This window comes from Acomys minous, assembly GCF_964271855.1.
Source record: "Acomys minous genome assembly, chromosome: 3".
Lineage (NCBI taxonomy): Eukaryota > Metazoa > Chordata > Mammalia > Rodentia > Muridae > Acomys > Acomys minous.
In genome coordinates, this window is record NC_140485.1 from 27,711,977 (window position 1) to 27,853,887 (window position 141,911).

The window sequence follows — 141,911 nt, forward strand, 5'->3', positions numbered from 1 at the left end:
TGTGCCCATATCTTCTTGGAGACCTTGGGGAGTTACTGTTAGGGTTTGGAAGTCCTTGTCATAATAAGTCTAAACATATTACCCGTATTTTCCAGTGTATAAGATGACTGGGCATATAAGACGACCCCCAACTTTTCCAGTTAAAATATAGAGTTTGGAATATACTTGCCGTATAAAAATACCCCTCTTTAAAAAACCAAATAAACAAAATACCCTTCTTCCAATGTACACCCTGTGCAGCAGACAGGGGCATATGTCTATTTGCAGGCAGGGCACAGACAGTCAGGCACTTTATTAAATGTCAGCAGACAGCCAGTGCCAGCCTACACTGCCCCTTTAAGGCATGCTCCACACTCAACCAGAAGACACATGTAACCCCCTCTAGGTCAAATGGATGGGTTTTGGTGGAGAGCCAATCCATGCTCACGTTCTCCTCCTCCTCAAATACAGGAAGATGTGTGCAGCTTGCTCCTCCCTGCTTCCTACTCCCTGCACAGAGTGGGGATTGGCCACGGCCCTCCCACTATATATGCACCAGACATCTGAAGCAAGGGGAAGCAAGCTGCTGGTAAGTAACCTAGCGTATAAGACGACTCCAATTTTGGCACGGACTTTTCAGGGTTAAAAAGTTGTCTTATATGCTGGAAAATATGGTAAATGCCATATTCAGCAGGCTTCTGACAGGCTTGAGGATTAGCATATCTGAGCTGAACAATCTTTGTCTTTAGTTATCTGCTCTAAACAATGCCTTGCAAACATAAAACAAAATGTTATGATCTATAATTATGCCATAATCTGCAGATAAGTGTTTGAGGTCCACATCTATCTCAAGTATATATAAATAGACAAACTTTAAACATGTACAGAAGGCTAGATTAAAACTTCATTAAAGACCATGATTGTAGGTCCCATCTCTGTTAGGTTTAGAGCCTTAAAAATCATAAACATAGCCCATGAAGAGACTTGGAACTTTTCTGACTTTTTAATTGTGTGCCAGTATAGAGCATAACAGTTTCTGTATGATTTAGTTTATAAAAAGTCTATAGGTTATTATAGATTAATAACATTAGCAAAACCAAGGCTAAACATATTTTTAAGGCAGCAACTTTTAATCTTTTTGAGAGTGAAGATCGAGCATAATAACCAAGTTCTAACATTGTGAACAATTGAGTATCTCTAGAATTAATATATCCTAACTTAAAAGTATTTTTGGAATCATGTCACATGGTTTCTGATTATCTAAGCACAAGTTTTCAACTACTAACCCCAAGTTATGAATTTTAACCATATTCTGTTTTTCACCCTGGACTTTAAAAACATGCCTGAGAAAGGGTGAACAATAACCCATTTCCAGAGTCAGCAGTACAGAACAGTATAACACAACTTTAAAATTACATTTGAATTTCTATTATACCAAAAAGCCTGGAGGTGAACCCCAAGCATAGGTGGCAGACAGCAGGAGGAAGAAACAGCATTAATACGCACATCCAAGAACTAGCAAAGACAAAAGCAATTAGACATACATTTTAAGTTAGCTTTTGTTAATCTGAATGGACCTTTATAACCCTGAAATTTTGCCATCATATAAAGAATATTTTGAGCCAGAGTTGAATCACATATACAGTATGTTGTAAAAATATAACTGAATTTTATAAAAATCCATACCAATTTAAAATGAGATGTGTTGCTTTCTTAGTCTAAAAGGAAATAAAATAATAAACAGAGAGTTCATTAGGACTAAGAAATTTCATTACTGGTGCTTCGTACCACATGTTTATCTTAAGATGGTAGAGCCATGTGGTCAACATGTTACCCTTTAAAAACATTTGTGTTTCTATAGGTATCTATCTTTAAATGAGAGTTACATCTAAGTTATATGCTCATGGAGTAGAACTAAAGACACATATGCACCGATATAAATAATGTCCTAAGCAAGAGTTAAACTTATATTATAAACACAATGCCCAATAGGCAAATTATAAATCCTTAGATATGAGTTCACAGTATAATCTTAAGATACTTTTTTTTTTTTTGTCCTTTTGAGAGCAGAGTGGGAAGAAATCAGAGAGAAAAGATTTTCAGGAGGTGGGAAGTACATCCTCAGAGATGAGAAGCTTTGGGAGCACAGAGCAGCGTTTAGACATCTGGAGATCATTTGTCTGTGGTTGTGAGAATTTGTAAATTTTGTACGCCAAGTTTTGGCCTGTGCATGGGGCCAGGTGTTTGTAATAGAGTGTGCATTGAAGCGGGGGTGGGGGAGGGGTGGGGTGGGGTGGGGTGGGCTGTAGGAGGTGGGGGGAGGGGAAGAGCACACTCTTGCAGTCCAGCTGCAGGGTCAGGGCAGTGGATCCACATGGACAGAGAGGCTGAGAGTCAGAGCCGCAAGCAGGAATCAGACTCTAAGTCAAAATCACAGACAAAAGGTCTGCGCATACCTCAGGAGTGGTCTTGAGAACAGCTGCCTGCAGTGGAAAGGGCGTCGCAGTCCCTGGTCCTACCCTGCCCTGCCCTGTTGCAACTAACAGATGAGACATTTAAGCAGTGTAGGTGGGAAGACCAGAGAGAAAGAGATAGGACTTTGAGAAAGGACAAGTAGGGACTAGGGAATCGCTTTCCATGTCATCGATAGCACTTAGCGTTCCTGAATAATACCAGAAATTTTATTAGAAAGGTGAATAAATTTAAAGCCCTTCGGGTTGGGTTTTAGGTGTGGAGGCTGGAGGTTTCCTAACTGGGAAGGGGAAAATATGAACATACTGTTCTTGTGGATGAGAAAAGGGAAGGAGAAATGATTCAAGCTGTCCAGTGGGTCATGGTGCACTCAGTGGAGGTCTGAGCTTAGCCTGGCTAAATCCGGAGAGACTCGGCACCTGGCACCAGGACTTTCGGTGGAGCCTGAAGGCTGAAAGGGACACAGGTCACTCAGTGGGTTGTCACCCAGTGTTATCCCAGCTCAACTGAACAGGGGTCAGAGCTTAGCCTGACTCAGCCCAAAGAGATGTGGCGCCTGGTACCTGGTACCAGGCCCTTCATAGAAGCAAGAAGGCAAGAATGAAAACAGAGTTCTCAAAGAGGGATCTCATCCACAGGAAAGGATTGAGGAACAGAGTCAGAAAGGCCATGAGCAGCTCCGGCGTGGACTGCAGAAGGGGCATTGTTATTTGTTTCGCTGTTTCTCTCTTAACCCACTGTTACCTAGATGATTGAGACTCCATTATATTATTTTAATAAGCTTCACAGCACAATAACTGAGCAGTTCTATTACTTTATTCTTAACTCTCTAAGCTAATTTGGCTTCCGCCCAGCGTAAACCCCGGTGATACTCGCACTTGTAGCTGTCCTTGCTCCAACTCCTCTCCTGGTGTCTATTGGACCACTCGCATGGCTGAATCCCCTACTTCCTCCTCTAACTCCTCCTCCCCTGGCTGGCAGGAAGTCCAGCCCTATTTTCTCCCTTGCTCAGCGATTGGCTGTAAGCTGCTTTATTGGCACACCAGGGGACAATTGGGGAGCAGAGTTTATACAACATTGAGACAGGGGATTCTCAGAACAAGACTTACAACGAGATATAGGGGATACAGAAATCAGCATTTGAACTACACAATAACCTTATGCCTACGGAGTGCAGTAGCCCCACCAGGGCCTAAAATAAATTGCAGCGTTGCAGCTTTGCTCAGCACTAATGTTATAATATATGATTATGCCGTACAACATATCTGTTATAAGGAAGTTCATTTGTTGGAGGGGAAGGGGGTAGGAGTTAGGGGATGGATGATTGAAATGGAGACAGGCAGACAGACAGATGGAGACAGAGCCATCGGAGCAGAGAAGGACACAGAGAGAAAATGTGGGGACAGAGGGAGAGCAGAGAGGTCGAGAGAAAGAGAGCACAGGGCGGCAGGTGGGTTGGGTCCCTTTTATCCAGCACACACACGTAGCGAACCTGGTGGTGGTGGCAGGTAATGTCATGAGAAGTTGCCAGGACTCTGAAAGCAGATCAAAGGGATGGCCTGTGAGCTAACATAGGTTGTCATAAAATTATGAGGCAGAGAAGCAAGAAGGCTGATGTCAATCAGGTTCCATAGAAATGACTCAACGTGTCTCGGCTGGGCAGTGACCTGTCCTCCCTCCCCAAGTGGCAGCCTTGGAGCTCAGGTCTGTGGAACTGCAGATCGCCAGGAACACCAAGGACCACCACACCCAGGAGATGGGCTCTTCCAGGCTCATCTTGCGCCGCGGCCAGACATTCATCTTAACGTTGCTTTTCAACCGACCCTTCCAGCCCCCAAATGACCACCTCACTTTTGTGGCTGAGACAGGTGAGCTCGCACTGCCCTACGGTTCCCTTGAAACAGAAAGTTTGCAAAGTTCTCCTGGGGGAGGGACCCTTGCCGTGTGTCTCTCATACCAGCACTATTTAGCAAATATTTGGACAGCTCAGCCAACTGTGATGTTTTAGTCACAATGGCCAATTCAAAAGTACACGGGCACAGTTCTAAAACTCCCCAGACATGACCTTGATTTAATTCTCATGGAAGACTTTAAGTTGACACTACCAGGCCCTCATTTTACAGATTGGAAATGGAAAACAAAAACGAAAACAAACCCAGAGCCCCAAAGCTCTTTTCCCCCCTTTCTTTCTTTAAAAAATGTATTATTATTATTACTTTTTTTTTTAGCCAGAGTGTCTCTGTGTAGCCCTGAAACTCCCTCTGTAGACCAGGCTGGCCTGAAACTCAGAGATCTGCCTGCCTCTACTTCCCAAGTACTGGGATTAAAGGTGTGCACAACCACCACCCAGCTGAGGCCCAAAAATCCTAAGTGTCAGAAAAAGCCTTAAGACAAAAGGCTTTTGCCAATTTTGGGAGAAGGTGGGGATTCTGTTAGGCCACAGGGACTCATACACCACATTTATTTTACTTTCTTTTATTAGGTGTGTGTGTGTGTGTGTGTGTGTGTGTGTGTGTGTGCGTGTGCGTGGGCATCAGATCCCCTGGAGCTGAAGTCACAGATTGCTTTGGGTTGTCTTACGTGAAAGCCGGGAACCAAACTCAGGTCCTCTGCAAGAACAGTACACATGTTTAACTGCTGAGCCTTCATCCCTCCAGCTCCATCACATTGATTACATTGATTTTGAGTCTTTCTCTGGGATCTTCTTTCTCTCCTACTCAGGACCAGAGCCCACAGAGCTTCTGGGGACCCGAGCCACTTTCTTGCTCATCCAGCCCCGGCCTGGGAATATCTGGAGTGCTTCTGACTTCACGATTGACAGCAACTCTCTCCAGGTCTTGATTTTCTCACCGGCTAGTGCGGTCATTGGCCACTACACCCTGAAGATAGAGATCTCTCGGGGCCAGGGTCCTGGTGTGACCTACCCCCTGGGGAATTTCATCTTGCTTTTTAACCCATGGAGTACAGGTATGACTTGCTCCCAGTTTGGAGTGCTAACTCAATGGTTCTTTCAGGTTCTTCTGGGAAAGCCTAGCAGATAATCATTGCATATCTGTGCAACAGATTACTATGTGCTGAATAATAAAATTAATTTGGGGTGTGTGTGTGTGTGTGTGTGTAGGTCAGCTTGTGGGAGTGGGTCTCAGGAGTCCACCTCAGGTTACCAGGGTTAGTAGTAATTGCCTTTACCAGTTCAATCCTCTCACTAGCTCCAAACATCTTTTTTTTTTCTTTTTTCATTTTGTGAGATGGGGTCTTACTGTGTTGTCTAGGCTGGTCTTGAATGCACAATCCTCTGTCTCAGCCTCCCGAGTCTTGAAATTATAGGCAGGCTTCAACATACATGGCTGCAAAAATCACTCATAAAGTGTTTGTTTTGTTTTGTTTTGTTTTGTTGTTGTTTTGAGATGGGCCCCCATTATATAACCCTACTGGCCTGGAACCCTCTATGCAGACTCACAGGTTATTTTCAAATTCACAGCGATCCACCTGCCTCTGCTTCCTGAGTGCTGGGATTAAAGTGTATGACAAAACAAACAACAACAACAACAACAAAACCACAAAAAACACAAAAAAACTCCACAACCCCCCCCAAAAAGCCACAAACACACACACACACAAAAAAAACCCCACAAAACATAGAGACACAACACACACACAAACAAATAAAGTGTATAACACCACAGCTGTCCCACAAATTTTTGTTTAGTTTTGTTTTTGTTTTTCGAGACAGGGTTTCTCTGTGTACCCTTGGCTGTCCCGAAACTCATTCTGTAGATCAGGCTGGTCTTAAACTCAGAGATTGCTGGGATTAAAGGTATGCACCACCACCACACAGCTTCCACAAAACAATTTTTAAAATTATTTATTATTTTTATTTCATGTGCATTGGTGTTTTGCCTACATCTCTATGAGAGTTTCAGATCCCCTGGAACTGGAGTTAAAGACAGGTTCTCTGGAAGAGCAGCCAGTGCTCTTAACCACTAAGCCATCTCTACAGTCCTCTCCTCCAAGAATTTGTAATGACATTATGAAAATATCCATATTGTAACATTAAATGAGGTAATTTAGCAGGTAGAATTCAATTTGATTCTAACTAATTATACATATGCATACAGTAAGAGGACAGAATATATTACAGTGTAATGGTATTTCTTTCTTTCTTTCTTTTTTTGACAGGGTTTCTCTGTGTAGCCTTGGCTGTCCTGGACTCAATTTGTAGACCAGGCTGGCCTGGAACTCCCAGCAACCCTCCTGCCTTTGCTTTCCTGAGTGCTGGGATTACAAGCATGCACCACGGCACCCAGCCAGAAAGTATTTTCTAAAGTCTAAAACATTCTTATGATTTCATAGTCTATAATTTTTATAGCATAGAGTTTGTTGCTAGCCTCTGGAGAAGCACATGGCTGGATTTTAAGAGAGTCCAGTCTTAATTTCTGTTGACCATAGACATCCATGGACTGTTCTTCCTTTTTCTAGAAAGATGTTATTACTTTTATGCTGTGTTTTTTTTTTTGTTGTTGTTGTCATTGTTTGTTTTTTGTTTTTAATTTCACACTCGCTCTTTGCCTTGTGATTTTCTTTTTTTCTTTTCTTATTTTTTACTGGCCAGAGGATGACGTCTACCTGCCGAGCGAAAGCCTGTTGCAGGAGTATATCATGAGTGATTATGGCTTTGTTTACAAAGGTCAAGCAAATTCCATTACCTCCAGGCCTTGGAACTTTGGGCAGGTAACACCGCCTCCTGGAGGTGGGCCTGGGATGGGCTTGCTGGGGGCTGCTAGCTCAGGAAAGGCATTTTGTGAGGTGCTGGCCAATTTCTCATCCAATGAGAGGGGCAAGTGAAGAAAAGATGGCTTTCCTGTCAAGGCTTTTATGCTTTATTAAGAAAAGAGCACAGCATGATGCAAGTCGACCAACAACTGTAATGACCTTCTGTGTGGCAGCTGCCAGCCTACTAGGGGCCCGTTTGCGACCAGCCTTTCATTCTTCCATGATCTGAAAGTAACGGCCATGAACCAATGTTTCCCATCACTTTGCCTGTATGTAGGTCTGTGCACCATGTGTGTGCCTAGCGCTCAAGGAAGCCGGAAGAGAGTGATGAAATTCCCTGAGACTAGAGTTACAGATGGCTGTGAGCCACCATGGAGGTGCTGGGAATAAAACTCGGGTCCTCTGGAGGAGCAGATAGTGCTTTTAACTGTAGAGTCATCGCTCCAGACTCTCTCCTACTGCTTTAATTTTAAAAATTAATTAATTAATTAATTCTACTTACTTATGTGAGTGCACGTGATTTGGTACAAGCATGCTGTGGCACATACAAAAGTCAGAGGACACGTTGAGGGACTCATTTCCTTCTTACCATCATTGTGTGGGCCCTGAAGATTGAATTCCTGTCATCAGGTTTGGTGGAAGACACTTTTCCCCACTGGGCCATCATGACTTTATCCATCCCACCCTGGTGTGGGTTTTTTTTTTTTTTAATTTTGATTTTATTTATGGGTTTTTGTTTGGTTTGGTTTTTCGAGACAGGATTTCACTGTGTAGCCCTGGCTGTCTTGGAACTCTCTCTCTTTAGACCAGGCTGGCCATGAAATCACAAAGATATACCTGCCTCTGCCTTCTGAGTTGATGGCATGAAAGGCATGTGCCACTATCTCCTGGCTTGTTTGTGTTTTTTAAGGCAGGTTCCCACTGACTTGGTTTCCCAGATTAGCCTTTAATTTCCCTATGATGCTTAGACTGACCTTTAACTTGCAATCCCCTGTCTCTGTGCTGTGACACTACTGGTTTTTTTTTATTTTGTTTTTGTTGTTTTGTTTTGTTTGACTCACCATGAAAGATGCTTCTCATGCTTTAAAACTGTTGGGAAGAATTTTTAAAAATGTTTTATTTAATTTTAATTTATGTCCGTTCATGTGGGAGTGTCAGATCTTGGAGTTACAGACAGTTGTGAGCTGCCATGTGGGTGCTCGAAATTGAACGCGTGTCCTTTGGAAGAGCAGGCAGTGCTCTTAACCACTGAGCCATCTCTCTAGCCCTGTTGGGAAGAATTGTAAAGGAACACTATTTCGAGACTTCAGATAGTATGTGAAATTTAAGTTTCCGCATCCATAAGACCCATTTCACCAGTCTCAAGCATGCAGCTTCATGTAGCTAATGTCTAAGGCTTTCACACCTAATGGCAGAGATGAGTTGGGACAGAGCCTATGAGCTGCCAGGGTGAGGTATTTGCCACCCGTCCTTCACAGGGAACGTGTGACCAGCCTCGCTCTGTGCTCCTCCAATCCCCTTCTCACCACTAGACTTCCTGAGGGAAGTTCTAGATAGTGTGTCACATAACCTGATACCATGTCACAGTCTAGCCACAGAGGAGCATGGAACTTTCTGGAGAACCTCCCCACAATGCCTGATCACAACTGGAAAAGTGAACAGCGGTTCCTTAATAACATCAGTTATTGCACTCAGCTTAGCTTTTGCAGTTAAGAGCACTGGCTGCTCCTTCAGAGGACCAGGGTTCAATTTCCAGAACCCTTATGGCAGTTCACGACTGTCTGTAACTCCGGTTCCAGGGGATCTTTCACCCTCACACAGACATACACGCAGGCAAAACACCAGTGCACATCAAATATAAGTAGATAGATAAATGAGCATTCTGATTCTAATGTATTTCCATTTTTATTTACAACCAGTGTGAGATATTATGGTTAGGCCACCCTGCCTCCGCCTCACAAACACATCACCTCTTAGGAAGAGCTTGTTAATGCTCAAGTTTCTGGACTCAACACATTTTTGCTTTTCTCTGATTTCTCCTTCGAAATGCCTTGCTAGTTTGAAGAGGACATCATCGATATCTGTTTTGAGATCCTGAACAAAAGCCTCTATTTTCTAAAGAACCCATCCAAAGACCATTCTCAGAGGAGAGACGTGGTGTATGTATGCAGGGTGGTGAGCGCCATGGTAAGAGAGGATGCTTCCGGCCCCTGCCTGAGGAGACCCTGAGTGCCTCCCGAGAGTCGTGGAAAACCGGCCTGTCTGCCCTTTGCAGATCAACAGCAATGACGACAGTGGTGTGCTTCAGGGCAACTGGGGGGAGGACTACTCCCAGGGTACCAGCCCTCTGGAATGGAACGGCAGTGTGGCCATCTTGCGGCAGTGGTCGGCCAGGGGCGGGCAGCCTGTGAAATACGGACAGTGCTGGGTCTTTGCCTCTGTCATGTGCACAGGTGAGTCAAGTCTACCCCACTGATTCTTCCTGGTTTCCACTTCAGGCCAGGCCAAGATAACCCATACTGTCAGAGTCCACTGCAGCTCATGAAGGGCCCGGAGCTGGCCCAATAGCCCACAGCTAGGGAGCAGTGCGCACATGGGTTCTTCACCTGCACGCTGTCCAGTCTCCAGGGGGTGATTGTTGCAATCACTTCACAGCTTATTTGATGGAGACTGTTAACAGTGGGCACCTGAGCTGGGCGTGGTGGGGCATGCTTCTGCCCTAGCGTTTGAGAGGTAGAGGGGTTGGATCAGCAGTTTCCTTGGCTACATAGGGAGTTAGGCTAACCTACACTAGGTGAGATGTCTCAAGAGATGACAGACAGACAGAGACAAAAAGGTGGCCATTTGGATAAAGCAACTTGTCCCCACAAAAGGCAGAACACTTCCTCCCACCGCCTGCTCAGTTCAAGTTGAGCCTGCAGTGGGCCAGCAGGTGGAGGTGCAAGTAGACAGTCTCATTCTGACCTCATGCTTAGACCTCCCCGAGAGACTTGGCTTACAATGAGAGCTTTGCTCCCTTGCTAACCATTTTGAGGACCAGGGACACTTTACTCAATTGAGTGCATACTCAAGTGTTAACAACTCGGTGCCAAATTCTTGGCCCAAGATAAAGAGCCTAAGGGGGTACCTGTCTCCCCCTCGCAAAGCAGACCTACGAGGCTGTCTAGTCACACCTTGTGCTAGGTGGGTTTTATATATATATATATATATATATATATATATATATATATATATATATATATATATATATATATATTAAAGCAATGATAGGTAGAAGGTACCAAGCAGCAGATATTATGTTGTAGAGGTTTATTAAATGAGCATGGGAGGAGAAGGAAAAGGGGGAAGGGTACCCTAAAGAGTAAGATGGGGGGGGGAAGGGGAGAGAGAGAGAGAGAGAGAGAGAGAGAGAGAGAGAGAGAGAGAGAGAGAGAAAGTAGAGAGGGGGTAGAGGAGAGAGGGAGAGGAGAGGAAGTAGAGAGGTCAGAGAGATCACGTGCAGGGTCTGTCCTTTTATATGGCCCTGGGCAGGACCACGCCCCCCGTGGCAGGTAAGCAGTGACATCACACGTAGATGGGCTGAAGCAGGATCCTAACGAGGTGTGTGTTGATATAATAGGTTGATTCCGTTAGAGAAGTAGAGGTGGGGCATAGCATGAGAACAAGCTGGAGCTTTTGACTCTCTGAGGGGAAGCATAGTCTCTCAGTTATGTTCTGGGGCCTCAGATGCAGAGATTAAGATCTGAGTACACATCAAGAGACCTTATCGACTTACTGGTGAGGTGGGGTGGTGTGTGTGTGTGTGTGTGTGGCTGCTCTGGCCTCCTGTAGCCCCTGTTCTGCCTTGACCTGGGGAGTCCCCAGTGGTAGCCAGGTGCGCATTATGCAGCTCACCTTGGACCTTCAGATTCTTGGAGAAGCAGGAAAGGGACTAGATCCGTAGCTTGGCCCAGTCTCCAAGCCCTTCTGTCCTCACGGGCCACAGAGTGTCAGGGGCTGCTGAGTAGAGAGAGCTATGGTGCTGAGCTGCCTTTGGCCACCGGCAGCCCAGGCCTGAGCTACACGCTTTGCAGGTGTGTGGAAAGCCCAGGTGCAGTGCTGGAGTAGACTGGCGCTACTGGAGGCTCTTCAGTGCGTGGAGATGGAGGGACCCTTAGTCTCAGTCCTTGGACTTTTAAAAACATTGTCACCTTTCCCAGCAGCGCAAGTAGACACTGCCTGCCCTCCTAGCAAGAGTGAGTGGGAGAGACCTCTTCTGAACTCACCACACTGACAGGGGTGAGGACCTAGTCGCAAGACAGGCGTAGATCCTGATTACACCTGGCTGTCCGGGGTGGTTTGTTTGTGTTTGCCTATGTGTGTGTGAGCATGGGGTAATGTCTGCTTTGAGTGAGTGGCCTGTAGCATCCTGAGGATCCACAAGAGGGAGCTGCTGGCTTGTAAAAGACAGGAAGTAGTCCCTCTAGCCATTTTCTTGTTTGTTTGTGTAGTTATTTATATATGTTGCAGTGCTGAGGGCTGGACTGAGAACCTGGTACATGTTGGGCAAGCACCTGGTACTGAGCTACATGCCCAGCCCTCCAGTTTTCATCTTTCTTTCGAGTCTTGTCTTTAAGTAGATAGATTCAGAATGTCTGAACTCAAAGCCATCCAGTTCAACTCTTCGCTTTCTTACCAACCTTGGAGACTAACCCAGAGAAGCTCAGCCACTTACCTCAGGTCACACAGTTTCTCTCCCCCTGCCCCCTTTTTGAATTCTCATGTGTTTTAGTCTCTTTGCTTTTAACTTGGAGAGCTGCTGGGGGCGGGCGGGGGGGCGGGGGGAAGCTGAAAACAACAAGTTAATTATTGCTTTAAGTGGCTCACAGATGATTTCTGCCCTGGGAGCCCGGAGAATGAAAGAGTTAGCAATAAAAGAGTTGCTGCAGTTTGGAGGTAAGAAACTGCGTGAGACGGTACCGGTTCTGCCCGACCTGACCTCAGCGTCTCTCCTCTGTAGTAATGAGGTGCTTAGGTGTTCCAGCCCGAGTTGTTTCCAATTTCCACTCTGCACACAACACAGATGGGAACTTGACCATTGACACTTACTACGACCGAGCCGCAGAAATGTTGCCGACTTGGAGGCCAGACAAAATCTGGTAAGAGGTTTTGTTTGCAACATCTGAGCACCGTCTGAGGTAGGAGGTGAAAGGGATACAGCTTGCCGAGGAAGGGTGACTGTCCTGTAACACTCCTCTGTGATGCTTAGAGAGGAATTCCCCAGCCCAGGAGGCTGTGCTGGCTAGTTAGATCATTAAATGACACCCATTTCAGACATTAGAGACATCAGAATGTCATCCTGAACACCTGGGCCGCGGCAATCACCGCGTATCCGCGCTCACTGGCCTCGAGTTGTCACGCATTGGCTCTCTTTGAGGCTTTCTGAGTGACAACAGTCAGTTGTCTGCCCCAGCCCCCAGCCCCAGGAGGCAGAGAGCCAGGATCTCTGCTTAGCTCTCCTGTCTGGCTCCCTCCCTGCACTAGAGTGGAGGGGGCTTTGTCTGTGCACCTTGACTCCCATCCTCCTCTTCCCTGCCCTACTCCAGCACTGTCGTCCTGCTTTTCCTTTTCTGTTTCTTTCCAGGCATCAGAACCCGAGACTGAGATTCACTCTTCCTGTGTAAAATGCAGATAGTGTCTACACGGCAGGGTTGTTAGGGGCTGAAGGACAGAATGCAGGCGAGGCAGGTTTTCAAACTGGGATCTGCAAACTAGGGTCTGAGTGGGCAGAGGGCCTAGGTCAGGCTCACACAGGCTTCCTGATGGCGGTTCAGTCTCTGGGAGCCCCTATGGGCCCAGGTTAGTTGATTCTGTAGGTTTTTCTGTGGTGCCCTTGATAGGTCTGCCCCCTACAATCCTTCCTCCCCCTCATGCAGGAGTCCCCAAGCTCCACCTAGTGTTTGGCTGTGGGTGTCTGCATCTGCTTCCTTCGGTTGCCAAGAGAAGTTTCTCTGATGACCACTGGCAATTACTTTTTAAAAACTCCTTTTTTTCTTTTGCCACCTCCATGTTTTTCTTTTTCCTCCCTCCCCTCCCCCAAGACAGGGTTTCTCTTTGTAGCCCGGACTGTCCTGGAACTCATTCTGTAGACCAGGCTGGCCTCGAACTCATGGTGATCTGCCTGCTTCTGCCTCCCAAGTGCTGAGATTAAAGGCATGTGCCACCACACCTGGCACTTTCAGGTTTTTCATTCATTTGCATAGAATTTTTACAAATTTTTTGCTATATATGTGAGTTAAAGACTCACATTTTAAAGTATTTTATTGTATACATTCATTGCATGGTACTGTGTTATATAAGGCTATATTAAAAATATTTCTTTTGTTTTCTTTATAAGTATAGTCCTCAGCCTTCATCAAGGGAGTATCTCTTTGCAACAACAGGTGGAGGACATTACAGAAATACACAACCAATCAAAATGCAGACTTGTGGAGACCAGTTCCAACAGATGTATAAGAACATTTTTATGTTTGCCTTTTGTTTTGTTTTGTTTTTTTGAGTTTTGAAGACAGGATTTCTCTGTGTAGACCAGGCTGTCCTGGACTTACTTTGTAGACCAGGCTGTCTTGGACTCGCTTTGTAGACTGGGCTGTCCTTGAACTCACAAAGATCCACCTGCCTCTGCCTACTGAGTGCTGGTATTAAAGGCATGCACGTTTTTTTACAAGCTATATTATGTGTTGAGCATATTCACAAACCCTGGGCTCCTCCTCTTCTCCCTTTGTCTTAGATCCCTCTGTTCCCCTAGACCTGTTTCACTTGTGTTTTCATATAATATATAATATTATTATAGATATATTATATAATTATAAATATTATTGATATAGATTATGTTAATATAGTATATAATATTTATATTATATGTATGTATTATATAAATGAATAATTTTATGTATCTATAAAATATAATGGCCAGCAAGATTGCTCGGTGGGTAAAGAAGCTTTTTGCTAAGCCTCAAGTAAAGCCCTAGAACCTACAGGAAGAAGAAAAGAACTAGCCCCCACAAGGTATCCTGTGCCCCCCACACATGTGGTCATGGCATGTGCATGCTCCCTTCCCAAATAAATAAGTGTTAAAAAATTATAATCTGACTGTAAATGCAAGAAATCATGGCATTTGTCTTTCTGATACTAGCTTAAGCTGCTTCTATTTTTCTACAAAAGACTTGACTTTGTTTTTGCTTTGCTGAAAAATTCCATTGTGTATTTATAACACATTTTCTTTATACATCCCTTTGTTCTTAGGCACCTACACTGACCCTGTAGCTTAGCTGTGCTGAATAGCACCACACAAACATTCTTGAGCCAGTGTGTCTGGGATATGGTTGCTTGGAGGTCTTTGGGAAAATGCTCGGCTCATATGATGGTTCTGTTTTCAGTTTTTGAAGAAGCTTCCAAACTGATTTCTGTGGTGTGTGGACTAGTTTACACTCCCACCAGCTGTGTGGTGTAAGAGTCCCCTCTCGTGCACTCCCACCAGCTGTGTGGTGTAAGAGTCCCCTCTCGTGCACAGCCTCACCAGTGTTTGTTGTCATTTGTTTTCTTATGACTCACTCTGACTGGCATGAGATGGACTCTCAATGTGCTTTTAATTTGCATTTCTTTAATGGCCAGTAGGTTAAACCTCTTTCTATATATTTATTGGCCATTTGTATTTCACCTTTTGAGAATTGCATGTTCATTTCATTAGCCTGTTTATTAATGGAGTTGTTTAATTTCTTGTTTAGTTGTTTTTTTTTTTTTTGAGTTCTTGATATAGTCTAGATATTAACCCTCGTTTAGTGTATAGGTAGCAAAGATTTTCTCCTCTTCTGTAAGCTGGTTCATCACTTCCTTAACTGCTTCCTGTGTTGTTCGGAAGCTTTTACATGTCACAAGGTTCCATTTTGCCGATTGCTGGGTTATTTCCTGAGCGACTAGAGTCCTGTTCACAGTCTTGACCTGTGTCTTGAAGCGTTTTTCTTCTAACAGTTTCAGGTTTTACACTAAGATCTTTGGTCACTTGGAATTGATTTTTGTGCATGGTGAGGGAAAAAGATTTATCTTTATTCTTCTACATGTAAACATTCAGTTTTCCCAGCACCATTTATTGAAATGGCTATCTTTTTCTCTTTTTTAATTACATGTATGTATGTGTCTGTGTGTGAGTTTGTGCACAGGAGTTCAGTGCCAAAGAAGGCCAGAAGGGGGTGCTAGATGCCCCCGTTGAAGGCTGTTGTGAGCCATCTTACACTGGGTCTGTCCCTCTGCAAGAACAGTGCCCACCCAATGGTAACACGCCCTCTCCAACCCTGAAGGGGATATCTTTACTCCAATGTATATTTTTGGCCCCTGTGTAAATAATCAGATGGCTGTAGCCATTCGGGTTTATATTTGAATCTCCTGTTTGAGTCTATTAATCCACATGTCTGGTTTGTTGTTGCTGTTTTTTGTTGTTGTTGGGTTGTTTTTTTGTTTGTTTGTTTGTTTCCTCTGTATAGCCTTGACTATCCTGGACTCACTTTGTCGACCAGGCTGGCCTCGAACTCACAGTGATCCGCCTGCCTCTGCCTCCCGAGTGCCAGGATTAAAGGCGTGCCCCACCACTGCCCGGCTCACAGGTCTTTTTTGTGCAGTGCCGTACTGCCTTTATTTCCATGGCTCTGTAATGTAACATGACATCAGGCATGGTAATGCGTTCACGTAGACCAGGCTAGTCTCCAGCTCACAGAGATCCACCTGCCTCCACCTCTGAAGTGCTAGGATGAAAGGTGTGATGCCACAGCCAGCTCCTTGATTGCTTTTTCTGTTACAATTACTTTCTAATACAAAGTAGAGGAAAACAGAACAGTGAGCAAAGGCGTAAGGCACTCTGCATAATGTCTGTGCCCGAAAACCCCTCAGTAATATAAGCCCTAGCTCCTTCCTCCCTTCTGCAGGAACTTCCATGTCTGGACTGAATGCTGGATGATCCGGAAAGACCTCCCACCAGGGTACAACGGCTGGCAGGTTCTGGACCCCACACCCCAGCAAACCAGCAGTGGTGCGTTGGGACCCTTGCAGGGGCCAGGCTCTCTGGGAGGCCAATGAAAATGAGCACCCATACAGCCAGAGGGGGTGCAGCAGTCCCCCACATCACCCCCTTCCTAAGGGTGTAGCCTAGACAGTGTCAGGTCCTGGGTATCACTTTGCCGCCTGGTTGAGCATCCTTTCCTCCCTGTGAAGTCAGGAAGATGGTACTGACAACAGCCACTTCAGTGCGGTGACTGTGAGGATCAGACAGATGAGCGCACATGAGTGCACTTGGTAAACTGGGGGAGGTCCTGGCGTGAGGGAAACTACCACCACCGCACTGGCCATCATTTCTCGTCACCTCCCATGGCCACAGCCAGCATCCGTGTCCCACAATTCCTGTTTCCTCCGCAGGGTTGTTCTGCTGTGGCCCTGCCTCTGTGAAAGCCATCAAGGAAGGGGATGTCCACTTGCCGTACGATACCCCCTTTGTGTATGCAGAGGTGAATGCTGATGAGGTCATTTGGCTTTTTGAGGGTGGCCAGGCCCAGGAAATCCTGGCCCATAATACCAATTACATCGGGAAAGCCATCAGCACCAAGATGGTAGGGTCAGATAAGCGCCTGGACATCACCAGCTCCTACAAGTACCCAGAAGGTGCCTGGGACTTGGGTTTGGGAGGGAATGGGTATTAACTACCAGATGGCCCCAGATTAAAACACCACCACCTCCCGCTTAGACAAATTCCCAGGGTTATTTTATAGATCCTGGGCACTTGACCTTGGAATGGATTTGTGTTGATGTAGCAAATAAAAATACAGTATGCTCAATTAAATTTCAATTCCAGGTAAATTAAGACAGACAAATACATTATTATTATAAATATGTCCTGAATAGTATATATGATATCTTTAATTTTTTCTATCACATTTACTTATTATGTGTGTGTACGTATACACATGCGTGTAGGAATGTGTGTGTGTGTGTGTGTGTGTGTGTGTGTCAGAGGACCACTTATGGGAGTTAGTTTTCTCCTTCCACTACATGGAGATTGAACTTATGTTATCAAGATTGACTGCAGGTGTCGTTTTCCCCTAAGCCATCATGCCAGCTCTATATGTGACATCCTTCTGCTAAAAAGAACTCACTGTTTATCTGAAATTCAAATGAACTGGATATAGCTTTTAGTGTGTGCTCCCAATAGTGCATGTAATGTATAACAAAGAGCATTCACTTATCTTAAATCCAAATGTAATTGGTGGCTCTGCATTTTGTCTAGTCACCCGATCATGGTCACACAGCTGTCTTTCTGTGTCCATCACAGAGGGGTACAGCAAGGGGAGAGAGGGGTACTCAGGAGGGAGAGGGCTCTGGGTCTGTGGAAGGGAGTAGACTCTGCCGTGCTGTAGGTGGGAAAGCCTAGACCATCTGCCCATGCCTCTACTTCCTTAGCAGTAAAATGAGAAAGCTCTCCTCAAAAGATTAATTCAGCTATTGTGAAGGACACACCAGAAACATAGCAAACACTCCAGAGGAGTCCACAGTCTGGAGTAAGTTTAAGTTTTGGGCCTGGGTGTTGAGTTGTCCCCAAGGGAAAGAGATAAAAGTCTACCTAAGGGACTTGACTATGTGGTTTAGGAGAGAGAACGCAGGCAGGGAAAAGGAGCCTTTGGCTTTGATGATGATGACAGTGGTGGTGGTGATGATGATGGTGATGGTGATAGTGGCGGTGATGGTGGTGATGATGGTGATGTTGATGTAATGGTGGTTGTGATGATAGTGATGGTGCGTGGTGATGATGACGGTGGTGGTGGTGATGATGATGGTGATGGAGTGGCGGTGATGGTGGTGATGATGGTGATGTTGATGTAATGGTGGTTGTGATGATGATGGTGGTGGTGGTGGTGGTGATAGTGATGGTGCGTGGTGATGATGACGGTGACAGTTATAATAGCAGTACTGATGGCAAAGAACCACACTGAATCTTACTTTCAACAATTACATGACCTAACATTTTAGCAACTCCAGGCAACCCAATATTGTGTCTGGGTTCCACATGACAGAACTGAGCACTGGAGATGAAGAGACAATTATAGAGCCAAAAGGTTGAAGCCAGCACTGAATAGCAGCAACCTAATCTCAGCCATGACATTGCATGTTTCTCTGTATGGCTGGCTATTCACTACCTATTACATGATCAGGGCTTCTGGCTGACAGCTGAGAGTTCAGTCATTTGTTTTCCCAAGGTCATTGGTCCTCACTGCCCTGGCCTGCTGATGTCTTTGTTCTGTGTGTATCTGTTCTGCCAGGATCCTCTGAGGAGCGGTCTGTATTTATTAAGGCTTCCCGGAAATTGCTGGAAGCAAGAAGGAACTCTTCATCCCTCCTGGATCTTCTAGGGTCTGAGAGCTTTAAGGATAACCCTGTACACCTGCAACTCCACCTGGCTAGGGCACCCATGTGGGGCCAGGACCTACTGCTCATGCTACACGTCCAGAGGATGCCAGGCAGAGTCCGTGGTCAGGACCCCATTGGCCTGATAGTGCGTTTTTCTGCACAGGCCATGCTGCATGGGGGCAGCACTCGGAAACCCTTCTGGAATTACGTGGTACGCTTGAATGTGGATTTTGAGCAGGGTGAGTATGTAGCAAGTATGAGAAGGCATCTGTAGAGAGGGGAGCTTTGGGTCTATCAGTGAGGCTGCCCTGGTCTAGCCAAATCACAGAGAACCCATCTCCCAACACACACATCCCAGGCAGGGAAGCTGCTGTTGCCGGAAAGTTGGATGCCAGTGCGGTTCTTCTGACGTCATCCTAACGCGTCAGACAACAATGACCTCTGAGTGCAGTTTTCCTTTATGTCCCATCCCTTGGACTCAAGATGATGTTTCTGCCTAGGTTTAGAGCTACAGCAGCCGCTCCTGCTGCCCTACAGCAATTACAGGAACAAGCTGACGGATGAAAAGCTGATCCGCGTGTCTGCCATCGCTGAGGTTGAAGAGACAGGGAAACTCATTCTGGTCCTGAAAGATTTCTCTCTGGAGCCTCCCCACTTATCAATTGAGGTGAGGTCTCTGAACAGAGACAGGAACACACAGCTTGCTCCCCTCATGGGCTTGTGAGGAGGGTACCATGCCCTGTTATAGATGCCGACGGTACAGTGAGGTGTATAGTCTATGGGGGCAACAGGCTGAGAAGTGGTGGGCTCTGGGGCTCCACATAGAACAAAGGGTGGGGTATGAAGGCATCTCAGGGACGTCACATTTTGCAGAGGATGCTGAGGAAGATGCTGAGGAAGATGAACAGGTGAAGGCCTGTTACCATGAAAGTGTATTGAGTAATGCGATCCCTTCACAAAGGTGGGGAGAAAAAGGCAACGGACTGAGATGTGAGCAGAGGAGAAAGATTTAAGGCAGGCCATAGGGTTCGATTCAAAAGGTGATTGCTGATGAGATAGGGGTGCCACAGGGAAGAAAAACAAAACACGAACTTCAGACTTCAAGACCCAGTGCCAGAGTGGCTTGGGTGGCTCTTCCAGAAGAAAGGCATTAAGGTGAAGGAAAGCTTCACAGAGGAAGCCATGTGTCCTCCCCATCTCCTGTCACTTGAGTTGTCCTCCCACAAAGCCTTTTGCCCCGTCTTGCTCTCCCAGAGTTTCCCCCACTGCCTTCCCCAGGCCCAGCCCTGTTCCTGGCAGCCTGGCTAGCGGTATCCTTGACACTAGCCAACAGAAGAAGTGTCGGGCGGTTCCATATTGGATCATATTCTCACCTGGGCATACTCTCAGGCTGTCAGGCCAGGTGATGCTGGATGCCTTCTGTGTGGGGCAAACAGTGGGGACAGAGTCGCAAGTATAGACATTACGCTTGGTGCTGAGGCAGGGTCCCCTGCCTGTTACCCATAGCAGAGTCCTGGTTGTAATGGGATCCCAATACCACATGGGTCAAGTAGGCTATGGATGGTTCCCCATGGCCCTAAGACTAGTGGGTGAGTAATGTCACTGTGCTGGATTTCAGAGTCATTCTCACCCATTGACCTTGCCACCCTCTTTGGAGACTTGGTCCTTTTGTTTGAGTTTCAGGTAGGTTAGGGTGTGTTCTTCCTCTTCTTGAACTCTCTGGCCAAGCATGTTCTCTGAACATGGCCCCAAGTGTGATCTGTGTGGACAGAGGTCATTTGGGCTCAATACTCATATACTGATGCCCCATGCAGGTGGCACTATCTTAGGCTCCAGGAACAATGACTGAGTCTCTGCCTTCCACTACAGGCTAAGGCTGCACGGCCCCGTGACACAGACCCCAAGGGTGAAGCACTGCACACAGCTGGGGGGGGGGGGGTTGGGGCGGGATGAGGATGTCCTGATGATATCTGGGAAGATACAACAGGATGGGAGAACAATCCAGAGCTAGGGTCTAAGACTCCTAGGTTAGCTCCTGACTCCGTCTGTCCCGGGATCTTGGCTTCATCATGTCTGCGTTGGTGGAATGACGTCACTGATGGCACGTTGGTGGCACACATGGCACTCCTTCCTGGTCCTGTGCATGGGCTAGACACAACAAACCAGCCTAACTCACACTAGGCACCACTAGCCCTTTGGGACCAGTACTTCAGTTGAAACCCAGCAGGCATCTTTAAATAGATGGTGGGCAGGGAAACGCTATGCCCGTTCCCGACGTGGCACTTCTAGATGTCCTGAACTTCCCAAGCAGACGAGCATATGCGCTAGTTTGAGCAATTCCCAGTGTTTGGTTGTCTTCACCGCTAGGAGCAGTTAAGTTCTGAGCAGTCCCTGGTGTCACAGGAGTCATTGACTGCGTGGGGTGTGGCAGTGAGGCCGGGGGCCTAGGGCATCTTTGTTTTCTCCCCCACACAGGTGTTTGAAAGGGCTGAGGTGGGCAAGGCCCTGAACATCCACATCACCCTCACCAACACCCTATTGGTTCCTCTGAGTAACTGTACCATGGTTCTGGAGGGAAGTGGCATCATCAATGGGCAGATAACAAAAGGGTGAGCAACACTACCACTGGCCTCTTGCCAATCTCTCTCCAGTGTGGGTCTCTCTGAGGAGCTGTGCCTCATGGGGCGAGTGGATCCACCTTGGCCTCCAGATGCCAGCTACCTTCTGGTCTTCACTTCCCCAACCTCAGGAAAGCTGGGGTGGGGGGTTGATGGTCCTGAGGGGTGCTATTCACTAAACAGGTCTGCCTGCCCCATTGCTCACCCAAGCTGCCAGGATCCAACAGACTGCTTTTGACTTTCAGTCTTGGGACTCTGATGGCTGGACAGACCATCCGGATTCAAACGGAGCTCTACCCCATCAAAGCTGGGCCCCACCAGCTACAGGTCCTCATCAGTAGCAGTGAGGTCAAGGAGATCAAAGGCTACAAGGACATCGTCGTTGCTGCAGCCTCCGGAGACCTGCCTTTCTAATGCCCTCCCCAGTCCGTGTCCCAGCCCCCCCCCCCTCCCACTCCTAGCATAGCCTCAAGGTGGTGGTGTTGCTCAACCTCTGTAGTGGGGGCAAGTGAAACTCTGTAGAACCACTGTGCACCATGGGAAGAAACAATAAAGATGTCAGCTCTCTTCTGCAACTGTGGGGCTGCGCAGGCTCTCTCTGATCTTCTCAGCTTCTCTTTCTTCTGTTAAGGGCTTTATCCACAAACTAAGCCCACAGGGTGCTTTCTGATGTTGCTTCTCTTTACTTCGTCTCTCAGGTCTCTCTACTTATCTGCAGAGGTGAACAGAAGAGGTGAGGGGCACTCCTGACAAGGGAGCAAATGCAGGGCCACTTACCAGAAGCTGCCGGGCAGAGTTTCCCTGTTGCCACCCTGAGAGCATTGGCATGGCAGGGGGACCCTCCACAAACACAGCCATCTTCCATCCTTTCTTGCTACCCTGACTCTCCACAGCTTCTTCCTTTACATCTTTGTTATTTTTAGGACAGAGAGAGCTACACCTGTAGTTATTAAAAATCATCATATTTAGCCCTGATAAAGTGGAAAGCACCGAAAAGTAAAAATGAAACTAAAGAAATGGCTTCCTCGTTCAGGGGAAAACAATCTCTGCTAAAATTTTACAACATACCTTCTGGGTCTCCATTGCTCTCCCCTCAAATCTCTCTCTCTCTCTCTCTCTCTCTCTCTCTCTCTCTCTCTCTCTCTCTCCCCCTCCCTCCCTCCCTCTCTCTCCTTCCCCCTTTTCCTTTCCCCTTTACATGCTATTATCTTCCTGCTAGGCATTTTAAAAATATTTTATTTATTATTATGTATACAGTGCTCTATCTGCATTTACCCTGCATACAGAAGAGGGCATCAGATCACATTACAGATGGCTGTGAGCCACCACGTGGTTGCTGGGAATTGAACTCAGAACCTCTGGAAGAGCAGGTGGTGCTCTTATCCACTGAGCCATCTCTCCAGCCAAGGGTATTTTTTTTAAACCCAGGAATCTGGGCTCTGCCCTCATTTGGCTCCTCTTACCAACCTCCTCCCTGTCCAGTTTTTTTTTTGCTTATTTGCTCACCTTAGTCATTGTCATATTTTCTTTCTCAGGCTGGTCCCCAGCCCCGCCTACACTCAGCTGCTTGGTGCAAGAGTCGGAGCCTGCACATCCTACCCCACCCAGTGTGCCAGCTGTACCTGTCCCCATGAGTATCCCTGGGCATTTCTGTCACTACCTCATGATTGCTGAGTTCCGGGTGGTTCCTATCCTCCAGACAGGGCCACCTGCCCTGGCTTGTTCAGAAATGTAATACGTTGCTTCTCTGTGACTGTCCTCTGTTTGGTCACTCCTCTCCTGGCTGTGTCACTGGTATGGACAGGCTTCCTTCCTGTTGTGGCTTTAAGGGGACATGAATCCTAGTCGTTCCTATCTTCACAGGCTGTCTCTCAGGTGACTTCCTTCTCCTGACCTGGAAAGTAGCTTTAAAAGTCAGACTCAGTGACATGTTCTGAGGTTCCTTCCTTCTTTCCTTCTTTCTTTCCTTCCTTCCTTCCTTTCTGCCCTCTAGTTTTGCTTCCTTGCTTTGGTCACATGAGCTACGTCATCTCAAAGTTCCTTTCCAGGAGGTCACCCCCCAGATCCAGAGTATGAGCTTCTCCCAAGCGTGGTGCACCCTGAGACTTGAGTCTAGAGCTTGGTGCACCCCGAGACTTGAGTCCCTACTTCACATCAAACCAGTGAAGCCAACCAGTAAAGCCAGGCAGGGACTCCTGTGGGCAAAGGTGGCACAAGAAGTGTCCAGGCTGTGGAGCTAGGAGATGGCACAAGCCAGCTGGTAGCATAGCACTGGACCCTGCTCTTCCTGTCCCTGCAAGGTGCAAGACATCTGGGCTGAGAGTTTTGGGGTCCATAATACATTCCTAGTGGCAATGTGTCAAACAAACCAAAGTGCTCTAGATTCCATGGAAAGAGACCTTAGAAATTCCTGGTAGGGCTAGAATCAGTTCCCAAGTCTCTCTGGGTCTTAGAAAGGCCTGGAGTTTCCCCAACATCACTTTGCTTGATCAGCCTGTTCCTTGGCGATGGCAGGTGAGTAATCTACTCAGATGTCCCAGTCCTATGGACATAGCCTGGCTTCTGTCCAGAAAGGAAGGTAAAATACTCATTGATTTCGCCCAGTCTCTCTGAACAAGCGACACACTGCTGTGATCAGAGCTACCTGCCTGCCTCCCTGAACTTCCCCCACACCCTGTGACTAATGGTCTGCAGGAAGCCAGTAGAAGGTTAAACCTGCAAGTTACCTCCCTGGGCCAGAGCCCAGGTCTTGTTCAGATCAGATAAAAGGCCCCAGCAAAAGAGTCACTGTTGGTCTCTTGGTCCCAAATGGGCTTTGTTCCCTTGTGTTCTGTTTTTTAGTTTCTTTCTTTCTTTTTCTTCTCCTTCTTCTTCTTCTTCTTCTTCCTCTTCTTCTTCTTCTTCTCCTTCTCCTTCTCCTTCTCCTTCTCCTTCTTTATTTTTATTATTTTTTGTTTGTTTGTTTTTCGGGGCAGGGTTTCTCTGTGTAGCCTTGGCTATCCTGAACTCACTTTGTAGACCAGGCTGGCCTCAAACTCACAGGAATATACCTGCCTCTGCCTCCTAAGTGCTGGGTTTAAAGGTGTGCGCCACCACACCCGGCTCCTTCTTTTATTTTTATTTTTAAAAGTTGTATGTGTATGGGAGTGTTGCCTGCATGTATGTCTGTGCACCATGTGCACGCTTAGTGCCTGTAGAGGCCAGAAGAGGACACTGGGTCTCCCGGAACTGGAGTTACAGATGGTTGTGAGACACCATGTGAATGTTGGGAGCCAGACCTGGGTCCTCTGGAAGAGCAGCCAGTGTTCTTTAACTGCCCATCCCTCCAGCCCCCCCTGCACCCACCCCCACCCCCTTTGTCTTTTTTTTTTTTAAGAAGGACACACAAACAAAATATATTGAGAAACAAAGGAAGAGCTCTCTGCAGCAGAGCAGGGAAACATTTTGAAAAGGAGTTATTCTGCTACAGTTCTCTCCTTGCCCCTCCCCCATACACCAACCCCGGGGTGCTTCCTGACCATGATAAGTCCTCTGGGGAAGATGGACGTAAGTGTCCTTCCTCTGCTCCAGGTATCATAACTGTCCTGGCAGGAATTAAGATATTCTAAAAGACACCTGTGGCCCTCCCTTTGACTATCAGATTTTTTAAACAATGAGTTGCAAGGAATTGGAATTTCTCCAGGAAGCCTAAGCTAGGAGAGACAGAACCTGAACCCTGGCGCCAGGCAGTGAGTAACGAGATTGCACACAGTCTGACAACCTGCTGCAGAGACTTGGAGTGGAGGCAACAGGACCACACCTCGCCAGGGACTGCCTAGCTAGGCGTGCTTGTTTTAAAACGTCAGCGGAACAAGGGCAACACCAGGCAGCCAGAATGGAGAGGGGAGCGTGAGGGAGCAAGGGGTCAGAGGACAGGCCCGCGGGTCTCCATCCTACACAAAGAGCTGCCAGCAACTAAGGAATGCTGAGAGTAGGAGCAATAGTCTTCCCCAGGCAAGGGCACACCAGCTGGCTAGCCAATGCAAGTCAGAGTAGACAGACTGAACAGGTTAGTGGGGGAAAAAGGCCGTGAATTTGAAAAAAGCATGAGGAGGGGTACATGGAAGGGTCTGGAGGGAGGAAAAGGAAGGGAAATCATATCATTGTATTACCTCAAAAATAGGACAGAGATATTTGCTGGGCGAGTGGTGGCCGTAATGACAACAGTAGCATGGCTTACTGTCTTAACTTTGCTCCTTAAATACTTTCATGAATTAAAAAAAACAAAACACAAAAATAAAAACAAAACAAAACAAAACAAACAAAAAACCCCACCTAGAACTGGGTGTGGTGGCGCATGCTTGTAATCCCAGAAGTAGGGGAGGCAGAGGCAGGCAGGTCGCTATGAGTTCCAAGGCCAGCCTGGTCTGCAGAGTGAGTTCCAGGACAGCCAAGGCTACACAGAGAAACCCTGTCTCAGGAAAGAAAAAAGAAAAGAAGAAAACCTACAAATAATCTGATATTTACTCTATGACATTTACCTATAGAAATAATTGAATAAAATAAAAAAGGAGGACATGAGTACTCCTAAAGTATGGAGAAGATTTTTATTATAGGTATGAGGGAGAGAGGAGGCAGAGGGAAGAGAGGCCAGGCTGCACACGGCTGGCAGACGAAACTGGACCATGAGAGGAGAGAGAGGGAGAGCAACAGAGGAGCAGCCAACAAGACACTGACCTGGACCAAGAGGCCAAGATAGCCAAGTTATATAGAGATCAGGCTGGGGAGGGGGGCTCAGCCTCCAGGAGGGAGGGGTTTAGGGTCAGGGGTGGGGTGAGGAGTACTGGGAGGAGTCACAGGTACTCAGTGAGACCTGTCCCAGGTTTCCTTGAGACTTAACAATAATGATTTATCCAGAATTAAAATTGCTTTAGAGACCCTATGTCTAAAAAACAAAAACAAAAACAAAAACCAACCAACCAAACAAAAACAAAACAAAAAAAAGAAAACTATAAATAAAATATTTTACTTTTATCTTAAATTGTTATTTGTTTATGTCTGAGTGTGCATTTGTATGCTTGGGTGCAGTGCCCATGTAGGTCAGAAGAGAGCATCAGATCCCCTGGGACTGAAGATACAGGAGTTGGGAGTTGCCCTGCGGATGCTGGGAACCAAACTCGGGTCTTTTTTGCAAGAGCAGCCGGTACTCTTAACCACCAAGCCATCTCTCCCTGCACAAACTCCGTGGGCCTCATATATGGACTTCAGACACAGACTTGAAGGGTTTGTGTCACTGGGTACCTCTGGCTCTTTTCCCAGTGTGGCCACATGGAATGTGTGCCCCTCACCCATTCACTAGTGTTCGTTTAATTGGCCTGTTGAGGACAGGTGGCCAAGTCTGCCTTGTTAGAGATGGCAGGGCCCAGCTTCTGACCCTACCGATTCTGGTAACAGTCTGGAAAGGGCCGGAGGCCTGGGCAGCACTACTCCTCCTGCTTAGCCACCATGCCTCTCCAGACCTGCTCACCTTGGCTACACCCACCTTCCCGCCTGCACCCACACGATGACCCATTGCACCTCTGCCCATTCCCATCTCTGCAGTGGGTGTAGGCACTGATCCTTTGTTCATGCCCAGACCATCTTTTAATTTATCCATGCTTACCAAGCAACTCACATAAACTGGACACTTGCCTGTGTTTTACATACTACACTGAACAGTTACTAAGCCCTGGAGTTGTGCTGCACTCAAAAGCCAGCCTTGTAGCTCTCTGTGAGGGGTTTTGGAGAAACAAATGTCTTTAAGTCTTTTTTTTTTTTTGAGACATGGTCTCTCTGTGTAGCCTTGGCTGTCCTAGACTCACTTTGTAGACCAGGCTGGCCTCAACTTGAACTCACAATGATCCGCCTGCCTCTGCCTCCGGAGTGCTGGGATTAAAGGCGTGCGCCACCATGCCCCAGCCCCATGAATTCATGATTTCTTCATCTGTTATATGTAAGACCAACAAGAACTCCTAATTCACAGGGGACTGAGGGATGGTTCAGCAGTTACAAGCATTTGCTATTATTTCAGAGGACCCAGGGTCAGTTCTCAGCACCAACATGGTGGCTCACAGCCAGCTGTAACTCCAGATCCAGGCTTTCTGAAACTCTCTCCTGGCCTGAATAGACACTTCATACATGTGGTACACACACACACACACACACCACCACCACCACCACCACCACCACCACCACCACCACCACACAGGCAAAACATTCATGGTCTACATAGCAATGGCTATGTAAGGTCAGCAAGGGCTACATAGTGCAACCTCGTTTTTTGAGACAGGGTTTCTCTGTATAGACTTGGCTGTCCTGGACTCACTCTGTAGACCAGGCTGGCTTCGAACTCACAGCGATCCACCTGCCACTGGGATTACAGTGGGTGTTGTTACTGAGGCCGGCTGTGATTTGACCCCTGGCTCTGGTGGGGCGGACTTGCGAGGACACAGCGGAAGAAGATGCAGGCTACCCTTATGAGACCTAATAGACTGTGATCAGACGGTGGAGGAGGAGGCACCCCCCATTTTTAGAGGTCTAGGGGAGGGGAATAAGGCAGAAGAGGGAGGGAGGGAGAGTGGGAACGGGGAGATACGAGTAAGGGGATAATAATGGGGATGTAATGTGAATTAAAAAAAAAAACTCCCTAGAACCTTCCGGGGCACCGCCCCTCCCGCGTGCTACCGGAAGGAAGGTGAAACCGGGTCACTTCTGAGGAGCCGTTACAGTTTGGCCTTTGAGTCACGGTGCGGAGATGTGGTTTGAGATTCTTCCTGGCGTTGCCATCATGAGCGTGTGCTTGATCATCCCCGGCGTGTCCACTGCGTACATCCACAAGCTCACCAACGGGAACAAGGAAAAAAGAGTTTGCCGACTTCGGTACCATTGGTATTTGATGGAGCGAGATAGACGCGTCTCTGGAGTCAATCGCTACCATGTGTCCAGGGGCCTGGAGAACATTGACTAAGGAAACATTTCCCTGGCTGATGAAAAAAAGCTACTCAGCTGTGATCGTCCGTTCCTGCTAGAAGGCTGTATTATATACTTTGCGCACGTTATGTGATACTTAATAAAAAGGTTAATTTAAACAGAAGAAAAAACTGATTCATAGACATGTTGCGAGACTGAAAGGGCTAATTCACACAAGAATTTAAAGCAATGTCGAGCACCAAAAAATAACTGCCGATTGTACTAATGGTGGTACCACTATTATCCACAGTCATAATTAATCACTGGCAATGGTGTTACTTATGATATGGAGAGATGTTTTGGCTAATAGAGGTGAGCAGGGAAGTGAGCCCCTGACTTTTGGTAGAGACTGTTGAGAGGTTTGGACTTCACTCGTTGTTGGATCCTCAGCAGAGAGTCTATTTGTTTGCATTGGTCCTTCAGAACTGTCAGTGGCGAGAAACAAAGGCCATGAGTTTGAGACGGAGCAGTTGGGACTGAGGTATAGTATATGGGAAAGGTTGGAGGGAGGAAACAATATAATTATACTTTTAAAAGTATTGAAAAATCAGGAATGAATTTGGAGAAAGTAGGTCGGGAAGCCGGGTAGATGCTGTTATCTAGACAGCTGGTGTTTCAGTGAAGCAGAGCTGAGGGACACAGGAAGAGGCAGTTTCAGGTGCTCCCTGGGGGTTGACGGGACTGATGAGCTAACGCGAGGTGAGAAGAGAAGTGGGCCTGGTGTTTCCTTCATCGCCCGCACGCAGTGTCCTCGCTCGCCAAGACTGGAAATGCAGGAGGAAAGGCAGGTGCATCGAGAGAGAAGGGGAAAGGAACCACACGGGCACACTGGGCGTGAAGTGTCAAAAGTTGGCAAAGAAGAGGGTTTGCAGGCCACAGTTCCGGGGATCGCCTAAGTCGTGAGGGGGTGAGTGGAGTGAGACTAGGCGAAGCCCTGGGACGCGCCTGGAAAGCACCAACATGGGAGCGAAGGGAGCCTGTGAATGGGTCTGAGAGAGAGAGAGAGAGAGAGAGAGAGAGAGAGAGAGAGAGAGAGAGAGAGAGAGAGAGAGAGAGAGAGAGAGAGAGCAGAGAATGTTTTAATGGAGAGAAAAGCCTATGTACTCAGAGCTGTAGAAGGTTCCTCGAGATGAGAGCTGGAAAGGGCTCCTGCCTTCAGAGGGGGGAGATGTCAGGGAGCCTGGAATGGACGGTAGACAGGTGAAGGTGAAGGGCGAGTGGGGAGCAAAGCAGCACACAGGAGGACTGAGCAGGTGGGACTGGGAGGAAAGGCAGGAGCTGCAGGGTCAGTGAGTTGAGGGAGGTGGAGGACTAAGTGGGTGCAGATGTAGTAGTGAGTTGGGGCTACAGGGCTGCTACTGGGTGTTCGCTTAGCATGCTTGAGGCCCTGGGTTCAAACTCCAGCATGGCAACAAACCAATAACCTCAGAGAACTGTCTTTGTGGCTCTGTACACATAAAAGCTGAGAACCGAAGACACAAGAGTGAAGATGACACTGATGGATAGGTCCCTCTCAGCAGGAAGACAGAGTGGGTGGGTATCCCACCTCCTGCTCACACAGGATCCTTCTCCAGTCTTCTCCTTTAGTGACTTGCTCCTTAATACAATACATCAATACAATACATCAATCCCCCACCCCACCCCCACTCCCCGCCTGGAGAACCTTGGGTATTGCTAGGCAATTGCTCTACCAGGTCCATCTTGTGTTTTTCTTTCATGTGTATATATGAGTGCTTGAATGAACATCTGTGTACCATGTGCATGCCTGGTTCCTGTAGAGAGCCAGAAGAGGGCATCAGCTCCCCTGGAACTGACATTAAGGACAGTTGTGAGCCCCCCATATAGATGTTTGGACTCATACTCAGGTCCTCTGGAAGAACAGCCCGTGCTCTTAACCTCTGGGCCATCTCTCCAGCCCCACCTCTGCTAATTTTATTTGAGATGCACTGTAAGCCTGGAAGGTCTCACTTGAGAGAGTGCAACTGCTGGGGGCGGGAGGAAAAGTCCTATCAAGGACAGTCCAGTAGGTTCTGTTTGTACTTAAACCCCAGAAAGAGAGGGATTAAGTGCAAGGGCTTGCTGAGGCTCTCTTTGTTGTGAGCAATAGTCCTAGGACCCTGACACACCTTTCTGCAGAAACACAGTCCCCTCACCCTCCACGGAGGCCCATGCATTCATCAGTTCCTACTGGCTCCCTTACCACAGCCCTGTTGCCCAAGAGCTATCAAAGGCCCAATAGCGAAAGGCCCCGATGGTTCCACAGACTCCACACCTCCTCTCAGCTGAGCAACACTGCCAAGAAAACCCAGAGGGCAGGTGAGAAAACCAGTTGTGATCTGCCCTGTCAGTGGTGGCAGTGCAGCGGCTGGCTCCACCTCCAGTGTCTCTTGGAGCCTCATCATGGAAGGGGAAACAGACACTCTAGGCTCAGTTTCCTAAAGCTCCGATTCATCAAGCTGTCTTCAGGGAAGCAGCCAAGGAGCCAGAAGCAGCCACTATGGCCCAAGGTAGGGAAGTCCTATGGGGTGGCTAGAAAGTGGGGACAGTGAGTAGCCAGACACAGCAAGGGCGACTAAGCGACAGGTACAGAGCTTATTTAGGAAGGGAGCCAAGAGCCCTAAGGACTCACGGGTCCCCTGAGAACCAGGAGGCAGAGTGGAGGGTAAGCCTCGCTGCATGCTACCATGGCTGCCTCCACAGTAGGGTGGCATGGGCGTTGGGATTCCTGTCCTCTGACACCAGCTGACTTTTTCACACTGGCCAGCTCACTCCTCTAGTCCCTGCCTCTTATGTCAGGGTTTGGACCATTACCTTGAATCTTCCTTACAGTGTTAGCGTTCTCTGGATCTTCATGTCGTCTCTTTTCCCTTAACTTCAGAAGTCTTCCCACCATCCTTTGTCTCCATCATCCTCTCTTCTCTAGATGAAGAGCCACTCTGAAGATGAAAAGCGTATGAATGTAATACCTGAAGCCGTCTCTATGGGGCGGGGCTTTTAACTTACTCTACAAATGTTACAGCTTCACCTTTATTCACTTTGCATAGTAATAAATATTTTACTGTCTCCTTAATTTTCATGTCAAATGTGTATAATTTTTTAATTACAAAGGAAATGCGTGAGGATCTAATTGGAATAAAATAAAGCAGTAACTGCAGATAAAGTTCTAAGAGCCTCAACCTCACCATGAATAACCATTGTTTCCAGTCTTTGGTCAATTGGATCAACAAGTGTTGTAAATCGGGAATTATCATACTATAAATGTAAACAATATTTTTTCCACTAACAGCATGCCTTGCAGCATGGCAGTACCCATGCCATGCCAGTAGCATGTACAGACCTATCGCAATATTTTCCATTTTGTATGGTATTCTACAATGTATGATTTGTTCATCTCATCTTCTTCAAATAGATACTTAGATAATTCCCATATTTTTTAGATAGACAAACAATCTTATAGTCATCATTCTTTTGCATGCTTCTGGGTACTCATGAAGAAGTTTCTCTAGGACAGATATTGAGGTCACTAACTTTGTGATTTCCTACCATCTTGCTATTTCCTTGTTATTTTCTTCGCTCTCTCCTCACTTCAAGAAGAAAACTCTAAATTGAAAATGAGCATCCTACTTGAATATAGATTAAACAAAATATGGTATAGCAAGATAATGGAATATTATTTGTTTGTGGAAAGGAAAGCTAAGCACAGTGTTTGGGTGCACAAGCGTCCATGTGTCATAGGTGGAGTTGACTTGGCCTGTAGTGTCTCTGGAGGACAGTGAAGTGCTTCCTGTCAGGCAGGTGTTGCCCCACATGTTGGGTGGACTTAGTCACGCACAGACCTGAGCCAATTAGTGCTCTCTGCCCAGTCAACTGGTCTCCTAAGGGATGAGTTCCTTTTTGATTATTATTAGGAAAAAGTCAAGTTCTTCCCCAAGAGGCAGGGTTGGAATATTTTTTTCTGAACATGCCACCAAAGAACAACAGCTGTTGGCAATGAAAGATCTCCTAACTTGAGTCACAAATCTGGGTTTAACATGAGACTAAACTCGACATTTTTTTTTTTTTTGGAAGCCTGTTTTTTTTTATCCCCAACCCCCGCCCAAATGTGGATGGCATGATATTTCATCTATACAAGGTTTGGTAAAGATGAAAAAGTACGCAGGACCCAGATAAACTGCTGAGAGAAACTAAAACTTAAGGAATAAATGCAAGTGGTTTTATGTAAGATAGAGAAGTCTTCAAATAACAAAATGCCCATGAACCTATATGTGCTGACTGTTATTCTTATGTTTCTTTGATGATGATGATGATGATGAACAATTAGTTAATTAAAACATTATGTTAACAATAAACAAAATAACCTAGATATGTTTAGAAGATTAGGCTGGATGTGGTGGCACATGCCTATAATCCTAGCAGCTGGGGAGGCTGAGACAGGATAATGCATGTAAATTCCAGGCTAGCCTGGTGGGGTTTTAGGCTAACCTGTGGAATTGTGATCCTGTGTGAGGGTGGTTCTGACTCTTTAAAACAAAAGATAGTGACTAATATTTGTTATGACTATTTTATATAGTTGATGTGAGTCTCACTTGTTTCTAATGGCCTTATTGAAACATAATAAAGTCCATACATTTGAAGCATACAGTTAAGTGTATTCATACAGTTGTGAAAATGCCACTAGTCTCAAAACATTATCATCATCTTAGGAAGAAGCAGTCAGAGCCTGGTGTGGTGGGATACACCTTTAATCCCAGCACTCAGGAGGCAGAGGCAGGAGGATCTCTGTGAGTCTGAAGACAGTTTGGTTTACAGAGTGAGTCCCAAGTCAGGGCTGTATAGCTATGTAGAGAGGGCCTGTTGAAAAAGGAGGAGGAGGAGGAGGAGAGGGAGGAAGGGAAGGAGAAGGAAGAGGAAGAAGAGGAGGAGGCGGCATTCAGGTCCCTAATCTACTTTCAACCTCTGCCTGTTCTGGACATTTCATAGAAATGGCATCATACAAGATGTGCCCCCTTGCAGCTGACTTCTTTCAACAGCCATAATGTTTTCAAGGTCCATCTATGTTGTAATGTGCTTCATATTCTCTATTCATCAGCTGGTAGATATTTGTGCTGTTTGAACTTTTCATCTACACTTGTATAATGTTGCTATCAGCATCCATGGAGTAGGCTTGGTGTGAGTGTACGTGTTGACTGTCTGCTGGTATACAATAAGGAGTTGGATCACATGATAAGTTTGTTTTCAACCTTCTGAGGAGCTGCTAGTGTTTTCCAAAGTGTTGTACCATTTTATAAACCCACCAGCAAGGTATGAGTGTCTCATAGCACTGCATCCTACCAACACTTGCTAGTGTGACTTCTTATCATAGCATCCTCATGGGTGTGAAGTTACAGTTCATGTGCATTTACCTAACGACCTAAGCATCCTTCCATGTGCTTGCCATCTTTTTCCTTTCTTGTTTAGAGAAAGGTCTATTCAGATCAGTTACCCATAATGAGTATGTAGGGGTCATGGGACAATCTTGTGGAGTTGGGTTTTGCCTTCTATCATGTGGGTCCCAGTGACTGAACCTAGGTTGTTAGGCTTATGCTTTATGTGCTCCTTCATTTGGGCTCCTTATTTTTGTGTTGTAGGATTCATTCATCCATCCATCCATCCATCCATCCATCCATCCATCCATCCATTTGGTTACAAATCCCTTATTAGCTATGTGATTTATAAATACATCCTCAAATTCTGTGGATTATATTTTCATATTCTTTATTATGTCATTGAAGCAAAAAATGTTATTAACGTCTACGAGGTCCAATTTACCTGGATTTCCCCCCACCGAGTCGGGGTCCCCCATATCAAAGGGACCATTGCCTAGTTCAGGATGAGGAAGATGGACCTGTTTTCTTCTGAGTTTTATAGTTTTAGCTCTCATGTTCAGATCTTTGATCCATTGAGTTAATTTTTGCATATTATGTAAAGTAGGCCACCAACTTCATTTTTTTCATTAACTTTTTAGTATTTATTTATTTATTTATTTTATATGTATTAGTGTTTTGCCTGCACATTTGTATGTGAACCATGTGGATGCTTGGTGCCCATAGAAGTCAGAAGGCATTAGATCCCCCTGGACCTGGAATTACAGGCTGGTATGAGCTGCCATGTGGGTCCTGGGAACTGAACCTGGGTCCTCCGCAAGAGCAACCTGAGCTAGCCCTGACACTTCATTTTTTACAGTGTATATCCATTTATTTCAGGACCATTTTTTGAAGTTAGTTTTATATATTCAAGGGTGTTGGATTTTGGCAGCTAATTTGGTTCATTATTTCTTCTTCTTCTTCTTCTTCTTCTTCTTCTTCTTCTTCTTCTTCTTCTTCTTCTTCTTCATCATCATCATCATCATCATCATCATCATCTTTTCCTCCTCCTCCTCCTTCTACTTTTAATCAAAGCCAAGACAAACTAGGTAGGTCTCTGTCCTTCTTAGCTCACATCTAGTGTTGTTACATCCCTCTCAAGTTCATGGTTCTTCTTATGCTATTACTGTTAAACACACACATATAAAACCTACTGAGTGAATTTGGTATTGCCCCATATACACCATGAGATCTTTCTTCTAAGACTCTCAGGCCAGCCCACTGATGTGTGTCTGTGCTAATGCCACCCCCAAATTGCCTTGATTACTAACTTCACAGGAAAACTTAAAGTGAAATGCAAGCCCTCTGCTTTAAGATTGCCTTAGTGATGGACATGGTGAATTCTGGTAATTCCCAACACATCGTAGGCTGAGACAGGAGGACTACCATGATTTCTAGGCTACATAGCAAGATACTACTTTACCTTCCCCTCAAAGAAGAAATTTTAAAAATTGCTTTGCCTATTGTGGATTCTTTCTTCTTCCCAATTAATTGTATGATCCATTTGTCAATTTCTGCAATTTCTGGCAGTTGAACTTAATTTTTTTTTTTCAGTTTTTCAAGACAGGGTTTCTCTGTGTAGCCTTGGCTGTCCTGGACTCACTTTGTAGATCAGGCTGGCCTCGAACTCACAGAGATCTGCCTGCCTCTGCCTCCCCAAGTGCTGGGATTACAGGTGTGAGCACCTCATCCAGTGTGCTTAAAATTTTTTATTAAAATTTTTTGAAAAATTTATTCCCCACCAACTCCTCCCATGTCCCCCGCCCTCTCAAATGTATGATCTCCTCTTCTTTGTTACTGCCATGCACAATAAATATATGTACAAAACCTTTTGGGTTCATTTAGTGTTGCTTTTATATACAACTATATATATTGGTGTTTCAGGTTGACAACTTAGGCTTGGCTTGGCTAAGCAATCAGGGACCTCATCCCTGTAGAAAATTTATATTCATTCTCTCTCTCTCTTCCTCCCTCCCTCCCTCCCTCCCTCTCCAGGCACGGACTGCCTGAAAATCTTCATCTCAAGGTAGAACCTTGTGAAATTTCTCTCATCCACACTGTCATGTCAACTGCTGTTCATTGCGTAGGTCTCATTTAGGCAACTGAATGTTCAGATTTTATGAGTGCAGCTCCCCTCTTGCAGCGACAGGACAGAATCTAGCAGCAGACACCCTGGTCCTAAAGCTCTTACACTCTTTCCTCCCTTTCATGATTTTTTTCTGGGGCTTAGGTGTAGAGGTTGCACTGCAGGTATGTCAATGGGGTGGGCTGTTGGGTTTTTGATGGGTGTTGTGTTGAATCTAGAGTCAACTGTTAGTAAAATAATACTATTGTCTACTGTCATTTGAGTGATACTATCTTCTAACCCATGGGCAAGGAATATTTTTCCATTATTTAAGGCAATTTATTTAAATGGTATTTTGTGGTAAACGTTTTGCATTCTGTTGTGAGCCTGCTAGTAATTATTTCAGTCTTTTGCTACTCTAAGTGGAATTGCTTTTGCCTTTTTCTCAGATCATTCATTGTGAATGTATGAAAATACAGATGAATTTGTATATTGCTATTGCATCCATCCTGAAGTCTTTCTGTGGTTGTTAATTCTAATTTGAGACTATTATTATGCTTGCATCATGTGCGAAGGGAGAGGACTTTTCTTGCTTCCTGTCTGAATGTCTTTAATCTCTTTTGCTTGCCTAATGGCCCTGTCTGAAACCTCCAGTATACTCTGTCTTTAATAAAACAAGAGCAGGCAAGAGCACACACCTTCTTATTTTGTTCTTTATCTTAACAGGAAGCGTCCAGGGTTTACTATTAAATATGACTAGCTGTAGATTTTTATAGATAGCCTCCCTTCTTAGTTCGCTGAATATTTTCTAACATGGAAGGGTGTTAGACTTTGCCAAATGACTTGGTTCATTATTTTTTTTTTTTTAATTGAAGCACAGCCAAGATAAATCAGGTAGGTTTCTGCCCTTCTCAGCTTACACCTGGTGTTGGAAAGCAGACAAAAAAGCAACTAAGAGCTGGGTGTGGTGGCACATACCTGCCATCCCAGAACCCCAGGGACTGAGCAAGGAGGAGCAAGAGTTTGCAGCCAGCCTGGGCTGTAGAAGGAGACACAACAAGAAGTAACAAAGAAGGGGCTGGAGAGACGGCTCAGCTGTTAAGAGCACTGGCTCATCTTCCAGAGGACCTGGGTTCAAGTCCCAACACCCACATGACAGCTTACAACTGTCTGGAATTCCAGTTCCATAGAATCTGGTGCCCTTACAACATACATGCATGCGGGCAAAACACCGACACACATAAAGTACAAATAAATTTTAAAGAAAGAAAGAAAGAAACAACGAAGAATGTCTAAGCTCCTTATGCCGCAGCTGGGAAGAGTAGGCCCTCAGGAAAGATGTATTGATGAAAATGAGCATATGTGCATGACACGTGCATTAGCTGGTCAGTGTCAGTGCTTCAGTGCAGCAGAGCAGTGCAAAATGGGAAGAGGGGTACGCCAGTTAGGGCAGGTTTCATGAGGAAGGTGGGTCTTGGGGTATAGGTAGGATTTGGCTAAGTAGTGAGGGAATGTTCTAGTTTGTTTTCTGTTGCTGTGATAAAACACTGACCAAGCTGGGCGTGGTGGCACATGCCATTAATCCCAGCACTTGGGAGGCAGAAACAGACAGATCTCTGTGAGTTTGAGGCCAGCCTGGACTACAAAGTGAGTCCAGGACAGTCAAGGCTACACAGAGAGACCCTGTCTTGAAAAAACAAAAACAGTTTTTCATGGGGACGTACACCTTGGACTAGTGTCTTGATATAAGTAAGTATATACCATTTAGCTCTTTTTTGCTTCTGTGTGAACTCACTCATTATGACAATTTCTAGTTCAATCTATTCGTCCACAAATTTTGGAAATTCCTTGTTTTTAGTAGCTGAGTAGTATTCCATAGTGTAAATGTACCACAGTTTCTTTATCCATTCTTCTATTGAGGAAGAAGTTCTGGCTATTATGAATAAGGCAGCTATGAACATGGTTGAGCATATGTCCCTGTTGTGTAGTGGGTAAGAGGGGAGGACATCCTATTGAGACTTTAGGTGTGAGAAGCTGGGAGAAAGGAACTAGAAGGATCCAGCGGGTCCTGGAAAACTACAGGCGAGTCTGGGCCCTGGGGTCCTCCACAAACTATGGCAACAGCCAAGGAAAAAATAGGCAGTAAACCTCGAACCCCTACCCAGACTAGCCGATGGATGGAGATGCCTGGTGGCACTCAGAGGAAAGATAATAGGTCACCAAGGAGAGACTCGATACCCTATGAGTATATACAGGGGGAGGAGGTCCCCCTCAGACACAGACATAGGGGAGGGGAGGGGAGTAGGGGGGAAGTGGGAGGAAGGGAGGAATGGGAGGATACATGGGATGGGCTAACAACTGAGATGTAATATGAATAAATTAATTTTAAAAAAAGAAACAACAACAACAAAAAGACACTGACCAAAAGCAACTTAAGGGAGGACAGGGTTTATTTGACTTAACAGATTAGCAGTCATCACTGAGGAGAGCCCAGGCAAGAGCCAGGAGGCTGGAACGGAAGCCAAGGCCATGAGGAGTCTGCTCGCTGCCTTGCCTTCCCTGCCTTGCTCAGCTGCCTTTCTCATATCACCTAGGACCATCTGCTCAGAGATGGTACCACCCATGGTGGATTGGGCCCTTCCACCTCAATGAGCAGTCAAGAAACCATCCCATAGACATGTCCACAGGCCGAGCTGATGGAGGCTATTATTCCTCAATTAAGATTCCCCTCTTCCGAAAAAGAGCAAAGACTAAGGGAATGGCCAACCAAAGGCTGGTACTTGAGACTCATCCCTTGGGAGAGAAGCAACCCCTGACACTATTAATGTTACTCTGTTATGCTTGTAGACAGGAACCTAGCATAACTGTCCTCTGAGAGGCTTCATCCAGCAGCTGATAGAAACAGATGCAGAGACCCACAGCCAAACATTAGACAGAGCTTGGGGAGCCCTGTGGACGAGTTGGGGAATGACTGAGGGAGCAGGAGGGGTCAAGGACTTCCAAAGGAGACTCACAGTGTCAACCAGCGTGGGCTCACGGGAGCTCACAGAGACTGAACCACCAACCAAAGAGCATGCATGGACTGGACCTAGGCCCCCGGAGCACATGCAGCAGATGTGCAGCTTGGCCTTCATGTGGGTCCCTCAACAACTGGAGCCGGGAGCCCCCTCTGACCCTGAGGCCTCCCTTCGGATCCCGTTCCCCTAACTGGGCTGCCTTGTCTGGACTCAGTGGGAGAGGATGTGCCTAGTCCTGCATTGACGATGTGCTAGATGGATTGGTACCCATCGGGGACCTCCTCCTTGTCTGAGGAAAAAGAGAGAGGGGAGAGTGGGGGGAAGGATTGGGGAGTACTGGAAGGAGAAGAGGAGGGCTGCAATCAGGATGCTAAGTGAATAAATGAATAAATAAATAAATAAATAAATAAATAGAGGGAAGAAAGTCCCTCTTCCAAGTATGTCTAGGTTTGTGCCAAGCCGACAATACTATGACAGAGGGTGTTCTGAATCGAGGCTATAGCAGCAACAAAATGTGCAGACAGTCTTCCTGGAGAAAAAAACTGGTGCTAGGGTGATGAGAACCGAGAATGCAATCAGAACTTGCAGCTGGATACGGATGGCCAGGTGATGGCCAGGTGTCGGGTAACAAGGGTTCTATGTACGGCAGACTGGAGAGTGGCTTACAGCTTCTAAAGCCAACGAGGTAGACAGTGCGATCAAACTGTCCTGAGGGAAGGTGGATGGTGTGTTGAGGAAGGTGGTGGGGAGAGATGCTTGAGGCAGGCAAACAAACTCTCGGGGCCTACTAAAGTCGCCAAGGGTGGGACAAGGACAGCAGAAAGCCACAGGCACTTAGAAAGGGGCCTTAGGGACAGTGTAAATGAAGGACTTGGTTACCTATGGGTTGACACAGGCTGAGGAGATGGGTGAGCCCATTGTCATTTAAGTGTTGTAAACCACCCTCAGGTGACTGGGGATGGTGTCAAGACCACGGTCAAACAAGATAGCATCAGTTACAGCCCTCTGGGAGAGGCACACTAGAGAGCAAGGTGTTTAGTCTGTGTTTTTTTAGCAGAAGAGCCTGACTTTAAGCATGTGGGTATCCAGGACGATGGACACATGGCATTGGTGGTGGGAGAGAGCCAGCGAATTGCTAAAAGTGGGGCAGCTGTGCTAGGCCACCCAGCAGCTGCTCCCAGGTTTTGGTTGGTACAAAGACAAGAGAGATTGTTAGCTATGCCAGGAAGTGGGATCAGGCTGTATCCAAAGGCACACTGGACATCAAACCTGGGCAGATCTACAAACTAAGTTAGTCAGAAAAACCATGTAGCTGCAGAAGTGTGCAGGAAAGGAGTTGTTAGAAGGTAGAGGAAGAAGGGGAGGGAGAAAGGAGGAAGAGGAAGGAAAGTGGAATGTGCATGTGTGGCATCTCATATGATCGTTAAACCAGACCTGTGAGGATAGTGTTTTAGACTCCATTCTACCAACATGGAAATTCAAGTGCAATTGGGAATTTACTTCCTTGAGTTTGCACGACTGGTAAGTGGTGAACAACATTGAGCTGGGATCAATAACCCTGATTTTTGTCTGTCCCAGGCTGCCCTATCCCAGGGTTAGAGGTGGCCCTCACAGACCTCCAGAGCTCCCGAAACAACGTGCAGCACCACACAGAGGAGATCAGTTTTGAACGCCTTGTTGTTCGCAGGGGCCAGGCCTTCAGCATCACCCTGTACTTTAAGAACCGCGGCTTCCAGCTAGGAATGGACAGCATCATCTTTGTGGCTGAGACTGGTGAGGAACTGGCCCACAGGGTGTGTGTGTGTGTGTGTGTGTGTGTGTGTGTGTGTGTGTGTGTGTGTGTGTGTTAGGGTGTGTGTATATATGTGTGGTGTGTGTATATATGTATGGCATGTGTATAGGGTGTGTGTATACATGTTTGGGGTGTATGTGTATGGTGTATATGTGTGTATGTGGGTAGTGTGTACTGTGAGGTATGCATGTATGTGTGTGTGAAGTGAAGCATGTGGTGTGTTTGAGTGTGAGTGTGTGTGTGTGTGTGTGAAGTGGAGCATGTGGTGCGTTTGAGTGTGAATGTGTGTGTGTGTGAAGTGGAGAGTGTGTATGGTATATGTGTGTGGTATGTATGTGTGGCATGTGTATATATATATATGTGTGTGTGTGTATGTGTGTGTGTGTGTGTGTGTGTGAAGTGGAGCATGTGTGTGTGAGAGAGAGCGAGAAATAGAGTATGTGTATGGTACATGTGTGTATACGTGTGAAGTGGGCATGTGTGTATAAAATGGAGTATATGTGTGGTATATGAATCTGTGTGTGATACATATGTGTGCACGTGTGTATGCATGCATGTATGCATGTGTGCTGTGGAGCATGTGTGTGTGAGTGCATGCTTATTGAGCAGGACCTTCAAGGAATGGAAGATCACCATAAAGAGTCTTAGCCATTCTCCCCTCCTAGGACCCTTGCCAGACCTGGCCAAAGGGACTCGGGCAGTGTTTGGCCTCACAGGCAGAAGTGGCCCAAGCCCCTGGATTGCTTCCCTGGAGGCCAACAGGGCCACCTCCATGGAAGTGAGCCTGTGTGCCCCTCCCATGGCAGCTGTCGGTCGATACCTACTGAAAGTTCGAATCGACTCCTACCAGGGCTCAGTCACTGCCTACCAGCTGGGGGAATTCATCCTGCTCTTCAATCCCTGGTGCCCAGGTGAGGCTGGTACCCACGTGGGCTCCCTGACATCTGTCTCTCAGTCAGTGCAACCAGAGAGCCAGGCTCAAAGGTTTCCAACCCCTGATCCTTTGCCTCCCCCAAGCCTCCCACCCCCTTGAATTCAGTCCCTAACCCTCCCAAACCAGGCTGGGAGGGCGTGATGTTTATTTACTTACTCATTGTGTTTGGACGTAAATAGAAACTATTGCTAAGTTTAACCACCATTAGCATCTAACTTCATTATCCATTTTTAAGTTAATTTGGACTTCTTTTTGTTTTTGAGACAAGGTCTCTCTGTGTAGCCTGGGCTGTCCTAGAACTCATTCTGTAGACCAGGCTGGCCTCGAACTCACAGAGATCCACCTGCCTCTGGCCCCCAAGTGCTGGGACTAAAGGCTTGCAACACCACTGCCTGGCTAGACTTCTCACTTTAAAAGTAATAAATGCATACTATTTTGAAGATTTGAGGAAAGAGAGGAATAATAATAATGAAAGAATGGGAGAAAAAGAAAAGGGAGAAAAGAGAAGAAAGGAGAAAATGAAGGGGAGGGAGGGAGAAGGAAGGGAGAGGGAAGAGAGAGGGAAGGGAGAGGAAGGATTCAGACCTGCCAGTCTCCAAGATCCATTTTCCCAGTGGAAGCCTTATTACTGTTCTGTGTAGCCTTATAGAACTATCTTAGGCTTAAATATGCGCACATTTGTATGTATCTATATGTTGTCGACTCTATGACATATACCCAAGTGTAATTATACATACATGCCAGTCTCCAATTGAAATACTCACCTGTGCCAGCACATGGGAGGCTAAAGCAAGATCACTGTGAGTTTGATGCCAGCAGGACCACACACACACACACACACACACACACACACACACACACACACACACTTTTGGCCTCTAAGACAGGGCTTCAGACTTGAACGTGGCGATGCAGGATCTACCTGAGTGGACCCTCTACATGCATGGCCTCTCTCCTGAGCTCGTACCCATGTCCTAGAGAGAACGTTGGCACAGAGCCAGGTAGATCAACAGCAGCCACATCACTGGGCCAGGGCTGTTTGGCTGGGAAGCCCCACCCTACAGTTCAGAGATGTTCGTGACCTCAATCATGAACCCACGACTGTTTGCCACACTGGTCCAAATCCTGGATAGAACCCACCGCAGCACAGATTCCTTCTTGTGCTAGCTTCTCTCCGAACGGCCCCAGGCGCCCTGTCCAGAGAGCAGATTCTATGGGACAGTGGGGATAGCAAGGGACAAGGTGACTTCTGCTTTGTGTCCTCTCGCTTTGCTTCCCAGCGGACACAGTGTACTTGGAGAGTGAGCCCCAGAGGCAGGAGTATGTTGTGAACGATTATGGCTTCATCTACCAAGGGAGCACGAGCTGGATCCGCCCATGCCCCTGGAACTACGGGCAGGTGAGCCACACCTCACAGGGAAAGGGGAACCGGAACAGGGCAACCTGCTCATGCTAACCAGAGAACATGCAGCATGTGAGAAGCATCTCGGGTTGCTATGGAAGCAGCCACAAGAAGGGGAAGAGAGTGCTCTTTGCTGGTCCCATCTACTTGAATAGGATTTAATGGAAAGGGCAGCTATGTCCGACTGAGGAATAGGTGGGAAAAATCATACTGGAAATGAGTGCCCCTGACACTTTGTGCTTTAAGCTGAGTTTGCAGTGGGGTCTCAGCTCTTTCTCACTTTATCCTGACAACCTCTGCTGCTGGAACTTGATATAAAATCTCTCTCTCTCTCTCTCTCTCTCTCTCTCTCTCTCTCTCTCACACATGTACATATACATACACACCACACATACCTATACCTACACACCACACACACGTATAGATATACATACACACCACACACATATACATACACATCACATATATATATATATATATATATATATATATACATGCACAACACACACACACACACACACACACACACACACACACACACACACACACACACAGCATATATGTGTCCTTGAACATCTCTGCCAGAAACGGGGCTGATGAACAATGGTTATCTTTCGTGACTCCGTGTCAATGCCTTTTTATTTGTTTGCTGGTTTTGACAATAGACTTTTTTCATTATAATCAATATATAATTGTTTTTAAAAGAAAGGAAGGAAGGAAGGAAGGAAGGAAGGAGGGAAAATTTGCGAAGGTGGGTGTGATGGTGCACGCGTGTAATATCAGCAATTAAGAAGCCAAGGCAAGAAGAGGATTTCAAGTTTGAGGCCAGCCTGGGATGGATAGAAAAATCTTTCCTGAAAAACAGAGGGCTGGTGATGCCCCTCAGTTGGTAGAGTGCTTACTTGGCATGCAAAAAGCCCTGGGATTGATCCCCAGAACCACACAAACAGGGTGTTGTTGTAATCTCAGCAATCAGGAAGTAGAGGCAGGAGAGGATCAGAAACTCAAGTTGTCCTCGGCTGCCCAGGCCACAGGAGATTCTGCCTGGAAACCAAAACCAGCCAACTAAAAACAAGGACAAAACCAAAAAAACAAAACAACAACAAAAAACCTTTGCAAAGAAACATTATAAAAATGGACACCTAGAGCTTGAAGGCTGTCATAAGCACAGCTACCAGCTTGCCTCCTCTTCACTCTATTTTCTACACGCAGTCTGATGACTTTGTACGCAAAATATCTAAACTCATTTCAGTGCTTGACAACTTTTGTCTGTCTCAAAACCTGCCTCCTGTTTGAAGCTTAGCCCCCACAGGTGCTCCAGGAAGTCCGAGATCAGGGAGGGAAGAAGTTGCTCTCCGCTGAGTCCTAGTTCTGGCAGCGCTGAGGGAGGGGAGATCAGCCTTTGGCCACTTAGGAGAGGTGACAGCCAGGACAATCGGAAGGTCCTCATGCAGCCCTGGATCACTTGGATAAAGGATCCTCGCTGGGTCTTGCCCAAATAGAACTCCAAATAGAACAAATGACCGTTAGGTTCACTCACGGCCAAGGTAGCTGCAGCCCAGGGAAGATGCGTCAGTCTCCACTGGTCCCAACTCCTGGTCAATGAGAAGCAGAAGTGAGGGGTTTCTGGGATGGGAGCTCTGGCTTCCTCCCTTTCTGTTTTTCTTCTTCAGTGAGCATATCCTGAGCAATGTGCTCAGTGCCAGGAGGCAGCTGAGTGTCAGAGACGTGGAAAGAAAAACAGCACTGTCCCCGAGGGGTACACCAACCGTGGGACTGTGAGACTGAGGGACAGGGCCAGAGTGTGCTGGGAACCAAGAAGAAGGCTCCTGGTTTGGCGACAGATCCTGAGGAAGCTTCCTGGGAGAGAAGATGCCATGCTTGAGCTCAGTCAGTCAAGGGAAGGCCAAGGGCAGGCATGTGCAAGGCCAGAAGGGCCAGAAGGGTTTCGTCTTAGCAGAGATCACAAGGAATTTGGTGTAGCTGAAGCAAAAATGCCAGGGGTGGGAGCTTGTTGAAGTAAAGAGGACGGAGAAGGGGAAGGGAGTCCTGTTGTGTGACACTATTGTTGGGGAGACATGAATAAACATCTACTCACTCCAGATAGGGGACCCCATGACAGACCAGAGCAGAGCTATCACCAAAGTCTTAACTTAGCAAGCCGAAGTATCACCAAAATCCTTCCTGCACATAGGCGACAGCTCACAAACTCTGGAAACCTGATTACACCTGCAGGCAGATGGACAGGTTGGAGAGTGTCTGAGCCTCTTCCAGGCTGTTTGGCTGATAGGTCTCTTTCTAGGCAACACAGCTGGCCTGAGCGTGTCTATCACTTACTGCTTATATAGGCTTGGGGAGGGAGGGACCTAGCGAACCTTGTCAGTTTCAGGAACTTCCTGAGGCCTTTGAGTTGTTTATTTCCTGGGCTTCACTCCAAGGTCGAACGTCTCACCTCCCCTTTAACATACTGTGTCGTGACAAGCTTTCCTCTACAGTGAGAAGTTTAAAGTTTTAATCTCAGAGGAAACGGCTACACAACAGGGCCATATCTGACAGGGACTTGAAGGACCCCTCAAGGAAGCTTTGGCCTTGGTTTTTTAAGTTATAGGACCCTTTGAACATTGTAAACTAGAAAAGTGACTTCCCTAAGGAAGGTAGCCAGGGAAGTCTAATTCTACTTGTTGGCCACTGTTCCATGAGAATAAGGGCATCCGATGGTAATCATTTGACAAAGATAAGTGGAGTCCTACTATGTTATATAGAGAATTTGGATTGACAGAGCATACACTCAGGCAGGACAGATAAAGCCTCAACTACACTGTCTAACTAAGTTTGACAATCAGAGGGAGCATGCCCATGGGGGACAGTGTTCCAGAGTTCACATGTGATTGGTCAGTCCAGAGCTCCAGAGCTGTGAGTGCCAAGGCAGGTTGGTTCTTGCCCTTCATTCAATATGCCGTCAATGATAAGTTCGGCCATTACGTAAGTGTGGAAGAAAAGAGAATGTGGCTTTAATAAGAGCAGCTTAGGGGCCACAAGAGTGTGGAGATGGAGGGGGAAGATGTAGAAATACACTTTCCAATGAGGTAAATTCACTGGGGGGAAAAAGAAACTCAGTATCAACAGTGTCTTCAAATGAACGGTGAGATGTTTGGCTTGTAGGACATGCATGTCAAGTGGGTTGTGATGCCACAGCTCCGAAAACATGGACCTTCCTGGGAGGCAGTTTTGTTTGACAACTACCTCACAAACAGGTTTTATTCTACAGACACACTCCTTTGGGGGCACTGTGTGGCACAGGTTGTATGTTTCTCTATCTGTCCGGCACAGTAAGCGTGTGGTGCCTCTCTTCTCTCCGTCCCCTGCAGTTTGAAGAGAACATCATAGACATCTGCTTGGAGCTGCTAGAGAAGAGTCTGAACTTCCAGGTTGACCCATCCACAGACTGTGCCCTGCGGGGAAGCCCTGTCTACACCAGCAGAGTTGTGTGTGCCATGGTGAGGTTCCTGGTGTGCCCTGCCCAGGGAGGAAGGAAGCTGTGTCAGGGGACCCCTGCCTTTGTCGCATCTGTGACCTGCAGAAGGAGAATGAGCCAAAAGACAGGGACCCCCTGAGAACAAAACCATCTTGAATGAGACTGATGACTGACTGGGGCATTGCCTCTAATAATTCCAAATTACATGTTTCTGTGGACAGAGGTGGGGGTGGATGGGAGCTGAATGTCTGAGAATTAGCTTGTTGCTCCTCGATTTTCTTGGTTCAAATGTTCTTTTTTAAACTGCTGAGAGCCAAGCATCTGCTTTATAGAAAATTGAAATATAGTAATGATTTGATACATGTGTAAGTCAGAATAGCTCGCCTCCCACCTTCACCTCTCCCCAGAAGGTCTAAAAGGTCCCAGGTAAAGTGAAGTCAAAGGTCTCCTCTGTATCTCAGGCTGGTGGTCCTCCCCATCAGCAGCCGCCACATCACTGCCTGTGGAGGGAGCAGCGGCCTCTAATTCGTCCACCTGGCTTCCCTTTAGATAAACAGCAATGACGACAACGGGGTGCTCAATGGCAACTGGAGTGAGAATTACATGGACGGTGTCAACCCCGCAGAGTGGACGGGCAGCGTGGCCATTCTAAAGCAGTGGCACGCCACCGGCTGCCAACCAGTGCGCTACGGGCAATGCTGGGTCTTTGCTGCTGTCATGTGCACAGGTAGGAGGTGAGAGGGGCCCCAGGGGAAGCTGGGGCAGCCATGGAAGAGCCCTTGGAACCATTTTTATCTCCGTTCTCACAGTTCCCACCGAGGGACATTTGGAAGGCAGCTGTTTCCCGCCAACATATCTTATCACTGACCTCACTAGTTTGGGCATATTGCAGACAGTGGTTCTGAAATAGAATTCACACACATCAAGACTCATCCCCCTGCCCTCTGAGCTCATGCAACCTAACAGAACGTTCCCTCAAGTGTGAACGGTCCAGGTCCAGTGCTAACATAATTAGATAGCACTGACACCGAACTATGCTGTTTCGGGCTTGATGAAGATACCCACACAGGAGGGAAATGAACGCCTGACCTAGGACTGGAACAGCAAGGCAACCCAAAGAGAATGACCTTGACTTTGGAGCTGCCACAGGCTCAGAGGGAACTAGGGCTCTGATGAGGGCCAGGGAGTTGGAGAATGGGGAGAAAATGGACGATCAATAGTGACTAGAAATTGCATCGACAGGAGAGAAGCTAAAAGAATAACTGTGCAGAAGGAGGGTCAAAGGGCATTGGCTCGCATGTGGCAGGAGGGTAAAGTAGGAAGAGATGAGAAGGACATTTTAAAAGTCACATGCCAGAGGTGCTGAGAGGTAGGCCTCCTGCCTGCCTTACGCAGGCCCCCTTCCTGCTCACGGTGGCCGCCCTCACTCTGCCCACTCTCATCCACTCGTTATGTGTGCTCATGTCCCTAAGTGGCTCAGTCAGTCAGTCGTCATTCCTGCTAGCTAGGAAGAGGGGGGTCAAGTCAGTTGTTTTCATTCACAGGACTCTAGTAGGATCCAGGGGTGGGAGGCGGGGGTGGGGGGCTGGGGGGTGGGGGGGCAGAGCTGCAATAACGTGGTGTTTATTGAAGGTTTAGACCTTCTGAGTAGAAATTCCCTGTGACAGGCGTGTATGGCAGGCCAGATTCCAAACAGCATGTGAAGGCCAGAGAGGCTGCTGAACGTGCTGCATCAGGCCTCAGGCCGAGGGCATGGTGAGGAGATCTCTGTGGACACTGACAGAGCGTTGACAGTGTCTTTAGAGCAGGCTGCTGCTGCTGCAAGCCCTTAGCTAGCACCTGCTGCTGCTGCTGCCACACATCCTGATCTTGAGTTGGATACCTTGATGGCCCAGTGATAAGACATAAATATTTCGACAGCTTTGATGTCAAACAATAAGGAGATTAGGGTGGCGTGGGGTGGGGGTGGGGATCTGAATCATCCAGAAGGCAGGAAACCCGGGAGGGTGACTCAAAACTCAAAGCCCAGCACTCAGGATGGAGCAGGAAGATCATTGTGCATTCAAACTCAGCCTGGGCTGTTAAAGGAGTTCTATGCCAGTGTGGACTACAGACAGAGTGAGCTTCTCACACACACACACACACACACACACACACACACACACACGATGGAAGGGTAGAATGGAGCTTGTGAAAGGTAAAGGGGGGAACCTTCGAGCGTGGAAAAACTGAGTGTGTGTGTGGAGGAGAGAGCTGGATGTGGGAGTGGCCATCGAGAACGGGTGATGAGAGAGGTGGAGACAGTGGATGGAGGTTATGCAACAGCAGCAGAGCAATTAAAATGTTCATGGGAATCGTGGCCCTTCACTGACCTTGCAAACCAGGAGTTAGACAACCAGCAAACATGGCCCACTCCAGCGAGCGACAGCCCAAGCAGCTTTCCCACTAAGGGCCACCATGCCGTGTGCTAGTAAATATATTAGTGAGGAAAGCTCATCTGTTCCTTCAGCAACACGCAGTGCCTTCCGTCTGGGCTAGGTGCCATGTTCCAACTACACTTGGATACGAAGATGGAAAAGACCCAGACACTCTGGCTCCTCGCCGAAGTGAAAGAAAAGGTTTAACCAACGTAATGATGCCAACACGTCTTAAACAGTTATATCATTATTATAGATGCTATCGTGATGATGGGCATTTCCTTTGTGCCAGGTACCGTGTTAAAACCGTGGTAAAAGAAAGTAATAGTAGAGCGTGTGAGCACCGGAGGGAGACCCCTTGGGGTGTCTGTGGTCCCTTTATCCATAGAGAACTTATTCCAAGAACACCCCCCCCAAAGATGCCTGAAACTCTGCTAGTACCGATGCCTGTTTAGACATACTGTGTGTTTTCTTACAAATATATACCTATGATAAAGTTTAGTTTATTAATTAGGCCCAGCAAGAAATTAGTGACAATAACTAAAATAACTCAGATAACATTACACTGTAGTAAAATTGCCAGCACTATGTCACTCTTGTACTTTGGGCAATTATTAAATAAGACAAGGGCTAGCACTGCAACTGCACAGCAGGTGGTCTGATACCTTAGCAGGGTCCTCGGTGACTAACAGGCAGGTAGTGTGTGGAGCATGGGCACTCTGGGCAGAGGGATGATTCATGTGGTGGGCAGGACCGCTGAGATTTCATCATGCTGCTCAGAGCAACACAGGATTTAAAACCAAAGAAATGTTTACTAATACTTTTGTTCTGTGACTAAAACTGCATATATATTGACCCATGAGTATAAATACTAACAGTGCCATCAACTCAGTAAATAGCTTCAGGTGAGTGACTTGTGTCTCAGCTTACTAAGATTTGTGGTGAGGAAATTAATGGTACCTGAGGGCTAGGCTTATTCTCCATAGATGGTATTTTATACTATTTTAGAAATTGATTGATAAAACATTATCTAAGAAATTAGGCAAATTATTATGAAGCTTTATGCTTCATCCGTTGCATCTATTCTTTCCACTGACTGGTGCCATTTATTTTACCCATTTTAATATTTATTTGTATATATTTGATGTGCACTGTGAATCGTGTCCTTAACTGCATTCACTTTCCTTACCCATCCTGTCCTTCTTTCCTGCTGTTCCTTTCCTCTTCCCTAATCATCACCCTTCTGTTTTCTTGTTGTGTGCTTGAATGTGTGTGTGTGTGTGTGTGTGTGTGTGTGTATGAAAACATCTGTATTAAGCTCCACATATAAGAGAAAGCATACAATATTTGCCTTTATGGGGCTATTTTATTTCCAATTCTGTCCATCTGCCCCCAAAGTGACAATTTCTTTATCTGCCAAGAGTTATTAAAAGAACTATAGCCCAGGCTGTCTTGGAACTTGCTATGTACACCAGGCTGGCCTCGAATTTAAGGAGACATGCCTGTCTCTGCCTCTCACAAGCTGGGATTAAATGTGTGCTCCACCATGGCGGGCCTAAATTACATTCTTAAACTGGTGGTGTAGCTCCTAACTTGATTGACAATACAACCAAAAAGAGTGGACTCTCCCCTCTACAGCCCTCCTTTTTTTTTTTTTTTTTTTTTTTGACTGTCAAAGATAATGACTTTAACTGCCTGTAGAAAAATTATAAAAGGAAGCTCTGTGTTCAACAAAGGTATTTACAGTTTCTTTGTGCAGGGAGTTTTCTTTGGCACTCATTTGTAGGTGGTTACTTGGTAATTAGAGAGACATTCCTGGCCCACCCTTCTGTGCTCAGGGCCAGCCCCGGAGAGCTGCAGGGCATCAGGCTCTTCCTCTTTATGGCTTGTAGTCTAGAAGAGACCGGAGGGAGCCATCAGCCCTTGAGTGAGGTCTGAGAAGTAGCCTAGATGCCTTGCACTATAGTAGGGGACCAGAGACAGTGGGGTTCTGCTGTCTGAAAGCACTCCCCAGAAGCCAAATGGCTATGTGGTTCCATACACAGGGCATGCCTAGAACAGGCAGGAGCAGACAAAGAATGCTCACCCATGGTTGGTTACAGCAGAGGAGCACAGAGTAACAGGGAATGCCTGCTAGTGGGTAGATGCGTTTTGTTTTGCACTGTCATTGCTGCTTTTGAGACTCCCCTTGCATCTCAGGGATTCCTCACACCCCTCCTCCTCTTCCTTCGCCCCTGCCCCCCCCCCCCACAAGTGCTGGGATAAAATACTTGCCATCGTGCCTAGCTTCAGCAGGCTTTTGCTCTGAAGTGATGATGAAAATGTCCTAGAATTAAATCATCTGAATTGTTGCGCAATGTGTCCAAATAGCACGAACTAGTGAACTGTACATTTGACAAAGGCGAACTGTAGGATATGAGTTATGCCTTAGGAAAGTTGCTTGAGGAAAAATCCAGGCATCCTGGAAATAGGCTTGCCCGACTTTTTCCCATACCCTTCTGAGCTTGAGGCAGGTGGAGCAGCAGCGGCACGGGCCAAAAGACACTAATATGTAGCTGGTCTGTGGGGACTTATCCCTTCCTATACAGGATGGAGCTCTCAGCCTTGGACGTCACGGTGAGCATTACCAGGCAGGAGCTGATGTGACAGATGTGGGCTGGGGACTGGGTCCTCCCTTCTTCAACCGCACATACCCGTCTCTCATTGGTTGGATTCCACCTTGGGAAGACTTGCAGTAGAGGCTTTCTGTTTAAAGCTTTTGAGCCCCTCCCATCTGGATGCCTTTTAAATATGCATTCTAACTTAACTGTGTAGTGGTCTCCACATCATCATTTCAAAACAACCCCTGTTCTCACTCCTCCCACTGAGCTCCGAGTCTGCAAGAGGGAGCCCCATCCAAGGACCAGGCGCTTCATCTCTCCCCCACTTTTCTTTGGATTACGGTCGAAACTTGCACAATGTCCTGGCTGGAACACGTATCTACCAATATTTTCCATTGATTTCTGAGCATGGAATGTTCCCTCATAGGGCTGTTGGTCAACACGTGGCAGCTTTTTGGAAAGCTGTGTGGCACATAGTCTTACACTGCATTATCGATCATAACTGGGATACTGTTTTCATCTTTGCGTCTTGGGCTCCAGCGGTTTGGCAGGGACTTGTTTAAAGATGTCTCCATCCGTCTCCTAAACTTCAGCTCTGTTTATCTTCCCCCTCCATCAGACCCCCCCCACTCCCTATTTTCATCCTCTCTTTCTTGAGATATTTAGGGTTGCAATTGATAACATTCCTGTTAAACTTTTTTTTTTTTTACAACTGTGTTTGTTTCTCTCTCTCTTTTGTTTTGTTTGTTTGGTTTGGTTTTTGGTTTTTTGAAACAGGGTTTCTCTGTGTAGCCTTGGCTGTCCTGGACTCGCTTTGTAGACCAGGCTGGCCTCAAACTCACAATGATCTACCTGCCTCTGCCACCCAAGTGCTGGGACTAAAGGAATGCGCCTCCACACCCCACCTTAGTTTCTCTCTTAACCCAGCTATCCTACAAATAATTGAGACAGCTGGGTGTGGTGGCTCACGCCTATAATCCCAGCAATTGGGAGGCAGAAGCAGGAAGATCTCTGTGAGTTTGAGGCCAGTCTGGTCCATAAAGCATGTCTAGGGCAGCCAAGGCTACATAGAGAAACCCTTTCTCCAAAAACCTAAAACTAAATTAATAATAATAATAATAATAATAATAATAATAATAATAATAAGGACCCTTTTATATTTGTCTATAAGGCTTTACTACACAATCTTGAGCAGTTTAAGTCTTCTTAACCTCCTATGCTATCCTGACTCCATCTTTTCTTTCCATGATCCAGCTGCACCTCTCTGCCTGTAACCGATTAACACCTCCCCCAATCTTCTACTTCCTCCTCTACTCCTCCCATGGCTGGCAGGAAGTCCAGCCCTATATGCTTCCCTGTTCAGTGATTGGCTGTAAGCTGCTTTATTGGCATATAAGGAGACAACTGGGGAGCAGAGTTTATACAACAGTGAGAACAAGGCTTGCAACCAACAATGGAGGATACAGAAATCAGCATTAGAACTACATAATAACCTTATACCAACATTACTTACTTCACAATATTGTCATAATTAGTCTGCTTCCAGCCTCTCTTTTAAAAAACCATCAGTTACTTTTCTCCTTTTATTCAATAACTCATTTGCTCTGAGTCCCTAACCACAAAACATTTTAATATGTTTGATATATAGCACTGTAGTAGGAAGTGTTCTCACAAAAACATTTTTTAAAGATTTATTTATTATGTATCTTGCATGTACACCTGCACACCAGAAGGGGACACCAGATCTCATTATAGACGGTTGTGAGCCACCGTGTGGTTACTGGGAATTGAACTCACGACCATTGGAAGAGCATCCAGTGTTCTTAGCCCCTGAGCCATCCTTACAGGCCCCAAAAGGAGTTGGTATAAATATCTACAGCCAGAGGTGGCCCGCCCCCGGGGCCTAAAGTCCAGGAGGCCCCTCTCTGCTATGTAGGGGGAGGACTGAGGACCACAGGCAGGGACAGCCCGTGGGAGACCCCTGGGAGATGGGTAAAGAGCATGCCTGGGGGTGTTTCCAGAGATGACTGACATGTGGACGGCCACTGAGTGGGAGAGGCCCGCCCTGAATGTGAGCAGTGCCATCCAATAGGCTAAGGGCTCAAGTGGAACAAAAGTAGAAGAAAAAGGCCCCTTCCCTAGGCTGGGCTCTGTGTGCCCCCACCCCCAGCCCCGCACCAGTTCCATCCACCCCAAGGAGACCGACTGTGGGGAGTTCCTCAATCACCAATCATGGGGCCCAGACAACTGCACTTACAGCATATCCCAGGATATGAAGTCCACCCACCCTCACCACACTAACCCTTTCTTTTTTAACCCCATGAGAAAAGCAGACAAGAATCTCACTGCACGCCACCCGTATTCTGCCGTCCCCATCTCTGGCTACCCCACAGCCCCTGTCTTCCTCCCCAGCACAGCAAAGTAGCAGACCAGTGATCTTCAGCCCTGCGGGGGGAGGGGGGGAATGGCGGGGGACGGATCGACTTGGTGGAGTCAGGGAACAGAATTCTGGAAGCGGGAAGACAGGCAGAAAATGGGGACTACAGGACCTGTCTCAAGCACCCTGTGACGCTGCAGCTATGGGACACCTCACAGTTAGCCACACAGCCACCCAATTAAGACCGTCGGTCTATTGTACCTCTTGCTAGCGGTCACCAGGCTAAGTGGCCAGCCGGGACTCTAACCATCGGCTCAGTGAGTCAGTACCTGTATCCCCACTCCCCAAAAATGTGTCTCCCAGGTACTTCATACTCTAACCCTTAAGCTCAGAAGGCAGGGGCAGCAGACTCTGCGCAAAGCTGGCTACTGAATCCACCTCAAGGGACTTGGGGCTGGGGCTTCTACAGTTCCTAGGGGGACAGAAAAGCCTTGGGATTTGTTATGGGCAGGACCAAGCATGCCATGTCAGGCATAGGAGCAATGAGGTGCTTGTCCACTCCAGCACGAGGCCAGCATGACCCCAGGGAAGGTCACCATTGATGTCCTCATGTTTCATGTTGATATCTTACCCTGCTCCTCCACCCCTACCCACAGGCCTTAATAAGAAACAGCTACCTTCACTTCTCTGAACTGGAATCTCATCCCTTGAGCTCTGTGAGGCCACTGGAGGTACTTGGGCCCCTCCTCTCTATCTTATGGCCTGGAAACTGCTTGGAGGATGAATCTCAGTTGGGATGGTCTGATATTTTTTTCTAAAGATGGAGTTAAACAGTTGCCTTAAAAGTAGGAAGACCAAAAAGGCAGTGTAGCATGTATTTTTAAATCTGCTTTATTGGGTCCCTTATGTATTTTTCTCCCATTTCCACTCCAATCCCTTCCAACACCCCAACACCAGGTAGGAGAGAAAGAAGATTAGGGGGGAAAGGGAGGGGAGTTCTCTTTGGCTACTTCCTGTTGGTTAGGGCCATTGGGTTCCTTTGGGAAAGTCCAGTCTGTTTCAGGGCATCTCCAACTTCTCGTCAAACTGCATCGACAGCAACCAGGGGCAGCAGGGAGAACAGCAGCCTCTTCTTTCTCAGAGATTCCCCTGTCTCTCTCTGGGCTCTGGCATTCCCTCTCCAGAGTCCTCAGAGCTAAGCTATCTGCAGCTGACAAAGAGCCCCTCTCCAAGCCCGCATTAGGCAAGTAGTTTGCTGCTGTGGACAATCTGAATCAGCCCCATACCCCACACCTGGGACTAAACCAAAAACAAAAACGTATGTTTACATAACATGATTGAGATGCCAAAACTTTCCACCACAAGATAGGGTACCATTGTTATCACATCCATCAAGGGACCATGTCACCAGTGCTGTTTATCGCTGTTGATGCTGACCTCCTTCCTGCCTTGATGCCTGGCCAAGGTGGTTTGCTCTTTGCTGTATGACGTGGTAGGAAGTAAGGATGGATTTTTTTTTTCTGTACAATTTGTTTGCACTAATGCAGAACCTAATATGGACCTATGAATTAGGCCTGGCTATAGTGTCTTTTTCTGTCTCATTTAATCTAGAAAAGATTTTGTTTGGTTTGGTTTTTTGTGTTTTGTCTTGTTTTGTTTAATATGTGGCCTTTTGAATGCCCTGGGACACTGTCCCACAGTGCCGTACTTCTGCACTCACCTGAGGGCGTCACTGTACTGTTGGTCATCTTATGCCTTTGTTCCTTGCTCTGTCATCAGAAGTCAGGTGGCAAATGAAAAATTTTGGCTAGGGGCTGTTCCTTTTCTGGTGCTGGTGATCAAATCTAGAGCTGCGTGCATGCTGGGCAGGCGTTCTACCTGAGCTACAGCTGTGGGGGCAGAAGAGGCAGCTCCCTGGCAAGAGACTGCTGATATTCCACACAGAGAGAAGCTGGGCTTTCTGTCTTTTCTCGGTTGATCCAGATGGCTGACTTCTGTGAGGACAGAGGGGCTGGACATGAGAGTGCTGACCAGAGACGTCTCTGTTACCATTTAAGATGTCCTGGAAGGAGCCACACAGAGAAGCATTAGCTTCCTGGGAACTGCTCAGTACTATTCTTTTCCATGGGCTGCCATTTTTGTCTAATACCTAATCCATGTTCTATAGGTCTGGGGTAGGCCCCTTCCTCTGTTTCAGCCTCTTAGAAGGTGATGCCCTTGAGTTTATGTTCTATTTTCTCATAAATAGTGCTCATCTGTGTTTCTTGAAGAGCAGGTGGACCTCAGTGACCATGATTTAGTTTGAAATTGTCTATCTTCCTACCAAAAAACAATGTTGGGGGCTGGAGAGATGGCTCAGGGTTTAAGAGCATTTTCTGCTCTTGCAGAGTTTGATTCTCAGCCCCATATGTTGATCATAATCACACGTAACTCCAGTTCTAGGGGACCCAAAATATTCTTCTGGCCTCCTTGGGGACCAGGCACAGACACGAGACACATACATACATGCAGGTAAACAATAATACATATAAAAATTTTTTTAAATTAATTCTTAAATTGAAAAAAAAATAATTTGGGAAGCTGGAGAGATGGTGCAGCCATTAACGCAGTTAACAGCACTTACTCTGCAGCCCTTAGGATCAGAGTGTGGCTCCCAGTGCCCACAGTGGAGCCCAGATGTGTCCCATGCACTCCTGTAACCTCTGATCTGAGTGAAATTGGGAGAGGGGCTCACTGGGGTTTCCTAGCTTACAGTCTAGCTGAGAAAATGTGATCCCTAGGTTCAAGGAGAGACTCTGACTCAAAGCATAAGCTAAGAGTAATAGAGGATGACACACATCACCCTTTCTAGACTCCACACATATGTACAGGCATGCATATGACAGACCTGCACACTCAAACCTACATGCATGCAGACACATACCACACAGACACACACACACAGACACACACACACACACACACACACACACACAGACACACACACACACACACAAATAAGTAAACAGCAAAATAGAAAAATCGTCATTTGGGAGGCTAGAAGGTTGTCATATTCACATAAAAACGGATTACATGCCTTTACATGTAACAGATACCATGAAGAGCTAAGCACACTGCAGCTTCAGTTACTTAAGAGGCTAACACAGGAGGATCATTTGAGCCCAGTACTTGGAAGCCTGTATACCAACATGACAGACTGTATACCAACAAAGCAAACAATTAGACAAATAAACAAACAACAACAACAACAAAACCCCAACCAAAACAGCAGTAACAAAAGAGCTACTCAAAAATCCAGTATAAGTAAGAAAACAGATTTGGATTTCTTCCATAGCCGTTGTCAGTGGAAGAGAATAGCCGAATGATGACCTCATGATGGTATTGTCTGAAAGGCCAATCACTGTGGTTAGAAAACACAGCTGACTACATGAGGGAGAGGTGGGGAGGGGTGGGAGGGGTGGGGAAGGGTGGGAAGGGGTTACTTTCTCCCCCCTTTTGTTTACCAAGACAGGGTGTCTCTGTGTAGCCCTGTCTGTCCTGGAACTCATTTTGTAGACCAGGCTGGCCTCGAACTCACAGAAACCCGCCTGCCTCCCGAGTGCTGGGATTAAAGTTCTGTGTCACCACGCCCAGTGGGAGTTATATTTTTATCATTTGGAAACTGAAAACATGCTGACAGAAATGAAAAGGTGGCAGAGGTCATCACATTTAAATTGAGTCACTTTGGCGCTGCATGGACGTGTTGGCCGCAGCTCTCAGTATCAGGCGTGGGGTATGCTGTAGTATACTTTGGGAACTCTGAAGCACCTTCCTGACTAAAACTCTACCCATCTTTGCCCAATTTCCATTGCCTGAGTATGGCAGGCATGTGGGTGTGCACACGTGACCAAATGCCCACGTGAGTCTCTCTCACATGAGATTCAGATCCCACACAATTGTCACTGAAAGACTTTTGCCTGAATGTCATGTCAAATTGTGAGTCACCAGAACCGATAGTCTGTTGACAACCTTGTTCTTGAGCTGCAGGCCAGTTCATTTAACAGAAAGCGAATGAGCGTCTGTTTTGTTCCTGGCATCGTGCTAGGAATGAAGAAACCCAAGTCAAGTATCTGATCACTTTGAGGTTATTTGTAATGTGGCCAATGAGATAAAGAGAGAGATGTTAAATTACAGCGAGCGTAGTCTGGTGCTAAACTGTGTAGGCGATTGAAATTATGTTGACAGCGCAAGTAGGAGGCTGACGTGACCCAGGGCAGTCAGAGAAATGTCAGAGAGCAAGGCGTGTTGAGATCACAGGTGGCTGGGATACCCAGTGAAGTGGCAAGGGTGGAGCCTGGAGTTAGGGCAAGGAAGGGGCCCCGCCTGACTTTCCTCCCCTGTGATCTCACCCCTCTGTGCTTCAGGTGTGGCATCTTGGGTTTCATGCTCTATATGAGCAACTCTTGTCGCCAGCATGGTGGCTCATGTCTATACACCCAGCACTCTAGTCAACGACGTCATCTTTACTATCCCACACAATCCTCTCTAGGCTCCTATGCTTTTTTTCAGCTCTAGAGATGGCACACCTTGAGCTTAGGGAGGTGAGGTCACATGGCAAGGAGAGGAAAGGCAGGCCAGGACTTGGGCCCAGAAGAGAAGGAGCTGGGCTCCAGCTCAGTGGTAGAACACTTGTCTAGCGTGTGTGAAGCCCTGAGCCCAAGCCCTAGCACTACAACAAGAGGAGGAAGGGGAGGAGGAAGGTAAGGACGAGGACGGCACCACAAATAGTAAAGATTGGATTTGGTGGCATGTACCTGTAAACTCAAGGCCACCCTAAGGAGCCTAAACTAAAATCTATAGGCAACAAAGTATCCAGACTGAAAGTGAGAAACACTTTCTAAGATGACAGCAGCATGGGTGGTAAGCCTTTACAAACATTTAGCATCTTACTCAGGGAAAGAAAGGGGAGGAAGAGGAAGAGGAGGAGGGGAAACTATTCTTGACCCTCTGTGGCTTCATTCTGTCTCCCTTCTCAGTCCTCTCATAGGCCGTGAGCAGTTCAGGTAAGAATATACTGGTGTAAATCTATCACTGTGCTCTACAGACAGGCAAGTGTGGTGCCCCAGGTATAGCACAAAGCCATCATGACAGTGTGTGCTAAAGTCAGAAATCATTAGAGTGGGCATCACCCGTCCATCCATCCACCCATCCATCCATCCGTCCATCCATCCGTTCCTCCGTCCGTCCATGCATGCACGCAGCAAGTATTTGCACAGTAGGCCTTGCCCTGTGTTGTTGATGGCTATGCAATGGTAAAGATGAGGAAGGCAGACTCATAAACAAATCATTACAAACCACACGTTGGGGTAGGAAAGGGCCCATCAGGCCACAGCTATCAAGAGTTGACACCAGCACTGACACTGAGTGGCCACAGCTGGCCTCATCTGAATGGAGAAGGGAGGAGGCTGCTTTCTGCCTCTGCCTGCTGCCCTGCCTTGGCAGGCTCGGCGGCCGCTCTGACTGGCACCCACCTTCCTGACCACACTTTTAGCGTAGGTGTTGCCTACACAGGGCTCCACCCTTGCCACACTTCTAGCTCGTGTTTTTTCAGTTGCAGCTTTTCTTCTGTCACCTCTTCTCTGCCGGTGTCCTGTGTGACTCCACCTTCTACTCACTTATCAGGACTGCCCACTGCTTGCCTTAGTGCTTTCTAAGTTGTTTTGTTTGGCTATGTCCAGATCTGCCGTTCAAGGGAGAATTCAAGATTTCCTTTTGGGCTTCTCTCCTTCCCAACTCAGACCACATCCAGGAGACTCCCTCTTCCCCGACCTGGTGTGTGTGTGGGGGGGAGGTGTCAGACTACTAAGAAGGAGCCTCACCAAGACTGCTGGCTCAGACCTGTAATCTCAGCTGTTTCCGAGGCTGAAGCAGCCTGGTCACAAATTCAAGGCTTGCCTGGGCTACAGAGTGAGTTCAAGATCAACCTGAGTAACTTAACAAGACACCATCTCAATATTTAAAACAGAAGCAGCAGCCTGAACTGCAGTCCAGTGAAATAATCACCTAGGCGCCGGACGGACGTGGTGGCGCACGCCTGTAATCCCACACTTGGGAGGCAGAGGCAGGCGGATCGCTGTGAGTTCGAGGCCAGCCTGGGGTACAAAGTGAGTCCAGGACAGCCAAGGCTACACAGAGAAACCTTGTCTAAAAAGAAAAAAGAAAAAAGAAAAAAAGAAATACTCACCTAGCATGTACAAGACCCTGAGGTCAGTCCCCAGCACTGCAAAAAATAATAAGGAAGTTTGCATCGGGCTTAGTGGCACGTTGCTGTAAACTCAAGGCTAGCCTGGGCAATGCATAAGACCCTGTCTAAAAAAAGGAAGACTGCCTGGCACAGTGGCACTCACCTGTAATCCCAGCACTCAGGGAGGCAGAGGCAGGTGGATCTCTGTGAGTTCGAGGCCAGCCTGGTCTACCAAGTGAGTCCAGAACAGCCAAGACTTCACAGAGAAACCCTGTCTTGAAAAAAAAAAATCTAAGAAAAGGAAGGCCTAAGTTAAAATACAATTTAAAACTAAATATTCAAACTTTACAAATATCTTTTTTTTTTTTTTTAAACTCAGTCATTTGGCCTCATGGAATCTATCCCAGGAGTGAGAAGGGCTTGATCTGCAGAGATGTCTGTTAGCATTATTTACTATAGGGAAAATGCTAGAAGCCCACCAGGTCACTGAACATAAGCGCCACTAGACACATATTGTAGAAATACAGCAAATATAAAACAACATTGGACGATGTGTAGGATGTTAGAACACTTGACTGCTTGAACTGTGACTTTGCTGCTGATGGGTGGGCTTAGCAACAGAACCTCAGCTTGAGTGAGAGCCCTGTGTCTTTCTGGTTGTGTGACTTAGCCTCTGTCATCATGATAGAAGTAATAATAGCAGATTCTACCCAGGGTTCTCTTGAGGACTGCGAAGGTGAAACAGGCAGCATGGAGCCTCGCCCATGAATGCCAGCAATTATTATTGGTCTTGGTTATTTACTATCAGATCAACACTGATGGGCACCGGGAGACAGGCAGGCATCCTGGTGAGCTAGTGTGAGGAGGGTTCACTCACTTGAAAGAGCACAGAACAGAGTTGCAGTAGAAAACAATAGAAGACGTTATGTAGGGCTGGAGAGATGGCTCAGAGGTTAAGAGCACCAGCTGCTCTTCCAGAGGTCCTGAGTTCAATTCCCAGCAACCACGTGGTGGCTCACAGCCATCTATAATGAGATCTGGCGCCCTCTTCTGGTGGGCAGGTACACATGCAGGCAAACATTGTATGCATAATAATCTTAAAAAATAATAATAAAAAAAAGAAGCTATCTAGCCAAGGAAACAGACACCCATTGAGAATAAAGTCAACATTCTACCTCTTTTCAAGATTTTTTTAAAACCAGGTACACACTCACCTTTCTAAGCCTGTGTGACGTAGACATCTTCCTGTTCTAGCTTGATCCCAGATACTTTCCTAGAGAGGTTTCTGACATAATACTACCATGGATAAAAGGGAGCCCCAAGCCACAGAAACCCTTGCCTGACAATCTGGTGGTCTCAGCACTGATCCTAAGGATGAGAAGAAACAGAATCCCAGCCTTTTGTTTGAGGATGGGACACTTGAGGCCAGGACAGGAGTGAGGCTGAGTCAGTCCCTGCGTCTTGTCAACATAGAGGTGCAGCCGCTGCCCCACCCTGCTGGTATAAACAGCAGATAGGACAACCACAGTCATCTCGTGAGCTTAGAAGGTGGGAAGAGAGACGGAATCTCCGTCAGCCCAAACAGTTCCTGCGAGGACGCTTTCGCGAGACCCAGGAAGCCCACTGATGGTTTCCGGGCCGACAGCACATTGGTGTTTCTCCGTCTCTCTGCAGTGATGAGGTGCCTGGGGATCCCCACCCGGGTGATCACCAACTTTGACTCCGGCCATGACACAGACGGGAACCTGATCATAGATGAATATTATGACAACACAGGCAGGATTTTGGAGAATATGAAGAAGGACACTGTCTGGTGAGAGACAGCCTCCCACTCTATTTCTTGGACCACAGCTCTCAGCCAAGCAGGAAGTAGGACAGGACTACGAGCATCCCCCACCCCTCCACCCTCCAGCCCCACCCTCCTGCTTCCTACCCTGGGGCTGAGAATAGAACAGAAAACAGCTGTGGTTTTAGAATCCTAGCACCGTCAAAGCTGTTGGGCTGGGGTAGAGGTCCTGCTTTGTCTCTCCCGGCTTCTAATAGCCTAAGGGTGTGGTCACAGAGGCCAACATCTCACTCATAGGCAAGGTGAAGGCTAGAACTACCCCTGTGGGACACACACACACACACACACACACACACACACACACACACACACACACAAGGTAGGGGAAGGGGCCACGAGGCCCCCTTTGAGAGAGCCTGGAGGAGCCAGTTTTACATTTAGTAAACTGGAAGCCTTCACTCTGTTCACACAGAGGCAGAGGGATGCTCTTTTCTGAAGGCAAACAGAGGCTCACAGGAGGAAGGCCCATCACTCCTCCCCAGGAGATGCTTAAACCCAGCGAGCCTGTCTTTCTGTAGCCAGTTCAGATGCTCATAACGTTCTTGGTCTAGGAGGGAAACAAGCAGGATGGCCTCTGCCTTAGCTGTGTTCACCACTGACTCCCCTGGCTTCTTCCTCAGGAATTTCCATGTGTGGAATGAGTGCTGGATGGCACGCAAGGACCTCCCTCCTGGATACGGAGGTTGGCAGGTGCTTGATGCTACACCCCAGGAAACCAGCAATGGTGAGTGAGGCTCCCGCAGACCTGGCCCAGCCGCTGTCCGGCACCTCAGCACAAACTACTCACCAAAGTGCCCCTCTCCATTTCCCCTCAGGCCTCTACTGCTGTGGCCCTGCTTCCGTCAGAGCCATCAAAGAGGGGGACGTGGATCTAAACTATGACACGCGCTTTGCGTTTTCCATGGTGAATGCTGACTGCATGTCCTGGCTCGTCTGTGGCGGGAAGGAGCAGAGACTTCACCAGGACACGGCTACGGTCGGCAATTTTATCAGCACTAAGAGCATCCAGAGTGACGAGCGGGATGACATCACCGAGAGCTACAAGTATGAGGAAGGTACAGCCAAGCAGCCTTACTGAGAGCCTAAATTCTAGGGGACCATCCCCTGCCCACCATGGCCTGGGGGATCAGAGGGCAATATGACTCAGGTCTACTGTCTCCTCAGTCGGTCACTTGTAAGGATCCAGTTAGGGTGTCCCCGTTCCCAATCCACCATTAGCTCATGTCCCACAGGCCAGAGACACCCCACCCCCACCCCACCCTCGACACGTTCGTGTTTCCTGGAGAATTATTTATAGACATCCTGCCAACAGAGTGAGCATGCATCTCCCAGCATCCCTCAAAATTCAGCCTCCATCTGCAGAAGGCAGCCGACTTAGTAGTAGACGCTCTTCTATTGGTTGGTTTCTTTTATTTAACTCATTTATTTAGTTCTATTCAATTGAATGTTTAGGAGACAGGCCTGATGACCAGCCAGCACTCACAGTAATGGAGGGCCAGTCAGTGTTCACCCTCATGGGGCCAGCAGGGCCAGGGGGTGATGCCAAGGTGACAGTCCTGTCAGGGCCTTCTTACCCTATCGAGCAAGGCTAACTACTGCAACAGCTACCTGCTAGACTAACTTCGACTTGATGCTCACAAGGGTCAGAATCAGAGTCTTTTGTTTTGTTTTGCTTTTGTTTTTGTTTTTCGAGACAGGGTTTCTCTGTGTAGCCTTGGCTGTCCTGGAGTCGCTTTGTAGACCAGGCTGGCCTCGAACTCACAGAGATCCACCTGCCTCTGCCTCCTGAGTGCTGGGATTACAGGCCTGGCTGTATTGTTTTTTTTTTTTTCTTGAGGGACTAAATAAATATTAGATTGCTTTATTAATTTTTATTCTGATAATTCACCATTAATGTATAGCAATGCAACTGGCTTTTGGAAGTTTTTTTTTATGTGTGTGTGTTTGTGTGTGTGTGTGCATGCATATTCATGTATGTGAGTGTACCTTTAGAGGCAAAAGAATGTGTTTAATCCCATAGAACTGGAGCTACAGGTGGTTGTGGTCCCCCTGATGTGGTGCTGGGAACTGAACTCTGGTCCTCTGTAAAAGCAGCACGTGCTCTTAACTGCTGAGCCACCTCCCCAAACCCCTGAAAATGATGAAAATGATTTGTGCTAAGTCGACTTTGCATCCTGTAGTTTTGTTGGTAGCAATGCTGAGGGTAGTGTGTCCAGCCACAGCCAACCTCCTGGGTCAGCCTGGCCCATGTTAATACTGTATCCTTCCCTCCTAGGCTCCCCTCAAGAGAGACAAGTATTTCTAAAGGCTCTACAGAAGCTAGAGGCTCTAAGGGCTCAAGGGCCCCAACAAGCAGGCTCAAATCCCTTCAGCTCCAGGCCACCAAGGCAGGACAGTTCTAGGAGCCTGGATTCACCTTCCCTTCGACCCAGTGATGTCGTCCAGGTCTCTCTGAAGTTTGAGCTGCTGGACCCACCCAACATGGGCCAAGACATAAACTTTGTCCTGTTGGCTGTCAACATGTCACCGCAGTTCAAGGATCTTAAACTCAACTTGAGCGCCCAGTCTCTGCTGCATGATGGCAGTCCCCTGGCCCCATTCTGGCAGGATGTGGCTTTCATCACACTGCTCCCTAAAGAAGGTACACGTGTGGCTGCCCTGCAGCCCTTCCTTCTTCCTTTCCGACTTCTCTCTCCCTCCCTCCTCCCTCCTGCTGACTCCCTCTACTACCCCTGAGGAAAGTAGCTGCCTTATTGGTGAAAACCTGAGCTTTGAAGTCATCTAGACTTCGGCTAGGACCTCAAAGTAACTCCTGTGTTGCTTTTTCTTTCCTGGAGACAGGGTTTCTCTGTGTAGCCTTGGCTGTCCTAGACTTGCTTTGGTTTTGGTTTTGTTTTGGGTTTTTTTTTTTTTTTGGTGTTTTTGTTTGTTTGTTTTTTTGTTTTGTTTTGGCTTGGTTTGGTTTGGTTTTTCAAGACAGAGTTTCTCTATGTTAGCCTTGGCTGTCCTGGACTCACTTTGTAAACCAGGCTGGCCTCGAACTCACAGCGATCCACCTGCCTCTGCTTCCTGAGTGCTGGGATTAAAGGCGTGCGCCACTACGTCTGGCTCTGTGTTGCTTTTCTTAACTGCAGTTTTCCCCGCTGAAAGGCTAGTCTCTACCTCAGCAAATCTTGGTGTACGTCAGCTCCCTCCTCTCCACAGAAGAGCCCTCAGATCCAAGGCAAGCCCAGAGGCTTTCTCAGCCATTCTCACTTCTTCCTTCTTCTCTCCTCAGAAAAGACCTACCCTTGCAAAATCCTCTACTCTCAGTACAGCCGCTATCTGTCCACAGACAAGCTAATCCGCATCAGTGCCCTGGGTGAAGAGAAAAACAGTCCGGAGAAAATTCTAGTGAACAAGATCATCACCTTGACGTACCCTGGCATCATGATCAACGTAGGCAAAGAATGGTCTCTTAAAAAGAAACTGCTCCTGGGGCCCTGAGCTCTGGATAGGAGGCAGGCCTGTGCTCAAAGGGGCGTGGCTCCTTTGCTTCTTCTAGTTCCTCCAGGAGGGGGCAGCTTATTGTGGGGTTGTCATCTCCCGATACTGTTAGAGCCCTTTTGTGGGGGTCCTTGAGCTGAGGCATGGACTTAAAGACCCTTTATTGTGCTGCTTCTGTGTTGACCTTCCAGCTGCAAGCATGAGGAAAGCGTCAGATGACAGTGGCTGAAAGGGAGGTGGAGGGCAGTGTCCACTTCCAGGTCAGGGCATGTGTCCTTGAGCAAACCCCCTGGGCGTCTGCTTCTTGTGGTATCAGAAGACAAGAGTGGATGACAGGGCCTCTGTGGCCTTTCTAAGTGGAAGGGATTCAGGGCTCACTCTTTGTAATGCTGTCTCCAAGGTCTAACCCATCACCTGGAACCCCATCAAGTGAGATGATGAGGCCCCCCCACCGGACAGCAAGCGCCCCAAAGTCTCGAGTACGCTTAAACAGAAGGCTAGCAAAATAGCAAATGTATGTTGAGGGAAGTCAGAAGAGATGGGAAAGGCCTTGCATTTCTGGGGGGTGCGGAGGGGCAGCAATTTATGAGAAGGCAAATACATGGGAACCCCACGGTAGGTAAGGGCTAGGTGGAACACTGTCATGTAGGTTCCTCAGAGCCCTCTCCAGGCTGATGAAGGGACTCATCTCTGTTGCTGTAATAAAACACTGACCAAAACAGAACCCGGGAAGAAAAGGGCATATAGATCATCCAGGGAACTCAGGGGAGGAACTCACAAGGAATGGGGAACAAGAAGGAATGCTGCTCACTGGTCTGCTCCCCCTTGGCTCACTCATTTTGCTTTCTTTCACCCTGCCTAAGAGTGGTACCTCTCATAGTGAAGTAAGCCTTTCCACAGCTATCAGGAAAATGCCACCGTAGACTTGCCCACAGGCCGCTATGTGAAGGCAATACCTCACTTGATGCTCCCCCTCTTCCTAGATAAGTCCAGCTTTTATCAAGTTGCCAAAAGCACAACCAGCACAGGGACCAATGCCTCGGTGATGAACTTTGACCTTCTTGGTAGAAGGAAGGGGGAGGAGGCGTCTTTGTAGATGTATGCCTTTAGGTACATGGATGGAGGCCAGAGAGCATTTATTGTGTCTGTCCCTTCTTATTGCTTCACCTCAAAATAATCCTTAGGCCAAGCGGCATATCTGGGGTGGTATATTCTGATCCCCTACAAAGCAGTACTACAACGCATTAGCATTCAGCAGACTGGGGGATGACTAATCTCTTGCTTCTTCGCCTGCTCTGGGTGTCTGCGTAGGTTCTAGGAGCTGCCTTTGTGAATCAGCCACTCACCGTCCAGGTCGTCTTTTCAAACCCACTCTCGGAGCCCGTTGAGGACTGTGTGCTGACCTTGGAAGGAAGTGGCCTCTTTAAGAAGCAGCTGCGAGTCCTGTAAGTGCCAGGAGCACTCAGTCTTTCTTCCCTGCATCAACAGGCCCCTAAGCCGGACACATGATGCTGGAGAACAGAGTCCAGGAAGTGAGAAGGAGAAGGGTTTTCTGACATTCTCCTTTCTCTGTTGCAGCATTGGAGTCCTCAAGCCCCATCACAAAGCCAGCGTCACTCTGAAGACCGTCCCTTTCAGGAGTGGCCAAAGGCAGATCCAAGCTAATCTGAGAAGCAATAAGTTTAAAGACATCAAGGGTTACAAGAATGTCTACGTAGACGTTGGCTTATAAGCTCGGGGAGAGAGACGGCGCAGCAGTTGAGAGCATGCTTTTGTAAAAGACTTGGGTTCGATTTCCCAGAACCCCACGTCGTGGCTCACAACCATCTGTAACCCCAGTTCCAAGGGATCCAACCAGCACACACATGGTAGACATACATGCATACAGAAAAAATTCATACACATAAAGTAAAAATAAATAAAGATAAAATATTTTTAAAGAAAAACTAAAAAAACAAAAACAAAACCCTGAGATATGCTGGTGGTATAGGTTTTAAAATAAGGCTTCACAGACTGTGACATCGGCTGCGAGGGAGATGCCAGAGATGGCTGGTACCCCGGGCTGTTTACACAACTTTCCAGGACTCTTTGGGACCCCAGGGATTCTATGGTATCTGTTCAGAAGTGTGATTTGGCACAGAGGCCAAGGGAAGGCAGGCTTGGTAGCTCACTGTCGCTTTGCTTTTGTGATGACTTCACTGCATCAGCAAATTTCAACTCCTTCCCTGGCTCTCATCTCCTTCACCCCCAGCAAGCACCACTTTCTCTCCCAGCTGCCCTTCAGTTGCTAGAAGTTTCCTGTTGTTCCAATGTCTGAGCCCATTCACTCATCCAAGAAGTAACTATTGAGTGTCCAGCGTACCACAGTACCGCCCTGAGTATTAGAGACAAGACAGTAAAGAAAGCAAAAGTCTGGAGCCTACGTTCTAGTGGGAACGTGGACAACAGACTCTAAGCATCTCGACAGGTGTGCGTTGCAATCCAGGTCGGAGAGCGAAAGTCCCCAAGGTGTCTTTATACACAAGTTCTGTCTCAGTGTCTTGGCAAAAAGGGGGGGGGGGGCGGAATCCAGATCTCTTGCCCTGGCCTTCCCTTAAGTATAGTTCCCATAAGACATTGAAACCATTCTTCAGTCCTCACAGACCTAGAGTCTCCATCCAAAGCATTTGTGTTCTTAGAGGCCTGCTGTTGCCTGGCAGTCAGGCAAAGCCAACTGAACAAGGCAATGAGGTACATATTTGGTGGGGAATGAAAGTCACAGCTTATGTTTAGGGTCACTCGAACCTTGGCCTCTCTGGATGCTACTGCACACAAAGCAACTTTGCACCTGCTGTCCCAGGACACAGCCGAAGCAAGGCATAATGCTCCTGCCCTCCAGGCACTGGCTACTGTGACTAAGACAGATGTCCTAGTAAATTTTCAGACATTAAATAAAGACGTTAATGACTTCCATTGCACATAAACAAAAGGGTCAATGTCATTAATCTCAGAGGGAGAGAGGGGTGTGGTGGGAATTACTGTGTAAGCTGACTGGCCTGTGGAAGAGTCATCTGAGAACCAGGCGCTGGTGGCACAGCTGGCAGTAACCTACAATTATTTTATCCTATAATTATCACATGACAACAATAAGAAGTCATTTAAGGAAAACACCGCGGAGAGGCTCATCCGACAGAGTCGGTGACCTCTGAAGTACTTGGGAGTTCTCAGCTGCCACATCCTCGAATTTGTTCATGAAGCCTGTTGTTAGCACTGCACTCATCAGCTCACTCACATAATTACTGAGTTTCTTCTAGGCACAAGGCCCCGAGGCAGGCTGGCACTGAGACCCTGTGAAGGATCAGAGCCCACACACTAGGAGCTCAAGCGTACGCACTTGAAGAATGTAAACTATATGGGAGATTTAAAAAAAAACACTTTATTATAATTTTTACATGTGTTTATTGTGTGCATGTGCAAGCATGCGTGTGTGTGAATGTCATAGCATGCATGTGGTAGAGGACAACTTGAGGGAGTTAGTTTTCTACTTTTATCACATGAGTTCAGGGGACTAGAACTCAGGTCATCATGCTTGGCAGCAAGTACCCTTACCCACTAAGCCTCTCACCTACTGTAGGAACCATGCCCGACTGGGCTGCCTGCCTGTCTTGCTGTTTCATGTCCTGTTTCTAGCAGCTTCCGTGTCTGTGTTTATGTTGGTTAGCTAGTCATGTTTACTGCTCTGAGAACGCGCCCCTCCCGTCCTCGAGACTTTTCCTCCTGTGCGCAATCACCTCTTGAGGGATTTCACCTGCAAGTGGAATTCCTGTTTTGCTGCCTATACGAAGGCTCTTTAAACACTGAATAAAAGCTGCTGCTCTGTCTTTTTGGGCTAAGTCGACAGAAAATGGTTTCGAATGCTTGTAATCAGTCGCCTGGTTCAGAGAGGCTAGGTGACTTTGTTAATACACCCAGCAAAATTTGACTCCAGATGCCTAGGGTGCCATCCTGCCCAGTGTTCTTAAAGATCTGCATGGTCTTAAAGATGCCTGTGCTGTTGCCATAAGCCAACCTAAAGTTCAAGGAAGTAACTGACGCCCTTATTCTCCCACACCTCCTGAGTAGCAACGGCCGGAGTCTGCGGCTGGCTGTGTGGAAAGTGCAAGCAGTGGCAACAGCTAGACCTTGTTGCCTAGGCTCTGCTGGTCTCTGATCTTTGGCCTTATAAACCCACTTCCCATTTCATCATCACCAGCTTCCCACTGACCGCCAGGTGAGCACTCACGTGCAACATGTAGCACCTCTGTGCCTACCCCTGAGACCTCACTTTCTAGGGCTCAGGAAGCACCCAGTGCCAGCTTGGGCCCGGCTGCTTTCCCCTAAGCACAGACAAAGAGACCTTGATTGCTGACCATTGGTATCAGGGAGCCAGAATTCCTCTGCTTCCACTAGGATGAGGCTTGGCTTTGACCGTAGGAGAGCAAGGAACTTCCTGAAGGGAGGCGGGCCACCGGGAGCCTGGACTAGCCAGGGTGTCCAGGAACTGTTAGAGCTGGGATCATCAGTGAAACTGCAGGCATGTGACAGTTCTGTATTCAACATCAGGCTCTGCCTGATGCTAATTTCCTCCAGAGAACGTTCTCTCCGCCAGTTGGAATGGGGGTAAAGCATTGTACTTGGGGCTGATTTAAAACCAGTTTCTTCTGGGCCTGAGGTGTCTCAGTGGTTAAGAACACTGGCTGTTCTTGCAGAGGACCTGGGTTCAGTTCCCAGTAGCCACATGGCAGCTCACCACTGCTTGTAACTTCTGTCCCAGGGAATCTAATGCCCTCGAGGTTCATGGGCATTGCACACACGGTACAGAGATTACACATGCAGGCAAAACACCCACAGAAAAAACAAATGAATTAGATAAAATAAAATAAATCTTAAAAAGTATAAAATAAAATATGTTTCTATTTCCTATTTGTTATGTTTTACTCTGGAGTCCCTTTTTTGGTCCCAGTCAAAAGCCTGAAATATTTACTGGGACTTTTCATGCTTGGAGTGCCTAGAGCTCCAATTTTGCGAGGCTTCCAGAAGCTCTCAGATCCCCACATGCTCACCAGCCAATGTCTATGGAAAGGCGGCAGCTGGGCTCAAGGGCTTCTATGCATTCTCCTTCCAAGATCTTGGCCCTGCTAATCCTTGCTTCTGTGATGACTTCAAATAAGCATGTTCAGCCTTTTATTTGGCTTCACTGGTTTTCAACAGGATGGATTATAACAAGATAGTCTGTGTATTCCAGAAGCAGAGATCAGTAAGAAAATTTTCGAAAAAGACTGAATAGAGAGCCTTCCCCATGGTGGACTGATGCAAGTTAACATGTTCTATAATGTGTGAGATTTTACCTTAGCTTGAATCTAGGTTTTACCATAAGCTGTGAGCTGCTAGGGAAGTCTGAACACCCAGCCTGTGGACAGCCTGTGGATGTGGACAGCATTGGACAGCCTGTGGACAGGATGTGGACAGCCTGAGGATAGCATGTGGACAGCCTGTGGACAGCATGCAGCATGTGGATGGCCTAAGTATAGCATGTGGACAGCATGTGGACGGCCTGAGGAACAGCATGTGGACAACATGTGGACAGCATGTAGACAGCCTGTGGACAGCAGGTAGACAGCATGTGGTCAGCCTGTGGACAGCCTGTGGACAGTAGATTATGCTGAGCCTCATTTAGTCTCATCCATGGCTGTTTTGGGGCCGCTATAAAGAACATGTAAAACAAAGTAGAGTTAAAAAAAATATATGTTGGTCGTGATAAGTGAAACAGCGTGCCAGCTATGATAAGAAATGAAATAAGCTGTCCACCTGAACATAACAATAAGCATAATGTAAAATGAGCCACATAAGCCAATACTTCACTGGCTAAAATGAACACAGCTCCTCCAAACATAGACAGGGTATATAAGCTGAGTACATGACCACTTCAGGCTGGCTGTGATATTTACCAACTAAGACCACGCCACTGTGTTGATCACACATCCCCAAGTCCAAAGACCTATCAGAGACCAGACCAGACCAGAGCCCAGACCTAGAGAAGGGAGCCCCATGGTAGACCACTCAGCACCCCAGGACAGATCTCAAGCCTTGCCTGTGAAGCCATCGACCAGGCTATAGCTGCACTTGGCAGACTAGGGGAGACACTGGGACGTCTGAGTGAAGTGTGATGCGTGTGTGGCGAATAAAGCATCTGTAAAATCTCGACACCGGTCTCCTTGAGTTTCTTCCTTCCCCTGACTCGCAGCAGCCACTTCCATTACTTCGCTGTTGGCATCACCCCGGGTGCTCTTCTGTAATGTCACGTTCTATTATTAGCCTTATTAAATTCTGGAATGTGGCAGCATATTAATTGCTTCATGAATTCATTCATTCCTAAGTGCGTACTCCCTATACCAACAAAATTGAGATACTGGTCCCTTATTTGGCTCACAGGGCTAAGGTTGAGCCCATAGGAGATGATGTATGCAAAAACGCTTTACTTTTTTTTTTTTTTCCCTAAAGATTTTTTGAGACAGAGCTTCTCTGTGTAACAGCCTTGGCTGTCCTAGACTCGCTTTGTAGACCAATCTGGCCTTGAACTCACAGAGATCCACCTGCCTTTGGCCTCCCAAGTGCTGGGCTTAAAGGTCTGCGCCACCATGCCCAGCTGTGAAAGCATTTTGTAGAGCAAGTACCGGCATAGCTTGCAGGAGCCGGGGAGTCATGCTGAGAGAACTCCCAGCCCTTTCTACCCCCATTAACACAACTTGTCAATTACCTTTCTTTTCAAATCTGTACACATCTCCCTTCAATCCCCTAACAACGTCATTGTTATCTTTCACCTGCACCGGTCCCAGATGTCTCTTATTGGCCAACTCCCTTCCCCTCCTAGCCCTCTAAACCGTTTTCTTTATTTTAGACAGTGTATGGCATTTTAAAATGTAAATCCCATTCAGTGATACTTGTTTCAAATAAAGGTTTGACGGCCTCCCACTGGTCTAAGAATAAACCCCAAGCCGCCAACACCACCCTAGACTTTCACCTGCTCCCTGCATCTCCCACAGCACCCAGCTAGCCAAGGCCTATTAATCCTCCCAGCTTTTCAGCGTCAGTAACAGGAAGCCTATTCTCCCTCAAAGGAGGATTGGATTGCCAAGCCCTTGTAGGCACCTAGAAGTATCTGTCTCCCCCTGCTGGTGACAGAGAAACATCACTCTCATTTATCAGAACCTAGTTGCTGGTGCACAAGCGTGGTCAAATACTTTTTTCTTTTCTTTTCTTTTCTTTTTTTTTAAACCATAGTTGAATAAAGAATTCAGGAAACGAAACACCACCAAACCAGATAACCCAATTGAGAAATGTGGCTCAGAACTAAACAGAGAATTCTCAACAGAGGAATATCAAAAGGCAGAGAAACACTTAAAGAAATGCTCAACCTCCTTAGCCATCAGGGAAATGCAAATCAAAACAACTCTGAGATTCCATCTTACACCCATCAGAATGGCTAAGATCAAAAACTCAAGTAACACTACATGCTGGCGAGGATGTGGAGAGACAGGAACACTCCTTCATTGCTGGTGGGAATGCAAACTAGTACAGTCACTTTGGAGATCTATCTGGTGATCTTTCAGAAAACTGGGAATAGGGCTTCATCAAGACCCAGCTATTCCAGTCCTTGGAATATACCCAGAAGATGCTCCAGCACACAACAAGAAACTTTGCTCAACCGTGTTCATAGCAGCCTTATTCATAATAGCCAGAACATGGAAACAGCCTAAGTGTACCTCAGTAGAAGAATGGATAAAGAAACTGTGGTACATTTACACTATGGACTACTACTCAGCTATTAAAAACAAAGAATTCCTGAAATTTGTGGACAAATGGATTGAGCTAGACATGATCATAATGAGTGAGTTCACCCAGAAGCAGAAAGAGTCAAATGGTATATATTCATATCTGGACACTAGCCCAAGGGGCATGTCTCATGAAAGTATTCACTCACCAGGAAAGTGGGTCAGAGGGGAAGACTTACTATTGGGATTCTAGGTGAGAGAAGCATGGGAGAATGGGGAAATAGAAGGATCCAGAGGGTCATAGAAACCTATAAGAAGAACATTATGATGGGCAGATCTGGACCCAGGTGTCCGGTGCAAACTATGGCACCAGCCAAGGACAATGTGTGCCATAAACTTCGAATCCATACCCAGATCTAGCCAATGAATAGGACGTTCTTCACAGTTGAGTGGAGAGTGGGGTTTGACTTTCACACAAACTTTGGTGCCCCATATTTGACCACGTCCCCTGGATGGGGAGGCCTGGTGGCACTCAGAGGAAGGATAGCAGGCTACCAAAGAAGAGACTTGATACCCTATGAGCATATACAGGAGGAGGAAATCCCCCTCAGTCACAGTCTTAGGGGAGGGGAGTAAAGGGGAAATGGGAGGGAGGGAGGAATGGGGGGATACAAGGGATGGGATAACAATTGAGATGTAATATGAATAAATTAATAAAATAAAATAAAAAGAAATCCCTCTTTGTGACACACCAGCTTGCGGGGAGCTGGTTTTCTGCAGAGGGCTGGAGAGTGAAAAGGTGTGATTGCTACAGGAAACAGGATGGACATTTTGGGTCACCCCTCCTTCCTCATCACGTCTTCCTTCCACTTTCCTTTCCCAAATAAAGCAAGTCACAATAGTGTCTGTCTTATCCCAGGTTCCTCTAAAATCACCTCCCAGCCTTGGAAACTGCCAGAGATTGATATTGTGAAGTTCTCATGGGAGATCATCTTTGCTAGAGGGTTTCAAACATAGAGGAAACCCCGCAAAGTGGAGCAAGACCACAATTTAGCCCACTGCGAGGTCTTCACGGTGAACATTTAGTACATTTAATGCACACATTTCTAAGTTATAAGAATTATCATGTTTTAATATCTAGGAACCCTTATCATATGTCATTACTGCTTTAGACGTTTCCTTTTGAAACTTAAAATCACATTACCTGGTTTCAAAGGAAAATTGTTTTCATGTTTTACTAGCTTTACATGCACCTTCACACCAGCCTGGGACGGTTGGGGTTTTAATGATGCTGAGGCAGCCGAGCCGAGCTTGTCTGTCCACGTCTTCTTTCTGTCCCTCCACAGTTTTCCTCACAGCTCTTGGGTTTATTTCTGAATATTTCACCTTTCATTGTTAGATTCTGTAAGTCAGAGTTCTAATTACATTTCCAATGGTTACTGACTGCGGGTGTGAGAAGTACTACACTGACTTCAGTAACGCTGGTGCTGGCGAGATCCACTGTTTAATTATCATTTTTAGATTTGTGTTTTCCAGGTTTAAATCAAGTAATGAAAAATTAGCTACTTCAGTTCTTATGGGAAACATGTATTTGGGGTTTGGAGGCAGCAAGGCTTCTTTCTTTCTTTCATCATAATATTCTTCAAGCAGGTAACAGTTAAAGGCTTTAAAAGGAGGCTGGAGAGGTGACTCAGCAGTTAAGAGCATTGACTACTCTTCCAGAGGACCCGGGCTCAAGTCCCAGCACCAACATGTTGGTTCGCAACTGTCTGTAACTCCAGTTCCAGGGGACCCAATACTCTCACACAGACATACACGCGGGAAGAACACCAAATGCACATGAAATAAAAATAAATTATTTTTAAAAGTACACAGCAGAAGCACCCCAGCCCAGCTTCCCTATCCACAGGGACCAGTGCTTGTGTGGCTTGTTCTGTGACCTTCTGCAGACATCTCACACCCCCGCTGCCCCTGAGTGTGCCGCTGGGCACACACTGAGAAGTCCAGGCAAAGAGGCAGAAGGTGCAGGAGGGCCAGATAGGAGACCCAAACAATTCTAACTCATCTCTGGTTGGTTGTTCCAGAGCAGACCGTCTTGGATAGAGCCAGGGCCCTGGCTTTTTCTTCTAAAACACACTCTGTTTCCTTATCTCTTTCAAACAGATGGATTACAGACACACATGTGGTGAGTGACTCCTCAGAATTTACTTAGGGCAGGAGATCCAGAGATGGGTACAGGTCCACTGTTTGCGGCGGCATCTAGAGTTGTCCAGAAAGCATCTCTGAGAGGTTCTGGAGGTCACTGAAGAATCAGGCGCGGAGGTTTTTCCCAGCTAGCAGGCCTTCCCCGGGAGTTCTCACTCCAGCCTCATGCACAGAACCCTGCCTAGGCCTCCTGGCTAAGAGAGATCATGAAGGGGGAAAAAAAAAAAAGGGTCACTCCCGGCAGCTGGTCTAGTAGATAGCAGCAAGGAGGGGACAGGAGACAAGAAACCTGTCAGCAGGCTCACCAGAGGAGGGAGGGAAATCTACTTTCTACAGACTTTTAAAGCAACAGAAATCCTCCAACTTTTCCAGTGTGGAGAGGGATTTGGAGAGGGAGCCCGGAAGGTAGCCGTTTGAGGCAAGCATTTCCTGTGCTCAAGTAGATTTGAGTAGCCTGAAGCCATGGGGCAAGGTAAGCTAAGCCAGTTCCTGGCTGCTAGGGCTGTCAGTATGACAGGTTTTTTTTTTGTTTGTTTATTTGTTTGTTTTTAAGGAAATAGGTTGGTAATGGATGTGACAGTAGGGTGTGTGAGATGTGAGGGAACCGTAGGGAGGTGTGTGGAGTGGGAGATGAAGTGGGAGGTTTGTGGGGTGGGAAGGGAAGGGAGGGTGAGTATGGGGGGAGGTGGCTGTATAGTCATTTTAACTGTAATTATGATGCTGGAATATTGTTGGTGATTATGACTCACTTATATTCACAGCCCAGGATCAAAATTGTGTAAATGGTCACAACTCCCTAGGCTGTGATACAAGCAAGGCACACCTGGTGTGCTGGCTGGTTCTTATGTCAGCTCGACACAGGCTAGAGTCATTTTAGAAGAGGAAACCTCAGCTGAGAAAATATCCCCCCCGCTGGATTTGGCTGGTGGGCAAGCGCGTAGTTCATTTTCTCGATTGGTGATTGCTGGGGGAGGGCCCAGCCCACGGTGGCTTGTGCTATCTTTGGTGGGTGGTCCTGGATAGTGTAAGAAGGCGGAGCTGAGAGAGCCAGGAAGCAGTGGTCCTCCAAGGCTTTTGCTTCAGTTTCTTCCTCCAGGTTCCTGCCCTGATTTCCCTGGACGGTGGACTACATGCTGTAAAATGAATAAGCTCTTTTTTTTCCCCAACTTGCTTTTGGTTGTGGTGTTTTATCAAAGCAATAGAAAAGTAACTAAAGACACCTGGGAAATCCTTTGTTTTGTTTTTTTGAGACAGGGTTTACCTGTGTATCCTTGGCTGTCCTGAACTCGCTTTTTAGACCAGGCTGGTCTTGAACTCACAACAATCCACCTGCCTCTACCTCCCGAGTGCTTGGATTAAAGGTATGCGCCACCACACCCGGTTGACACCTGGGAAATGTTGAGGCTGTTGCATCCTCTAAGGAGAGAAGGGATGGTAGAAGTAAGCAAACACACCGGACAAAGACAGACATAAACCAATAAAACAGATTGAGAGGATGTCCAAACTCCGGGCACCTCCACTGTGGATGCCAGCATAGCTGCAGCCTGAGCACCAGGCAACGTCTAAGAAACTCTTCTTAGGGCTCATTCCACGTTCTTGTCCTGTCGTTGAGGGAGCAGCCATTGACTGGGACATGCATTGTGTCTGGATACTGCAGGGCAGAGAATGCAAAAATGAAATAAACACAGTTCCTCAGCAAGTTCACAGGAGGGGTTGGGGGCAGAGAGCAATGGGTGATGCCTGTAAAACGGGGAGGAGGGAGTGATTTAGGGGAGCTGTGGACCAAGCTCCATCAGGAGAAGTGAGCAAGGGCTTGTGGGACAGCTCACCCCGCCACCACTCAGTCTAACTCAGCCATCCCATAGAAGATGGCCTCAATCCGGGGCCCAGACCCAGAGCACACACAGGGAGGAGTCATTGCTGGCTTCCCACTGATGCTGATGCTCGCCCTACAAACCCCAGGTTAACCGAAGCTGTTTTATCTACTGCCAGGACCTGAACACCTCGCCGGTATGTGAAAGGGAGGCAGGATGCAAACGGTACCCAGGGTGCCAGGACCAGATGTGCAGAGAGCTTTTGCATCTCCAGATTCAGTATGTCAGTTCTTCTCGCCTGCATTAGGTCATTATGTAGCATCACATGTCTGCTCTGTCACTGTAAGAGGAAAAGTGGGGACTGTAAAGCTATTTTCCTACTATTTTCCCTCTGCTCTTGAGCATTCGGCCACAAAGTTTGGTGACCAAAGTAGTAAGAGTGCCCTGCACTTTTCATGACATGTCCTGGAGCCCACAGGACTTTGTGTCACGGGCAGATCATTTCCTTGAAGTAAATCAGATCGCACCCCACACTGACAAGTAAAAGCCACAGCTTTTCCCTCCTGGCAGCTGAGCTATTTATTTGCTGAGGAGGCTTCCAGTGACCTGCTGTCAACAAAATGAAATGTACATCACACCTTCAGTACATGAAGAATTAAATTTTCACTTTTCAGTCTTGTTCCTTATTGTGGGATTGCTAAGCATTTTTGAATTTAAAAAAAAAAGATATTACTTATTTTATGTGTATGAATGTTTTGCCTGCATGTGTGTAAGAATACCATGGGTGTGCCTGGTACCCCTGGAGGCCAGAAGAGCACACTGACTGGTCTACAACTAGAGCTATAGACAGTTGTAGGTTGCCATGTGGATGCTGGAAATCGAACCGAGGTCCTACGGAAAGTAAGTCAGTGGCCTTAGCCATGGAGGCATCTCTTCAGCCCCTGCTAAGCATTGAAAAAAAGTTCCTTGTTCTGTACTTTTCCTCTCTCCATAAAATAAAGGTTTACTGACAATCTGTCATAATACACTCAGCCACCTCCTTTCAAGTGCCGTGAGATGGTGAGCCTTTCGATCAAAACTCACGCACTATCTCACTCTCACGTGAGTTGGTTCTATTCTCAGCCTCATTTTTATCATCTTTAAGACAAGAGAATTCGACTCGGTAATCTTAAAACCAGTTCTAATATTGGATTATGTTCTCAAAAAAAAAAAAAAAAAAAAAAAAAGAATGTGAGCCCAGGCACATAGCTCAGGTGGTAAAGTGCTTGCCTAGTAGGCACAAGCCCCGTGTTCAACCCCGACTCTGCATAAAACACACACCTGTAATCATATCACTTGGAAGGAGGATCAGAAGTTCAAGGTCAACTTCATATACATAGCAAGTTTGAGACCAGCCCAGGTTACACAAGGCCCTGTCTCCAAAATAAAGAGGGTATGAGGACTGTATGAGATTCTAGATTTTATTCATTGTTTGGATTTGGAACCAGAAACAAATGTTAAATTCAATGGGCATTAATAAGTGTTTGACATTACACTAACATTAAGTAAATACAAGCACATACATATAAATACATACGTATATAACCTCATTTTCTATAGCTCTTCAAAGAGAGATGGTTCGTTTAAGGAGAGGAAAACTGAAGTTCAAAAGAGATGTGGTGGCGCACGCCTGTAATCCCAGTACTCAGGGAGGCAGAGGCAGACAGATCACTGTGAGTTCAAGGCCAGCCTGGTCTACAAATCAAACTCAGGACAGCCAAGGCTACACTGTATCTCAGAAAAAAAAATTGCTTGCTTGTGGTTGCACAGCTGACAAGGAAATGGGTCAAGGACTTGAACCCCACTCTTTTTTTTTTTTTTTTTTGGATGCATGGATGAGTTCTTTTTTTTTTTTTTAGTTAACTCTTTTTTTTCCTCTCCTTTATTAATTTATTCTTGTTACATCTCAATGGTTATCCCATGCCTTGTATCCTCCCATTCTTCCCTCCCTCCCATTTTCCCCTTATTCCCCTCCCCTATGACTGTTCCTGAGGGGGATTACCTCCCCCTGTATATGTTCATAGGGTATCAAGTCTTTTCTTGGTAACCTGCTGTCCTTCCTCTGAGTGCCACAAGGTCTCCCCCTCCAGGGGACATGGTCAAAGGTGAGGCACCCGAGTATGTGAGAAAGTAATATCCCACTCTCCACTCTACTGTGGAGAGTGTTCTGTCCATTGGCTAGATCTGGTTGAACCCCACTCTTAGAAGGTGTCTTTTTATCCATGCTGTTGCACTTACCTCATAACTATGACTTTCCCTTTTCCCACAACAGCTCTAAGTATCAAGAACTGTGACTTCCAAGTGGCAGAAAACAACGAGGAGCACCACACCAAAGCCATCAGCTCCCAGCACCTTATTTTGAGGCGGGGACAGTCCTTCAGTGTCACCCTGAACTTCCGTGCCCCAGTCCACACATTTCTGTCTGCCCTGAAGAAAGTGGCTCTCATTGCACAAACTGGTATGTGGGACAGCCCTAGACCACTGTGGGGATTTGGGGATGTGGAGGGGGATTCTCTTCCCAGCATCCTCTCAGAAGATCAAGGGACAAATGGTCCCCACTGTCGCTGGGCCTTAAGCTGTCCACAAGGGGCTATTGTGAGACTGTACAAGATAACATTGTTTATTACAGTTCTGAAGCTCTCAGCAGCAGTACCATTAAGAGCTTGGTTTTGGTTGCAACTTTGTAGGAAAGGCTAAGTGGGGTCTAACTCTGGCTACGAATAGCATCTAGCCTGTGCTAATTGTTGTATTATGTATCAGCTACTGGTTCAAGAACTTCACTTGCAATATCTACTTTAGCTCCTCTACAGGCCCTCCATGTCCGTGGGTTCTGCTTGCTCAAAATAAGCCAACTATGATGGACCATACCCGGGCAAAGATTGTGTCCATAATGGACAAGTACAGTTTCCCCCTCTTCATCAGCAATTCTTAAAACATATAGCATAGTGACTACTGATACAGTATTCACACCATATAAGGATTCATAAGCAATTAAAAGATTAGCGTTCAATGCAATGCCATGGTATTTCATATAAAGAGACATAGGTAACCTTGGATTTGGCCATTGAAGGAAACAATACTCCTGGATTAGAGGGATGGTTGTACTCGCATTATATCCACTTTGTAGACCGTGACCCTTTCATAGACATAAGTCCATAAGAACCAAGAGCCTATGGTCCCCCATCGCCCTCTACTGTTTCTCATTATAGGAGGAGCTCTTTTCATCTCCTCCAAAACTAACTGACACCTCCTCCATTTTGTAAGACCTTGATTTATTATTTACCCATGAGCTGTGACCGATTTATTGGCTGTGCCTTGCAGGAGAGCAGCCTTCCAAGACCAACAAGACCCAAGCCATCTTCCCAATTTCCTCTCTGGGGGACCAAAAAGGATGGAGTGCAGCAGTGGAGGAAAGAGATGCCCATTACTGGACCATCTCTGTGACCACGCCCGTGGATGCTGTCATTGGCCGCTACTCACTCCTGCTTCAGGTTTCAGGCAGGAAACAATACCTCTTGGGCCAGTTCACACTCCTCTTTAATCCCTGGAATAGAGGTAAGTTTGGACCTAAGCTAGTCTGAGCTGCACAGAGATAAAGGGAAGCAGAGCTGGGGCACAGCTCCGACAGGGAGTACCCGCCCCAGGTCCTGAGGACAACACCAGTATTAAATTCCATCAAACACACACTTCCATTTCTTTTCAATAATTTCCCTGTGAGCCTGAAGGGCCCCCTTTATAAGACAGGCTGGGAGACCAAAGGAAAGTAAAACAATTTCCCCAGGTTCCTACAGCTCCATGCATGGAGCCAAGTCCCAGGCTCTTTCCTCTATGATGTCTGAAGCCTTTACTTTTCTTATGCAGGGTGGGACCTCCAGTACTCACCTCTTATTTTAGATAAGTGGTTCTCAACCTGTGGGTCGTGACCCCTTGGGGAGCTGTCACAGGGTTCACCTAAAACCACTGGAAATCACAGATGTTTACATTATAATTCATAATAGTGGCAAAATTACAATTATGAGATAGCAATAAAAATAATTTTATGGTTGGGGTCACCACAATATGAGGTACTGTACTAAGGGTCACAGCATTAGGAAGGCTGAGAACCAGTGCTTTAGATGGTCCTGCCTGTCCTCATCTCAGGGCCTTTGTGTTGCAAGGGGAAAGGCAAGTGGAGCAGTAGATGGGAACTTGGGTCCGTTTGGATGTCCTTCGCCCCGTGTTGTTCATTGTAGATTAAGGATCCTTCTGCAGAGGGAGGTCCCACATTTCCCCATATAGTGATAGGAATATCTCAGGGCATCCTTCCAAGCTGAGGTTTTAGCGCATCTCAGATGACTGGCTCAGAGTCCACATTGAGGGCAGAAAAAATACAGTCAACAGTTCTAGGGCAGCGTTGGGTTCTGAGGGAATCCACACTTGATTCTACTGCTAGGATTCCTGTCTTCTTGCTCCAGTTATATAGAACCCCAACTAGGGAAGTCCTTCTACAGAGGCATGGGCCGTGGGAATCACTGGGTGCCTGGGCAACTCTCTAGTGCTTCTGTAGCTGAGAGAGAAAAGTTGGCAAGAAAAGCTGAGCCGCAAGCTGCTTCCAGCTTCCTAAAGTGAACAGTGGTGTCATTAAAAGATATCTAGGGGTGAGGAGAAGGCTCAGTGGGTAAAAGTAATTGCTGAGTTCAGATCGGCAGATTCCAGGGGGAAACCAGATGTTACCTGATTATAGGAAGGTGGGAGACAGAGACAGGAGATATATCTGGAAGCTTGTAGGCCAGCTAGCCTACCTCACACCATGGTGAAAAGACCTGTCTCAGGCAAGGGGGATGACTGGACTGACAGCTCAAAGCTGCTCTCTGACCTGACATCTCCGTGGCACTCCCCTAGCACTTGCATGAGGGAATCAAGAGGTCCTAAGAAAGGACAATGGTCGCCCTGGACCGAGAGGATCTTTCAGTACAGAAGCCCAATGCTCAGAATTCCACTGTCGAACCCCTTGCTCCTTCTTACCCTTCCCCCCCCCCCACCAGCCTGTGTTTATTTTGCTATTTCCCCTTATAAACTTTTTGTTGTTGTTGTTGTTACAAATTGGTCTTCTAGGAAAGATATGACAGGCTGTCAGGAACCTCCCTAGGATGTTCCTGATCTCCTTTGAGCCAGTAGGACTTTCATTTGCAAACCTCTTCTGGAAACCACTAGGCTTTTTAAGGTTGGCTTGTTCCTGGCCACACCCTGACGGATGTAGAGTGTCTGGTCCAGGACCTGAGCAAGCAGGAGAAGACTCTTCTGTGTAGGCACTATTTATTTTTATCTCTTTTTAATTTAGGGTTCCTTGATGCCTCTACCTCCCTTCCAACCTCCCCCTCCCCCAACCCTAGGTAGGAGAGAAAGAACGTTATAAGGGAAAGGGGTGGAGTTCTCTTTAGACTTAGTTCTAACTGGTTAGGGTTGTTGGTTCTTTGGAAAAAATACCAATCTTAGTTGTCAGGATACCTAGCAGTTTCGTACCAGCAAACCACAAACACAGCAGGATGAACAAGCAGCCTTCTTCCTCCTCTGTCTCCTCAAAGCACCTTCCTCTCTCTTTCTCTCTGGGCTCCAATATTTATACTCTCCCAGAGTCCTCAGAATTCCACTAACTCCACCTGGCATAGACCACGCCCCTCTCTGAGCTGCATGAGGCAATTATCAGCTGTGGACAAATATCCCGTACTTGCAATGAAAACAAAAACATACTTACATAACATAACTGAGATGGTTTTTGTTTGTTTGTTTGTTGAGACAGGGTTTCTCTGTGTAGCCTTGGCTGTCCTAGACTCACTTTGTAGACCAGGCTGGCCTCGAACTCACAGCGATCCGCCTGGCTCTGCCTCCCAAGTGCTGGGATTAAAGGCATGTGCCGACCATGCCCAGCCCCCCCCAACATAACTGAGTATTTAAAGAAACCAAAACTTCCACTATACTCCTGAGTTTCCTTAGGCTCAGAGATGCAAGAAAGGGCGAACCCAGCCTAGGCTGGCAGGGCAGAAGCCCCCAGGGCATGGAGGGCAGACTCGGCACCCTCAGGCCCTCAATTTCCTCTGCTTCTTGCCAGATGACGCTGTATTTCTGCAGAATGAGGCTCAACGCACTGAATATGTGTTGAACCAGAACGGCCTTATCTACCTGGGCACAGCTGACTGCATTCAGGAGGAGCCCTGGGACTTTGGTCAGGTAATAGGGACCTCTAGGGGAGAAAAGGAGCACTGCCTATCCCATAACCCTCAACACTCAGGCCAAAGCTAGCAGGTTCAAAAGCTGTTGTCAAGAGATTGTTTCTTTAGCCCGTTTCAGCCTTGTGGTGCCTCGGTTTCTTTTTGTTTGTTTGTTTGGTTGGTTTTTGAGACAGGGTTTCTCTGTGTGTAGTTTTGGCTGTCCTGGAATTCACTTTGTAGACCAGGCCGGCCTCGAACTCACAGAGATCCGCCTGCCTCTGCCTCTCCTAGTGCCACTGCCCCCGGCTCACCTCTGTTTCTTTTAGACCACATTGCACCACTCTCCACAGCTGCTAGTTACCTTCATAGAAACCATGGCAAGTTCACCTTCTGGTAAATCCCTTTGTCTACCGAATGGAGACCCATGCCCCGGCCTGACAGCCAAGCATCCCAGCCACTGCTTTCCTTCCCAACAGCCTCCTGTGTTCTTGTTCCATGGGCATGTAGGCCGAGTAGCCCCTCTGCTCAGACGATCTTCCTTCTCTTTCCTCTTGGAAAACTACTTCCCCAGTCTTGCTACCTTCTGGAAAATTCTCCCAATCCCTAAAGCTAGAGGAGTTGTTCTATTGCATGTGCCATCTCGTACACCTGCTCGTGCTTCTCCTAGAGTCGGAGCTTCGTTGCTATGGTCTGTTACCCGAAGGCCCACACGCAAGCTAGGGGCTCCCCCAGAGTGGGAGCTACCTGGGGTCTTCCATTCCTGGCTCAGTGCCTGTGGAAACAGTAGAGATTCACTAAGTAGAAATGAGTGAAATTAAATGAGTTTAAATGACATGGTACTGATAGTGGCAGATGCCCTAAATCCCGGCACTTGGGAGGCATAGGCAGGCAGACCTCTGTGAGTTCAAAGTCAGCCTGGTCTACATAATGAGACCCTGTCTAAATAAATAAATAAATACCAATTCAATCTTCATGAGACCACACCCTATCAGAAAAATCAGTCCACAGAACAAAGGTCTGGTCAATGGGATGAGAGAAAAGCCAGAACACCTATAATGTACATTAAGGATGATATACCCAAGCTTGGGAGAGAGACAAGATCACAGAACTGTCCTGAGAGATAGCGCCTGGTCTGGAAACCCTTCGTCTTATCCTGTGTTGCCTCTACAGTTTGAGAGAGACGTCATGGACCTCAGCCTGAGCTTACTGAGTGTGGACAAGAAAGTGGAGGAGTGGAGCCAGCCTGTACATGTGGCCCGGGTGGTGGGCGCCTTGGTGAGCACGAGGCTGGAGAGCCAACGGGAGAGGAGACGGGGCAAGAGCGCTTGGATGGAGGGGCTCCACCCCTTTCCCAGGGTGTGGGGGACAGTCCTCAGAGAAGAACATGATGGGGGGAAAGGACAAGACAAGAAAAATAGGGATAGGCTCATCTAAGACAAAAGCCAGGGAGGGAGGAGACCGGCCTGGCTCTTCTCAGTGCTCTCTTCCTCCCGGCCCTAACCTGGAGACTTAGATCCCTAGGGGAAAAGAAGTGCTCTATCCTTCTCAGTACTCGCTGCGATCTAGCAATCCAAGGGTCTTGTTTCGTTTCTAAATGTTCCTAGGAATATGCAAAGCACGAAGGTAGCTTGATGTTTCCCATGTGTCCTAGTTTGGGTTAATATTGCTCTTATGAAACTTTATGACAAAAAGCAGCTCGGGGAGGAGAGGGTTTATTTGGCTTTCATGTCCAGAGTCACGCAGTCTGAAGGCAGCCAAGGCAGAAACTCAGGGGAGCAGGAACATGGTGGCAGGAGCTGATGCAGAGGCCATGGAGGGGTGCTGCTCACTGACTTGCTCCCCATGGCTTGCTTTGCTCAGCCTTATTTGTTATAGAACCCAGGACCACCAGCCCAGGGTGTCCCCATCCACAATAAAGCAATCACTGGTTAAGAATATGCTCCACAGGCTTGCCTACAGATAGATTTATTTTTTCAGAGGCATTTTCACAATTGGGGTTCCCTTTTCTCAGATGGCTCTAGCTTGTGTCAAGTTGACATAAAACTAGCCAGCATACCATGTCTACAAAATCCTCTCAGAGGAGTAATTTAGTCCCCATTACTTTTGATACTTCTCTGTCCTCCTGTGAAAGATAGGGTGTGGGTCAAGGCTATTCTATAAGAAGAAAGAGGCTTGAGATAAGTGGACTCCAGGACCCAGGGCAAACAACATTGAAGGAGTCAGGGCAGGGGAAACTGGGGACCAGTAGAACCAGCCCTCGTGCTCCACCCTGTGGTGGGAGCTGGAGAATGACTTAGATGGGGAGCCTTGGGTTTGGCTGGAGCCTGGGGCATGCCGGTCTTACAATGGCGCCTGCTCCACGCTGGCTTACACGCTCCAGGGATTGGGCAGCTGCAATGAGCACTCCTTGCTGGACCCCCCCCCCCCGCCCCTTCAAGCTGTGCAGCCACAGGACTCCCACTGACAACCACCTATCTGCCCCAACAGCTGCATGCTCTCAAGAAGAAGAGTGTCCTACCTATTTCACAAACCCAGACTGCCCAGGAAGGGACCTTGCTGTACAAGCGACGGGGCAGTGCGCCCATCCTGCGGCAGTGGCTCACTGGCCAAGGGCGACCCGTGTATGAGAGCCAGGCCTGGGTGTTTGCTGCTGTTGCTTGCACAGGTACAGGGCAGGTAACACACAGGTCAGTCTTCTGGGCTGCCGTAGTGTTTAGCCTGCATCTTGAGTCTTACCTCGGCCTCTCATGTGGGAGGGACATGTCCTAAAGCAGGCACTGCCTCCTCTCCACAGCCTTCACCACCACCCCTCCCCCCCGGCCCCCCTCCCGCCCCCGCAACCCACTTTCCCTGCCAGCTGCTGCTTCTCTTCGCCCTCTGCAAATCTGAGCTCATTTACAAACTCTGCTCCCAAACTTACTTTCTCCCTCAAAACACCCCACAGAGCAAGCCTCAGTGCTTCTATACCTCCCCCCTTGCTCTATACTCCTGTGTTGTATACTTCGTGCAGCATCCACCAGCCTTCATCTGCCTAGGGCTTTTCTAAAAGCCTGCTCTGATACACTGTGCTTCTTCTACACAGTACTACGCTGCCTGGGCATCCCAGCACGTGTCGTTACCACGTTTGCCTCAGCCCAGTGTACTCAGGGGAGCCTGCTGGTGGATGAGTACTACAATGAGGAGGGAATCCAGAACGGAGAAGGACAGCGGGGCCGTATCTGGTGAGACGCATAAAGGAGATAGGGTTCTAGACCAGAAAGGGCGCCAAACACCAAGTTCTGTGCGATCCCTCCATACGGGGTGGGGGCGGGGTGGGGGCGGGGGGCGGGGTGGGGGCGGGGGACGGGGGAGCCCTGGGCTAAGGGTAGGCCTTCAGGACTCTTACAGGAGGTGGTGGTCGTCCGCGGTGGCGTGTGTACCCCTCTGTAGGAGTGTCACTTTTCTTTTTCTACAGTGTCCTCCCATTCCCAAGGCAACAACTCTAAAGTCACATTTCTAGCCTCTCTTCCGTATTCCTTTCCCCCCACCCCCACTTGAAATTTTGCCTTTGCTGCTTTTAGGGTCTTCCAAACCTCTGTAGAATGCTGGATGAGCAGACCTGATTTGTCCCAGGGTTATGACGGATGGCAGATTCTGCACCCAAGAGCTCCTAATGGAGTTGGAGGTAAAGCCTAAGGCTGGGCCCAAGGCCAACCAGGGCTGAAAGAACTGAAGGGCTCCCTTGGAAAGGATCTAGGAGGAGCATGTGGTCCAAAGAGGGCCTTCATCCATCCTCTAAAACAGGAGACGCAGGAGTGATGGTGACCAGACGACGGTGCCAACAGGCTCAAGGGGGTAAAGACGTCAGCTATCCATGTCACAGATTGCAGGAATGCTAGCCCCACTTAAAGCCTTCGGCAAAGGGATAGCATCTCAATGAACGTCAAAGGGTCTTAGCATGGCTGAGGGCATTCTGTGGGAAGGGCCTGGCAGGGCAGGGCTTGTCTGTGTGTAGATGAAAGCTCGAGACTAGAGAGAGAAACTTCAAGCAACCAAAGAATGGTGCCTCCTTGTCCTGGAACAAAACTGTCAGAGGGCCTGGCAAACAGGAAGCAGTCAAGGTGGCCGCCTGTTCCTAGCATATTGTATTGAGACTGTGCACTAATCGTGTTCCTCTGAGGTCCTTCCTGTCCAGTTTCTGGTATAGGCCAGAAAGTAAAAGTACTTTCACTGCATAGTTGTGTGTCCTCTGTGATGCTTTCTCAGGAAGTCTTTCTACTTCCGGCCTCTGACCTTGATCCTGGGGAAGAGGAGAAATAATGTGTACAGGAAGGACAAGGACTGATAAGATGAACCACGCCAGAACAGAACTCTATGTGTGGCTCCTTTGCTCACCTGCCCTTTCTTTGTGTAACAAAAGGATTGTTAATATTTACTATTAATATATAAGATTATTATGGCAGTTGGTTTGTTTTTTTTTTTTGAGACAGGGTTTCTCTGTGTACCCTTGGCTGGCCTAGACTCACTTTGTAGACCAGGCTGGCCTCGAACTCACAGCGATCCACCTGCCTTTTCCTCCGGAGTGCTGGGATTAAAGGCGTGCGCCACCACGCCCAGCTCAGTGGTTATTATTTAATCCGCTATTATAGAAATAAAAGACACAGACACTTGTTAGATTTTTAGTATGCCTATGCACTGGAACTGGGTAGAAACTAACCCCCTAAACTATCCTGATGTCTCCCAGCCCCTCGATCCACACCATTTGCTCTAGTCATTCCTATCTGGGCTGCTTCCTATCCAAAATCCCATCAGCACTTGCACATGCTTTTCATCTGAGCTGCATCGCTCCATTTGCCGATCCGCAGAGCAAGCGCCTCCCCTCCACGTGCTTCTAGTTCGTGCTTTACCTGAGGTGACTCTGCTTTCTCCTTCTTCCTTTCCAGTTCCTCTCTCCTTCCTCCTCTCTCTCTCTCTCTCTCCTGGGATCTTTCCTCCAAGCCCGTGAGCCTTAGCTCCGCCTACCACACTTCTGCCCAACCCAGGTATAGGCATTTTTACCTTTTTAAATTGGCCAATCAAGGATAATTTGGGAAGCAAGGTTCACTTAGGCCATTTTGGTTACTTGAGGGTTTGCTCTGGTCGTAGAACAGTAAGAATTTTGGGGTTGGGGTAGGGGGGCAAGCAATCTGAATATGTAGTCGCTCCAGTTGAACCACCACATCTCTCTTTCAGTCCTGGGATCCTGTAATTTGGTCCCGGTCAGAGCGGTCAAGGATGGGGAACTGCAGCTGGACCCGGCAGTATCAGAGCTCTTTGCTGCAGTAAATGCCTCGTGTGTTGTCTGGAAGTGCTGTGAAGATGGGACGCTGGAGTTGACCGACTCTAACCAAAAGAATGTTGGCAATGGCATCAGCACCAAGGTCATGGGCTGTGACCGATGCGAAGACATCACTCAGAACTACAAGTATCCTGCAGGTACTGACCAGCAAAGAGGACTGGCCTCTTCGCCTGAGATAGCAAATGAGGGGAAGAGAATGGGCAGGCCAGATGCAGGCCAGAAAGAATCCCAGTCTTTCCCCCCATCAAATAGAAGTAAGTCTCTCGACCAGTTTAGATCAGACAGTTCTGCAGTGTAGGATGTACTGCAGTGCTCTGTGTTTCTGTTCATGAGACGCCTGTCCCCAGCCCCAGCCAGTCCTGCTAACCAAAAATGTCTTTGTGTATTTCCAAATGTCTCCTGTAGGGTCAAAATTGCTTTCAGTTGAGAACTGCTCTTACGAAACAAAGCACTAAACACCAAGCCCTGTCCAAGAAGACTTCCAGGACTGAGGGAGAGGAAGTTACCCCTCTCACCCTCTCTTCCAAGATCCCCAAAACTATTTCTCTTTTAGCATGTTTGCCTATCAGTCCAAATCAGGAGGCTCATAACTTTCTGGAACCTTCTCCGTCACAGCACATTGTCCTTGCCCGACTCTGTGTTCTGTACTCTTTTAGAAACCTAGTTAACCCAGCAGCGTCCTTACCTCGTGCCTACAGGATGGTAACCCCCGGCCTCTGGTCTCCATCACATCCCATCCCCATTTCAGTTTCAAAAATGAACGCTCTCAGTCACCCGAATGTCCTTGTTATCTCCCCACTCAAGAATACTCTGTGGCTCCTCTGTCCTCGGAGTAATTCCAAGTTCCTTCATACCTGAAAAGTCAATTTCTTGAAAAAAAAAAAACTGTCTCTGGTGATAGAGAGGACTTGTCAAAAAAAAACTTATTTCCCTTGTGCAAAGATAAATTCAAAGCCTGAGGCACTTGCAAAGCTTTTTAGGACTTTGGTGTCTGAGCAGAAGTGGTAAATAAATTTTAATCCTGCATTTTTATCAGAAGGATCTGTACCTAAACGGGTAAGGGTAAGAGGTCTGTTTCGACTTCTATTCTCTAGGATCTCTTCAAGAAAAAGAGGTACTGGAGAGAGTCCGAAAACAGAGAATAAAACACAGGAAAGACAGCGCCATGGGTCCTCCCAGCTGTGAGCCTCTTGGTCCTCTGCACCTGTTCTTGGACGCGTCCAGCTCCCTCCCCCTGAGAGGAAATGGTCAGCTCTCAGTGACCCTGATTAACTCCACAGACGAGGAGAAGGAGGGGCATCTGGTGCTTGGAGTCCAGGCTGTTTATTACGATGGAGTCCTCGCTGCTGTTCTCTGGAAGCAGAAGCAGCCCTTCACAATCAGACCCAACCAGGGTAAAGCTCTCTGGCCCCAGCAGACACCTCACAGACAACTGGTTCTAATTTGGCTCCACCCACTGGTCTCCAGAGATGGCTTTAGCCCTCTGGTGCTCACACTCTCATTCATTCATTCATTCATTCATTCATTCAACACACCTATATTCAGCCTGACACAGGTGAGGGGACCATGATTCCAACTACGATGAGATAAGTAAACCAACCCACACTAGCAGAGAGAAAGCATTTGAGGAGCACAACAGAGTGCAGGCCAGAAAAGCACCTCACTCACGCTGGGGAATTCTGCACCCAGGTGACTCACAGCATCCCAGACAGAGAGAAGACGTACAAGGGTCCCTCCACCTCCTCCTCCTCCTCCTCCTCCTCCTCTTCTTCTTCTTCTTCTTCAAGATTTATTTATTTACTATTTGTACAGTATTCTGCCTGCATGTGAACCTGCCCACCAGAAGAGGGCACCGATCTCATTATAGGTGGTTGTGAGCCACCATGTGGTTGCTGGGAACTGAACTCAGGACCTTTGGAAGAACAGACAGTGCTCTTAACCTCTGAGCCATCTCTCCAGCTCCACCCCTTCTCTTCTTTAGATACTTGTTTAATTGGTCTGAGGTGAGGTCAGGCACAGGTACTCTTCAGAAACCTTATGTATTTAGGGTTAAGATTCCCTGATATCCATTAATCATTCTTAAACTTGGTCACACATTGGAGTCACTCATGGAAACTATGCCTGGGTGACACCTCAAGCAATTAGGTAAAAAAAAAAACAACAACAACAACAAAAAAAAAACTCCACCATAGACTCAAACATTAAAAATTACAAAGCTCCTGAGGAAATCTCATTGCACAGGCAAGCTTCAGAAACAAGGATAGAGCTTGTCACCAGAGTTGCAACAGCCTCTGCCTGTCCTGGGTCTCTATTCTTTTCATCACTGTGCCTTGCCCAAGCATAGCATGAGTTAGCATGAGAGCTAAACAAGACTGGGTTGTGAACAGTCTTAAACGTCATGCTCAGGAGCCAGAGTTTTCGTGTCTGGATAATGATGAGGTTCATGAAAAGCTTTCATTAGTGCTGTCAATGCGATCAGAAAACCATTTTAAAAAAGAAAGACATTTTGATAAAATGGAATGGAAAGGTCATAGCAGAGCAGGTGTTCTTAACCTTGGCTAACACGGAAGCACCTGGGGGACTTTACAATCCTAGTGCTGAGCCTCCTTGCCAGTCTCTGATGTAATTGACATGGGATATGGCCTGGGTTCAGGACTGTATCATACATGCATTCATAGACAACCAGTAGGTTAAGAGGGGGAGTAGGGGGTGAGAGTAGAGGCTTAAAGAGCAGTAGGAGGTTGGGGAGGAGAGAGTGGGGGCCTATTTAGTAATGATTGAAACCCAGAAACAAAAGCCAGGCTAACCTGGCAGCACTCAGAAACAAGACGTCCGGGAGGTGGTAGAAATTGGGTTTGTGAATGGGGATGTCACTAGAAGAGGGGAATACAATTAAAGATTTATTTGTTTACTATTTGTACAGTATTCTGCCCGCATGTGCACCTGCCCACCAGAAGAGGGCACCAGATCTCATTATAGATGGTTGTGAGCCACCATGTGGTTGCTGGGAATCTAGTTATAGCATGTTTTGTTAAAAGCACGTGAGACCATCCAAGTATCCAGACGGCCTGCAGGAAGTCGGTAACTTAAACAAAGAGTTCAATATCCAACCTGCACTGGAGAGCAGACATTGAAATCCCAGGCCAGAGGGAGTGACCAAGAGTCAGGGCCAGGAGGCATTTACAGTTCTGGAGGACAGTCTGTAAGAAGATGAGGAAGTAAGGAGAGAGCCCTAACCACACGGGCAATTATGGATTTAGGGAACACTTGAGGAAGAGAACAAAGAATGAGGGAAACAGAGACGTCTACGTGGGGACAGGAACACCCAGCAAGGTTGGCAGAGAGGTCACGAGCTGTCCTGGCTGAAGTGCATAGACTGGGAAAGCAACTCAGCTAAGAAGAAAAGAGTAAGGCTGGCTTCCTGGGCTTTAAAGGGATTGAACTCTGGATGGGGAGTTCTTCCTAAAGCATGATGGGGAAAAGGAGACGCTAAGTCAGCCAGGGACAGCTGCTAGAGAGAAGGTGGTGTGGTTCTTCGGTTTATTTGAAGGCGACCCTGCTTATAGGCTGAGGTGAAAAACTGGAGTTTTGGGAGAGGTGGGTTATAAGTGACAGCATAGTCTCTAGGCAAATAGCTGATTGACGTAATTGTAACTCACATTTCCTGAGCACTTAATATTTGCCAATAAGTTACCTGAGCTGAGTTGAGCTCATCAGCAGTGGAAGAGAATGGAGCTCATATTTAAAAAGCGTAAGACTCAACATGGACAAGGGGACAGGACATCCCTTTAGGGAGGTCGCAGCAGGAGCAATGTCTCTGTCTGCAGGTTGAGAATGGGAAACAGAGTTTTAGAGAGCCCCTCTTGATAGGTAGCATCTTCTGTGAAAAGGCAAGGAGAATGGCAGAAGGGGCAGGAACTCAGTAAGCGTGCATTCGGCAGCTGCTGTGTGGTGACTCTCGAGATAAGCACTTCCTTTGAAGTGTGTCATGTAACGCAAGCCAACCCTACCATTTTCAGGCAGAGATGACATGGCTTCTTCTAGCTCACAGAGCTTTCCTATAACCCGAGTGAGGCCTTCTGCTCAGAGTGTTGTCGGCAGAGATGGATATGGGGCAGCACTCCTGGGGGAAGTGCCGAGCAGCTAGGGAATGCAGCGTCTTCCTGGCTAGGACTTGACTCTGGCACGCATGCGCTCCATGCTTTGTACTGGCTTGCCTGTTGTGTGTTGCAGCCCTGAGAATTTCCCCCGGCCTGTCCTCCTCCTATTTTGAGCAAACCCCACCTGAGAACAGCTTCCTCAGGGTCACAGCAATGGCCACACACTCCCACGCCAGCCTCAGCTGCTTCGCTCAGGAAGACGTGGCCATTGGCAGACCGCATCTCGTGATCAAGGTGGGCACGCCTTTTTTTTTTTTTTTTTTTTTTTACTGAATTGCTCTTAGCTGCTGCCATGCAGGGCTGTTGGTGGGAAAGTTTGGGGAAGAAATAGGAGGTGTGGACTTATTAGAGAAGGTGTGTCAATACATAGGTGGATAGACAACTGGAAACAGTGCCTGTCCCTTCCCCAGAATCTACCAGCAGCTGTCTCCGTGTTGCCTCTTTCTACAGATGCCGAAGACAGCAGTGCTGTATCAGCCTCTCACCGTCTCAGTCAGCATGCACAACTCCTTAGACTGCCCCATGCAGAACTGCATCATCTCCATCTTTGGAAGGGGACTCATTCACAGAGAGAAGAGATATGGGTACGAGGCTGTAAGCTTTTTTGTTTGTTTGTTCGTTTTTGTTTTCCGAGACAGGGTTTCTCTGCGTAGCCTTGGCATACCGGAACTCATTCTGTCGACCAGGCTGCCTCAGACTCACAGAGATCCACCCAGCTCTGCCTCCCAGGTGCTGAGATTACAGGTGTGTGTCCACCACTGCCAGGCCAAGACTGTTAGCTTCTTATCCCACTGAAAGATCAGGACTGGTTTGGACTCACCGACTTAAATACAGTAATCTGTCTCTTTGCTGTATCTCTGAAAAGAGCAAATATTTCCAGAAGTTGAATTAAAGCGAAATGGCCTGACTCATTCTGGAACCACCAGTCAACGGGAGGAGGGAATAGGGGAGACTGTGAGGACCCCACATAACCCCACCTCACCTGTCCTGATCATCCAAGAAGAGTCTGGGTGAAGAAGGGAGGCTGGGTTGGTACCAGGGAACACACAGATAGGACATGCCAGCTCTCGGTAGAGAGAATTGTACTCTACTGTTCACCAACAAGATCCGGTTTTAATTAAATCCCTGTGGTTTCTATTCCCTTCACCGCCCTCCCTGTCCTTGTGTGCGTGGCTCTTCAGCAATGTGCACTGTGTGCTGTTGTCTCATTAACTTATGTAGCTGTTCACAGCTTTTTCTTTTCCCCTGTATGTGAAGTCCACTTCTCAGGCTACAGGGGACTCCGTTGTGTGCACCCGCCGCATCCTGCTGCTTCATGATGATAAGACAACAAATGCCTCTCGCTCTGGTGCCACAAGGTTTCCCAGACAACCGCCTCATCCACGTCCCCTTCTAAGCTTGTTTGAGACTTTGGTGGTTGCGGGGGATTACATCTGTACAGGGATGGAATTTCCGGGTCAAAGGATAGGATCTGGTTTGTAGCAGGATCCCCCCCACCCCTCCCCTGAACTATAAGACAGTTTCTCTCCCCACATCTCTGGCAATGTCCAGCTATTCTCTTCTTTACATGTTTGATGGAATGCCGTGTCTTCTGTTCCGGTTTGCCATTCTTCAGGCTGCCTGTCCCCTTTCCTTTCCTCTTCCGGAGTCACCTCTGCCTTGGCCTACTTTTCTTCTGTTGATTTTGTCTTTGTCCCTGTTGACCTTTAGGAGCGCCGGTGTAGTCTAGGTCTCTCGGTGTTCTTACACATTGCAAGCAACCTCTTTTATTTCACCTACTGCACTTGTGGAGCAAATCCCCCCCCCCCAAAGAAAACCTCCAACCTTCCCTTAGTTATGGAAAGGGAGTCCAGGAAGGTCAGCCACCAGCTGCTCACACATTGGCACTCTCTCACTATGCCTATGGCACCCGCTGTGCCCAGCAGGGAGGAATATAAAACTATAGCCTTTGCCAAATATATTGCCAGCACTGGTACCAAGAGCTGAACCAGACCAAACCACAGATGCTCAAGGGGACATCAGATGCAGATGAAAGGCCTCAGCACACTTCTGTCTTGGGCCATGCAGTTGCTCTGTCATCCACCCCTTATGATCACTTCCGGCTTCCCAGCAATGTACTTAGATTTCTATATCCTCATGGCCCTCTATCTTCAAGCCAAGAAGGACGACCCATGGAGACCAGCAGAGCAGTGAGGAAAATTACGACACTAGAGGAAAATTAATACCCATCTCTACCTTCATTTCAGACTGGGGTCTGTGTGGCCAGGAAGCAGCCTGCATACTCAGTTCCAGTTCACGCCAACGCATCTGGGGGTCCAGAGGCTCACGGTGGAAGTAGACTGCGACGTGTTTCAGAACCTGACCAGCTACGCAAGTGTCCTCGTGGTGCCCACTAATGTTTCTGTCTAAACCACAAACAACCCTCAAACTACCTTCTCTAAGGGCAGACATACTCTGGAAGGAAACTTCCTGTCAGACAAATAAATCTCCACTAAGGCTGAATAGAACAGTGACCAAAACCAAACTAGACCCACAGAAACCAAAATCCATTTTTTGTTATTGTTTGTTGGTTTGTTTTGTTTTGTTTTAGTTATTTCAGACAGTGTTTCTCTGTGTAGCCTTGGCTGTTCTGGAACTCGCTCTATAGATCTGGCTGAGCTTGAACTCACAGAGAATCCTCCTCCCCACCACTGCCTGCCTGTTTTTGTTTTTGTAGATGGTGTTTTCCCTGGCTGTTCTGGAACTCACTCTGTAAATCAGGTTGGCCTCAAACTCAGAGATTCACCTGCCTCTGCCTCCCAAGTGCTGGGATTAAAGACATATGCCACCACTGCCTGGCTCCAAAACCCATTTGTATTAAGGCAACCTAAGAAAGACTACTTATCTTAGAATAAACTGCTCTGCATGCGTGACAAAGCAAGTCTTTGAGAATATAGTCAGATAGCTTCTCAAAGTACAATGATTTGTGCCAACTATGCTTTCAGAGGACATCAGCTTTCAGGGTGTTCAGATGTTTCACTCCATTCTTGTGCTCATTAATGTATCTATTAGCTTACGAGAATGAAAGACAACCTAATATTTAAATCAATCTATTTCTGATGACATAGGACAATATTGACTAAAAATAGAATTTTTAGGTAATGCTAAAATTACATTGATTAATACTATCCTTAGTGGTTATTGTAAAAGATCCAAAGATGACTGGATAGAGCTATTATAACGTAACATAGGACCTTAAAGAATAATCTAAATTTAGCTGTATTTGGGTCTTTATGAGTTCTATATTCATTAACCATCTCACATCACGGCTAAAGTATGATGGGAACCTATGGATTTGTCCCAATAGAGAAGTATGAAAAGTAAGTACATAGAAAAATATACCATACAAAAAATGATTAAAGCACAGAGCTTTGCTCGTAGAAAGTTTGGGTTTGTTTCTGCTTATGATGTCTTATTAGTTTACTTAGCCTCCTAGTTTTAGCCGTCTATTGCCCTTGTTAAAAGTACAAACAAACAAACAAACCACTTTTAAGTAGGTTGAAACTCATTTGACTTAAGGAACCTCAACTCCAAGTTGAAACAGATGACTAACTCAGCAACTGTCAGGGCCGATCACTCTGAGGCCATCGCAATGGCAGGCGGGGTGGTTTAGGCACAGAAAGAAGATGACTAGACTTAGAGGTGGAGGAGGCCTGTGGCCACACACCAACCCCACTGGAGTTTCCCTGCTTTCCAATAAGTGATCCTCTAGAGTGGTGGGTCTCCACCTTCCTCATGCTGTGGCCCCTTAATACAGTTCCTCATAAATAAAATAATTTAAAATAAAACAATTTTGTTACTATTTAATAACTGTAATTTTGCTATTGTTATGAATTGTAATGTGACTGCCTGATACACAGGATATCTAATATGTAAACCCAAAGGGGTCAAAACCCACAGGCTGAGAACCGCTGTTCTAGACGCACACAACACATAACTTCATAGCAATGTAGTTGGAAACAATGCACAAAAATGTCTGTCTAAATTATACAAACTCTCTTATGCATTTTTTTTTGCTTTTTAAAAAATGTGTTTACATTTGAGGATATATGTTATAAGAAACAATGACAAAATAGGTATGTATAAAGAAAGCAAATCTTTTCAATAAAGTGGACCAAGTTAACTTGGTGGTTTGAATGAGAACGTCCCCTATAGGATCATACGTTAAAATTCTTGGTCCCTAGTTAGTGGAACTGTTTGAGAAGGACTGGGAGGTGTGGCCTTGTTGGAGGAAGTAGTCACTGGGCCTCTGCAACCCAAATGAGAGGATTACAGGTGTATGTCACCAGGCCTGGCTCACAATAGAAGATTTTAAGTGACACTTTGGAACACATACTGAATGACACATTTAATCACATAGGTTGCCATTTTATTGAGATCATCAAAATCTCAATAAAACAAAACACTGTAAAATAGAGAATAAGACAACTTCCTTAAGAAGTCCCAAAAATCAGCTCAGAGCACAAATTTATACAAATTTCTTCTGAGACTAGCACAGAAGCATATCACATTATATGATTTATAGATAACTGCTGGTCTGTCCAAGTCTAGAATCTTGATAATAATCTCTTCTTAAATAAACAGGAAATCCTTTCTGTCCAGCAAGCATCCTATCATAGATCCACTTCTAAAAGCAGACAGCAAAAATAAATAAATAAATTAATTAATTAATTAAATAAAAGCAGAGTTTTTATTGGAGGAGAGAGGTAAGGATGGCCTGGAATCTCACAGTTCAGCTGCATGCTGTGTGAGCTCCTTAATTCTGTCCATGCAGTGTTCAATGGCACTAATGAGTAAAGGGATCCAGCTGTCTTCTGGCTGGGGGGTCACATGACTTGCTCTGGGAATGAAACAGAAAAGAAAGTTACCAAGTTAACGCAGTGCAAAGAGAAGAAGCGCCAGTAAGAAGGCGTTCCTCTTCACAGACTGGCTCCTCCACACCCACAGCTCCCCTCCCCCACTCTTAAAATGAGGTTAGTTCTTGAGAGTAGCTGGGGAGATGATTTTACTCCCAAGCCGCGTAGGGAGAAGTCTTCATACTTACTTTGTGATGTCAAGCGACTTTATCAAAACAGACACCAATTTTGCAGACTAGAAAACAAATAGAGACGTCACTCACCCTGAGCCCTGGCACCAAAGGAAGGAGAGCTTGAATTACCAATTGATGATGATCAGAGAATCGTTTAAAAGAGACTTAAAGGAGGCGGGAGAAGAGGCTTGGAGCTATGCAACCATAAAGACCTGAATTTGAACTCCTAGTGTTCATGTTTAATAAAAAAAAAAAAGCCTTGAAGATAAAACATACAACAAAAAAATGCTGACCGGGCTGGTGAGATGACTCAGTGGGCAGGCATGCTCACTGTCACATTTGCCAACTTGAACGTGACTCCTGACACCCACATGATGGAAGGAAGGACTCCCACAAGTTGTCTTCTGGTCTCCACACATACAACTCTGTGTGTGTGTGTGTGTGTGTGTGTGTGTGCGCGCACGCGCGCGCAATTTAAAAGGCTGACTACAATTATGGTTCTTTTCTATTTAACAAGTTCTTAGGCACACTGCTAGTGTGACAGTTTTGGGTTTTTAGTATTTTTAAATTTTTTTTTTCAGACAGGGTTTCTCCTTTTGTAGACCAGGCTGGCCTAGAACTTACAGATCCACCTGCCTCTGCTTCCCGAGTGCTGGGATTAAAAGCGTGCGCCACCATACTGGGATTGAGAATAGTGAATTTTAAGGCAGCCTGGACTACACATAGGAAGAATGTTTGAAATTTAAAAAAAAAAAAAGGAGACTCTAATAGTTTGTCATGGCTTAGGGTATGAGGCAGAAATAGTAGAAGTTCCTATTTAGAACTTTAAGACCCAAGGTGGTAAAACTGGAGACACAAGAGCTGGACTGACGCTCAGCAGCAGAGTCCTTGCTTAGCATGTGTCATATATGATTTGAATCCTAAGCACCACATCTACAACAAAAAGATAGTGTGGGGATGATGTGTGGCAACAATATAAAATAACACACACATATAGGTATAAATTACTTCATATGATACTGTGTTTGGGATGATTAATAGAACATCTTGCTAAAAATTATATTTCTTTTTAAAGGTTAATACCAAAAAAAGTTAATGTTCCAAAGAATCTGTCCTCCTGAAGAGTTCTGCACATTAATTAATCTTCTACCAAGTAATTTATCAAATATTAGAACCAATACATCTTGTAAGATTTAAGCTACTTGGCAGGTTCACTTCTCTCCCAGTAACATTAGTGGTATAAACTGGACTTCATAAAAATAAGAGAACATAACTTTAGAGGCAGTAACACTTAAGGAATATAAATCATAAATACATATGTATGTGATATAGAATACGTATTGTGGTATTGAGTCAGTAAATTCAGATCTCTATAAAGAATCTGACTTGGGATGGGACAATGCCTTAGTGGCTAAGAGTGCTTGCAAGCAAAAGGACACGAGTCCAAATCCAAGCACCCATTAAAAAAACTGCGTATGCCGTGTGTATACCTGTTACTCCAGAGCTGTGGGAACAGAGACAAGGAGATCACTGAGCTTGCTGCTGGCCAGACTAGCTCCAGGTCACTGAGTGACCAGTCCCAAGGTAACCAGACGGAGTGACAGAGCCTACTCAACATCTTCTGGCCTTTGCACATGAGCACATGCACCTGTACCTGCACACAGACATGTGCAGACATGCCCCCTCCCAATAAATACTAAAAAAAAGAATTTTACTTTTTTATTTTGTTTTGGTTTTTCTGAGACAGGGTTTCTCTGTGTAGCCTTGGCTGTCCTGGACTCCCTTTGTAGACCAGGCTGGCCTTGAACTCAGGGCAATCTCCTGCCTCTGCCTCTCAAGTGCTGGCATTAAAGGCATGTACTACCACGCCCGGCTGAATTTTACTTTGGAAAGTACTGTTTTCTAAGATTTTCAGATTTTTTTTTCAAATAATTACCCAAGTGGTTCTAAAAGAATTAAAGTATCAAAGCATGTGGCTATTATAACTCAAATCCAGCTAGCATTTTTTTTTTTCGAGACAGGGTCTCTCTATGTAGCCTTGGCTGTCCTGGACTGGTTTTGTAGACCAGGCTGGCCACCACACCTGGCTTCCAGCTAGTATTTATCAAGCACAAATATACATAAGAAGCCATGCAAGGTGGTGTACACCTGTAATCCCAGCACTCAGGGAGGCAGAGGTGGCAGATCACTGTGAGTTCAAGTCCAGCCTGGTCTACAAAGGAAGTACAGGATAGCCAGGGCTACACAGAGAAATCCTGTCTCAAAACAAAACAAAATTAAAAATGCTGAAAACACAAAAATGTTACACCAGCAGTGTTCCTAAGAGCTTGTAAAATAGAAAAGAATCCATAATTGTACTACTGTGAAAACTATTACACCTGCACACAAGTTTGGCAAAGAATAAATGTTCCATAGCTTATAGGGAATACTAGAGACTAATGAACTTCTACCAGTCTGAAGCTGGTACTTACACTGATCCGCACGGTGAGGTAACACACAGGTGGGTATATGCTCAGAACCAAGTCATCCACACTAAGGGCAGAAGACAAATATAACCATTACCAAAAAAGAGGCACAGAGCTCAATGTGGCTGTTTCCAGCACACACCAACTCAGCCACTGCAGGTATGCGATGCGGAAGCAGCTCAGCCAATGTTTATGGAAACAAAGAATCCTATTTAGGAAGATGAGGTAAAAATGCTCGTGGTTCACAGGATGGGGAATTGTTAGTTCAGTCAAAGACATGAGGATTCAAAACCATCAGTTTAGTAAGTGATGCTGGCAGGTTCATCAATGGAAACCAAACACATTAGGTAAAAGGTACTTTCAAAAGAGGCCACGACTTTAACTATGTGACCAAACGTATTACCACTACACAGTGTGCCTTCCCAACAAGATATAGGGGGTAGCACAAAACACTAGATCATACTTTTGACCCTAAAGGTGTAGGAGAAAATAGTCTTATAAATCCAAATTATTGTGTATTTACAATATGTAATTCTGAAATGCCAATGTCAAAGTCAGATGAGAAGGGACAGACTATTCCAGAATGCAAGAAACTACACAGATGCCAAGAAAATGCAGTAAGAGACCTTAATGGAACCCAGTATTTAAGACATTTTGAAACAAATAGAGAAATCTTAGTATTAGATATTATTATTACATCACATGTTAAATCTCTTGAATGTGACTCTAAGAATGTCTGTTCTTAGGCATTTGCAATAAAATATTTAGGGATGAGAAGTCATCTATGCCTTAAATCATTTAGGGAAAACAAATCATACCTATTTATCACTAAGTAAAGATAAAGGAAAAGTGGTGAGTAGAATCCAAATAAAGGATGCACGGCTATTTACTTAAAGTGTTTTTTCAATTTCCTTTAAGCTTGAAATTTTCCAAAATGTAAAAAGCTGAAGGAGGGGCTGGAGAGATGGCTCAAATGTTAAGAGCATCGACTGCTCTTCCAGAGGTCCTGAGTTCAATTCCCAGCAACCACAGCCATCAATATTGGGATCTGATGCCCTCTTCTGGCCTGCAGGTGTACATGCAGATAGAACACTCTGTGTGTGTGTGTGTGTGTGTGTGTGTGTGTGTGTTTGTGTGTGCGCGCGCGCGCGCGCGCGCGTGTGTGTATACACACACGCACACACACACTCATAAATAGGTGGATGGATGGACAGACAGACAGATTGCTGAAGGAAACCCTGCAGCAGCAGCATAAGCTCAGATCACAGTGCTCCTGTTTCCTCAAGTGCAACACACACTTGCCTGGGGCTGATCTCATCAGAAATATCCACAATGTCATCCAGCTGGGCTACTTGCTCCTTCTTCCCATTCTCAGCCACCAGGACCCGGATTTTCTTGAGGGAAGCTCGGGCTGCTCTCACCAGTGCAAGGCAGGGGGTTATGAGCTCTTGATCCTCCTCTGACCAGTACGAGTCCTGATTGCTTGGAAGCCCTACGGCACCGTCCTCATCGCTGTGGCTGTTGGAGTTGTCCTCAGACTCATTCAAGAGGCCACTGTAAGGGTCACATTCCTCTACGGCCTAAGACAAACCATATTCACAAGTGCAAACATTTCACCACCATCATCAGGCACCTGCTTTGCTACCGGCCACAAAACTGAATCATTTTATAAACAACATTCTCCTTCTACTTGCCCAGCCAAAGGCGGCGGGAGATGGAGAACAGGCCGGGAGCGAGAGTGGGAGAACTCGTGTCTCATGACCAGCCAGGACGCTGCTTCCCAGTGACAGGAAAGACAGACAGGTAAGTGCCCTCACCTGCTCCATTTCCTCGTGTGCGTCTTTCACAAAATCCACACTCTTTGTCAGCATCAAAAGGGCTGCAGCTTTGTTATCTAGGAGTGAAAAGTCAGAAGCAGTAGAGTTAAGAGGAGAAACCTAAGCTTTCTCTAAGCCTACAAAGGGCAGCCAACACTGCTTTAAAGTGACAGTCTCCTTATACATCCTCTGCCTGGGCAGAGGCTTAAACAGGCTTTTTAACTTCACCACCAGAAGAAATAAAACTGTCTCGTGGTGTCTGTGATCACAGTCTTCTTGATAACCAATTTTAGTCTGCCTGGCTCGGCTTTATAACTCTTTCAGCACGCTCTCCTGGGACAGTAATGGGAGAACAAATTGTATCTGTTCAGCCAGAGACAGAGCCACAGCAGGAGGAGGAGTCTGACTGAAGGAGTTGAGCTCAGTGGTGAAGCCCTTGGCTGGCACGCCCTGGACTCAATCCCCAGCACTGCCAAATCCAAACCAAACCAAACTCCAATATGAGGAGCAGCACAAAGTATTAAATCAATTAATATTGATGAAAAGAAATGATATATTATTTCACTGAAGTCTTTATAGAAATATTAAAATATATACATAAGGTGGAGCTGGAAGCTAGACCTGCGAAGCCCCACTGCTCTGGCCAGCAGGTAACAGTTTACTTCCACCCACCTTTTGGGATCTCAGGTACCTGTTGGCACGCGATCGAGACACTATTGCAGGAAATAAGGTCACCGTTCTCAATGCTGGAGAAAGGAATTAACAAGGACGTATCAATAACCTAGGCTCCTGTGCCCTAACGAGCTCCTTCTCATTTCTACTTTGTCCACTACGATGGACTTCACTGTTAGGGCAATTTTCCCTCCGAGCCAAGGACACCCGTGCACTGTCAGCCCACCCTGCGACACTGCTACCTCTGCAGTGGAGCGCTGAGAAGCACTTCCAGGAGCTGCGCCATGCCGTCCACAATGTCCAGAGTAGCACTCCGTACCAGCTTCCTCAGGGTGATGCCTATGACCAAAGCCCAATAGTAAGCAGCCCGGTCCTTTCCAATGTCACCACCTGCTTTCTGGAGTCATGGTGTTCTAGAACTATGAGGTAACGGATACCCACACGGTGCACATCACACACATACACCAGTGCAAGACTCAAGTCCTACTGAAATTCTCATGTCATTGCCCCTCTGGCCGTTCCTTAGAGCTGTTCTCCACAGTTTTGGAACAAAGCCTTTCCACGTGTATTCATTCATTAAGGACACTGGCCCTTTGGTAACTGTGGACAAAACTGTGCAAGTTTAAAGCATTTGTAAGTAACCCTGATGAACTAAGCCGTTTTCTTCCATTTTCTTGGCATAACGTCAATGAAGGTGTAAATCTACAGGCCAGGTTGGTGGGCACTTAACTTGAGATGGGGTTATGATGTAATGCCAGGTGGAAGAGGGTTGGGACAGCCTGGGGATGGAGCTGAGACTCAGCAAGCATATACAGCAGTTCGAAGGGATGGGAAGGAAAAGTGAATTGGGAGCTGAGAAGACAGCATATTTGGTAAAGTGCCAGTTATACAACCACGGCGGCCTAGGTTCAAGTCTCAGGACCTACATGAGAAAGGCAGGCACAATGGAGCCTCCCTGTGATACCAGTGCCGTGGAATCAGATAGGAGGCTCCCTGGACCATCAGTGAACTCCAATGAGACTCTCAAAAGCATAAGGTGCTGGCCGTTGCATGTATTCATATACAAATGCATAAACAAACAAACAACTAAAACACATGCATGAATTAAACACATGCACCTATGTGTGCACGTACAGACACAAATAATGTTTTTTATAAAGGGTCAGTTGAGGCGCTGGAGAGATGGTTCCGCACTTAAGAGTGCTGCCTGCTCTTCCAGAGGACCCACATTCAATTTCCATAACCCACAGATGGCAGATCACACTGTCTATAACTTTAGTTACAGAGGATCCAATGTCCTCTTCTGACCTCAGCAAGGACCAGACATGTGATATACAGACACACATGCAGGCAAAACACCCACACCCATATAATAAAATAAAATGTTTAATAGCCAGTTGAGATGGCTCAGCAGGTAAAGCACTTGTTGCACAGGCCTGATGATCAGAGTTGAATCCCAGGAACCCAAAATGGAAGGAGAGAACCATTTGCCACATGTGTACCTGCACATGCACATATGCGCACACACTTTTTAAAGAATTAGGTAAAGCAGTTACGATGGGAAATTACAGGTACACAACATCAGTACCTTCGCAAAATGGAGTGCTACAGGGGTCACTCACATATAAAATTATCTTTGACTATTTTATGGGGAAAAGTCACATGCTCAAAACTGAATAGGCATGTATTGTGAGGACTGGGCATTATGGGAGGGATGTGGATTGTGACTTCTGTCACATAGCCCCAGGCCCATGGAACCATGGTAGAAGCCACATAGCCCCCGGTGGGGCCAGCACCAGCTAGTCCCAGTTGGACTCCCATAACAGGGCGCTCCTAGACAGAGCAGGAAAGATCTGAGTCGATCAGTGGCTAATGCGACTATATATGACTATATTTGGCCTAATGTCTCTGGACTGTAACTCGGCTGACCAGCCCATCTGCCCCAACCTATCAGCTTACGCACCCTGTGATTTATCCTTAGCCCACCCAATCAAATTAAAAGACAGCACACCCTCTTGGAAGTCCCCTAGCTCCCTATAAAAAAGCCTGCATGCCTTTGGCCTTTCTGTGTGGATGGCTGACCCTGCGTGCTGGCTGTTTCTGCAGAATAAACGCCCTTTGGTTTTGCATACTATCTGAGTCTGGGGTTTTCCCATAGCTATTTACAGACCCTTATAGTATAGTGTATTTACATATAAATATATAACGATATTAGGTTAAAGATAAACATATAATAATGTTCACATGTTTACAAATAATGTTTACATGTTAATATGTAATATATCAGGGTACAGTTTATTACTTTAGCAACACTGTGTACACACAGTGACTTACCCTGTTCCTTAGGAAGTGAGTAATATACTGCAATAATTTCCTTTATGGCGATATGGACTTGCTCACAGGTCCTCTGGGTTTCCTGTGAGGTGACAAGAGTGAACATTCAGTATCAATGCTATCAAACCACTCACCGAGGAAGATATAAAACGTGATATAAAGCATGATCAAATGCTTCCTGCAAACCTATAGAGAGTCAGGCCTTATAATGTACTCATCCCGTACTAGGCAAAACAATTTTTTTAAAAAAGCATTATAAAAGGAAGGACAGCGCTTGCTGTCTGGGAACTCGTTCTGTAGACCAGGCTGGTCTCAAACTCAAGAAAGCCGCCTGTCTCTGCTTCTCAAGTGATGGAATTAAAGGTGCACCACCACCACCTGACAATTTAATACTAAAGGGTTTTATATAACAGGTGTTGCTTAGATACTGCTTAGACTTTTAAGTTCACCTCCACCACTTGTTAATCTTGACCCAAGCCTCTAAACCTGCTTGCTCACCTGTCAGATGAGGAGTGTGTATATGAAACAGCTATAAATCAACAAGGGCTTTAAAAATTAGGAGGAACTTGCCTGGCTGAGTTTCGGACTGAATTTAGAATACCTTGCTACCCTGTGCAGTAAGCTATTTGGTCTTCACAATTCCGTGAGGTAAGAACTACACTCTTCTTTTGATAAATGGGGGAAATAAATGTGCCTTGAGTGTAAAAGGTGAGAAGAAAACTAGAGGATTCTTAAGGAGCAGCACAAAAATCCCAGGAAGTAAAGCTCACCTGCGGAGATGGCAGTGGAAGTCGAGAAAAGAGCGTGGTTAGAACCGTGGCTTCACCTGACACTTTCACTGCTGCCTCATCTGGGGGTGGCAGAGGCGAGTGCCAAAGTTAGTGTTAAAAGGTTAAAGCTGCAATTGCTCCACGGACCTTTTTTTTTTTTTTTTTTTAAGATAACGCGTCCTTCTCCACCCATATTATAAACACGTCCAAAACAACTCCAGAATTTATTTCATATTTCAGCCTCAAGTGCCGAGAATGGGTAGCGGAAAGGACGAGGAGCGAGAGGATTGTCATCTCCTCAGGGAACAGCAGAGGGAAAAGAGGTTGGGATGCAGGGAGAGATGGGGGAAGAGGCTGCAAAGGCACTCACTGAGTCTTCTCCAAAACATCTCGCGATTAAATTCCTCGGCTGTCTCCTGGGCTTCGCCGACTTGAGGGTGCAGCGTGGGAGGGCGGACCACCCCGAAAAGCAAAAGACAGGTGAGCAGAGCCCTGACCTGGCGCCGGACCTCCCTATCCTGAGCCCAGGGTCACAGATTCCCACAACTCACCCCGTACTCGAGGGAGAAGAGACCGCAGCTCCGTGGCTAAGTGCCGGAGCTGCTCCAGAGGCGGCGCAGGGAAGGGGGCTGAGGCTGTCGAGCTAGCCATTACAGCCTCCCGCAGGGAACTAGCCAAGACGCTTATAATAGTCGGCCTTGCCGCAGTACTTCCGGTGCTGAAAACAGCCTCTCGTTTCCGGCAACACACATCGTGCCCCTCCCCTTCCTCCCCGCCTGCGACCCCGCCTTCCCGGGCAGCCTGGCCACCAGTCCAAGCTTCCGCCCGCCTAGAGACCCGCCTACCCCTGTCCGGCCCACTTAGAGACCAGGCCACGCCTTCTCCGCGTCCTAGAAACCGTCCACGCCCCACCCCCCACCCCCTCCCCGGGCCTAGAGACCCGGCCTAGTCTCCCTCACCTGGCTTTGCCTTCTGCCTTCCCAGTGGTCTAGAGATGTGGTCTAGAAATGTGTTCAGGTGCCTGTCCCTCGTCACCTGACGTTAGACCACTCCTGCCCCGCCTCCCAAACACCCAGCCAGGTGTCTTCTGACTTACTCCACCTGGCTGCCTTTTTTTTTTTTTTAATGTGTCTGAGTTTTTGTTTGTTTGGGGTTTTTTTTGTTTTGTTTTGTTTTTTGCCTGCAAGTATGTCTGTGGCAGTGTCTGCAGGTGGCAGAGAGGGTAGAAGACCCCTGGGGCCTGGAGTTATACTGTAAGGGTGATGAGATTCAAACCTGTGACCTTAGGAACTGCTGACTCTCCAGCTCCATGGTGAGTCTTCCTCCAAGCCCCAAACACCAGGCCCATTTTCTGGTTCTCATATGTTTAGCCACACTGCAGATCCGTTTGTGATGTTTCTGTTAATATTTGTCTTTTATTATTTTTTTAGCTGTAAGTCAGTGCACTCACAAATGCAGGTGCCCACAGAGGCTCTGGCCTGCAGCCAGAGTTACAGGCAGGTGTGAGCACCTGGCAGGGTTGCTGGGAATTGAACTGGGGTCCTCTGGAGGTGAAGTGCATGCTCTTAACCACTGAGACAGCCCTCCAACCTGATGCTGTGATATTTATCATTCATTCATTTATTGGATTAGTTGAAAACAGCCTCGACTAAGGAAGCAAGAAAGCCCTTAATCCATGGGAAACAGGCTGGGAAATCAAGTCTCAAGAGTGGTAAAGGTCCAGGCCAAGTCTCCACAGATCCCCTAGGCATAAAATGGCACCCTGAATTCCAGGCTTGGGCTGGATGCTTTTCACAGGATGACTAACAAACACAGTAGTGCTGAGGTACTCCAGTGACACAGGGACCCCACCCTGGGAGTCTCCTTGATTAGGGCTCTTTGCCTCCTGAGGAGGAAAGAATCAACCGTTAGACTTTTCTGCAGTCCACACTGCAGGAATCAGTAGTAAACACTTGCAACATCCAGCCGTCGGAGGAGTGACGGCTTCCTGAAGCTCACCCCTTGATTGTGGCTTCCCATCTGCCGCTGGGGCAGAGATCTGGGCTACAAATGTGGAGACTGGGGCCTCAGCCAGGCTGCCAGCTGTAAGCCATGGACTTCAGGCGCTCAGATGACTTTTTAACTGCACCATGAATGTTCCAAGCTCAGTGGAGTTCAGTGTCCACACACACCGAATGAGTAGAGGTGCCACCAGTGTCAACCAGGTCCGCAATGGGGAGAAGACAAAGGCTAGGGTCCCGTAGGTGACGTGAAGAAAGTAGCAAGAATAGATCTGCCATATGTAGAGTAGAAGCAGGAGGAGGTAAATGGGCACAATCGTCAAGTATTTTCCTTGGTGGAGATGAGACCTGAAGTTGTGACCAAAGCTCCGCTGCAGCAAGCTCCAACATAGGTAGGCCTTCAAGGGGATGTTAAAGAATGCCAGCTAGGAGAAAAGGAGACGGAGCCATTAACTTACCACCAAGGCCTGGGAGGGGTCGGCCTCAGCATTAGCAGATTCTGTTACTATGTCTAGATGTCTGACTGTTGTTTCTTGCGGTGGCGGATGGGGACAGAACTCAGGGATTTGCATTCACTAGTCAAGCACTCTACTCCTGAGCTATGTCCCAGCTCTTAGATATCTGGTTTCTTTTTTTTTCAAGACAGACTTTCTGTCTTGCTGTCCTGCAATCAGCTCTGTAGACCAGGCTGGTCTTGAACTCAGAGATCTGCCTGCCTCTGCCCCCTGAGTGCTGGGATTAAAGGTGTACGCCATGACACCTGGCACATGTCTGATTTTTAATACATTTATCAAACCTGTTTGTAAGAGAACAGCTGACATATAGTTAACTGTGTATTTGCCTGTCCTTTCGTTTATCTTAAATGGAGGCATCTTTTATGTTGAAGCCCCTAGTATAATACAGATATACTGTAATACAGGTATATACTGCAGATACCAGTGTTTATGTTGGAAATGAACTGAGCGATCTGCACAGGCACATGACAGGGTATATACTCAGTGCTGGCAGAGTGAAAAGAGGACTTAGGTGTCAGTACTGAGGTAGCATTCTGGGTACTAAAATATAAATTAGATCTAGGTTATAATCCAGGTGTAGTTGCTGTGTGGCTCATTCATAAATGTTTATACAGCACCCATTACATAGCAGGCACTGTGCTATGCCCTAGGTCAGAGGCACACTGGTGAACAAGTAAAACAAAAAACAAAAACAAAATAAAGGTAGGGAGGCGAGGCGGGTGGCAGGCTACAGAGGTGAATAATTAAGAACATTTGCTGCTTTTACAGAGAGCCCAAGTTTGAGTCCCACATGAACACTTCAAAGCAGGGAATCTGAAGCCCTCTTCTTGCCTCCCTGAGTTCTGTAGTCACAGGATGCACAGATATGCATATGAGAAAAATACTCATGCACATAAGATAAAAAAAATTAAAGAGATCCATTAAAGACATATCTGTCTATACATACATATATATACATAATAAATAAATGTATATTTACAAGAAGATTAATTATAGATTGTGATAAGCTCAATGAAGGAACTAATTGTATCATGAAAGGGTAACTAGGAGCCGGGCGTGGTGGCGCACACCTTTAATCCCAGCACTTGGGAGGCAGAGGCAGGCAGATCTCTGTGAGTTTGAGGCCACCTGGTTGACAAAGTGAGTCCAGAACAGCCAAGACTACACAGAGAAACCCTCGCTCTCTCTTTAAAAAAAGGGCGGGTGGGGAGAAGTAAGTAGGAGACTCTCTGAAACATGAAGGGCAGCAAGGCATCAGTTGAGGGAAATTCTTTCTGAGAAGTAGAAGAAACAAAAGTCCAGCACTGAGAGCTGTCTTAGGGTCTTAGGCTCTTTAAGGCAACACTTGCTGACCACAAAACCAGGTGGGAATTGAAAACAGAGCCACAGGATAAGGATGGAAATTAAGTTGTGTGTTTATTTTAAAGGAATGAAGTATAAACTACGTTATTCGTGTTTCCCAAGAACACTGGACAGTGTTTCCAGACACAGTGCACCTTCTGGACATGCTCCCTGCCAAGGCGGCCAGGAAGCCCTGCTCTGCTATTTGTACAACGATATTTCCCTCAGAGAACTCACTTTCCTTATGTGCCTATTGTTTCTTTTCATCCCTCTGACAGTTTTTCCTCACTATAATCAGTTTTAAAAAATTTAGCAACGTAAAATTTATTCTGCCGTAAGTCTCTTATTTCATTTTCATCAATAAAAAAGTGTGAAAAAAACTGGTCATAGTGGGGCAGAGGCAGGAGGGTCACTGTGAGTTCGAGGCCAGCCTGGTCTACAAGGCGGGTCCAGGACAGCCAAAGCTAATATGAAGGAACACTATCTCAAAAAACAAAACAAAACCCAAACAACAACAAAAAACAGGTCATAGTAGCACACACCTTTAAGAGGTGGGCAGATCTCTGTGGCATGACAATACCTGGAGATCTTTATTATATAATTAGTCCAACAAGGCCAGGGTGTTCTTCTGGGGACCTCTTACCTGCATAATTCCACTTATAAATGTTAGACCACCTTGCAGGAAATGCCCATCAACAAATATCCCAAACGAAAAACAGCAGCCCAATTTTCCATCAATTATTTCACCAACAAACCACGGTCCTGAGAGAGCAATGGACAGAAAAACAAAAGACTTAAAACTCTGAGTCGTGTCCACACATATAAACACACATAGAAAATAAGAAATAAAAATGAAATGTAAAGTATGAGTCTGCATATTTTATGAGACATCTTTACAGGAATAAGCAGGAGATATAAAAGTCAGAACCACTAAGCATTTTATTTGTGGCATTTCTTCTTTGATAATCAGTGTTTCCTACCTGACATTATAACCAGTTATTTTCTCCACTTTTCTGGATTATGAAATCATTTCAGTTTATGATATACTTGAAATATGTACGTGGCTTGTAAATTCTGAAAACACCATCATGTTCAAGATGTTTAACACTCTGTTGTAGTAACCTTAATATAATGCACTAATATTTTCTTTTTAAATTTCTTTTGATATTTTATTTACTTGTATGCATATTAGTGTTTTGCCTGCATGTACATCTTTGTACCACATGCATGTTGTACCCTTAGAGGTCAGAAGATGACATCAGATGCCCTGGACTTGAGTTACAGCTTGTTGTGAGCCAGGTGGGTGCTGGGAATTGAACCCTGGTCCTCTGGGTGAGTATCCAGAGCTCTTAACTGTTGGGCCAGCTTTCCAGCCTCACTGTAACATTTTCAAGAAGCAAAGAGATATTATTACTCTTGAAAAACTGAGATTTACTCTTTAAAGGAATACAACTTTAAGTATGCTGTAAAGATTGTTACCATGTAAAGATCATGTAAGCGTATATGCTAGTGTGCGGGGATGCACATGAGTGCCTGTGGAAGCCAGACAGATGCGCAGGGTCTTTGTGGAGCTGGAGTTATGGGTAGCTGTGCTGGAAACTCAGGTCCTCAGCAAGGGCAGGGCCTGCTCTTAACTGCTGAGCCTTTTCTCCAGTCCACCGTCAACCATTTTTAATGGAAAAAATTAAAAATACACTCAGACATACTCCTCTTTCTTATTACTACTAATGAACTTTTCTCATCAAGGCAGTGATTGTGTTGTCAGATTTGACACCCACTTTATTTCCTTTGCGTTTTCGTCGTGCTGACTAGCCTCTCGTCTCTACCTCTCCCTGTGCTTTCTTACGCGCTGGGCTTCTGTCGAGAACGGTAAGGAACAGGCTGTAAAAGCCATAGGCAACATTCTTAGACACATCACGCAAACTCACTCTCAATTCTTCAAACAGAGCACCTTGTGGACTGACTATTGACCGACTGATGGCAGCCTGGGAACCAAATCATTTGCTTTAGTCCCTGGTGTAAGACAATTATTGAAAACAGAGCCAACATATTTTTCTAACAAGAACCTACTTCCAAAGAGGGCATGACGCGTAGCTTGTTACAAAAGCATATATTTCTAAATGTGTTCTACAGAGGAAGTTACTAATAAAGTCCAGACGTAGACGAGAAGCGTAAAGACAAGGCTAAGAGTAGGTAAGAGGCTAATCACCCTAGGCACCGTTAGCCCGTGAAAAACATGAGCAAAAAGCCTGAAAAATGTATCTGCAGTGCTTGCTGTTTTTACATTTTTAAACATTTTTATTATATTGCGTATATATGTGGTGTGTGTGTGTGTGTGTGTGTGTGTGTGTGTGTGTGTGTGGTCTGTATATGTGTGCATGCATGACACATGTGTATGATATGTGTCATAGTTCAGACGTGGAGCTAGGAGGACAACTTGCAGCAGTCAGTTCTCTCTTTCCACTATGAGTGTAGCTTTATGTTTCCCCCCTTTATTTGCTACTGTGTTTGTGGGTTCTTCATGGGTACGTCTCCTAACTGTCATCTCCACCTCAGCTCAGCTTCTCCTGGCTCAACTGTGACTAACATTCTCCTCGCTCTGCTAGCTCAATTCACTTTCAACTGTCCATCAACTGTCTCCTCTGACCCTACCCTTCTGTCTCCTGCAGCCTACTCTTCCTACCCCCCAATCCAACTACTCTCTCCTCCTCCTGCTCTCTCAGCTCTCGGCCTCTGCTAGCTTTTTATATTCTCTCCTGTGCCCAGAAGTCCAAGAGTTAACTGAAACTGACAGGCATAGGGACATTTAAAGGGCCAGGCACACAAAATAAATCATACTATATATGGGTTCTGGGAATCAAGTTCAAGTAGCAAGTGTCTTTATCCACTGAGAAATCTTGCCAGCAAAATTGATTATTTGTTGTTTGTTTGTTCACTTGAGAAAAAAAAATCTCAATGCATAGCTCTGGCTGTCTTAGAACTCACTATGTAGACCGGGCCAACCTCAAAATCACAGAAAGCCACCTGCCTCTGCTGCCCAGGTGCTGAGATTATAAGTATTTGCTACCACATTTGACTTTCTACTTCTCTAAGTGGTTAAATGAAACATTAGGTATAATAATCAGTAAAATAGACTATGTCAAACATGACTGAACTCATTCCTCATCTCAATACCTCTATTTTTAGATGAATTTTGTTGCTGCTCTCTTTTATTGAGACATAGTCTCACTGTGTTAACCTGGCTGACCTCAAGCTTACTGTGCAAAGCAGGCCAGCTCAAACCCACAGAAAGCCACCTGCCTCATGGCCTTCCTCACCGTTCTTAAAATCTCTTCTCTCTGGATGTAGTGATACAGATCTTTAAGTCTAGCACTGAGGAAACAGAGGCAGGCAGATCCCTGAATTCAAAGATAGCCTGGTCTAAATACTAAACTCCAAGCTACCCAAGGCTATATAGTGATACCCCATCTCAAAAAGAAAAGAACCACACATTGATGAATATTCACCAAACTGCACACTCATCATGCTCAGTGCCTGGCATATGAACAGGAGACAAGATGCCCATGGGTATCCTGACAAGGAAGCAATAGACACAAGATAATATAAATCCTGATGCATGTAATAAAAAAAGAAAACTTTAAACACGGTTGGAGAAGGAGCTGTGAAAAGTATCATTGACAGACAACTTTGACATTCTACTATATTTCCATATAAATCCTGGTTCTTTTTAATGCCCTACTTTAACTTGATGTTGATTACATGTCCTCTACACGTATTAAGAAATAACTTTATTTTCTAAAACCAGCTCCCAGGAAATGATTTATACAGGACTCATATGCTTTTTGTTTTACTTGGAGTATAAATTATTTTGTTGTTAAAATTATCAGGATAAGCCAGGTGGGGTGGCCCATGCCTGTGATCCCAGCACTTGGGGAAGCAAAGGCAGGTGGATCACTGTGAGTTCAAGACCAGCCTGGTCTACAAAGTGAGTCCAGGACAGCCAAGGCTACACAGAGAAACCCTGTCTCAAAAAAAAAAAAATAAGTAAATAAATAAAAAAGAAATAAAAAGAAAAAAGAAACCCTTAATATGTTCTTTAGCAGAATTTTCCACAATCTCAGAGTATGAACTTTACTTACCAAGCACTGTATATAAGGTCAGCAACAAGATAGAATAGTAGAAAATGTTTATTTTGCTCAAAATATGAAGAGAAAATGATGTCATATTTGCAAATCCCAGAGGTCCTAAACAAAAGAAAAAATTTAAAAATCTGGTAAACACATGCAAAGCTAATTTCTCTAAACCTTCTCAAGAAGATTTCCTTGTATTTTGGTACACTGAATCTTTTGCTACATGCATAGACACTACTCTAAAATTCAGAATCTTGGGGAGCCAAAACACACAAAATCACAAATGGTAGAAAGCTCGAAAAGGAATTTGTTGTAAGATATTTTATAGACAGAAACATAGTTGGGAATACATAAATACATATATTATGATACATTGAATTTTCATGTAGATTAGGAACTTAAATGACAGACACACACATGCCAGAGAGCTATACTACACTATTTTATCCTCAGGTAGATTTGAAAGATTGTGCCATGTTCAAAGGATGACCAATATAATCATCACTTTTTTCTTCATTTTCATTCAGTAGCTAAGTATACAGACTTCTAAAAGCTATAATAAATATAAATATTTTCCATCTTTATCTTACACAAGTATCTACCCACAAAGTCCTTCCCATATATGATATGGTTCTTACTTCACAGCAGCCCTCATCATAAAGCTCTCCCAGACCTAGGGAAGTTCATGGGAGGACACAGAGGGAAGAAGGTAACCGTCTATATGGCACAGAGAGGAGCCCCAGAGGCATAGGGAGACCTTGAACTTTTAGCTATAGAATTTCAAGAAAATGATTTTGTTGTTGCTTGGGCCAACTAGTATTTTGTTATTTCGACCCTAACAAACTAATATGTAGCTTTACTTTAAAATATGGTCATAATTTTGCTCAAAATTTTTGAAACTAGATCCTTTTTGTATCTTAAAAGGAACATATTTCTTTTAAAAAATAATTTATTTAGAGCTGGGCGTGGTGGCGCACACCTGTAATCCCAGCACTCAGGATGCAGAGGCAGGTGAATCGCTGTGAGTTCAAGAAACCCCATCTCCAAAAACAAAACAAAACTAATAATAATAATAATAATAATAATAATAATAAACTATTTAATTTTATTTCATGTGTGTTTGTGTGAGGGTGTCACATCCCCTGGAACTGGAGTTACAATCAGTTGTGTGCTGCCATGTGGGTGCTGGGGATTCAACCTGGGTCCTCTGGAAGAGCAGACAGTTCTCTTAACCACTGAACCATCTCTCCAGCCTGGAATATATTTCTTTTAAGCCAGATAACTGAGAAGGTGAAACTATGTCTTGTAACTATTAAGGTAATCATCCAGGAAGAAAATACTGATATGTAATTTTAATGTTATTTTAAAATTAGTAACGCAACATTAACCCTCTCTCAATACCAACACAAAGGCAATGAGTTCTTGTTTCTCCTTTTGGACGTGCACTATAAAACAGTGCTTTATAAACCTGACTGCTTTTCAGAGTCACCTTAAGAATAGATTTCCATGCTGCTGCTCATATATTTGAATCCAGTTAGGTTAAGTTGACCTAGGAATCTATATGTATTTTCAATGTCCTTAGGTGATTCTTTTTTTTTTTTTTTAACATTATTTCCCCTTTTCTTTTGATTTTTAAAGATTCTTACCATAGTTCAGGCTGGCCTGAAACTCACTATGAACCCAGGCTATCCTTGTGCTCATGACAATCCTCCTGCCTCAGCCTCTTGAGTAGTTAAGGTTATGAGCATGAGCCACATCACACCCTGCTGGGGACAGACTCTCAAGCCATCAGGAATGCAAGCTGGACAGAAAGGACTGCTGCTCTCCACCCATGTACTAGCCTCAGCCTAAGCAGAGCAGGAAACAGCAGGTAAGGTTAGGCAGTCAATGATGGAACTAGTCAAACTGGAGAGAAAGGTTAGCTAATTGCAGCTACATGTTTCATCTCTGTAAGCCATTAGCCAATATTAGGGCTTTTTTTTTTTTTCATGACAGGGTTTCTCTGTGTAGCCCTGGCTGTCCTGGAACTTCCTTTGTTAGCCAGGCTGGTGTGACACTCACAGGCCTGCCCCTGCCTCCCAAGTGCTGGGATTAAAGACGTGTGCCACCACAGCCCAGCAATATTAGAGCTTTTATATGAGCATGTTTATAAATAGGTGTTTCACTAGGAACAGCATGAGTGGAAACACAAATTACTCTTGCATTTACACGCACTCATGGGAAGCTTCTAAGGGTCATTAAAAGCACAGCCCCCAGTACTGTTGCCCGGCTCTATCGACAGGATATTATCTAGGAAGAAGTAAGCAGCGTTCCTAGCGAGGTGGCACACCAAATCTTCTTCCTGCGCTGACGTGGAGCTTCACTACACTGCTCAGGTTGGCTCTAACTAGCTGCCCTCTCTTGTGCTGGCACTATATGCACATGCCACACAGCCTGATGGCATGCCGGAGCTCCATGACTTCCTTAATGAGGGTGAGGTGCAAGACTTTATCACTTATTATGGGGTGTCTGCTATGTTCAAGGCATCAAGGTAGTAGTATTTGCATATATGTCATTTAGGGTGAGCGGTGAAAAAGGACAGACTGCAGATAGTTATCCTTAGAAAATCGGAGATGAGACACAATTGTGACACTAGACTGACTTTCTTCAGTCATAGGCTCTCAACAGTGAGGAAATGATTGAGAGGAGGTTAGAACACAGGACTCTCCCTGCTAAGTGCCCTCCTTTGAAAATTCACCTTTCCCTAATAAGGGCTGTGTATGAATAATGATCAATTAATTCTTATTATTCATCGCTACATTACAAAGACACCTCAGTAGCTTGACAAATATAATCATGGAAACTTTACAGGAAAAGATACCTCTTGGGAGTGGTAGCAAGCACTATAGGCAAAAATCACTGTAAAACTATCCTATAACCTGTTCTGTGAATGTAATTCAAGATTATACCAGTGTTACTTAAATGTTAATCCTAAAATTTTTGATACAGAATGTTACTGTGTAGTCCCAACTGGCCTGGAATCCCCTATGTAGACCAGCTGGCCTTGAACTCACAGAGATCCACCTGCCTCTGTTTCTTGAGTTCTGGGATTAAAAGCATGTACACTATGCCTGGACAAATTTTTCCAAGTTTCTATTAGTGCCTTATATTTAATTATCTGAATTAAATGTTTTCTATTCAAAAGTATTTCAAACATAAAACCATATTAAGTAGCTACTTATAAAAAACAGCTACTAATATTATAAGTTGGCCGTTTTAAGTAATATTGATTTTTTTTTATTAAATCACATTTTATTGCTATACAGTGGTGGTGGTGGAAGTGAAAATAATTATTTTTCAAGATTAAAAACACTACAAAAAGCTGGGCGTGGTGGCGCATGCCTTTAATCCCAGCACTCAGGAGGCAGAGGCAGGCAGATTGCAGTGAGTTCAAGGCCAGCCTGGTCTACAAAGCAAGTCCAGGACAGCCAAGGCTATCACAGGAAGACTCTGTCTCGAAAAACAAAAACAAAACAAACAAATAAATAAATAAAAGCACTACCAAAAAAAAAAAAAAAAGGAACATTCATTTGAAGACTGCACCGCACAGAGTCCTCTGTGTACTTGCTAATGACAAGGGTGTCATACGATACTGTCAAGTCTTTCAGGAATAAAAGCAATCATGATACTAACCTTTAAGCTCTGGGTATGCGAGGTATCTGAATGCGATCAGAACGGTGAGCTGCGTCAGGGCAATCAACACAAACAGGACCCGCGCCTGCAGAGAAGGGGTTAATGGGAAGAGATGTGCTGGCGCAATAAACTGGCTTCGTTGCCAAAAATGGAAGTGGCACAATAAGAAAGACATATTTTAGTCTTCATCCTCTGTTCCTGCCAATAACTACCAAGACTTTTGTAATTTTATAAGCAATAACAGAAAATAGTAGAGTATTCCTTGTTAAAATACTTGGTTGTAGCTCCCAGTTTCTGAAACAACTCTGGGGTGATGAGTGGAAGGAACTGTCACCTGATTAATAACGAGCTATAGAAAGCCACTAAGGATACGGGAGCTGGTTGCTGGAGGGGCCGGCCACGGACTCAGGGTTGGCCTTGCACCCTTACGCCATCCCCTTTTGCTCTCCAGAGAAGAGGGTGCTGAATTCATCATTAATGGCCAGTAATTTAATCACACCTACATAGTGAACCTCACACAGAACTCCTAACTGAAGGGCTTCAGAGACTACGCTAGTGGATAGCAGGAGTGCCAGGACGGTGGCGTGTGCCTCGGAGGACACGGGCAGGCGTCACATCCAAGCTCCTCCCTGGCCTCTCATCCAGCTGGCCGATGCTGAGTTGTATCCTTAAACAGTAAACACTAACCCAGCGTGACAACTATTTTTCTGAGTTCTGTGAGTCATTACAGCAAATCACTACGGCCAAGGAAGGATGCCTTAGCAATCTCCAGCTTCCGGCATTCTAGCTCAGACGACCATCTGAAGCACGGTGCCATTCTGGCCCTGACTGCTGTGAGGAGGGAGGGAGGGAGGGGCCGGCTCTGTAGGATTGGGTCCTTAGCCAGGGCCATCTGTGCTACCTCTTGGCAACCAGCATGAGAACTGAGTTAAATTCTAGAATACCTAGTCAGTGTCCACTGAGGACCAGAGAATTATTTAGCCTAGAAAGCCCCATACATTTGGTATGAGAAGGATGTGAAGAAAAAGAAACAAGAGATTTTGTTTTTAACAGCAACACCACCAAAAATACTCAGTAATTAAAAAAAAAAAAAGGTCAAATATCTGATTCACTGATAATATGATGAACTGCTTAGCATTGCTTTTTCTGAATTTATGGAGACCAATATTAGAGTTTCATTATATTTGAAGGGTAATCTGTTCTATCTGAAGTTGGATTTGAGGCAGGGATAGATTCTATACCACAGGCTAAAAAAGCAGAGAATATATTTTCAGATTTCAAAAAAGGCTTCATTGATTTAGAATGATTACTAAGAAAAGACATGTAACCTAGGCATTTGTTTCTCCAAGTGTGGCCCACTTCAGACCATCGCCGGAGCCCATCTGGAGTGCAGGACCTTAGACCCACACAATCATATCTGCAGTCGGGATTCCCTGGTGGCTCATACAAATGCCCAAACTACCAAAGCTTTATCCAGGTAGCTACTAAAAATCTCCCAAAGAGCACTCTGGCTAAGTCTTTGGCTAAAACAAATATCTGCTTTTATCATCTTAAAAATCTCTCAAATGAAATTTAAAATTAGCCATGCATTTAATCCCAGTACTCTCAGAGACAGGCGGATGCCTGAGTTCAAGGCCAGCCTGATCTACAAAGAGAGTTCCAGGACAGCCAGGACTACACAGAGAAATCCTGTCTTGAAAAAACCAAAAATAGCTGGGCAGTAGTGGTGCACACCTTTAGTCCCAGCACTTGAGAGACAGAGGCAGGTGGATCTCTGTGAGTTCAAGGCCAGCCTGGTCTACAGAGTGAGTACCAGGGCAGCCAAGGCTACACAGAGAAACTCAGTCTCAAAAAGCCAAAAGAAAAAAATGAAAAGAAAACCTAAAAATAAATAATAAATAAAATAAATGAAAAAAAAACTAAAAAATTTTTAAATGACCAAAAATTGTAATGATGAAATACAAATATCCATTATTTATTTTTCCAAAAAACACAATCATGCATGTAATAAAATTAAAATAATGATAATTTAAATATTGTGTATGTGAGCATATACCCTAAAGCTATTTGGAGGAAGTAAAATTAAGGTTTCAGTTGTCTTCCACATTTTACTATATATAATTTTATTTGTATTTTGTATTAATATTCATGATAAGGAAGATCTCATGGAACCAGAGTATAAATTGCTGCAGCCTCTCTCCAGACCATAGAATAGTATATGTTAAAATAAAACAAAACAAAAACCATCCATATCAAAAAAAAAAAAAAAGAAACCTCTTCGACCACTGACGCATTTAAGAGTCACTGGTTGAAGGCCTACTATGTGGTAGGCCTACTGTGGGAGTATGGTCTGCTGCTTTGTTTTGTTAATCCCGTCCCCTGAGATTCTTACTGCAGATTATTGCCATTTAACCGTCCTCCCTGATTGACTAATAAAGACAGCAGATACCTGGGCAGGGCCAGAGGAAGGTAGGCATGGCAAAGGTTGCTAGGTTTTTGGGACAGAGAGGATCTTGGGAAAGAGAAGCTGATGGGACCAGAGGAGGAAGAAGGAAGAGAATCGCCATAGGATAGAAAAAAGCCACGTGGGTCCAGGGGAGGATCCCGGGAGGTCCACATGAAAGGAACGGCCTAGATGAAGAACCTTAGCAGGTGTTTGGAGATCATGGATGGGAAGCAGCCCAGATGGGATTTGTTAGAACAGATGGCGTGGGATGGAGGACAGGAGACACTGGAAGGTAGTTTAGGGGGTATCAGCCCAGCCCCAGGGAAACTAAGGCTTCTTCTACAAGACAACAGGTGTCTGTATCTTTTGGATTATGATGGAGGTTTAAATATTACCACCATAATAATTATAAGCCTAATAATAAACATTTATTAGAACATAGGTTTAAATTCATAGCAACAGACCAAAGACCCCTTACCCTCATGGGGCTTATAGTTTAATGAGGAAGATGGGGGAAAAGAATACAATACATAAATGATGTAATTAATTATGTTAAAAAATAGTGTGACTTTTCTTGATTTAGCAAGCCAGCTGTGAGTTTTATATTTAATAATTAAGGCAGATGATAGATAAAAGGTATCAGATGCCAGATATTGTTGTATGGAGTTTATTAAATGAGCATGGGGGAAAGGAAAAGGGGAGGGGGGTAGCGCAGAGAGAGAGAAGAAGAGGGAGAGAGAAAGTAAGGAGGAGGGGTAGAGGAGAGTGAGAGGTTAGAGAGAGGGCCACGTGGAAGTTTGTCCTTTTATATGGCCCTGGGCAGGGTGTCGGCCCCATGGCAGGTAGCGATGACATCACAAGTAGGGGGACTGAAGTAGAATGCTAACAGTAGGTATTTATCCTAAGAAATTTATATTAACAATAATGGAAAAATTTAGTTGATATTATTATTATTTATATAATAGAGGAAAAAATTAGAAATAGTTTAAAATAAGGAATTGGTTAAATAAAATGTTAATTTAATAATTTCCTAAATAAACCTTAACATATTTAGTTATATATTAATATATTCATATATTTTTTAATATAACACAGGTAATGTCATATTATGAAAGGCACTGTGGTGTGCACCTGGATAATACACAGTACTTAGGAGGCTGAGGCAGAAGGATTGCTTGACCTTAAATGCCTAAGGCTACTGTGAAAAGCACAGTAAAACTTGCCTCAAAAATCAATAAAGAGCCAGGCATGGTGGCACACACCTTTAATCCCAGCACTTGGGAGGCAAAGGCAGGCGCTCACTGTGAGTTCCAGTCCAGCCTGGTCTACAAAGCGAGTCTAGGATAGTTAAGCTACACAGAGAAACCCTGTCTTTAAAAAAATCAACCCCCCCCCAAAAAAAAGAAATTCCTGGAGTCTGGGGAGATGGCTCAGTGTTAAGAGAACTGGCTGCCCTTCCAGGGGACCCAGGTTTGAGTCCCAGCATCCACATAGCAGTTGACAACCATCCAAAATGCCACTTCCAAGGAATCTGATGCCCTCTTCTGACCTTCAGAGACCCAGCCATGCACATGGTAAACATACATACATTTATACATACAGGCAAAACATTCATACACACAAAAATAAATCTTTTTAAAAAGAAAGAAAAGAAAAGAAACTCCTGGGTTGGTGAGACGGCTCAGCAGTAAAGTCACTTGCCAGCAGGCTTAATGACCGGACTCAGTCCTGGGGACAGACTGACATGGTGAAAGGAGAGGACACTTCCAACAAGTCGTCCTTTGACCTTCACACACATGCCATGGTGTGTGTGTCCCCTGCCACATACACACAAAACATTTTTTTCTTCTAGATAAATAGTGAGTTTTGATTTTATAAGGTTTGGTTTTCTTAACACATAAGTATTATTATTTAGAAATTTTGCATTTATATTTCCAATTAAAAAAATAAACAGTCATACACATAACATTTCATTGAATTTACTCACCACGATGCAGTGGTCAGTAAGGAGAATAAATGATGCCAAAGGGTCAAATGTGAGATGAGTGTTCTCTTGTACAGAAAATATGTGGTGAGTACTCTTACTTCTTCCAGCAGAATCCTAGTTAGAAACACAGCCAGGAAACAATTTGCAGGCATGCTTAAATAAAATAAAAAATAAATAAAATAAAATAAAATGCATTCTGTTCTGAGTATACACCTATTTACAGTTTCCCAACAACACAGCTTTCCTGGTTTTGAGGACCTGTCTTGTCTTCCCACACTAAGCCTAGAGGCTGGATCTGATGGAGGCGGGTTGAGCATCTGCACAGGGGAGAAGTAGTGGTGGGGCTCAGGTGGTAAGGAAGAAAGAAAATGGAGAAGAGTAAGAAGGAGTCAGTTGCGGTGGGAGGCAGAGGCAGGTGGACCTCTGAGTTGCAGGCCAGCCTGGTCTACAGAATGAGTTCCAGCCAGAACTATATAGGGGGGCCCTGAGTTTAAAGAGGAGGAAGAGGAGGAGGGGGAGGGGGAGAAGGAAGGGGGGTAAAAGGAGGGAGAAGGAAGAGGAGGGAAGGGCCATGTTGCTGAAGCATGAGGCGCAGGTTAATCCCAGCATCCATAGGGAGGAACCTGGAATGGGCTGTCATCCACACTGGGGTTTGGATCCTAACACCCAAACAACAAGCTTGGTGTCCTGCAAATGCCTGTTAACTCCAGCTCTGAGGGATCTGACATGCTTCCAGCCTCTGTGCATGTACAGGTGCACATTCTGGCACACACGTACACATATAAACACACATAAATAGTCAACCAACTAATCCAACAGAGACATCTGTAACCCCAGTCCTGGGGGAGGAGGAAGAGAGGTTGAGCCCCGGAATTTACTGGCTGGACAATTTATTCATGTCAATTCAGTGAGAGACCGCCCCCAGAATAAAGCAGGAGTTAGGGAAGTGGCCTGGTGGCTGAAGTCCTTGTGGGCAAGCATGAGGACTGGCGTTCTTGAACAGCGAACCTCCTATGAGTCCTGGGTGGGTGTGGTGGCCCTGCCTGCCTGTAATTCCAACCTCGGAAGTTGGAAGTGGGATCCTCATGCTGGCTAGGGACACCAGCCATATATGCAAGCTCAAGCTTTGATTCACTGAGACCCTGCCTCAGTGGATAAGATGGCAGAGCAAATAAGGATGGTTCTCAACATGCACACCCATGTGCAACTACATACACAAACATGCACACACATACATACATACTGCATACGCACACATACAGACCACATACACGTACATGGAAATGGAAAATACTTGTTACAAAATAAAGTAAGGAGGAGGAGGAGGACAATAAAGCAGGGGTGAGGAGAGGGCCTACACAGTAAAAGAAATGGAGGACACTCTTCAGCTAATTGTAATTGTGTGAGCCTTGTTTGGATTCTGATTTGAATCAACCAAATGCATATGTGCGTGCACACACACACACACACACACACAGACACACACACACACGACCTATCTAGTTCTAGTGTGGTGCATTTAAAAGAACAGAACTTTAGCATTAATGAGTAAAAGGTTATCCATCTATTTAATATTCAGTAGATTGAATTATTTTGAGATAATATCTTACTATATCACCTGGGCTGACCTCAAACTCACGGTTCTCTTTCCTCAGTCTCCTGAGTAGCTAGGATTGCATGCGTATGCCACCTCACCAGGACTTAGCAGATTAACTGTTTAAAGTTATACATATAAGATTGAAAACAGCTCAGTGATTGCCTGAGGATAAAGGCGGAAGGAAGGAAGATCACAGAAAACAAGAAAACCTTTTGAGGCCAGTGAGGTGGCTCAGTGGGTGAAGGTGCTCACCGCTAAGCCTAAACCTGAGTTAGGCTCTCATGACCTGCATGGTGTGTTCAAATGAGACCCAACCCCCACAAGTTGTCACCTAACCTTCACACTTGCATCATATGATCCTCTCTGCCCAGCCACATAAAATAGGTAAGTAAAATGTAACTTCCAAAAGGGCATACTAAATGTACTGCATTCAAACTTTGTTTACTCTTTATCAAAGTTGCTTCTTACCAACTGACTGGCAATAAACCTAAATCAGAGCCCATGCGGCAAGAGCCCCATCACTGACAGGACAAACTAACAATGGCTAACTTACCTGGACGAATACTTCTATGGTATGTGTCCCATTACTGTAGTTTCTAGGGTTCCACTTCAGTATGAAAATAGGGCCAGACAAATGAGCAGCCTGGCCTACATTAGCTCCATCAATGTCAATAGTGACAGAAGTGATGGGGGATAAGGAAAAGGCCAATACTCTAAAATGAGAGCATATATAAAACGCATGACTTTAGGTACAGGACATTGTTTTTATAGAGGAGAACACTATTGTAACCTGAGGACACATGAACGCAGGCAGAACTGTGTGACTGCAAAGACCTTGTACAATTCAGCAATGAAGTACTAAGAAATTAGAAACTATTTGTGTGTGTGTGTGTTATGTTAAGGACATGCTAGGCAAGTGTTCTACCACAGAATTACATCCCAAGCCCAGAAACTATTCTTTTATTTTCCCGAAAGAAAAATCAGTTTCTTTTGATAAATCTACCTAGAATGAACCAAAAATTCTTTCTGAAGAAATTCCTGAATTCCTGGTTTTACTCTTAGGAAGAGAATATCAAGTAGATATTATACCCCATAGTCCAACGGCAAGCCTATAATTCTTTCATTTGATTCCGGGTGTGTTACCCAGAAAAAGCAAGGCCATAACCAGAGCTGATCCACCAGGCCTTTCAGATAATACCTAGCACTGACATCCAGATGTTGCTAAAAATATGACAGGCCAGGTATGGTAGCCTAGCTATCACATTCATTTTGGCACTCTAGGGCAGAGGCCAGCCTGGTCTATCAGTGAGTTCCAGGATAGCCATGGCTGCATAAAGAGACCCTGGGTGGGTGGGTGAAGTAATGTTTTTAGTTCCAAAAATAAAAAATGTATAATCAGGCAATCTCCATCGACATTCATACAAGAGGCTGCTGAATGGGCAGAGGGGCTTCTCGATAAGCCTGATGACATGAGCTCAATCTTGACAATCTACATGGTGGAAGGAAAAGAGGCAAGTCCTAAAAGTTGTCCTCTGATATCCACAGGCATGCTATGACATTTGCATGCCCTTCCCTCAATACAAACAAATAAATAAACAATTTAATTCCTAAGGAATTTCTGCCACTTCTACAATACTATTATTAACAAACCAATCAAGCTGGGCATGGTGGCGCCCGCCTTTCATCCCTTGGGAGGCAGAGGCAGGTGGATCTCTGTGAGTTGGAGGCCAGCCTGGCCTACAGATACAGAGTGAATTCCAGGAAAGCCAGGGCTGTTATACAGAGAAACCTTGTCTCAAAAAACAAAACAACAACAAAAAAGGTGGGGGGAGAAAAAAGAAACAATTCAAGCAAGAGAAGAATCTACTTTTACCAAATGTTCATCCTCAAATAAGAACAATCCTACCATTTCATAAATAAAACAACAAACTAGTTAAGTTGTGGTATGTTCTCTGTGCATAAAGAAGAAAGGAATTCCCTTAGACTGTGCCCTCTGATGACAGTGACATAGACATGTGTCTTATGTGAAGGTGCACCTAGGAGCTAATGACAGCGCTTCAGAGATGGGCAAACACACTTATAATCCCATTGCTGTGCTCTCCCAGAGTTGTTATGGAGGATTGCTTGTTTTTCTGCCTCAGCCTCTCTGATGCTGAAATTGCATAAGTCACCACATCTAGCTTAGATTACTTTTCAAAATAAAACTTTAAAAAATATATATATTGCAGTGGTGGTGCAGCACTCAGAAGGCAGAGGCAGGTGGATCTCAGTGAGTTCAAGGCCAGCCTGGTCTGCAAAGTGCCAGGAGAGCCAGGGCTACAAGAGAAACCCTGTCTCAAAAATATATACATACATATATTTATGTGTGTCTGTTTGTACATATACACATGTGTGTATATATGTATGTATATATATGTATATATAAACATTATGTTACATATTAATTTTTTTTTTTTGGTTTTTCGAGACAGGGTTTCTCTGTGTAGCCTTGGCTGTCCTGGATCCACTTTGTAGACCAGGATGGCCTCGAACTCACAGCGATCCACCTGCCTCTGCCTCCCGAGTGCTGGGATTATAGGTGTGCGCCACCACGCCCGGCTCTACATATTAAATTTTAAATGTTTTAAAATAAAAACATTTTTAAAGTGACTATACATTTGAAAGATTTTTTCCCAAAAATAATGTCTTGTTAGAATTCTATTAACAAACATCACCAAATTCATGCATAAATTATATTTTGAATTTCATCAGGATTATACAACTTTTGCTCTCTTGGCAGGTAATTCAATAAAACAGAAAAAAAAAATCCTGACATATAATACAAACTTCTAAAAGTAGGGTATGTGGGACTGAGGCACAGCCTTGTGGCAGAGCCAGTGCCTCACAGGAATCATGAGAAGCCCTAAAGTTTCCCTGTCCTGTCCTTTTTTCTGCTCCCTTTCTCCCTCCCTCCCTCTTGTGTTCCCAGCCCTCACCAAGCACACCCTGCTGAGTGGAACAACCATATAGGAGCACCATTGTTTTAAAGAGCCGAACAGAAAGCTTTGGAACACTTGACACTTGTGGGCCTCTGCTAGGGGATAAGTGCTGTTGACTTTACAAACCCTACTCTCCTACAGGAGCCTGCTCTCCATCTCAGGCTGAAGAAAGGGCTCTCATTTGACCTTATATTTATGATGGTCTGTAATTTTCTGGATGGGATTATAACATATATAAGACCCTAATTTGGTCCCCAGCCCTACAAATAATTAACAAATACAAATAAATAAATATGTTATGGTTATAACAGTGTAAATATATGTGGATAGAAATGCTAGAGTAAAATACACAAAAAATAATGATTGGTTTGGGTTTTTGGAAGATTTTTAAAGATTTCATCAGCTTTTAAAAATTACATTTTGGAGCCTGTAATCCCAGCACTTGGGAAGCAGAAGCAGGCAGATCTCTGTGAGTTCAAGGTCAGCCTGGTCTACCAAGGAAATCCAGGACAGCCAGGGATACACAGAGAAACCCTGTCTCAAAAAACAAACAAACAAACAAACAAACAAACATTTTGGGGGCTAGAAAGAGTGGTAGAAGACATGTCTGACATGCATGAGACCCTGTTTCAAGTCCCAACACTGAAACTATACATGTCTGTGTATAATACATGCACATATATACATATATGTATATATAATATATGCACACAAATACATAAATATGTATACTGAATGGGAATGAAATAGGGAACATTTTATATGTTTACACTGTTGAAAAAAACAAAAGCGGGACCTCCCTAGCTTTCACATCACAACTTATTTTTTATCCATATCAAGCTGAAAGTAAATTCTGAAACATTAAAACATACCTGATGTGTGTTGAATGGAAGAGCCTTTCTAGTGGCTCATGTTTAGCACAACTATAGAGGAGTGATTTAGGATTGGTGATAAGAACCACAGGCCACTTGTCAAAGGTTACATCTGCAAAGCTAAAGAGGTCGTGGTCAAAGGCAAAGATCCGGTACCTGGAGGCCAAAGGAGAGTAAGGGAATTCAGTTACTTCTTTTTTTTTTTTTTTTTTGGTTTTTTGAGACAGGGTTTCTCTGTGCAGCCTTGGCTGTCCTGGGCTCGCTTTGTAGACCAGGCTGGCCTCGAACTCACAGCGATCCGCCTGCCTCTGCCTCCCGAGTGCTGGGATTAAAGGCGTGCACCACCACGCCCGGCTGAATTCAGTTACTTCTTACACTAAGCCTGAAGGTGGGCTGAGGACGCGGCTGAGCCGGTGGAGTCCTTGCCTAGCCTAAGTCAGCTGTGAGGCACACACCTGTAACCCAACACTCAGGAGGTGGAGGCAGGAGGATCAGGTTCATGGCTATCCTTGCCTAGATCGTGAGTTCAAGGCTAGCCTGAGCTACACGAGAGCCTTTCTCAAAGTTGGGGGTGTGTAGAGCTTAAAAGTAAAACACAGATAAAAAGTAAAACCCACAAAACTAGGGCTTTTAACATGCTGAATTGCTATAAGGTAATGTTGCCGCCTTCCTTTTCTCTTTCCTGCTGCTCTGCCTTCCCACCTGGCGGATCTGCTGGGTTCTGGCGAGGTAATGAATACCTAGATGGCTGGCACAGCATCCAAGAGAAAAAAGTTCCAGTCCCAGTGAGTCGGAAAGTTTGGTTCACAGACCAGCCCGCACCAATACAATGCTTTTAATGGTGAGATTTGGACATTGTTAAACTCTTGTAAACACTGGAGTTTAAAGCCCCGTTGTGGTGGCTCATATCTGAAAACTCAGCCCTTGAAAGATGAGTCAAGAGGATGGCAAGTTTGAGGCTAGCCTAGGCTAAATAGTAAGTTCTAGGCTAGGCTGGGCTGCAGAGTGAAGCACTCTCTCAGGAAGCACAGGTAAAATGACTACTACGATTTCTAGATCAGCCTAGTCTACAAAGCCAGTATCAGGCTAGCTAGGGCCTATGTACTGAGAGAGTGCCTTAAAAGAAAAAAAGAAAGACAGGAATTCTTTCCAATGCAAGTGTCTTAAAATTTACATGGCATAAGGATGGTAAACGTCATTGCTATAGTGGCTGTTGAGATGGCTTAGTGGTTAAGTGTACTGGCTGCTCTTGCAGAAGTCCTGGGTTCGGTTCCCAGCACCCACACAACAGTTTATAACCATCCCAAACTCCAGTTCCAAAAGATCTGTCCCCTCTTCTGACTTCTACAGGCACTAATCATGTACACGGTGCATATATATATACATGCATGCAAAACATTCACGTAAAATAAAATGAATATGGGTTGGAGAGATAGCTCAGTGGTTAAGAGCACTGCCTGCTCTTCCAAAGGTCCAAGTGGCTCACAACCATCTATAATGAGATCTGGTGCCCTCTGTTGGCATGCAGGGGTACATGAAGCAGCGCATTGTACACACAATAAATAAATAAATATTTTTAAATGAATATATCTAATTAAAAAATTAAAAATAAGCCAGATGTGGTGGCACATGCCCACCTGGGAGGCAGGGGCAGGCAGATCTCTGAGTTCTAGGACAGCCAGGGCTTGGTTACACAGAAAAACCCTGCCTTGCCAGGTGGTGGTGGCACATGCCTTTAATCCCAGCACTGGGGAGGCAGAGACAGGTGGATCACTGTGAGTCTGAGGCCAGCCTGATTTACAAGTCTACAAAGTGAGTCCAGGACAGCCAAGGCTATACAGAGAAACCCTGTCTCAAAAAACCAAAAATAAATCAATAAATAAGTAAATAGATAAATAAATAAATAAATAAATAAATAGGGGCTGGAGACATTGCTCAGAGGTGAAGGGCACTGCGTGCTCTTCCAGAGGTCCTGAGTTCAATTCCCAGCAACCACATGGCATCGCTAATGTGATCTGATGCCCTCTTCTGGCCTGCAGGTATGTGTGCAGGCAGAGCACTGTATACATAATAATAAATAAATCTTTTTTTAAAATAGTAATTAATTTTAAAAATTCACTTTTATAACAAGGTATTATGTAACGGAAAAGATTGTCAGATACACATTAACTGATAGCTGGACAGTACCTAGGGTCACCTGAGATGAGTTTCTGGGCATGTGCCTGTGGGGGAATATTTTGATTTTGTTAAGTGACATAGGAAGAACCCCCCGCCCACCCCACTGTGGGTACCATGCCTGGCAGGGATCAAGATGACATAAGAGCTGAGCGTTCTGCCCTGCACTCTGTTCCTGACTGTGGATGTGATGTGACTGGCTGCTTCAGACTCCTGCTGCCTTGGTGTCCTTGTCATGCTGGACTGTCCCTTGAACTGGGAGCCAGAATAAGCTCTTTCTCCCTTACTTAGTCTTGTCAGCATTTTATCATAGCAACAAGCAAAGAAATAGACACACACACACACATTACTTTAAAAGAACAATTACTGAATCGGGGTTGCTGTACACCTGCAATCCCAGCAGTTGGGAGTCTGAGGCAGAAGGATTAAAGATTAGCCTGGGTTACCCAATGAGAACTGTCCTCTAAAATAACAGAATTATCACACATTTTTCTTGGGACCACCCATCATAACAATAAGAAAGTGTCACTGTTTTAACAAGATCTGAGTAAATGTCATTTGCTGGGGTGTTTCCTTACCTTCTGTTGTCTTTCCAGTCTGCCACCTCAAGTTCCAAAGTGCCTGTGAAGTGACGCGTGTGCAGCACAGGCATCAGCCCCCCCAGCGTATGGAGGTGCCCACACAAGTAAGCTGTGGCCGAACTAAACAATGAAAAATGAACAGGATGAGTGAACAGATGCATGCCAAATTAATAAGAAACTCTCTTCAAGCCAGGCATGGTGGCGCACGCCTTTAATCCCAGCACTCGAGAGGCAAAGGCAGATGGATCTTTGTGATTTTGAGGCCAGCCTAGTCTAGAATAGCCAGCACTATTATACAGAGAAACCCTGTCTTGAAAACAAAACAAGACAGAACAAAACAAACAAAAACAAAAAAAGAAAGAAAGAAAGAAAGAAAAGAAACTCTCTTCAGAAAAGCAAGTGGGCTCAGCAATAGGAAATGACCATGACCAGAAACAGTCTGTCTCACCTCATTACTGTCCGGATCCCTGGGGATGGAGACAGGATGGTAGATGTTGTAAAGTGTCCAAACCAAATTGACTGGTTGCTCTGACTACTTTTCTTAGAGAATGATAAGAGTTCCTCCATCTGTTTCTGAAATGGGAGAAAAACAGAGGGATCTTTAAACTGGGGCTCAGGCTAAAATCCAGTGCCAACAGGTTAAACATTTCCCCTAAAGTTTATAACAATAATCACATTGTCTCTGTGGCTCCAATTCTATTAGGTAATGACCGGATTGCTGTCGGTTTGAAACTGTCTTCATTTACCTTATAGTCCATTTGAGTCTAAGATGACTGTGGTATGCAGGGTAAGCACTCCATGAATTTACCTTATAGTCCATTTGAGTCTAAGATGACTGTGGTATGCCGGGTAAGCACTCCATGAATTTCATGTATAAAAAACTGAAGAATAAGTTACTTATCTTTTCAAAGCCAGGGATGTGGCTCAGGGGTAGAGCTTTTGCCTAGTAGCACGCATGAGGCCCCAGGTTCAATCCACCGTGTCAGCAACGGGAAAACTACTTATCCCCTTAATGAGACAACTAATCCTTTTAGCTTTGTGCGTTACTTTATCACAATTTTTAAGAGACATTAAGCCAAAATGCTAAAACATTTACATATTATATGTCCACAGACAAACCTAAGTATTCTTTTTTTAAAAAGATTTATTTATTATTATTATGTATACAGTGCTCTGCCTGCATGTACATCTACAGGCCAGAAGAGGATATCAGATCACATTATAGATGGTTGTGAGCCACCATGTGGTTGCTGGGAATTGAACTCAGGACCTCTGGAAGAGCAGACAGTGCTCTTAACCACTGAGCCATCTCTCCAGCCCAAACCTAAGTATTTTTAACAGCAGTACTGATAACAGTCAAACATAAGAGCCAGGTGTGGTGGTGACCGCTTTTAATCCCAGCACTTGGGAGGCAGAGACAGAGGAAGGAGGATTGCTGTGAGTTCAAGGCTGGCCTAGTCTACAAAGCAAGTCCAGGACAGCCAAGGCTACACAGAGAAACCCAGTCTTAAAAAAACAAAACAAAACAAAAACAAAAACAAAAAAAGAAAGAAAGAAAAAGAAAAAAAAAGAAAAGAAAAAAAGAAACTCCAACAAAGTATAATATGCCACACAATGGAATACTACTCAGCAGTAAAAAGGGAAAAACTGCTACTGGATACAGCCACATATATACATTTCAGAAACATCACACTGAGATTAACAAGTCAAACCCAAGAGTGCATACTATATGATTATGTTTACCTAAGAGTTTAGAGTAAATAAAACTGTGCTGATAGAAAACCAATTACTTCCCAGCAACCACATGGCGGCTTACAACCATCTACACTGAAATCTGATGTCCTCTTCTAAGATGCAGGTGTTTATGCTGATAGAGCATTCATACATATAAAATTAAATAAAATCTTTAAAAAAAAAAAAGATGTTTAAGCCAGGCGTGGTGGTTCATGCCTTTAATCCCAGAAAGAAAAAAAGAAAACCAATCACTTCTAAAGGTGGACCCTTTAGAAAGAAAACTTTCTAGGGTGGTAGACATGTCCTAAGGCTTGACTGAATGAAAGTTAAAACAGCAAACACATTTGCAAATTCTTCAAACACTTAAAATGAGTGTATTTTACTATATGTAAAACACCCCATGACCATGACTTCAAATCATAATTTGCACATACATAATATACATTTATAGTATCTGTAACATACATACAACAGTGAATTTCTGGGCCTTACCCTCAGGATTTCTGATTTGGTAAACTGGGGTAAGGCTAAGAAGACTAAGAAGCTGGACAGATGCTCAGTGGCTAAGTGCACTTATTGCACTTGAAGGGGACCTGGGCTCAGTTACCAGCACCCACAGGATGGTTCACAACCATTTGTAACAGTTCCAGAAGATGGGACACCCTCTTCTGGCTCCCATGGGCATTGCATGTACATAGTGCACATACATACATGCAGGCAAAACATTCATACATATAAGACAAAATAAATAAATCTAAAATAATAACAAAAGACCAGGGATTCTGCATTAGGTAACAGTACAACTGCTTTTTATGTATGTGATCTATGCATTTAAGATTTAAGACTCTATTCTAAGAAAAAAAATTAACTATAAATTCACCAGCTCACTTAAGGCACTTGGTAATTAGGAAACAAAATATAACTTATCCTGTGTTTTTTAATCTCTAGAACCTTCACATAACTCAGGACCTCTTTCAGCCCTTGGTATACTCACTATAGTTTGTTTCTATTCTGACCTCATGCTCTAGCAATGGATGAAACACTCAGGGCCTTACTGGGTCTTATCACGTATAACCAGGCACATGTGTCTCATGTAAGAACATGTGCTCATCAGATAAGGAACTGGCTGGCACCTGCTGTACTGAGACATAGCATGAGACTCTCAGACATGCCTTTATAAATGACAATTTTTCACTTAGCTTTGCCAAAATGCTTGAGTTGTTCTCTTATTAGAAAAAATATAGACCACTAATTAGTATTGGCAATTATGGGGATTTAACAATATAGCATATAGTATACCAAGCTATATGCTCTGTAGCTTGCTGAATGCATCCTATATTTAATATGCATTTTAAAAAATGTTTGCTAAATATATATATAAAGTGAAGTGCTTCCTTCTCAACTTTTGGGATAAGAATAGTGACAGTAGTAACAATTCTGTAGTAGCTAGTAGCTTCTAGACACGTTTGTAACCACAGTACAAATTTTCTTGAGCATCTCTAGATAAGAACATGGTTACTTAAGATAACTAAATGATCCAAATATGTTCAATAAAAAACAAAAACAAGTAAGCTCCAAAAGGAAGTGAACATTTCAAGTCATACCTCATCTAAAATTCCAAAGAAATTATAGGGTCTCTTAGGCCCTGGCCTCTGGGTGGCATCCACAGAGATGAAAGAGTAGTTGCCAAAGGGAGTGCTGTGGACATAGTGGAAAGAGCCGTCCTTACGCACAGCAGAGTACTTCCTAGAAAATACAGGCAGGAAGGCTTTAGTGCAGGAGTTCAGAGTGACTTTCATGTTAGAACAGTTGTAAAGCTCATTACGAGAAAACTCCTTCCAGACAAGAGAACAGATTCTCTGGCCCAGACAGAAGGCAAACATTTCAGCTGGGTGGGGTCAGTCATCTATCCAAGGGACCACCCCTGGGAAGGCAGAGTCATTTTAAGCCATGCTAAAATGCTTCCCCACTATTTATTTGTTTGCTTGTTTGGGGTGTTTTTTATTTGTTTGTTTGTTCTTTAGACAGGATCTCACTGTTTCTCACCCCTGGCTGTCCTGGAACTCACTCTGCAGACCAGGCTGGTCTCAAACTCAGAGCTCCACCTGCCTCTGCCTCTAAGTGCTAGGATTGAAGGCATGGGCCACCATATCTGACTTTGGGATAATTTCTTCTTTAATGAGATAACTGTACTTTTGCTTCCTAGGATTCCCAATGCTCAGTGCAATCACTAGGAGCCATCATCTGCCTGACTGAAGCCCTGGGTCAGAAATGTACAACTTTCCTTTTTTCTTTTCTTTTTTTTTTTCTTTTTTTTTTTTTTTTGGTTGTTTTGGTTTTTTGTGTCGTCTCAGTTGATCTGGACTCTCTTTGTAGATCAGGCTGGCCTCGAACTCACAGCAGTCCATCTACCTCCATCTCCCGAGTGCTGGGATTAAAGGCATGAGCCACCACATCTGGCCTCCATTTCCTTTCTTAGTCTCTTTCCTTTGGATGCTGGCCAGAACCTAAGGATGCTCTTCCTGATCCTTGGGATTCCTGACTCTTTCTCTAATGTTCACTTCCCCATCATCCGAATGTGTCCACCATGTGTCTGACCATCACAGAGGCCTAAATGGCATGGCTTTTTCCTCCTTTTTCCATATTCTTCCAGGCAACTGCTGAGATTTACAGCCTGCCTGCCCTGAGTGTTTTTCTTTTAAACCATAACAAAATTGTCTCTGAGCTTAAAAAAAAAAAAAAAGAAAAAGAAATGTTCTAAACATCACACCAGATCGTTTCCATTAAAAAAAAATTTTTTTTTCTGATCTAAAAGAGAAATTCACTAAACTACGTGCCCACAAAGGGTTATATTTCAACATTTTTCTCTCATTATCTCCAAGGACTCATGTAAATTGATGAATCCAGGACAAAACACAGAGTCACCAAAGTGGTGGTGGTGACTATTTTAAACAGTCCCATAAACATTCACAAAGAAACAAATCAGAGTCCAGTGAGCTGTTACTTATCAATCTCTAAAAATGTCAGTCGGGACTAGAGCAAATGGCTCAGTGATTTAGAGTGCAGCACTTGGAAGGCAGAGGCAGGCAGATCTCTGTGAGTTCAAGGCCAGCCTGGTCTACAAAGCAAGTCCAGGACAGGCAAGGATACACAGAGAAATCTCGAAAAACTAAACCAGACTGGTCTTGTGGAGGAGCCTAGTCAGGGCCCAGCACTTGTGCCAAGCGTCTCACTAGAGCCAGTTACAGCAGCCACAGAGGAGCCAACCTGCCCTTCTGGAGTCCACAAGCACCTGTACTCCAATGCTCGTACCTCAACTATTAGCACCTATGTGGTGACTCACAGCTTCCTGTAGCTCCATCTCCGTGTAATTTTTACTCCTTCTTCTGACCTCTGTAAAGCATCAAGTGTGCACATGGTACACAAATGTCCATGCAGACAAAACACTCATACACACAAATAACATTAATTAAGTAAACAACGACAACAACAAAACTTCAGCAGCCTGGCACAGTGGCTACACAGCCAGGGCTATACAGAGAAACTCTGTCTCAGAAAAAAAAATCAATAAACAAACAAATAAATAAAACTTCAATGAGGATTAGCAATGTAGTTCAATGGTAGCAAGCCTTGGATTGGATACCTAGCGTGGCAAAAGAGGAAAAAAAAATAGTGAGAGGTTACTTCGTACATATCAGAAGTCTAGAAGCCTTGATATGGGGAGATACAGAAGGATTTTACTTCCTGAAATGGGCCTAAAGAAGCTCATTCTGTAAGAAAGGCTTTCAAGGTAAATCATCAAGCTAAGAGGAAACTGTTAGTTTAGAATCCTGTGTTTCTAAATTATATACTGGTGACATATACAGTATCCACATCCGATAATGAAAGTCCTCAGTACCTTAGGTATCAAGCACGTTCAGGTATCCATGAAGTTGGAGGGAGAAGAGTGGGAAGGATGTGCTAGTACCATTATTTATTGAATAAACAAAAAAGGAAGCACAGACTCCCCTGGAGGTACAGTGGGGGTGCAGAGGTCCTTGTACTCACAGAGACGCACTGGAGAACCAGGAGAGTCAGCAACACAGCGCTAACGCCTGTGTGGGAGGTGAGACCAGATGCCTGCAGCCCACCCAGAAAGCTGAGAGTGGAAGCTGCTAACAACCTGGTGACCTTTTTGCTATCTGAAGGGACAGATCTCATCAAAATTCCAGACTCTTCCTCCCTAGACCATCACCCATCCTTAAGGGGGATGTCACATGTACTTTTCTAGGCCTGTTATCTGTGGACCCAACCCTCATGGTCACATGTACTCTGTAAAAGAGTCTCTATGTGGTCACACCTTACGCTTTATTGTGCACCTGGAATTGGGCTGGTTGGACTGATTATTGCCTAGAAACTTTCCCCCAAATTATACTGATTTTATTCTTTTTTTTTTTTTTTTTTTTTTAGTTTTTTGAGACAGGGTTTCTTTATGTAACCTTGGCTGCCCTGGACTCACTTTGTAGACCAAGCTGGCTTCGAACTCACAGAAATCCACCTGCCTTTGCCTCCCGAGTGCTAGGATTAAAGGCAGGCGCCACCACTACCTGGCTTAACCTGATTTTAAATATGCTGACAATGAACTGCCTGGCATTAAACTCTCCAAAGTCTGATCCAGGTTGACAAAGTCAATCTGCACGAGGTTTTCATTCTTATCTCTTCATGTGGTTCGCTTCCCTCTATGACACCTGCAGGGACGCCCTCAGAGGCACACCTATGTTATTCAAATTTCAGAACCTTATTAAAAAATAGTATCTTTTATCTAAGTGTCTTACATAATAGCTTAATACTTAAGACTTAGAAACAAACTTTCAAATTTTAATGTACACATTTAAAGCTATATTTAAGCAAGAATAGACATCAAATATAAAGTAAATACATTATCATAAACATTATAATAAATAGTCAAAAATTTTTCCAAGCTAGCTGGCCATTATGTGGCCTGTTTGTAATCTGAGCTCTCCTGAGGATCCTACCTTTGAGGCCAGTCTAGGCTTCAGAGCAGGAAGCCTACCTCCCCTAGAAAAAAAGGTGGGGGGAGGGCTGGAAAATGATGGCTCAGTTACCAAATGCCTGCCTCACAATCATGAGGACCTGATTTGGATCCCCAACACCCACTTAAAAGCTGAGCTAGCTGGCATGTGCCTGTAACCCCAGTGCTGGGAGAGTGGAGATAGGAGAGTGTCTGGAGCTTGTTAGCCAGCTGCTCTAACCAACTGGTGATGTCGGAGTTCAGTGAGAGACTGTTTCAAAACTCAGGGTGTAGAATGATAGAGGAAGATTGTCGCTGAAAAACTTTCACCACTACATGCCAAACACACATAACATACACTTACATTACACACACCAAGTAACTCCTGTTATCTCAGATCTTGGAGATTGGGGCAGAAGGATCAGTTGTTCAAGGCCAGCCTGGGCCACATAGGGCCCTAAAAACAAAATTAAAGCCAGGTGTTGTGGTGTATGCATTTAATCTCAGCACTCAGGAGGCAGAGACAGGCAGATCTCTATGAGTTCCAGGCCAGCCAAGGCTACACAGTGAGGCCCTCTCCCAAAACAAACAAACACATAAACACACAAACAAACAATTAGACAAAATAATTTAAACAAGGTGAACTAGTTTTATTGCTCTTCTTCTTGGTAATTTAAAAACTTTCTATTTCAGCATTTTATTACACATTAGAAATTACATTTGGGTTTTTTGTTGTTTTTGTTTTGTTTTGTTTGTTTTTGCTTAATTTGCTTTTGCTACTGCTCAGTACATGGTGATCTTTAAGTATTGCTATTTCTTACATTTTTGGCACATTAAAATCTGTCTTGGACTTAGGAGAGGCCTGTCTGATCCACATATTGAGTTCCAGGTCAGCCAAGGTTGTACTATATAGTCTAAAAAAAAGAAAGAAACACTGCCTTGGGCTGAGGATGTTGCTCAGTGGTAAATACTTGCCTAACATAATCAAGGCCTTGGGTTCAATGTCTATACTGAACTTTTAAAAAAAATCTGTCAAATAAATTAACTACTTGAATACAGTGTCTAAGTATCTGATGTTAACCTTACTTTCTTCTTTCCAGACACGGTCTCACTATGTTGCTCTAACTTTCCTGGAACTCACTATGCAGACCAGGCTGGTCTCAAAAATCAGAGAGATCCTCTACCTCTGTCTCTGCCTCTGCCTCTACCTCTAGGATTAAATGTGTGCATCACCATTGCAAGTTTGCACAAGGCCCTGGGTTCAATACCCAGCACAACAATGAAAACCTGGAGGAAAGCCTCAGCATTTTATTAAAAATATATCCCTGGCAACTATTCTGCACACTCAAGTTTGAAAACAAATGGAATAGACTTGCAACTATAACCCATCACTAAGAACCCATCTGTACTCAGCTGGGTGGTGGTGCAACACTTTCATCCCAGCACTCAGGAGGCAGAGGCAAGTGAATCTCTGAGTTCGAGGCTAGCCTGCTCAACTGAGTGAGTTCCAAGATATCCAGGGTTATACAGTGAGACCCTTTCTCAAAACAAACAAACAACACCAAAAAGAGAAAGAAAGAAAAAGAACGTCTCCACTCTTTTTATAAGGCTGTCTCTGTGTCTGTCCTATGCTGGGCTCTACTATCCCAGAGACCACCCAACTAGTGAAGAGCTCCTAACCAATTCTTAGCACTTGATTAAATGACAGAGCAGACCACGCCTCAATACCTTAGAGCTGAAAGGGAAATTGCAAACATAAGAAGCATCCCAACACACTGAAACTAGAGACTGCTTCTACCACTGAGGTTCCTTGGCAAGTCATACACAATACATAAAGAAAAGGTAATGCTTATATTAATCAGATGAATGGATAAAACAGCCATGGGTGACCACAGATCTCTGTGGCCACTCCAGGGGCTGACAGAATTAATATCTCAGTACTTGGAAAGCCACTGGCCTCAGCAGTCCAGTTCTACAAGCTCTGATCTAAACACTTCAACTATGTACCAACTTCAACTAAAGGAATTAAAGGAAGCTGGGCATGGTGGCACACACTCCTAATCCTAGCATTCCCAAGGTAGAGGCAGGCAGATCTCTGTGAGTTCCAGACCATCCCTGCCTGATCTATATAGTGAGACTCTATTTCAAATAAATAAAGGAATAGGAAAGAGAGAGCCAGGCATGACGGCTCAAGTCTATACTCTTAGTACATATGAGGCAACGGCAGGAAGGAAAATTACAAGTTTTAGATCAACCTGGGTGACAGAGCAAAATCCAAAAAGTATCAAAGCAGAGAAAAGTATTTTTTTAAAAAGGACTGATTGTAATACACACACACACACACACACCCCTCATTTTCTAAATTATCCAAAGTTCTTTATACAGAAATTTCATGTTAAAAATTATTTTATTCAGCTAGGTGGTGGTGGTGGTGGTGGCACATGCCTTTTATCCCAGCACTTGGAAGGCAGAGGCAGATAGATATCTGAGTTCAAGGCCAGCCTGGGCTACAGAGTGAGTTACAAGGCAGAGAAACCCTGTTTCATTTCATTGGATAGATTGTACCCTCCTTTTGACTATGTAGTAGTTGGTATTGTTCATCTTTAGGTACCTGTAATAATTGGTGATGCTCTCCAGACTTGGAATGTTATATGCATCTAAAAAAAAAAAAAAAAAAGAAAAAAAAAAGCAAACATTCATCACTTTCTGTAACACTTTAAATAGCAAAGTAACACTCAACTGCATATTATAAAAACAGTAATTTCATTGAACTCAGATTATCTGGAAGTTTTAATGTATCAAGCACACTAAAGGAAAGCAGATGCATTGTGATTTTATTCAGAAAAAGTCAAGTTGAAAGTTCTAGGACTAGACTGTTGTTGCTACTTAACTGGAACTTGCTAGGCAGCTCGTCTTGGCCATCCTGCCTCACCCTACCTAGTGCTGAGAGGACAGGCAGGTGCTAACATACCTGTCTTGTTGCTGCTGTTTTAATCCTGGGATTATAGAGTCAGAAAGAAAGAAATCCATGCCTGATCTACACAACCATAACAAGTGTTTCTAAACAGAGTCTCTAGTCCAGGCTGGCCCGGAACTCCCTATGCTAGAGAGAATGACTTTGCATCTGTCTGTGATGCTCTAGCCTCTACCTCAGGAATGCCACTACATCCAGTATACGGTTTTGGGGATCAAACCAAGTGCATTAGGCATACTAGGTAAGCACTCTACCAACTAACTGAGCTATATTCTCAGACCTATAGATTTTGACAAATCCATAGTATTTGACCACATAAAAATACGGAGCAGTTCGATCACACCCAATTTTTCTTAATGCCATTAAAATCAGTTTCTCCTCCTGTTCCTAACTCTGGCAACCACAACCTGTCACCTGCCTATAGTTTCACCTTTTCCTGAATGTCATATATATGGTAACTCAATGTAGGGTTTTTATTTTTATTTTATGTGCATTGGTGTGAGGGTATCAGATCCCCTAGAAATGGAGTTACAAACAGTTGTCAGCTGCCATGTGGATGCTGGGAATTGAACTCTGGACCTCTGAAAAAGCAGCCAGTGCTCTTAACTACTGAGCCATCTCTTCAGCCCCTGTCAAGTTGTTTTTATTTTTATTTTATTTATGTTACCATTTTAAACATTTACCCACAAGAATTTCTGAACTCTTCCTCCCATGTAAAGAAGAAAATGCCATACCAACTTTCCTCAATGTTTGGGGGTTTCTTTGTTTCTTTTTTGAAACAGGGTCTTGCTACATAGCTGGCTGGACTAGAATTTGCTATATAAACTAGGCTGGCCTCAAACTCACAGAAATACACCTGTCTCTGAATCTATTGGGTATTTTTGTTTTGTTTTGTTTTTCCAAGACAGGGTTTCTCTGTGCAGCCTTGGCTGTCCCAGACTCACTTTGTAGGCCAGGCTGGTCCCGAACTCACAGAAATACACCTGCCTCTGAAGTTTTAATACAATATGTTAAGCTGTGCATAAGAGATGTGGCCCTCACTAGATCTAAGCTTATGTTACGATTTCCTATTTTATAACACACACACACATATGCACGCACACGTGCGTGTTTATATTATTCTATTCTGCTCTTGGCCTTTACCATGATTTCCTTTGATGTCCAGCCACTTGGTTTTTTCCATGACTCTCGTCTTCTTCAGAATTCTCTGGTAAGTTTGCCATTCTACCTCATGTTGTCTGGATCCCAAGCGTTCCTTTGTTTTGGCATCTGTCAGGTCTCCTGTGGGTTTGCACAGAATTGATCTGAAATGTAAAATAAACTCCAGGGGCCTCAAACAAACAAACAAGCTTGCTGAGAGAACACAAATTCTTTTTTTGTTTTGTTTTGTTTTGTTTTGTTTTTCGAGACAGGGTTTCTCTGTGTAGCCTTGGCTGTCCTGGACTCCCTTTGTAGACCAGGCTGGCCTCAAACTCACAGAGATATGCCTGCCTCTGCCTCCTGAGTGCTGGGATTAAAGGCGTGTGCCACCACACCCGGCAGAACACAGATTCTTAAGCTATTTAGCACACATACATAAAATCAATTTTGAGTCCACATACCACATATGTCCAAAACAAGCCATTTAAACTAACAATATTGTCTCAACAAGGACTCCATTATTATAGGTAGGTTAGCAAATGTTTATGTAGTCTATTGTGATGGGGGGGATGTCTTAAAGAGAACACTAGGATGGGCTTGAAAAATGGCCCATTACCAGAAACCACATGGTAGCTCACAACCATGTACAATGTGATCTGATGCCCTCTTCTGGCCTGCAGGTGTATATACAAGCAGACCATTATATACATAAATCTGTGTGTGTGTGTGTGTGTGTGTGAGAGAGAGAGAGAGAGAGAGAGAGAGAGAGAGAGAGAGAGAGAGAGAGAGAGGACAAAATTCACCAATAGACTAAATGAAATTCCTTT

The 141,911-nt window shown here is 45.6% G+C and overlaps 6 protein-coding genes across 13 annotated transcripts in view; 4 read left to right on the top strand and 2 right to left on the bottom strand.

Annotated features, from left to right (window-relative positions):
• Window positions 1-550: 550 nt before the first annotated feature.
• TGM7 (transglutaminase 7) lies at window positions 551-21,910 on the top strand. The gene is made up of 13 exons (XM_084776283.1): window positions 551-568; window positions 4,137-4,319; window positions 5,173-5,418; window positions 7,064-7,182; window positions 9,283-9,411; window positions 9,500-9,677; window positions 12,224-12,362; window positions 16,182-16,285; window positions 16,669-16,911; window positions 18,564-18,890; window positions 19,152-19,318; window positions 21,127-21,260; window positions 21,515-21,910. Exons 2-13 carry the CDS (start codon window positions 4,208-4,210, stop codon window positions 21,681-21,683), a joined length of 2,067 nt encoding a protein of 688 aa, XP_084632409.1. The 5' UTR covers window positions 551-568; window positions 4,137-4,207; the 3' UTR covers window positions 21,684-21,910.
• A 6,054-nt stretch (window positions 21,911-27,964) lies between these two features.
• LOC311594524 (NADH dehydrogenase [ubiquinone] 1 alpha subcomplex subunit 1-like) lies at window positions 27,965-28,254 on the top strand (the record flags this gene model as incomplete). The annotated part of the gene is made up of 1 exon (XM_084776317.1): window positions 27,965-28,254. Exon 1 carries the CDS (start codon window positions 28,042-28,044, stop codon window positions 28,252-28,254), a length of 213 nt encoding a protein of 70 aa, XP_084632443.1. The 5' UTR covers window positions 27,965-28,041.
• Window positions 28,255-30,567: 2,313 nt separating this feature from the next.
• On the top strand, window positions 30,568-67,532 carry TGM5 (transglutaminase 5). 2 transcript variants are annotated; one of them, XM_084776306.1, is made up of 13 exons: window positions 30,568-30,763; window positions 40,319-40,513; window positions 41,198-41,443; window positions 42,747-42,865; window positions 46,237-46,365; window positions 46,893-47,070; window positions 61,635-61,773; window positions 62,427-62,530; window positions 62,622-62,861; window positions 64,082-64,447; window positions 65,084-65,244; window positions 66,604-66,737; window positions 66,871-67,532. In XM_084776306.1, the coding sequence occupies exons 1-13, from the start codon at window positions 30,754-30,756 to the stop codon at window positions 67,022-67,024; spliced, it is 2,175 nt and encodes a 724-aa protein (XP_084632432.1). In that variant the 5' UTR covers window positions 30,568-30,753; the 3' UTR covers window positions 67,025-67,532. The 2 variants fall into 2 exon arrangements, with proteins under 2 accessions (XP_084632432.1, XP_084632433.1); XM_084776307.1 differs by lacking the exon at window positions 41,198-41,443.
• An 8,094-nt stretch (window positions 67,533-75,626) lies between these two features.
• EPB42 (erythrocyte membrane protein band 4.2) lies at window positions 75,627-97,043 on the top strand. 2 transcript variants are annotated; one of them, XM_084776309.1, is made up of 13 exons: window positions 75,627-75,759; window positions 79,413-79,598; window positions 80,462-80,695; window positions 83,229-83,347; window positions 84,499-84,603; window positions 85,816-85,993; window positions 86,411-86,549; window positions 86,889-86,992; window positions 88,540-88,782; window positions 89,740-90,039; window positions 92,879-93,039; window positions 93,256-93,389; window positions 95,052-97,043. In XM_084776309.1, exons 1-13 carry the CDS (start codon window positions 75,750-75,752, stop codon window positions 95,212-95,214), a joined length of 2,076 nt encoding a protein of 691 aa, XP_084632435.1. In that variant the 5' UTR covers window positions 75,627-75,749; the 3' UTR covers window positions 95,215-97,043. The 2 variants fall into 2 exon arrangements, with proteins under 2 accessions (XP_084632435.1, XP_084632434.1); XM_084776308.1 differs by lacking the exon at window positions 75,627-75,759 and having other exon boundaries at window positions 79,385-79,598.
• A 134-nt stretch (window positions 97,044-97,177) lies between these two features.
• CCNDBP1 (cyclin D1 binding protein 1) lies at window positions 97,178-107,194 on the bottom strand. 3 transcript variants are annotated; one of them, XM_084776314.1, is made up of 12 exons: window positions 106,483-107,194; window positions 106,302-106,361; window positions 105,932-106,011; window positions 105,162-105,243; window positions 103,070-103,166; window positions 102,828-102,901; window positions 102,156-102,232; window positions 101,641-101,918; window positions 100,345-100,405; window positions 97,889-97,935; window positions 97,574-97,684; window positions 97,178-97,471 (listed from the first exon to the last, which is right to left on the bottom strand). In XM_084776314.1, the coding sequence occupies exons 1-12, from the start codon at window positions 106,580-106,582 to the stop codon at window positions 97,417-97,419; spliced, it is 1,122 nt and encodes a 373-aa protein (XP_084632440.1). In that variant the 5' UTR covers window positions 106,583-107,194; the 3' UTR covers window positions 97,178-97,416. The 3 variants fall into 3 exon arrangements, 2 of the variants coding, with proteins under 2 accessions (XP_084632440.1, XP_084632441.1); XM_084776315.1 differs by having other exon boundaries at window positions 97,178-97,684; XR_014778117.1 differs by lacking the exon at window positions 97,178-97,471 and having other exon boundaries at window positions 97,666-97,684; window positions 97,889-97,971.
• Window positions 107,195-107,326: 132 nt separating this feature from the next.
• TMEM62 (transmembrane protein 62) overlaps window positions 107,327-141,911 on the bottom strand; it is a 42,511-nt gene continuing 7,926 nt past the window's right edge. For all 4 annotated transcript variants that reach the window (XM_084776312.1, XM_084776311.1, XM_084776310.1 and 1 more), the window contains 12 exons: window positions 141,088-141,225; window positions 139,582-139,627; window positions 133,564-133,705; window positions 130,674-130,798; window positions 130,223-130,345; window positions 127,470-127,625; window positions 124,173-124,332; window positions 122,023-122,136; window positions 117,590-117,674; window positions 113,927-114,031; window positions 110,431-110,549; window positions 107,327-108,356 (listed from right to left, as the gene is read on the bottom strand). In XM_084776312.1, coding sequence (XP_084632438.1) covers window positions 108,030-108,356; window positions 110,431-110,549; window positions 113,927-114,031; window positions 117,590-117,674; window positions 122,023-122,136; window positions 124,173-124,332; window positions 127,470-127,625; window positions 130,223-130,345; window positions 130,674-130,798; window positions 133,564-133,705; window positions 139,582-139,627; window positions 141,088-141,127 — 1,542 coding nt within the window. In that variant the 5' untranslated portion in view covers window positions 141,128-141,225 and the 3' untranslated portion in view covers window positions 107,327-108,029. The remainder of the gene's footprint in view (window positions 108,357-110,430; window positions 110,550-113,926; window positions 114,032-117,589; window positions 117,675-122,022; window positions 122,137-124,172; window positions 124,333-127,469; window positions 127,626-130,222; window positions 130,346-130,673; window positions 130,799-133,563; window positions 133,706-139,581; window positions 139,628-141,087; window positions 141,226-141,911) is intronic.

Bases quoted from the DNA above. Each gene is read 5' to 3' on its own strand.
- TGM7 (XM_084776283.1), top strand. From the start codon at position 4,208: ATGGGCTCTTCCAGGCTCATCTTGCGCCGCGGCCAGACATTCATCTTA. The intron at 12,363-16,181 runs GTAAGAGGTTTT...TCCCTTCTGCAG, and splicing joins TGGAGGCCAGACAAAATCTG to GAACTTCCATGTCTGGACTG. The intron at 21,261-21,514 runs GTGAGCAACACT...TTTGACTTTCAG, and splicing joins AATGGGCAGATAACAAAAGG to TCTTGGGACTCTGATGGCTG.
- TGM5 (XM_084776306.1), top strand. The intron at 62,531-62,621 runs GTGAGTGAGGCT...ATTTCCCCTCAG, and splicing joins ACCCCAGGAAACCAGCAATG to GCCTCTACTGCTGTGGCCCT. The intron at 62,862-64,081 runs GTACAGCCAAGC...CTTCCCTCCTAG, and splicing joins GAGCTACAAGTATGAGGAAG to GCTCCCCTCAAGAGAGACAA.
- EPB42 (XM_084776308.1), top strand. From the start codon at position 79,388: ATGACTTTCCCTTTTCCCACAACAGCTCTAAGTATCAAGAACTGTGAC. The intron at 79,599-80,461 runs GTATGTGGGACA...TGTGCCTTGCAG, and splicing joins GGCTCTCATTGCACAAACTG to GAGAGCAGCCTTCCAAGACC. The intron at 88,783-89,739 runs GTACTGACCAGC...TCTATTCTCTAG, and splicing joins GAACTACAAGTATCCTGCAG to GATCTCTTCAAGAAAAAGAG.
- CCNDBP1 (XM_084776314.1), bottom strand. From the start codon at position 106,582: ATGGCTAGCTCGACAGCCTCAGCCCCCTTCCCTGCGCCGCCTCTGGAG. The intron at 105,244-105,931 runs GTGAGCTTTACT...GTCACCTCACAG, and splicing joins TTCCACTGCCATCTCCGCAG to GAAACCCAGAGGACCTGTGA. The intron at 102,233-102,827 runs GTGGGTGGAAGT...TTTCACTCCTAG, and splicing joins GGTACCTGAGATCCCAAAAG to ATAACAAAGCTGCAGCCCTT.